Below are 144,179 nucleotides of genomic sequence, written 5' to 3'. Positions count from 1 at the left end.
CAGCTACTTTTCTGGCCGCATTAATGTGGAGAGGACTGGCGAACAGTATTACCTTGGCTACTACAACTCATAGAAGATGGGGGAGATGTCCGATGGGACGGGCACTCAAGTGAAGGTCCAGATGATCAACATGTGTAAGGATCTGATGACTTCAAGGGGGCTATATAAGAGAAGGGAGTCCCCATGAAGAAGGGGATTGGAAAAAAAAGGAGGAACATAGAAGAAGAAGAAGAGAAGGATCATAACCTTTGAACAGAGACAAGGATACGCCTCATACGTCTCCTCGGACCATATACCTAATGGACATGAAGGAGATTTTCTTACTTTTGATTGTTGTATGACCCAAAGTTAACTAGCACACACTTCGTTAGGGCCCAGTTCTGTAACCCACTCTCTACAAATTCATTGTCTAGGGCTCTTTGGGCCAGAACCCCATAACTGTTGGGCCCAGGCCCCGAAATCGAGACCCTACAATTCCTCTTTTGTGTGTAACTATAGGATTAACATGATTTTAGTATAGGAACCAGAAAGAAAAATCTTTTTGAACAGTCCTTTTTTATAGTACAAAACTCTGTATGCATATAAGGATGTATCAGGTATGGAAACAATTAGGGCACGTTTGGTAGACTGTAATAGGCACTATAATGTAATAGTTATTCCTATGATTTAGCTATTCAATAGTTTGATTATGTTTTTATTACAGAAAATAGTCATTCATTATAAATAGCTATTCTTTAAAATGAGGAATATCTATTCCTCTCTAAAAGGGTTGTAATAGTTATTCCTTAGTATATGTAATAATTTCTAACATTAATATTTTTCCAAATAAATAAACTTTCCATATCCACCTAACAATTATGGAAATAAAAAATTATAAAAAAATAACTCATTTCTCTAAAATTTAAAATATATTATTTTCTAGGAAATATATTTGTATAAATGAGATATTTCCTAAAATAGATCATAAGTTTTATTCTAATATTACAACTCACAACCAAACTAATGAATAGATTTAGTTATTCTATTACAACACCTTTTATTCCTGGTAATAAGGATTACCATTTTTGTTGTAATCCACATTTAGTGTACCAAACGTATCCTTAGGACATTAGAGGTTGTCAGGTATGGAAACAAATCAAACTTGCACATACCAAAATTATAAGCTTCAAATCCAGCCACCATGGTAGAAAGTAGAAACTCATTGAAGTCATATTGTTGGTTTCTCTTTATTGCTAACTTAAATGAAAGCCTTAGTGGGTTCATCTATAATTCTTTTTTTTTTCCTTGGGTAAAATACAAATATCACCATTGTGGTACTGGTATATTTTTAAAACATGGAGTTATCATGTGGTTTATTTTATGGTACTTATCCCACTTGTACTTTTTTTTTTAGAGGCATTTCTGCTAACTTTAATGGAAATTGCTGATGTGCAACAATGCAAGTGCAAACATCACATATTAATAATTAAAGAAAAATATAGCTTCACCCTCACTTAAAAAAAAAAAAAATTTATATCTCTAACTTTCTCATTCAATCCTCATTTGGGTTTGTCTCTATTCACAAGGTGTATGCTTTAAAGTAGAACACTATATTTATTTGATTCTTTCCCAATTGCTGTTACTGACACTTACTGCATCATCAAATTTTGTTAAAGGTTTTTTTTTTTTAAAAGTCCCTCATAAAGCAAATTACAGGAGAGGTAAGTGTTACAAAAGCATCTATAATACACCTTTTTTTTACATGTCATTTTTCCGCCTTTAGAACCTTTTTTTCTTTTTCTTTTTCTTTTTACCTAACTCGAAAGCTTGAAAATTTTGTGAACAGAGGGGGTTATGCAAGTCTATTTTGTGAGATATGACTCAACCTTAAATTCTTTTGAGTCATGAAACATAGCTTGTTACTCCTGCCGATGGTCCCTAAATCTTCCATGACTATTAATTACTTTGCAGCTGTATATAAGCTATTTGGTGTTGCATTTCCGAGGACAACACAAAGCATTATTTTCCTTGAGGCAAGATACTGCTTTTGACACTTTTTTTGTTTTTTTTTGTTTGGGTAGGTGCTTTTGGCACAAATGTTACAGCTTGCATTAGAAAGTGCTTAACACAAGGTATGGACTTAGTGCGTTTTAGTGATGCAAAAATTGGAGCTCATTTTTAACAATCAATCAAAATATGGGAATAAATGATCTCCCCCACCCAGCCAAATTATTGTGGCAATGGAAAAAGAAAAGGAAAAAAAAAAAGAAAAGAAAAGAAAGAGAACCAGAGAAAAAAAAAAGCTCAATATCGGAAAAGATACCGTTTCTAAAGTACTAGGCTTTAAAAATTATATGGCATTTTATATTTGTTGTTTGCGGTATAATTTATTTCATAATCTCTTAAAAGTTATTGTGGTTTTTTAGTGGAGTTTGTGATTTGTTTTTGTGTTAGAATCTTATTCTCTCTCCTTTGGGTGTATGCATGTTTATTTGTTTCTAAAACAAAAAAAGATCTGATGAGGTATCCATATCTACGAAATATATGAAGATAAACATTGTCTTTTCCACACGATTTCAAGCCAAAATAGTGTATTTGTCGAAAGAAATCGTAAGTTGAAGACCGGATTCCAAGGTAGAAATGATGTGTCCTAAGTGGGAAACTTATTCGCATGCATTTCAGCTGGGTGTCCTAAACTCACAGCAAGTCTATCTATTTCCTCAAATACGATTGAAGCTCTTTGTTTTTTTGACAGCGTCTACTAAAGCTTGGGGCCCCAGTGGCATACCAATTATTTCATCAAAGACTTTGTAATGAGGTATCCTCAACTATTGTCTGAAGCATCTGTTTCAATTCAAGTATACTTCTACTTTGAAAAAGTGGGAATAACTTGTTTAGTTTTTTGTTGAAATTTTTTTATTATTAAAAATGTACTTAAATATACTTATATTTTAAAAAATTGAGAAAAAATAAAATTTTAAAAAGCTGTACATAAAAGCTAAAAAGTAAAAAAACTGACTTATAATCTATTCTCAAATACACTAAATTTACCTCATTTTTTAGGAAAAAAAACTTCCCTCCCTTTTTTGAAGGCCTTGAGAGAGAGCCTAAAATCAGATCTTTATTCATTTATATATATATATATATATATATTTATATATATATAAATGTCTCCCACTTGAGACCTATTAACCTATATAAATGTTTCTAACAAGATCATTTCTAAGATTCTAATTAATAGGTTGTCGATGGAGCCTAATTACCCCTTTTTAGAATACTTTTGTTCAAGATGGAATGATAACTAATAATGTTATTCTTGCCCATGAGCTATTTAAGTTCTTGACAAAGAAAAAAAAAAAGAAGATAAATGGGGATTTGGACTCTCAAATTAGATATGAGAAAAATCCTACGATAGAGTTAACTAGAATTTCTTTGAGGTAATGTTGCTTTACTATGTAAATGACTTAGAGATCAAAAAATCCGTATCTCATCTCATTACCTACACCAGTTATATAAAAAGTTAATGGACAGCCTTTTCATTTGATACCTGATATCAAAATAAATTTTAGAACTTAATTACATGAGCTATAAAAAGATAGGCTCCATGTATTAAAACGTTAGACCAAAGGATAGAAATGTATGGCCATAAAGTTATAAACCGTCTAAGCATTTTATGCTACATTGAATTGAGTAGTAATGGGACAGAAAATCTGTCAAAAGACCATTTTTACATTAATACGGAACTAATAGCTTTGTGAAAATGAAAAAAAATAGTGATAGATGAATAGTGATTATAATAATTTTTTTTTTAGAGATAATTATAACATGCTGCTAATCCTGCAACTTGAATCCTTTCTCCATTAAACCCTTAAACACTTTATGCATAGGGAGGTGCCAATTCAGTTACAAGGCACTTGGCATAATCATTTTCTCTTTTAAAAAAAATGATATGTGTCATAGTAGAAGTGATTATAGAGTATTTTTTTTTTTCTTAAAAAAAAAAAGAAATTTTAGTTAACTTTAGTGCAAAAGTCCACCTTGTATCCCCTGATATTAGATTAAAACTAACACCCAATGTTGAAAGGAGCTTTAAATATAGACAATAGAGTTTAGGGTAAAGTGTAGTGCATCATGTTGGTCACAAAGAATTAATTTTGTAATAGAAAATTAATAGAGTTGGTAAACCAAAAAAAAATTTGTGATGTGACCAAAAATATAACTCAACAAGAGCATAGCAACAATAATTGTTACGATTTTTCTTATATATATATATATATATATATGAACTTTTGGTCTTAGGTTTCACAGGAAAACTTTTGTCATGGTGGAACCATTACCTAACAGAAGAATCAAAGGAAGAGATCAAAAGTGCAGTCTAGAAAGATGAAGACGGATGGCCAATCTTTGATGAAATCATAGGTCGAGGTGTCCTAGATGGAGTAAACACCTTAATTTATACCATTACAAGACATTTCATAGGAACCCTTAGCAACATTACAACCAGGATACATGACTAGTTAAGTAACTTCAAGTGTCCTACCCTTAGTGACTATAGGTGGTACGAAGATGTCTTTACCACTAGAGACATGCATAGGAACGATTGTAATATATATATAGATTTGATGTTGTTTTTGTTTTTTGCTGTTGTTATTTAAAAATGTGGTTCAAAAGCATTTAAAAGACCTCGTTGTTGTGGACCTTGATCGGTTGACACCTTCTCTTTCTGTCGGATGTTATTGGCCCATCAATATTTTAGTCATTAATGCTATGGAGCTACTCTGTCCCTGCTTGTGTTGACAGATTGCCATCCTCCAATTCTTACTGCTAATTAGATCAAAGCAATGCGATGGAGGTAGAAAATTATCAATCCCATCCCCTACACTCTCTCACACAATAAATGGCCACAAACAAAAAGAAAATACAATCTGGCTTTAGAAACCAAACCCTCCTGGACAGGAAACTTATGTGCATGCTCACTTGTTAACATTTAATTACCAAAAAATTTAAAAAAAGTAAAAGAAGAAAAAAGACCTTCATAATATGGCATATGCTTCGAACAAGAGAAGGAGTGACACATATATAAGAATCTTGGAATTAATAGGTGAAAATAGCTAAATACCATGTTTTGGTAAAATTTGTGGCAAACTAACATTGTTTCGGAAATATCTAGGAATCTACCACTTTTTTAGTACTCGAGTTTCACAAAATCAAGTTCTAAATAGTACTCGAGTTCGATGAACTTGAATTCCTAGGTGAGTCGCCAGCGTAGCACTGCTGACCTGGAATTTGAGGAATTAAAAAAACAATGTGGTACTCGATATTGTGGAAATCGAATACTTCTTTATAGTACTCTAGCTTAACAAAGTCAAGTACCTTGTTTTTCTTTTTTCTTTTTTCTACTTTTTGTTTCATACAAAACTTTTACTTATTTCATCTTCAACTACTTGTAATCGTTGTGTCCACCATGTTGGGTGCATCATAGCACCGTGGGTCCAACCCACACTTGATAAAACACCTCATTAAAGAGGTGGTTGGACAAGCCACAAAAGTCAGCCTATTTTCTTCTTGGCAAGTGAGTTGCATTTACTGTGATTTGATGTCGAGAGTGTGAAAGGAATAAAAAAAAGGAAAAGATGAAGAAATAAAAGGGGAGGCCATTCGGCCAATGAGCAAGAAGTGAAGTCCCATAGAAAGTGAGGACTTAGTGCAGTCATGTCATGGCTTCTAACAGTGATGAATTGAAAGGTCCTATCCATATGTGTCTTTGGTGATCTCCGATTATGAACATCAGATAAAATTACCAACTCTTATCATTTTTTTGTGCAGCACTTTTACAACAATATACTCAATGAGACCTTTGCCATCTGGTCCTTTGTTTAGGTGTTATCCTGGGTAAGAGCCATTTTGCATCTTACTGACTTTCTAACATCTCATGGGCACCTTTAATGAATAGTTACTGCCATACTACTTTGTGCTTAGCTAACTGCAACTCTAGTTACTTGCACATGAACTTTTTCAAGTCCAGACACTATATTTAGTTTGGTGGACACAATGATCACAAGCAGTTGAAGATGAAATAAGTAAAAGTTTTGTACAAATCAAAAAGTAGAAAGAAAAAAAACAAAGTACTTGACTTTGTTAAGCTCGAGTACTATAAAGGAGTACTCGATTTCCATTATATCAAGTACCATATTACTTTTTTACTTACACAAATTCCAGGTCAACAGTGCCATGTTAGCGACTCACCTAGGAACTCAAGTACTATTTATAACTCGATTTTGTGAAACTCGAGTACCAAAAAAGTGGTAGATTACTAAATATTTCCGAAACAGTGCTAGTTTGCCACAAATTTTGCCAAAATGTGATATTTGGCTATTTTTGCCTGGAATAATATATGTGTAACTTTGGTTGATAAGAGCTTCTCAACTTCATAGCATGCATTAAAGAGGTCCTTCGATAGATATATTCTTGATTCTTTTTTTGAGGTACAAAGCTCCTATCAAAGCTGATCCTTTATGTTGAGGTACATAGACAGTAATCTTTAGATCTCTTTTCGATTTTTAATATGATTACTATGGGGAGTTTATACATGAGATAATTTGTCAAAGTGAAGACTGCTTCTCCCTTTACTCATGATATTATTTGTGGCTACAGTAGATGCAGCCTCTCCACTAAAAATATTTGGAATTTTCAAATTAGCAACTCGATGGAATGAGGATCCTAAGTTGGAATGCTCCCTAATTATCTCAACTTATCGCAGATCCACGCGATGCTTGTGAATATATAATTTTATAATTGGGGTATAATATATAATTTGTTCTCTAAATTTTGTGGAAAACAATTTGTTCTCTCTAAAAATTAAACAGTTTCTAAAATGATTTTCTATCTCTCTATCTCTACAAATATATCATTTTATTATTTTGGACATGTTTGATTGATATTATTCCTTTGTGAGGTGATCCATATTTTTCTAAATTATGTTATGATGTGTGTGTATATATATAGATGGGTGTGTACTACATTGGTTAGTTAGTGTGTGAGTCTTCGGTTTATAAGCCTTGCTAGTACTTACAAATGTTAGGCCCTTTTGTAAGTCTTGTCTTCCCACTCCCTCATTTCCCATTTTCAGTCTTCTGTCTATATTATTTCAAAAAAAAAAATTACACTTTTTTGCTACCATTGATTTTTATAAGATCCAATGGTAAGAAAAATTCCCTTCTCTTTTTGGCGTCACCTCTACCACAGCTCCATCCTCTTCGCCATAAAACCAGCTAGGTTTATGATGAGGCTAAAGAACTAAACATATTAAACCAGTTGGGTTTTAGATGAAGACCCACCCTCACAAAATACTAGCTATAGGTATTGATTGTCTCTTCATGGTTAAAGATTGAAAAGGAAGTATTGATTTTGTTTGCCCTTTAGAATCAAATAGTACATAGAGAAAGAAAACTGGATCAATAATTTATTAATTTATAGTCTCCTTTATTAAACTCTCACCAATATCTTTATGTATATGAACACAAACCAAGCTTGAAATGGTGATATCGTCAAGTTTTATCTCTAACAATTACTTCTTTGTTGTAAACTTTGGACACCAATTTTGCCACATGGTAACAGTCCCTACTCATTTTAAGGTTCTTTACTATTCTAATTGATAGCTGCATATGTATTACAAAGTGATAATGGGTTTAGACCAAGGACCAAGCCTTTCTAGCCACCGTCGAGTTTGACCGAGACCCACCATCATTTGTTACTGTTGTTTAAACAACAGTTTTCAATATTTAAATAACGTTACACATATTTTCACACACTTTTTTACCCACACCTATTTCCACAAAACAACAACATTTACTAGAAATCTCTTACCAAATGGGCTCTTAAGATCTAAAAACCACCTCCACAAAATTTTGTTTTTGAGAAAAACAACCTCCACAAACTTAGTTGGTTTAGTATGTTCTGTTCCTTTGCTGTTTTTGTGGCCCACGCAATAAGGTGGAGCCGTGGAAGAGATGAATTAGAGAGAGAAGGTGCATAATATTTATAAAAAAAATGAATAATAAAGTGATATACATTCTTTCTTAAAAAAAAAAAAAAAAGGTGATGTACATTAATTGCAGGGGCAGTTATGTAATTAAATTTTAATATATTAATGACGTGAAAAATAGTTTCTTTCTCACCATTAGATCTTATAAGAATCAAAGGCTATAAAAAAGTATAACTTGAACCTATTATATATATATATATATATATACACTAGTCGCTAACTCATGTGATGCACGTGATAGTTAAATTTAAAATCACATATATTTTAAAAAAAACAAATAGAGAGTCTTATATGAAAAAACTATTAATTAAAAGTTAATAGAAAAATTATTTTATAATTTAAAATAGTTTCCCATAGATATTTTATAGGTATCAACCAAGTAGGATGCATATTCTACTTTTGTTTTATTATTTATCCAAAAAAAGAAAATGAAATTGATAGGATATGAACAAATAAATTGGAGTAGAATTTGAATAGTTTCTTATAAATATTGTATAAGTATCAACAAAGTAGGATGCATATTTTAAATAAATAAATAAATAAACAAAACTATCTTCTAACTCTCACATGCACCAATGCTACACCACCACCATATGTATAGAGGTTATTACACACTATTGTTTAGTTTCTTATTAATGTGAATTGCCACTTTTAATATGAATAATGCACCTCGCTCCATATTATTCTACTAATCAATCTGAGATTCCAAAATCAAGTAAGGAACATTTAAACCATTCCCATATGGACTATACTTCTCTTTTTTTTTTTTTTTTAATACCTATGGACTATATCACAACATTAATATAAAATTGATTATTGATGATAGGAAATTTGTGGTTTTGATGGTCAAGAATAACCTCTTCTTCTTGTTATTGATGAATTTTATTTATTTATTTATTATTTTTTATAGAGTGGTTTTTCCAAGATCATATGAGGGTTCTGTATATAACATATATAGTAGTACAAATTACACCAACGTTAGAAAACATTTGATTGATGAAATTGTTAATTATTAAATCAAAATTATGATTAAATCTAATGTTTTAATCGTAAAAACAAATTTTTACAATTAAAATTTTCACATGTAGATTTTTCATACTAATAAACTCACTCACAAGTCACAACAATAACAATATTATAAAGTAGTAATCATAGAGAGTTAGAGCATGAAAGATGACAACATGTCCTTACCTCTACATTTACTCTGAGCAACTCCATGGATACAAAGTTATAAAGTGGTCTCATGAAGTCCCGTACCTTTTTTGCAAAATTTTCAATTTGCTGTGTGTGTTTTCTTTGTGAAAATTTGAGTGAGTATGAAGGGTTTCAACCTTGGCAGGGGTTTATATTTGTTGAAATTTTTGTTATAAAATTTTAGTTGAAGTAGAATTTTCAAGTTCTTAAAACATATATTTAATAGAGTTTTACTTAAACTAAACTATTGTAACACTTGATAAGATAATTACATGTTGAAGAGAAATAATAAATATATAAGATATAAAACCTAAAATAAAAAGAATCTAAAATAAAATGGTGGTGATGTGAAAAATTGTGGGAGTTTCAGAAGTTTCGGTTATATATATATATATATATATATATATATATTGATTATGGCTAAATTGCATACTAAACTCCTAAAGTTAGGGGTATTTAGATTTTACACCCTGAAGTTTCAGAATATAGATTTTCTCCCTAAAGTTTAGGGGTGTTTGGATTTTACACCCTAACGTTTAACAATTTGGATATTACCCTCTAAAGCTTGAGGGTGTTTGAATTTTATATCCCTAAATTTAGAAACTTCATAGTGTAAAATTCAAATACCCCAAACTTTAGAAAGTAAAATCCAAACATCTCCAAACTTTAGTTGATAAAATCCAAATTTTAAAACGTTAAAGTGTAAAATCCAAATATCCTTAAGGCTTCAGTTGGTGTGGAAAGATCAATAGGTCTAGTGACAACATTTTTTACAGTACATATGAAAAATCTGGATATTCAATATGCCTCTTTCAAAAAGGTCAAATCCCGGAAATAAAAAGTACATTGCAAAGCTAACAAAACAATATTTAAAATAAAAAATAAAAAGATTTCAAGCAACTGAGCAAGGCACCTTGATATAGAATTATGAAGTATAGTTGATAAACAAAATTTTGACCCTTTTTTTTCCCACAAAATATGTGTGACAACTTATTGTGAATTTCAAGAGAATCATGATCTTTAACTGTATTACAACCATCCACGTTAATCACTGGTGCTTGATTCGAATGACTACAAGCTCCTATCTTCATATAAAATATTGAACTACATTCGAGCAAGCCTGAGACCTCATCCTAATGTTTTATATACTAACAAAACCAAATACACCTCTCTATAAAAGGAAGATCAAGGAAGAAAATCTCAAGAGGGGAAAAATTTTTTAATGTTGGTGATACACTCTACCTTTCGCTTGGGAATTTCTCAGATTGTGAGAGAAAATTCCCAAATAAAAAAATTTCACTAGTGACGCTTCATTTCCCGGAATATATTGGCCACCTTAGGGGATAATCTTGGAAGGAATTTAAACATCTGTGTCACAAACAAAAGAAGGTAAGAAACAGAACTGATCACAAATAGAAAGAAAGCTACATTATATGAGAGAGCATGGTTATCAATAAACAGACTGCTAAAATGTATGAAGTAGGAACAAACTTCCCTTATAGGTTTTTTCTGATAATTAATTTCCCTTATAGGTTAAATAATAAGGAAAGAATCAATTTCACGAGATGCTTTTCATGATTTTTTTTTTTTTTTTAAATGATCCAGAAAATGCAAAATCACATGGAAATGTTATTATTAATTTATTGCTTTATTTTAGTTTTCTACCAAATAAGACAAGCACATGTAGAAATGCAATAGGAATTAAGCCCACCAGCTATAAATTCATTGAGAAAGGAACCTTAGATTGTTTAATGAAGCTTTATTGGATAAATGGTTGTGGCAGTTTGGAATGGAAAGGGGGGCACTATGGAGGCAGGTAGTAGAACTGAAGTACAACTCCATAGGTGGAGGATGGTGCACCAAGGCTGTTACTGGGCCACATGGGATCAGCCTTTGGATAGATATATAGAAAGGGTGGACAAAGTTTTCTCGCTTCATAAAATTTGAGGTAGGTGATGGAGCTTGAACGAAATTTTGGTTTAACGCCTGGTGTGGTGATGTTATCTTAAAGGAGTCATTCTCTGAGTTGTATCATAGTGCACAAGATAATAAGGAAGCTTCAGTAGCAGATCAGATGCAGCTCCACAACGAGTCTGTTCACTGGGAGTTAAACTTTACATGAGCAGTACCAAACTGGGAACTGATGTCACTCTCGTTGTTCTTGGATCTATTTTATTCTACAGAGGTGTGAGGTCGTGGAGAGGATAAATTGTGTTGGAGGCCGTATATTTAGAAGGGTTTCAAGGTTAGATCCTATTACAGAGCATTAGCCCCTACAGCAGTTGATAATTTCCTTGGAAAAGCATTTGGAAGCCTAAGGTCCCAACAAAAGTAGCATTTTTTCTCTGGTTGCTTCTTCAATTAAAATCCAAACAGCAGATAATCTGATAGACCGAAACATTGTGTTCATGAGCTAGGATTGTATGTGCAAGGGGGATGGGGAGATAGTGGTCCACTTGTTGCAACATTGTCCCATTGCCAGGTAGTTGTAGTATATAGTCTTTACCCTTTTGGGGTTCAGTGGGTGATGCTTGGAATGGTTGTTGACTTACTAGCTTGTTAACAAGGCTGTTTTGGGTGACATCGGAACAGTGAGAATTGGAAGGTCACCCCACATTGCTTGATGTGGAGCAACTGAAGTGAAAGAAATGCAAGTAATTTTGAAGGATGTAAGAGGAAAACTCGAGATCTGAAGTTACATCTCCTAAGAACTTTATTCAAATGGTTGCGGCATCAATAATTTTCTCCTTCTCAAACTTATTAAGAGTTTATTGATCATTGTACTTTTAGAGCTTATCTGTGATGTCCATCTAATATACATCCAGTGTACCTGGTGCTATCTAGTTTTTTCTAATAAAACTTATTACTTTAAAAAAAAGATTATTTAATGGATAGGCTTATGTAGATGTGTTAAGAGCTTGGGAGAAGGCCAACTACAATTTTTAAGGGGCCAATGTACAACAAAATCAATTAGCACTGACGTGTGTACATTTGTTCCCCTTTAGATCCATCTCTTCAGCTGCCTGACTCTTTTGTATTGAAATTTTTTTGGGCAGGTAAAGACTTAACTGATACAATCAACAAACATGCTTCAAAAAGAAAGCCTTGACAATTAAGAGTGAATGACTAGAGGTAGCCAAAAATACGCAAATTTCTTGCTAAATGGGAACAATCATAATTTCTCCAACAAGAAATCAAGAATAGACTGTTAGGGTTCATAGATGTGTTGGAGAATCCTAGTGCCAAAACAAATCAAATTAGAGTTGTATAATTAGAATTGTGTTAGGGTTGAGGCTGTTTTAGAAGTTGCTCAAAGATGATGAGGTTATGATTTGTTCAAAGAGGATGGGTAGTTGATCCTATGCTCTTATCTTTTACACCATAGCAAATTTTTGAGTGAAACTTATTTCATTTAAAGGTAGACATCTGAAGCTTCAAAACTGGTTAGATTGACATCAAAGTTCTTTAAATTATCAACTTGAATAGGAATTAATATTGAAAATTTAGCACCTCTGTTGTGTCCCAAGGACGTGGCAGACAAGCAATTCAAATAAGCTATAGCCGAAGATGGCCTCACAATAGTCAGATGTTTCATTTGAATTCAAGTAGTAGTAGTTGTTTGTTTAATTTGAATTCAAGTAGTTGAATTTAATTTGAATTGTTATCAATAATATCGTCCTACTATCTAGGAGATAAGATTAGGAGATTAGGTTGTTTTTTTATATTAAGAGTTGTTATCTTTTTTTCTCATTTGTATGTGTAATTTGAATTGGTTGCAGTTGGCAACTAAGTTCTGTATTTAAATTGAGTAACACATGAATAAGAGGCAAGCAGAAAATCCCTCTTATGTTCAGGAGACTAGTCACCTCGAATCGACTAAACTATCATTTTATTTTTCCAGTTCATAACAACCTCAAAACTTACTTTTTGGCCTTTTACCCTCTCAAACAGTCTATAGCCTCAAGACAGGCCAAGAAGTATTATTTCAATAGCAAGACACAAAATATTTTGCTCGAATATTCTACATGATAAAAGAATCAAGTATTCTAACGGCCAAGCACCACGGCCACAGCCAAACGTGTCCATGAAAGGAATGCAAATTTGTTGGGGAGATAACACCTTGGGGAGACTCCAATTGAATAGTTAATATAACATGTAGGTATGCCACTTAACCCAAAAGGCTTAAGCCCTATGGGTTTGGGCCCAACTATGTTATATTAACCAATCCCTGTTGTCATTCTTATTCAATATGGGACTTCACTCACACGTGTATACCCTATACTAATAACCTCTACACTATGTAAATCAATTACAATACTATTTGAGTTACTCCTCAACACTGATAAATTTGAAACCTAAAGGATAAATGTTAGCCATCCTTGTCAATGACTACCCTTAGCAGAATGAATCACTAAAAATTCTCTCTATGAATTGCAAAACCTTCTATAAAGTATAAACAAAGTCTTAGCCTCTTAGAAACTGTATCGAGAGCTTGACCACGGGCCTTCTCAATCAAAGTTATATCGAACAAATTTGTATGATATTTGAATACTAATTTTAAATTGTCTCCCTGGAAAAAATAAGCCCCCCTTAAAAGCAAGGTTTCTTTAAGACCTCTTTAAAAACCCTGCATAGTAGTATAGCATCTTTCTAGAACATTCCAACAATTCTGACTAGTTTTATAATGTCTAGAACTTAAGGCATCTTACAATTATTATATGCAAGCAATAAGAAGGGCACTTTAAAAACTTCACCATGGTGGAAATTGAATTTATTTGGTTCTTCAGAAAGCTTCAGTTAGGCGTGCTTCCTGAAGCTGTTCTTGGGTCTAAGGCTATGCACTCCTACGATTTTAGCTATGAATTCAAGCATAGCCTTTTCCCCCTAGAATCTGGTCATCTCATTAAATATTCTCTATCCATAATGTGCAATGATGCCCTTGTCTCATAATAGAGTTTTCTGGGCAGTATACATTTCCACTGATAAGATTTTATGTAAAGCGAATTTCATAATTTGGTGGTACATTGAGACATTTTTGAGTATGGACATATCCATATTAAAATTATTGGGTTGGATGTGGAACTTAGGTAGAAATTATGGTTGATGATTAGAGGTCATATAATAAACTCACTTCTAGAGTAGCTCAGAGCTTTTAAAACATAAGCTTCCCATAGCATGCACGTGTGCACACACACACACACATGTTTTGTTCAGAACGTTTAAAATATCATGAGTTTGTCATGTTAAACACACATGTGCAGACATACAGACAGATGCACTAAGAGAAAGGAAATGTATTAACTGTTTTGATTGAATGAGAGCTCAGTCCCTTTATAACGCTGTGGAGCATGATGACAAGGAATTAACTATATTATGGGAAGCTAAAGTAACACTTTTGCATGACCAGAATCCTACTCATATATTGATTAATAAAAGGACATGAAAACATAAATTTGTGTTGAAATCATCAAGTCTAGAACGTACCCAAAGTTTCACACACGCATCAATGATAACTGGAACTAGGCAGATAAATATGGTTATAGTAGACTGATCAACCTGAAGGCCATAGTGCTCAACTATTATCTCTAACAAAGTCTGCCATCCAGATTCAGAATGATACCTGGAAGTACATAATGTCATATGTTAGAGTTGAAAAGTTGAGAAGTAGAGTATCAGCGATACAACATGGGCTAAGTTATAATGAAAAATTGACAAGCAGAATTAAGGAATTCTGCAAAATTACAGGGAAAACCACAATAAAATAAAAAGAAGAAGATTACAGTGAATGCTCACAAGGAAAAGGTTTTAATCTGACTCAGCTAAAACATTTTGATAAAATTAATTCTTTATGCATTGTGCAGCATAAACATATAATTAAAGTCAAATTTTTCAATGGAAATGAATGTCAAGGGAAAGAAGTAATATTATGAACCCCATATACAACATTGTGGATGGCTACCACATTTAATATCATCCCTATAAGTTTTCATTGTACTAATCAAATTTAATTCAATGGAAAAAAAATACTAATGATTACAATTTATAAAGAGCAGATATATTACCCTAAAAAAATATCTGTGATAAGTATAATTAAGAGTGCCTTCCCAGTATCTGAAATATTATTTAATAGTTTGTAACCTGTGAATTTCAGCAAAGCTACCTGCAAAAGTAAGGGACGGAATTAAAGAACTTATGATAGTGACAACTTCATGAACTTTAAATGCAGTTTAAGATATCGTTTCTCAGCTAGACATTTTTAAGCAGAAAAGAGAGAGAAAACATATAGACGTATTGTAATAGCAAAGGGCAATGTCCACTCAACACCCACATTAAGATTGAATCCCACGATGATTGAAGCTAGTTTGAGATAATTGCATATTTTTTATGGTTAAAAAATACTTTTATTGGAAAGAGAAGATGGCTGAAAACACAATCAGTGTGCATGGAACTACTTCTAAAGAATTACAATCTAACATTCAAAACATCTGAGAATTCTAAAAAATATGAGGAACGGATGCTACCCAAGGTAGTCATCCAATCATACAAAGACCTTAACAAAGACTGTTTAATAACATGCTGAGGGCATTCAAAACTGTCAAAAGTTTTACGGTTCCTCTCTCACCAAATTGTCCACAAAACACACAATGGAATAGCTATTCATATATTTGATCTCCTGTGTTTATGAAGTTTTCCTTGCCAACAATCCAGCAATTGACTTATAGTCTTCAGCATATTAATGCTCAAAGAATAAGCAGAAGAATTCACTCACTTTTCATATATATATAAATATAATATATTCGTGACGGGATTTTATGTTTATAGGAATATGGTGATTTAATGTGACGGTCTTAGAAAAAAAGGGCATTGTGGTTTAAGTACACAAATATCATTAAACATATCTATGAGGGAGTAGTAACTAGTTAAAGAGCTACAGGAAGAATGTCAAGTGAGGGGTCAATTTTAAGTTAGATCTATTTCAGAATATAATGTGTTAGGTTAAGCAGCAAGCCTAAGATTGTGATGCAGCCATGGAAGATTGGTTTGCTGTTACTTTGCAGATTCACCTATTCAAGATTTATTTTATTAGGTCCACATGTGAAATCCAATTGAAGAAGAAGTCACATGGTTTTAATGTTCTAGGTACGAGTCTTTTAGGGTTAAAACAGTTTCTTATTTGGGTTTTTCTTTTATTAGTTATGGTCAATTTTATATTCAGAGGCACATCTGTAATTTCAACAATTCCAGCAAATTAAGAGGATTTTGGTACTTTAGTTGAGTTTAGAATCTTCTAGGAGATCCTATGTATCTTAGGTTTTATTTTCTTTAGGTCAAAGTTAGTTTTTTATTAGTTTTTACGAGTCAAACTAGCTAGGACAACAAAAAGTCTTTAGCCAGTACATTTTAGAAGCCTACCAACCGCTACTCCCAAACCCCACAAAAGCAGGAGCCTTGTTTTTGTTTTATAGCCAGTGGACAGAAGGTTAAATCAATGAATAGTGTTGTCTGCAGTAATTCATAGACAAAGATTCATGCAAGGGAGTGCAATAGGCAAATAGAGTAATGGTAACTTACTTTAGTCTGATTGAAGTATAAAAGAATGAACAATGAGATCCCAAATACCATATCTGACCATATGTTGGCAAATGCTCTACGATTCTCTAACCTCCACTCATCTCTCAACTCTAATCTGTTCAAGCAACAAATAGGAAGCCAATAAGAATAGCATTCACTAAAGAAATTAAAGTTTATAAATCTATTTTCATATGAACAGAACACAAGGAAAGTTTTCTGGGGGCAGCAATTGTTTAGAATAACATTTCCAGCTGTAAATTGTCTTACAATAATTAAATACGCAATTTGTAATTGTTTATGAAGTTTTTATCTGAGAGGGGATAAAGTCATTATTCACAAATTCCTCTAATGATATGTTTCTCAAAGACATGTTTCCATTAGCATTGGCATCGTGAGCAAGAAGAATTCTGAATTTGATTTATTCTAAGCTTATTATTTCCAGGTGCTGCTAATTCTGGACATCCTGAAGCCTATGTAGGAAATTAGATATACCATCTAGGTAGGTGATAGAATCTGATGTTTTCTTATGAATCAGTTGTCCCTGTAATCTAACCTTACTCAACTTGATACAATTTCAACAACCAAAATGTTGATGATGTGTGGCTTGAATTGCCACAAATGCTGGTCAAGTCATTGATATAGGCCCACAGCTCTAATGCCAGCTTTTGTATAGTATCTATATGTACCTAGCTTATTGAATACCTAGTGCGTGAGAATTCCAAGCTGCTGCAGCCAAGGTTTTCTTGCCATCTACTTTTGTGAGAGAAAACCTAGGTTGTATTTGGGTTTTGTCTGATTTTTTTTTTTAGAGATCTTGAGTGCCATTATTGTAAACTACCTATTTTCTTACATGAAATTTATCCTCTTCGTCACTTGTTGATGTAGGTAATTTGCTGAACCAAGTAAATTTCTATGTTCTTTGTGTGTGTGTGCTTGTTGATTTATTTTTGTCTTTATTATATTTTATTTGAATCTTGGGAGTGCTATTGCACAACACAAGACAACAAAAATAAATGAAAAATAAAGATAGTATCACAAATGTGATGTTGCCCAAGGAACACAAAAGTGTGCTAAACTTACGCTCTATGCCGTAACTCCCACCAAACTTCCTCATCAGAAAGAGATGGTGATTTTCCGATCTCTACCTCAAGCCGGTATCTAGCTTTGTCCATCTTTAATTCTTTTACCATTTCAAGCTTTTGATTTCTTCTCACATCAAAAATTTGTGCTGCAAGTGGGACAGTCTTCACATATCTGTTCAAAACATAGGAGTTACTTGATTCATTATTAAGAAATTAAGTTCAAGTACAAATGGCAGAAAAAGAAAATCCACGATTCAATGTGATATATTTACAAATCTTTGACTTAAACTAAAATTTAAACATCCATTACCCTATACAAAATCTAGAATCAGCTGTCACTATAGTAAGTACAGAGGGAAAAAAAGACAACCTTCCACCACAACCAGTAAATCTTTCATGGCTGCATCAATATCCTTTTGTATGTGAGTGTGTTTGTGAGTGTTTGTATTCAAGAAAAGAAGAATTAACCAAAAGAAAATCAATGTTGAAACGCAGAGATTAGGAAAAAGAATATTACTTATCATATTTTGTTTCAAAAAATTTACCTGTCCAAAAAAGGCATGAGAACATAGTCATGTACCAAAAAATCTAGGGCCCAGGGTATAATTATCAACACCGCCAGGAATTTAGCCTGTAACAAGGAAGAATATGGTTTAGGACATCAAGTTATGATTAACAAAAGATTTCAGCAGATTATCCAAATTGTTATGAATGAATTATATATCCTTTTTAATAAGTAGATAACTAAACTAAATTATTTTGCATATTGAATTCTTTTTTAAAATTATTTCTCGTATTTTGCATATTGTAATAAATAAAAAATCTAATGCCATATAATTGTCAATAATCAATTATTCAAATTATTGAACTCTCTCTCTCTCTCTCTCTCTCTCTCTGTCTCATATGCACTCTGCAAACCATGAAATACATACACAACAACAGGTTGCTTAATTAAAGCTTTGGGACAGAGATTGTTCCACAATCAGCCTACAACAGCAACAATCTTGAATGATCAGTATTTCATATTTTGGAATTCTTAAATTATTTAATATTCCAACACTTGAAATCAACAAAGAGTTCTGGGTTCTTATTAATGTTTGCCCCTTTTGAAGTTGATTGTGTGCACATGCCAATAATTTTACATCCATTACTGGAACATCCAAAGCATCAGCTACCCAACAGGCATTTGAAATCCCTAAACTGCAGATCTTGAGTACACTGAAACCTTAATTGAGCAAGTCAAGATTTTATCTCTAAAAAGCAAATTCAAGTTCCCCTTAATTAAATGGCCCGTCCGTGAGAACATAGGTCAACTACAGAAAGAATTTACGGAGTACTATAATCAAGATAGAAACAGAAAAAGAAAGATCATGATAGCTATTCAGTACTTCATACTGCTTTGTTTCTATTCTGGGGAACTTACAAAGGTTATGAAAATCATTCAATTTTAAGTTTGGAGGGAGGTAAGGTGAGAGAAGTTTATGGTACGATTACTGAAATTATTTGTCCTCTTGGACATGACATGTCCCAAGAATGAAAAAGGTTGTTATTTCCATTAAATTCATTACTGCTTTCATTTTTTAGATCAAAGGGATCAGTCTCACATTGGGCCTGTGACTTGCCCTACTGCCTCAGAGGCTCAGACAAAAGGAGACTGGTGGAAAATGAAAACGAGTAGCAACCACATATAGTTTGGTAGGAAGCCTTGCGAATTATAAATTTAAGTTGATGCAAACCGCAAAAACCTACAGGGAGACCCTCTTGGATTTTTTTTTTTTTTTTTTTTTTTTTTTTTTAAGTAAGTATCCTCTTGGAAACCAAGACCAATGTCTTGACATCAAATTTCAAAGTCACAAAGGAGGGTGTTGAGATTGCAGAAGCTTTGATACCTTTTTTTTGTGAGTGTACTTGATTATGGTAGGTTTATGTGAAATAGGAATAGAAAAATATAACAAAGTCACATAGAAAATGCAAAGATTACGGGGCATAGTATTAGGCCTACATCCTCAAGTGACACTGAGAAGAAAGTTTCACTAACAAAATAAGGAGATTCAATAGTGACACACAGGGTTCTCATACAACCCAAATCCCAAATTCACCTAAAAGATCCCTATCCCACAAAATCACACAACAAGAATTGACTTTATGTTGCTGCTTGAACTCTATATTGTGGAACTAATAGGTGATTATATATTAGCACAAAGTCAGCTAACCACTTAAACCAAGCAAGAAAAGGAGTCAGGCTTGTAAACCAACATTCAAGACACGTTTTAACAGGTGGCAAGAAGTTGTGCTACAAATAAAATTCATACAAAAATCTATATTAAGATATAATTCTAGATCTGTATCATGCTCCATTTTGATTGCAACATATATTCTTCTCCAGTAAAAGCAACTTTAATGAGAAAAAGAATTTAGCAAATTAGTGCCAAGATTAAGTGGTAAACTGCATTCCTCCTACCAGCTGACAAATGAAATTTCAATTATTAGTTTTCTGGAGATCCTATCACTTTATATTGGTACAAATTATAGAACTAGGATTGATTTCCTTTTCTTACATCCACTATTTTGCATCATGGTCATTTGATGTATAATAGGCTTTCTTAAAATGTATTATTAGAGTCCAGCCCTTTGACTAAAATCATAATGAGAGAAAAAAAAAAAAAAATTATCATCAAATTGTTAAAAGGCCACTCAAGTGCTTTTATCCTCAGAAATAGTTACCACTACACCAGGACCACATTGCCTTAGTGGGACGTTGTCAATTTGCATCTCAACTACATTTGATATGTGATAATTATCAGCAAGGATGGATTTACTTGAATAGCACTAGAAACCCATAAACAACCCATGCAATGCAAGTTCACAGGGATTAGCACTGTAGACAAACATATTATATAGATTAAACAATCATAAGTATCTACCTAAACAAGTTGCATATATGAACTTACCGAATTCAGTGATGCAAACCGGAAAACTCGGTCTTCATATAACATATCATCATCTTCCTCCCCAATAACCAAATCCCTGACAGACTCAATAAAACCCTTCTCAGGAATCATCTCACTAGGATCAGCCTGCACATCTTCCCTTGAATTCCCAACTCCACTATCCCAATCTTGACTCCATGAAGAATCACTAACATGGTTATTCCCATCCACAAGCCAATCCTCCCACCTCCGGCTCTCCTCATTCATCATATCCTCTTGTGCTTCCCTTAACTCTACAATCGCCTCGGCCCTCCTCTTCCACTCCTCAAACTTGTCTCCTTGTGACAACTCTTCATCACTAGAGACCTCCAATTGGTCCTCAACCATGTCATCATCCTTCAAACCAAACCAATTGCCATCTTCATCGAAAAAGAACTTCTGCCACCAAGTCCTTTTCCTCGTATGACGGCTATTATTCTTAGCATTCGGAACAAACCCACTAACCCACCTCCGTTTCCCACCCAATTGAGCAGAAAAACTTGATGAATTGCGACGCAATACTTCTTGGTTAGTAAAGATTAAGTTTTGGCATAACACAATTGAGTTGCTCATTAAGAACATGAATAAAACCCCACATTTTCCAGTTTTCCTCAAAGCAATAAAGCAATCCAAGTTGTGTTCAAAGCAGTCAAAAGACCACCATAACCCTCATTCCTAGCCACACACACAATCAAAAACAACATGTTTCGTTGGTTTCTTGGAGCACTGATACTATGTTGTCATTCATAGTTCAACAAAAGAAACTGAACAACAAAAACAAAAACAACAACAAGATTGTCTTTTTATGTAATTCAGGAGAAAAAGAAGAAAACTTTAAATCACATACCAACTCAGCTGAGCAAATGCATGAATACCCAGAAACCCAAAAAAGCAGAAAATGGTGTCTCTTTGAGTTTTTCTTTGGTTGTGAAGGTGAGGATAGAGGAAATGAGAAAAAAAAGGGTCAGTCTGAAATTGTGTGTTTTGGTGTCTTTGGAGTGTAAAACCCCAAAGAGCTGTTGTAGAACGTGGCTTGTGCTGCAGACTTTGATTAAGAAGAGGGAAGTGGATAACGGTTTTGGGCTAAATGTAATTTATTGGTAGAATTTAAGCTAGCTGATTGCCCACGCTATTTTCTTGTTAAATTACCTGATTGCCCTTCAAGTTTGAGGATTTTTTTTTTCTTCAATGAAGCAGTAAATAACTAATATCTTACTATGTTAAAAAGTCTTAGGTCAATGGATATTTTTTTTGAAGATTTTTTTGATATTTTCAATAAAAAGGTTTATGATTCAAATTCTTTTATTGTAATTATTAAAGGTTTTTGATATTTTCCAGCTTCATGATTTTATTTATTTATTTATTTATTTTTCAAATGATCCAAAGCAGTAAATATCTTATTAAAGCATCCACGGCAATGTTCTTAAAATAACTTTTTAGTTATTTTATAGTTTCAAATAAACGAAAACACCCTACATCAATGTTACTAAACTTAAAATATTTTACTAACTTGTTATAGTGAGCTGCTACTACTAACAGCTTACTGTAACAAGTTGTTACAAATATTAAATTATTTTCTGTTTCTTCTCTTATTATTAAAATATTTTCTCTTTCTTTCTTTCTCTCCCCCTCTCTCAAGTGTAGCAAGCTTATTAGATATGACCTCAAGTTAAGAATTTTATTGATTTCAAGATTTATTTTATTAGTAAGTTATACATGCATCTAATAAATTAGTAATAAAGCCTCAACTTCAATTTCTACTTTTCTATTCCCTAAAAGAGAAAACCATTAACTTTTAGGTTGAGGATTGTTGGTAAAAAAAAAAAAAGGTTTTAAGTAGCGTTTTTGTAAGTATATGATTTTTTTTTTTTTTTTTAAAGAATACTACGTATTTTTTTAACATACACAAAAAAAAGGGAAGAAGGTCTTAAAAAATATAAAGTATATGAAGTATTTTGATAAGCTATAAATATATGAAGTAACTATTTACAATAAAGTTGTGTTGCAACCTTTATGAAAGATACATCTCTATGACTTTTGGTGAAAAGGGTGTGATCCTTGATGAATGGGTGTTATTATTGGTGAAAGGCGTTACAACCTTTGGCAAAGGCTACAAGTGGTAGAACTAGAAAGGACACAACTTTTCATAGGAGCATATGGTCATCTATAAATAAAAGGGAATGTTTGATTATTATGTTCTCAAACAATCTCTCCATATGTAAAATACCACTCTCATGGGATTGCCATACCTAAAAGGGATATTGCTTTTATAATAAAGAGTGTTTTTTAAAATTAAAAATCGCATGTATAATTGTATATTGCATCCATTATGTATTTTATGTGGCCCTTGACTATGTTACAAGTCAAAAATAAAAACCTCTGGGAAAGTGGGATGAACTAATGCTAAGTGATATGAAGGCGAAGGGGTAGGGAAGACAATCTACCAACATGTCAAAGTTTTGTACTTTCTTCCAAAATTCAAGCTGACTTTGAGAGTTTGAACATGAATAAGAGTGCATGAGATTGTGTGATAGGGAGTTGAGTCATGAGTGTTGCTCTAAGTTGGCTAAGCTCACAAGGGATTAGGGACAAAAAGTGGTAGTGTCACTTGTCGATCATATGAACCATTTCCTATTGTATGTGTAAATTGACTGGATGGTGTAAATGATTGATGCATTTGAGATAGCATGCTATGGACAAGTAAAGAAGACGTTGACATTGCGTTATATGGTAGAGCCCAAGCCTAAATATTCCCCCATATTTAAGCATGCTAACTAGACTAACAAGTGTGCTCTCTAGACTCTAGTTAGTCTAGAGTTCCCATCAATTATACACTGTAGGACTTCATTTGTGGAACTCAATATAAGCTCGCTATAAGCTATTCTTGTATCTGACAATCATTGATGGACCTAAAAATATTTATGCTAAAATGCAAAACTCATCTTTTAAATTTTACTAGAATTTATTTTAGTTTTCTAACTTTTATTTCACTTATTTTAGTCATTTAAAGTATGTTTGATTGGGTGAATTTTAGGGAAGATGGAAAAAAAATGAAAGAAAATGGTTAGAAAATATTTTAGGTGGATGTTTGGTTGGAGAGGGGAGGCAAAAAAAAATGGTGGGGTTTGGATAATTTTACCCCGAACTTACCAAAATTTTTTCTCCCCAAAATGAGAAAAAAAAACTAGGTAAAAAGTGCTCATAACTTGAACGGACAAAAATACCCATATGCAAAGTGCATACGGTTTCGTCTTTGCCAGCTTGCATCTTTCTTTTTTTCTTTTTCTTTTATTTTTTTCCCTTTAATTTTTGTCTCTCTAACTCTATTTTATAATATTTGTCCCATTTTTTTCATCTTCTTTGGTTTTTGTCTTTTCCTATACTTCTCATTCGTTTTTTTTATTCATCATCTTTTTTTTGTTTCTCTGGTAAACTATTTGTGTCAGTTTCTTTTTTCTTTATTCTCTTTTTTGTCTTTTTTTTTTTTTTTTTTTTTTTGTCTTTTCTTATACTTCTCATTTTTTTTTTTCATCTTCCTTTGGCTTGTTCTCTTTATAAAAAAATAAAATAAAAATAAAATTTTATATCCATACATAATTTTTTTAATAAAAAAAGTATTACTTTTTGCTTTATTTAATAGGGATATAATTGTAAATTTATTCCAACTTCATTTCCCACCAAATAAATGAGATTTCCATCTCTTCACTTTTCTATCATCCCAACCAAACACAAATAAGAGAAAATTAAATCTCTTCTATCCTCCAATTTTTTTTATCAATTCCTCTTTTTTTATCCTCCTACTTTTTCACCTCTCCAACCAAATAAACCCTTAATTCTTAAGTTTATATTCAATTAAGATCTTTCCATCAACTTCTGTTAATTTTTTCTATAAAAAAAATCTAGAAAATATTTTTCAACCATTAATTGGATTTTTTTTAATTAAAAATATTTGGAAAAAAATTAAAATTTTGGACAATTAATCACAACATTTAACAAAAGTTGATGAAAAAACCTTAATCGAATAATAAACTTAAAACATAGAAGATTGAAATAAACAAAAGCAAAGTTAGAGAACTTCAATAAATTCTAGTGATACACAGAAGGCGATTTTGCATTTTAACCAAAATATTTATTAATTTAGATTGATGTTATTGGTTGATCATTTGTTGACGCAAAAGCATCCACGTTAGTAAACGCATCTTCACAGGTGCAGACATAGGCAGTTAGTCGGTCAGAAGACTCAGGAAAGTCTGTAGGCCATCTAATCAAAATTAGGACACAAATCCTCATGGAAAGGGACACTAATCTTACGTTTACAAAGATTTTGACGACTGAAGAAACTAGGGGAAAGACTGAAGGAAATCTTAACAAGTAGAAACTATTTTGTCCAGGTATATGGATTGGAAGTTCACATAATCTCCCCAACTTCCCATTCTGAGGGAATGTAGAGGTGTTGTCTTGTCCAGACGCAAAGAATTGAGACTTTACATATGGTGAAAGGAACCATAACCCCTTCAAATCCAAAAACTTAAATGATGAATGAAACAAGATCTAAGGATGTTAGTATGGATATCCTAATAAAAAACTACAATGCATTAAAAAAAAAGAATCATCCAAAGAGAATCTGGAGAGAGAATTCAGTGCACACTTTAGGCTATAAGTCCCCCTTAATCATGCTTCAGTCTATATGGTTGAAACACTCGATTACAAACAATAATTTTTTTAAAAGGCAAAAATCTTGATTTTCCACCAGCTTTTGTGCAGATGCTGCTAAGCAATTCTTGAAACCTGCTGTCTAGAATTCACCTGTGAAGAGTTAATAAAAAAAAAATCAGGAATACAACTAAAAAAGGGCCCCAATTCAGTCTCATAGGATTGAAGCAGTAGAGCTATGCTGAGGCTTATCTCATCCTCCATTACATTTTCTTGCAATTATATTAGATAGTTACCAAAAAACCACAACAGAGAACATTAATACTGTTAAAGCTTACATTTTCTTGCATTGGGTTGCAACTTACAAGAACTGCAAACCGCAAAAGTTTGAAGACTAAAAAAGGCAAAATAAAAAAATTAATGCTATGTGAAGCATTGAGCAGTGACATAGAGGTACTGCATTGTTTGAATCTTTTAATTTTTTGAGAGGAAAGATCGTTTGAATCTAGAATTGAGTTACCCTGGTGTTCAACTCTTAGGAAGTATAATCTCAATTTTGGAATAGTTTATCATTCCATTTTACCAAACAAATAGTCAAATTAGTTAATATATCAACCATACTTTGATAAGAAAAAGTCAACAGTCAAATTTAATAAGAAAAATCCATATTTTAACTAGAGATTTGGGTTTATTTTGTTAAAGCAATGACAAGTATCATTGGAAGAACTCGTTCATCTTCTTAAGGAATCATGGCTATGACAAATAATTCTTGCTACAAACAAAACTATGAGCTGAGGGCACATAAACACAGAAAATGCTACAGAAATATCAAAACAAATACCTAATTACTGCCAAAGCAACAAACAAGCATTACCCATTTTCCAGCTCAAGCATTACTAAGTCCTAACTACAAATATCTAGTTAGTGCCAAGGCTTCTGATGCTCCAAGCATTTCTAAACATAAAATTGGTAAAACCAACTTAGAATACTCAATAATTAAAAATTTCCGAAGGCTTAGATTTAAGAATAGTCCCAATACCTCAAAGGAAAATATCATAAAAATACAAAATTTTCTACATTTTGGTCACAAACTAACATGACTTCTGATTCATCATACAAGGTATATCACACATCACCACTTCTCCTGAATTTGGAGACAAAGTACTCAACCACTTGATACCACACTTGCCATCACTCTAAACAGCCACAAAAGTCTTGACAAAATTTTCGTGAAATTTGTAGTAGATAAAGCATTACTCTAACTTGGAACTTCATTTAGACTTTTCCAGCAATTAATCATCTTCAAGAAGTTCAAATTTAATTCATGGACTGAAGAAATAATGTTTAACCTCAAGTCACATCTATGAAGGAAATAAAAAGGTGCCAACCAATGTGGAAGCTAACAATTATAGCAAAACATAGTTTCAACTGTAGTAGATAGTAACAAGCAAATCTCTTCTCCTTAATTATCCACATATAACAAGAGCCCAAGAAGTTCAAGTTCCAAAACTCCTCTAGTAGAATGAAAGGACACAGGAACATGAGCATCTACTGGTTGAGGAAGGCATCATCCTAAGCTCTAGGAAACAAGCTCTTAAGAAACAAATATAAGTTCTTTTCCATTTCCAACTAAAAATAGAAAATCAATCCTTTTTCTTTTACCTTTTCTTCTATTTCTTATTAAGTAAAAGTGCTGACACCTATCATCTATGTTCATATTATGAAACTCATCATCTGTAATATTTAATGAATGATTTTCATATATTAAGTAGAATATTATATTCTTCAAAAGTGCAATGGTCATTTCTGCAAGCATGTCACTCTCCACTTCAGTGGAATACAATGTGAATCCACCTAAGCACAGATAATATCCCCTGGGTCAAAAATTGCTCTTGCAATTTGAATATGACACCTGTTCTACTATAATGCTGTTTTATGCTTAACAACTTGTTTGTTGCATATTTCAACTCCCATTAAGTAGAACATAGTTTTCATTGTTTCTTCCATAAAGACCTGATGCAAAACTACATAACAATTCAGTGAATAAGGTCACATTCAAAGTAGAACAAAATCCCTGCATCTCCAAGCATCTACAGTGGTTCTTGTACAAGTGTAATCATATATTTTCTGGAATGCACACTTCTCCCAAGCATCAAAAACATTCGACAGCCTTCAGCAACAAAAATGCAAGAGCGTTTGTGAGTATGTTGGAGAGAGAGAGAGGGGGAGGGGGGAGGGGGGTTAGTAAGGAAAGAACCTATGCCAACATTTACAAATATGTTGGTCAAGATGACTATTGAAATTTGGCACAAATCTATCAGAAAGTAGATGGTTAAAGATGTAGCACCACATCTGGAAGCCCCAAGTGAAGATTATGGGCACTATGCAGATTTAGAGGTTAAAGTACAACAAGAATTCTCTTTGGTTGAGGACAATGTGCTTGAGGTAGTAATTTAGGTTCCTTTGTTTATTAAATCTAAAAGGTAGTGATTTAGGTCTTAGCGGTAGTCAATTTGCATCCTCTAATAGTTAAATTTTCAAGATGGCATTAAGGATCTTTTCATAATTTGAAGGATTTTAGTCCATGCATCAGCTTCTAAAGTATCAATACGAATTGTGCCAGCTCAGAATACAACTAAGCTAGCATCAACTGAGGCCCAAGTACTAAACCTGATCAACTGACAACTTTGGCATTCTAGACTCACCAAACAAGACTCAGGCTAAGAGGTGTACAACCTTCTCAGCGATTATAAGAATATTTCAAGAATAACCTTTGGGAAATAAAATCATATTAATCAAGTTCAAAAGCAGATTGTCAAGTCTAAGAAAGCTCAACGATTAAAAGACCAATGCATAGTTTAGTTAGTATAACCAACATCAAATGGAAATGACAAGCTTAAACAATTAGGAAAAAAAAGTACCAACAGCTGCTAGACTCAGAGGAATTTATGACAGTAATGACATATTTCCAGGGGTTCAAGGGATAGCCTAGGCATTCTTTGTGGTACCCCATGTCTATGGTTTGAACCCCACCCTCTCCCTCTCCCACTATCTACCAATATATATATATATATATATATATATTCAAAGTAATGCCATATTTCCAACCTAAACTGTTAGAGAGATCGGTAAGCGATTGAATTGACCATTTCATATTAGCTTAATCTTTTGTGACCAAATTACCATATATAGTCCTCATAAAATAAATATAAGAACTACAAAATTCACGACATCTCATCATACTGAGTATAAAAGGTTTATAACATCAAAAACTCATGACCAATAACCAAATCAGTTCATACACCCATCTCAAAAGAATAAAAATCAAATTTTGACAGCACTGTCCCTAAACATGTTTTTTGCACAATGAAAGTCTGATAGAAAATGGCATTACAGGAAATCCCTGAAACCTCAAAACTTTTGGTCCCCTCTAGCTATACTCATTAAACAGAAAAACTCCAATGTATAAACAATTCATATACACCCATCTCAAAATTATGCTTAAAAGAAAAAATAAATATAAGAACTCAACAGATGGTCCCTAATCACATGTTAATCACTCAATGGAAGTCATAATGCTTACTAATTACTTCGCGATAATAATGAAAAAAAATTCAAAAAAATGGGAATAAGCCCACCTACTAATTATCTCTCCCAAACCCCACTTTTGCACTAGCTTTGTACACTGAGTAAGACCTTTTTTTTCGTACTTTTTTTTTAATAATGAAAATAAGCTACTAATTAAACAATGCATAACTAATAAAGACAAAAACAGAAACAATAAAACAGATAAATACATTGATCAAACCTTAGGTGGAAGAGGGTGTTTGAGTGGCGGTTTTGGAAGGCGGTGAAGGCGGTTGATAAATTCGAGCTTTCTTAAGGATTTCAGCAACAACCCAACGCTTATTCTTGCTCAGTGGCCTTGATGGGTCCAATCGAACCTGAAAATTTTGCTCATAATCTTATCAATCAACCAATCAATCAATAATTACTACTAATCAATCAATCAAAAAGTGTTTTTGAGTTTTGGTTGGGAAAAGCTTACGCGGTCGCCGATGTTGCACTGGTCGTGCTCGTCGTGGGCCATGAACTTCGAGGTGCGCTTGACGTAGCGATTGTAGAGCTTGTGGTGGAACAGTCTGTCCACTGCCACCACTACTGACTTCTGCATCTTGTTCGATACCACCATTCCCACCACTTGCTTCATCTTTCTCTAATTCTCTAGTTTTGTTTGTTTGGTTGCCGAGAAAACGAAAGAAAAGAAAAAGAAAAGAATATGTGAAATGAAATGAACTAATAAGTTCTTTTTGTGAGTTTTGACTGTCACAAGCACAACTTAAAAATCAGGGTTTTGGGTTTTGGCTGAGAACGAAGACGGATTTTTTTTTTTTTTTTTGGGTGCTCAATATCACTATAGGGTGTCTTTGGTAAATTCTACTTTTGGGTGGGTTCTAGTTAGATTAATTGATAGAGTCTCTCGTAGTTGTAATCTCTGTTTATACCAAAAACTGATTGATATCTTGATTTGATAATAAAGAGCAGTATTATCAAGAGATGACGCCATAAATTGAAACTCTTTCAAAAAAAATATTTCGTCTTTTGAATTATTGGGCAAAATTTGTAAAATATTATGGATAATTACATCCCTTCCTTATGGTTTGGAGAAACGATACTCTACCCAAGACTTAAAAGTGAAAAAACATTTTTTGCCTTTGATATTCATTTAACCAAATTTTGTAAAATTAAAATTAAAATTTTTTTGTATTAACATGTTCTTAACTTAATGGTAGTTTTCCAACATTAGCATTAATTTCAAATTAAAATCCATTTTTAAAATTTTTAATTCAAGTGTAAGTGTTATGGAGAGATTTGCCAATGTAAGTGTTTTGATACTTGATAAATTTTGTGTTTATTCTAAATTATCAATTCTGTTTTTACTAACCATGGTTAAACTTTTGTAAAGAGAATCTTAAAGAAATTTAGAATATTTTGTTATGAATATAAATAGAAGGGGGGGGCTTTAAACCTTTTTTCCCTTCAAGTTTGGGTGAAGTATCATTTTTCCAAACCTCAAGGGAGGGAAGTGTTATTACCTCATACTATTATTAAGGCAAAAATATAATTTCCACCCTATAACTTTGATCAATTTTCATTTTAGTCCAAAGTTTAAAAATTATCATTTTAGTTCATTAACTTTGATCAATTGTCATTTTTTGGTTTCTAAGTTTAAAAAATATCAGATTTTTTGTTTAAATAAATTAATAAAATAATCTAAAAAATTATTTTTTAATGTTAAATAATGTGAAATGATGTCATTTTAAGAGAGTTATCGAAAACTTTTTAGCGACAGTAAATGAAAAAGCTAAAAATGATTGTATTATCAAAGTTAATGGACTAAAAAAAACAATTTTTAAACTTTGTAGGTTAATATGATAATCGATCAAACTCATAGAGTGTAAAGTGTATTTTTTGCCTATTATTAGTAATTATTTAATTGGAAAACATTTGGAAATATAGCATTTTTTTCTAAGGTAATTAGGCATTGAAAACATGATTTTAAGTGCTGGATTCCCAAAGAACTTCAAAATAACACCAATTTAAATCATTAATATTAAAAAGAGATTATTTAGCATATTTTACCTAGTTTTTGCACAATCCGACACAAGCAAATCCAATTTAACATGGTCTTATATCATGATAATAAATAATTGATATAACATAAGTCATGATGAGGTGCAAATCGTCAGTCTTGTAGGTTCATCCAGATGGAGCCGTATCTTCGTCGGTGTCACTGTGAAACTGGTAAGGTAGCTCCCTTAAGGTGGACACCGGTGTGGTGCCTGCCACAACGTCTCCGATGCCAAAGTCAGTATAAGAGAACTTTGAGAAAATAACAGAGTATCAGAATAACTAGAAATGCTTTGAGGTGTGTCTGTGTACCTTGTGTTGGTGTTGTGAGGGCTTTATATATGCTCCCACAGCCTCTAGCCGTTGTGGTTGTTAATGTGGTTTTAATGTCTCTTTTGGTAACGTCTCATGCTTAGTAATGTGTGCCTTAATGAGGCATCCAACGGTCTGTACAGCTGGTCTTGTAACCGCTCAGGACATTATTGGCTGTATTGAATGGTTTTGTTACCTTCGTCAGTGATATGGACGTGGTTAGTTCGTCCCAGAGGACAGCCTCGTCAGTCTCGATGAGGTCGTCCAAGAAAGGTGAGTTCGTCAGTCTCATCAGATGGTGAGTTCGTCAGTCCCATCAAATGCCCCCCAGGTTCTGTGGTCGTCGTGACGTGTTATGACGACCACCAGAAGATGAAAGGTTTCCTGATCAGACATGGCTCTTAGAGGCAGAGAACTCAAAGTTGAAAAAAGACTTCATTATCGCCATGGATGAGGCCAACACACTAAAGGAGAAGATCAAGGTCATCGCTGTTAAGGCCGTTAAGACTTTTCAGCAGACTGAAGATCTATTACGATACCTCGTCAAGCACCCAACTGGAGCGAATCTGGGGAACCTTGATCTTGAGGACGTAGACAAAGAAATCTTGAGGACATCAGTAACTTACATCCGTCCAGGCGAAATCTTGTTACTTAGCCAGTTTTTTTTGTGACTTACACCCATTGAAGGGATCTTGTCATTTTTGGCTTCGTCAGTAACTTACATCCGTCTAGGCGGAATCTTGTTACTTAACCAGTTTTGTCTTCGTCAGTAACTTACATCCGTCCAGGCGGAATCTTGTTACTTAGCTAGTTTTGGCTTCGTCAGTAACTTACATCCGTCTAGGCGGAATCTTGTTACTTAGCCAGTTTTGGCTTTGTCAGTAACTTACATCCGTCCAGGCGGAATCTTGTTACTTAGCCAGTTTTGGCTTCGTCAGTAACTTACATCCGTCCAGGCGGAATCTTGTTACTTAGCCAGTTTTTGTTTTTTTAAGCTGCTCGGTTTGCTCGCGCTAAGTCATTGGCTGAATAGTTTTTTTATTGCTTTCAAAAATGAATACAACTGTCAGTTACATCTATTGATGGTACTTCTTCAAGTGCCCAATGTTCCCTGGTTGTGGTAGTTTTTGCCCGTCTATGGTCTCCAGGTGATAACTGCCTTGTCTGGAGTAATGGGCGACCCGGTAGGGTCCTTCCAAGGTTGGGTCGAGTTTCCCTTGGGCGGGGTCTTTTCCACATCCTTTATCGCAGCTAAAGCATATTCAGCGTTCATGTACTTCTGTGCCTTCAGGAGCATCTCTGCCATTGTCTTCGGTGGATTCTTCGCAAGTGAAGCCACGAGATCTCTGGATCTCAGTCCTGCTTTGAAGGTCATCAGTTGCACCTTGTCATCAGCTTCGTTCACCTCTAGAGTTTCCCGAGTAAAGCGTTTCACGTACGACCTTAGGGTTTCCTTCTCTCCCTGTCTAATGGTGAGTAAGTGGTCTGCCGGCCTCTTTGGACGCTGCCCCCCTATGAAATGATGCAAGAAGGCATTGCTCAATTGCTCAAAGTTGTCCACGGACGATGTCGGCAACTTTGTGAACCATTCCCTTGCAGCTCCTTTGAGAGTGGTGGGAAAAGAACGACACAATATCTCGTCGGGTGGCTGTTGAAGACCTAGCGTCGTCTTGAAGGTATTAAGGTGATCTTGAGGGTCTCTGAGTCCGTCGAACGACTTAAGCTGAGGTAAACGAAACTTTGACGGCACGTGGCATTGAAGTACCGCCACGGTGAAGGGTGAATCCGTGGCCCTTACCATTCTGTCTACGCTTCGGTCTGTCTTCTCCTTGATGGCGTTTCTCAGTTCGTCCATCTCCTTCCTCATCTCTCGAAGGAGGTTTGAATTCTGTTCGTCTGGAGTAATTGGTCTTTGATGAATGCTCCTCCTATGGCTATCCCCTTCTCCTTCCACGTTATCCTTGGATTGATTCTCCTCATGTTGAGCCTGCTGAACCTGTTGAAGCCGTAGCTTCATTTCCTGATTTTGTTTGGTGAGTTCTTCAATGGTGGCTGCAAGAGCTTGAACTTGCTGGGCCAAGACTGCCGAATCTGGATTGGGTTCCATCTGAACGTAGAAGTTGATGGAAACTACGTTTTCAAATATGAATCTGAAAATATTGTCCCCATAGATGGCGCCAAACTGATGAGGTACAAATCATCAGTCTTGTAGGTTCGTCCAGATGGAGCCGTATCTTCGTCGGTGTCACTGTGAAACTGGTAAGGTAGCTCCCTTAAGGTGGACACCGGTGTGGTGCCTGCCACAATGTCTCCGATGCCAAAGTCAGTATAAAAGAACTTTGAGGAAATAACAGAGTATCAGAATAACTAGAAATGCTTTGAGGTGTGTCTGTGTACCTTGTGTTGGTATTGTGAGGGCTTTATATATGCTCCCACAGCCTCTAGCCGTTGTGGTTGTTAATGTGGTTTTAATGTCTCTTTTGGTAACGTCTCATGCTTAGTAATGTGTGCCTTAATGAGGCATCCAACGGTCTGTACAGCTGGTCTTGTAACCGCTCAGGACATTATTGGCTGTATTGAATGGTTTTGTTACCTTCGTCAGTGATATGGACGTGGTTAGTTCGTCCCAGAGGACAGCCTCGTCAGTCTCGATGAGGTCGTCCAAGAAAGGTGAGTTCGTCAGTCTCATCAGATGGTGAGTTCGTCAGTCCCATCAAGTCATATATTACGTTGGGCATTGATCCTAACATATTCCTTATTATACATCATTTGTGCACATTCCCTATTTTACATTTAAATGCGTGAAATTATTGACGTTGTGTGTACAAAGTACACATTAACAAATGTATAAGAAAATTTTCCCTATTGGTTTAACAATTAACAATTAACAATCATACTTTGCCATCCAAACCAAGATAATAATTTGAACATACCTTCTTGGTAACCCAATGACAAAATTATCTTATGTCCCCAAACAAAACCAATCATAGTCTATTTATCAAAATACCAACGTTCATTAATTTGGACTGTTCGTACCAATTAGTTAATTAGTACAAACTTCCCCTTATTCCATCTTGATCTAATAGTGTATTTGAACTGAGGGGAAGTAGATGGAGGTAGTTTAATTCACTTTGTTTGGATTTTTTTTAGAAGGAAGGGGAAAAATGTTTGGGGAGATTTGGAGGAGGTAAGATAATCTTCCAAGCCCCTTATTTTGTGTTCTTCCAAAATAGGAGAATCCAGAGATAAGCAAGTTTCACTTACATGTATATTTTTAAAAAATATATCATTTTTCCTCTTATGATGTCAATTTATATTTATTTCATTAGATCAAACAAATGAGGGGTATGGGAGGAAAATCCACTGGGCAAAATGGGAGGTGTTATGCCAACCAAAGAGCGCTTTAAAGATCTTTGCAAATTTAATAAAGCTATGTTGGCTAAACAGTTGTGGAGGTTGCTGCATGATAGGGAATCTCTATTCTATAGGGTTTTCAAGGCGAAGTATTTTCCAAATAATTCTATATTTGAGGCAAAATCTTCTTCCGGCTCCTTCACTTGGAAGAGTATTCTGTGGTCCAGAGACTTAATTAAAAGGGGATCCTCTTAGAGAGTGGGCAATGGTCACTCTGTCCGAATCTATAAGGATGTATGGCTGCCAAGTCCTGATGGTAGAATTAAATCCCCAGTCTTTCATCTTGCTCCGGAGTCTACTGTGAAGTCCTTGATTGATCCAGATACAGGGTGGTGGAACATCAATCTTATTGATTGGTGTTTTCATCCACTTGATGCTAGACTTATCAAGTCTCTGCCTCTTAGTTTCACTCCCCAACCTGACACCTTGGTTTGGAAGTCTGAAAAATCTGGAAGTTATTCCGTTAAATCCGGATATAAATCTCTATGTGAGCTTCATAATAGGGACACGAATCATCCTTTTGTTTCAGACTCACAGAGGGGTTTTTGGAAATGTTTATGGAAGCTGAAGGTTCCGGGTAAGATCAAGCATTTTCTATGGAAGACTTGCACAAACTCGTTGCCTACCAAGGTTAATTTACGGAAGCGGAAAATTCTGGAGGAAGCAGAGTGCCCTCGCTGTGCTGGTGTTCCGGAGACTGTTGAACATGCTTTATGGAGTTGTCTGGGATTCAAATTTTGGATGGGTGGATAGAAGTGCAGCGGCCACTGATTCCTTCTCGGATGTTCTGCAAAATATCCGAGTCAAACCAGCTTCATTAACGTTATTTGCTGTAACTGCTTGGGCCATCTGGTCTCAGAGGAACAAGTCATGTCTCCATGACAACCCTCTGCCTCTCTGTAATGTTGCTAGTTTTGCCAAGACTTATCTCAATGAATTCAAAGACATGGTCAACCCCTCTATTCTCAGGAAACGGGTTATTCCTTGCAGGTGGTCTCCGCCGGCAGCCGGTTCGGTAAAGATAAACTATGACGGAGCAATGTTTGGGGAGTCTGACAGGGCGAGCTTAGGCGTGGTAATTCGATCTTGCGAGGGTCAGGTGGTGGTAGCTCTATCCGAGCAAATTGCAAAACCTCCAACAGTGGAGATCCTTGAACTCCTTGCAGCAAGGCGTGCGATATTTTTTTCTGCAGAATTGGGTCATACTCAGTGTGTCTGCGAAGGTGACTCTTAATCAGTGGTTAATGCTTTAAAGGGTTCCGGTATGGACCATTCTAGTGGGGGGCATCTCATCTTAGATATTCTTTCTCATTCAAACTCTTTTTAGAGTATTTCTTTCGCTCATGTAGGTCGGCAAGGCAATGCAATAGCGCATGCTTTAGCCCAACGAGCGAGATCCTCTCTTTCGTCTCAAATCTGGTTGGAGTGTGTTCCAACGGATATCATGTCTTTTGTGTTGGATGATTTTCCAAACTCTTGATTTTAATATAACAAGTAGTTTTCTTCTCAAAAAAAAAAAAAAAAAAAAAAACAAATGAGGGGTATAATTGTCAATTTATGTGATGTCTTATTATTTCCTCTTCACAATTTTAATATGACTAAATTACACTTTTCACCCTTTTCACCCTTAAAGTGTAGGGTTGTTTTCACTTTGGTCCATTAAGTTTGGGATTTTTCATTTTAGTCCACCAAGTTTGGTGGTTTTTTTTTTTTTTTTCCTTCAAAATTATCCTTTTGTCCATATTTGTAATTGAATTGGCCGTTAAGTGCCAACCAAACGACAACGTCATTTCTTATTTCTCTCTCTTAGTCTCTCTCTCTCTCTCGTCTTAACAGTTATTGAACACTACTTCAATTGCATTTCCATTAATTCCCAAAACTTATAAATATCTATACATAGTTCATAATTATGCGAGCCAAATAATCCATATAAAATTCATAATATGTACAGAATATCATGCATTGCCATCAGTAGTCTGGAATCGTTACAACAACAAACCAAGGCTTAGTCCCAAAACATTTGGGTCGACAAATCTATTCTTTTCATCATTCTATCCTATCCAAAGTCACTCCATCTTCACCTCTTTAATTGACATGTCATTTTTTACTACTATGCTATTGTAAATGAATACAAAATGCATTTGTTACACTTACAAATTTTCTCAAATACTTTAGACAACCATTACTTGTTTGCAGAAGTTCTGGCTTATTGACACTGCTAGAATTAGAAGAAGGGCAGCTATAGGTTAAACAGGTAGTACTGCGGAAGCTTTATCAGTGAATCGAGCATTTGAGCCATATATCTTTCTAATGTTGTTGCTCTTGTCATTGAGGCCATGGCTGGTATCACGGAACAAGTACTTCATCCATTTCTTTTTCTGGGCACATTATATAATCTTTTTCTGCCTTAACAAAACTGTATTGCACCTCAGTGAAAAATTTGGTGAAACCAAAATTGTATTTTACACAAATTTCAATGTAAAAATTTGACTGTGGGTGGATATGCTTGGCCTTCATTCTTCAACCCAAATGCTTGATAAATTACAGTTGCTGATTGTTTCTACTACTTGAGAAGCTCTTATACTCCAGCTCAATTCGGCTGAATGCATAACATTTCTTCAAGCCTTGTACCCTTGTGAGTCTCCTCACCTCTTCCACCCCAGGCCAATTACCAGCTTCAGCATAAACCATACTCAACATGGTATAATTGGCAGCGTTACGAGGTTCTGATTCGATAAGCCAAAGTGCTAACTTTTCAGCAATTTCCAATCTTCCATGAACCTTACAAGCAGATACCAAGGAGCTCCAAATTTTTGTACTAGGTTTCATGGGCATTGCTCTTACAACCTCACAAGCATTGTCAAGCTTCCCTGACCTTCCAAGGAGGTCGATAAAGCATGCATAATGTTCTACAGTTAAGGGAATTTTATCATCTTTCATTACACAATCAAAGATCTTTCGTCCCTCTTCGACAAGGCCAGTATGGTTGCAAGTGGATAATAGAGCGAGGAAAGTCATTGAATCTGGCTTCATCCCTTTGTCTTGCATCTCATGGAAGAGTTGCAAAGCTTCTTCACCACAACCATGAAGACCATAACCACTGATTAATGTGCTCCATGAAGTGCAATCTCTGGTTGGCATTTCTTTAAAAATTTGATGGGAAGCCATGAGACAGCCACACTTTGCATACATATTTATAAGTGCATTCCCAATGAAAATGTCAAAGTTCAAGCCAGATTTCAGGATATAGCCATGGACTCCAAATCCATGCTTTAGTGAAGATAAACTGGTGCAGACAGAAAGTATGGCCAATAGAGTTACAGAGTTAGGCTCAATTCCCTGCATCTGCATCTGGCTAAAAAGATTCATTGCTTTGCCGCTATTCCTACTTTGAGCGTAGCTCCCAATAATCAAACTCCACATCACAACATCTTTAATAATTGACTTCTCAAAAATGGTCTCAGCAGAATGCAAAGTTTCCTGGCATTTACAATACATATGTATGAGAGCAGCTGAAAAATGATGATCTGCATCAAATCCATGACGAAAAGCATACCCATGAATCTCTTTGCCATGCTCAATATAGCCCAATTCTGCAAAAGCTGGTAACACCGTAAGTAATGTTACTCGATTGGGTTTAACCCCGGAAACCTGCATTGCTTGAAAGCAATTGATTGCCATATCATAATTTTGATTAGCTGTGCAGCCAGAAATCATAGCAGTCCATGAAACTTCATTTTTATTTTCCATTCCTTCAAAGACACGTAAAGCTACCAATGAGTCATGACATCTCAAGTACAAATCAACCAAAGCCGTTGACAAAAACACCGACTCCTTGATTCCATCAACAATAACAAGCCCATGAATCTGTCTCCCTAGTCTAAACTCTCCTTTCCTTGCACAAGCTGACACTATGGCGGCAATTAACTCGGGCTTTGGTGCAAAACCACACAAATACATCTCCTTAAACATTTCTAAAGCGTTTACGCAATACCCATTTTGTAAATAGCAATTTATCATGGAATTCCATGAGATGGTGTCTCTATGAGGCATTGTATCAAACACTTGACGTGCAGCTTCAGCAATGGAAAATTTAGCATACATAGAAACGAGAGAATTGGATATAATTGCCTCTGAATCAGAGCCTGTCTTGAGGGCCATGCAGTGAAGCTGGAGTCCAAAATGGTAGGACTGAGCATGAGAGCATGCCTTGATGATGGAAGGAATAAAAATGGAGGTGGTTGCATGGAGACCCAATGGATGGAGCACTTCTTTGTAAAGTTCAAGTGTTTCGTTATAAAGTCCTTCGGAAACGTAGTCTCTAATTTTACAGTGAATGGCTGGAATTGATAGTGTGGGGTCTACAGTTGAAGAGAATCGTCTGATCAAAGGATGCATAATAGATGATCCAAATCTTGGCCATGTTGAAATCATGGGTATTGAAAGTAGGCAGGTCCCAAAGAGCACAACTGAAAAACTTTGCAACCTGCCTGTTAATTTTAAAATAAAGGGAAAATTTCATTTAAAAAAAAAAAAAAACCAAGAGTACCTATTTCATAGCAAATTTTTAAATTTGTAAATAATTTTCGGTTACTGTTCACACTAAAAAACACTATTCATATGCCTTGATGCATTGTTCATATCCCATGAATAATGCACCAGGCGTTGATCCAAAAAAAATAAAAAGACTGAAACTCAAAATGCAGGGCTATTAGACGCAATCCAAACGCTCACTTAGTGTGCGTTTGGGATAAACTGAATTTTTCAACTTATCTCCACTCTCGATTTATTTTTAGTACTATTCATGAGTTTCATTACACTTTTTGGTACTATTCATGGGTCTCACTGCACTATTCAACTAACTTTTACCTTTATTTACAATACTTTTAGCAAAAATTTTTCAGTTTCAGTTTAATAAACTATTCCCAGAGGACATTTATTGTGAAAGAGTGTTTTTTTTTTTTTTTTTTTTTCCTTCTTTTGGATATTTAATCAGTGTACCACCTAAGCAAAAATCATGTGCAAGTAATGTGTTATTAATTTCTGTCTAACTTAACAATGCAAAATGTAACAAATGTCATAGTTTAGAGTGCAAAGTGTGCATTTGAATAGTTTAAGGTATAAAGTGTATTTTGGTGTATAGTTTAGGGTAATAAAGTGTAATTTTTCCAAACTTATAAAACGGTTTCAATTTAAAGCTTTTATTCACCTCTGTTATTTATACTTATTTTGGATAGGAATGAAGTAGAGAAGATGGAAAAAGTATTGAAAAAACATTGTATTTCACCTAATTAGAAAATTTTAATTTTTTGGTAATCAATTTCTCACTCAAAACAAATCTTTGTCTGTCTGCCCTTTCACTTCATTGGTAGTCAAATTGATTTATGAGAAACTCTAAGTCAAATGTAGAGTTTTAATAAATGAATTCTGATTTGCTATGTTAATGTCCAAAATAATAAAAATGAATGATGAAGATAAAGAAAAGCTTATATTGAAATGATTTGATAAGTTTGGGATTTTAATTGACAAAATTTAAAGCATGAGACTTCATTTGAAACATGGAAGAAAAATTTGGATTTTTTTTTTAATTATGCAATTTCACCTAAAATAAAAATCTTAACGTGTAATGTAGTTCATGAATATAGCACACACCTTTTTCGTTTTTGGTATTTGGTGCTTTATTTTATTTTAAAGTGTAAATAAGATGATTGTACACTTCAAAAATCTAACAAGAAGGGCCAAGAGCCTTATAATTCAATTGACATCTCTTGGTATTCGAATGAGATTCAAATCTACCCTCACTCAATTATCGAATTATCAAAATTAAAAGTTGCCCTAGAAGGGGCCAATATTACTAGATTATGAGATGGCGTATATATATAACACTTAGTTATAGTTTATTGTTTGATATAGAGTTCTCCTTTCAAGCTATTGGTAGAAACACTCCATATAAATAATTAAATATAACAAATAATTATTATTGGATAAGCTATTTCTCTCATTGAATCCTCTAATTTTTATTTAGGCATAAGACCTGTGACATTTAAAAAATAAGTTTGTCTCCTATGTTTCATATTTCTTTTTAGTCTTTTTGGTCTTCTTAAATCTTATGTATTTCTCATCCCTATCTAGAAAAAAAAGTTCCTTCACATAAAATATTACAAATATATATACCACAACACTAGTAGTTTCACAAGTTCTAAATAGTTCAACTAATAGAATTTCTTAAGAATCTTGATTTTGAATCAATGACACACCCAAACGAATTGATATCTTGACTTAATGATACAAAGAAATAATTATGAAGCAGAGTCATAGGCTCAAATCCTATCAAATCCATGGGAAAAAAAACCTAGTAGTTTTACTAGTTTTTCAACTTTTACAAGCATTTAGAGAATGAGATATGATATTAATATGGGTAAGAGCCTTGAATTATTTTATGGTGTTTCCAATAGAGACATTTGGAGATGAAATCACATTCTCTTATTTTTGTAATTATTGAATTATTTTAAAAAATTGGTCATATTTTAGCAGGAAAATCAGATTTCGCAGCAATTATTCTTGACATTATACTCCACATAGATTCATGTTTTTGGTTTCTTCTAATTCAAGACAATAGAAGCATTACAATAATTTGAAGTTTCAAAAACCCCATCTAGGGATATTAATGCACCCAAAACGTCCAGCCAGTCTAGGCTCCTCTTGGCGACACGATGATGATGATGGCCACAACTCTGCTCTTCTTCCAGTCCTCCGCACGGCTTTTACAACTACTTTGCGATCAATGTAGCCTAACACCGTGATCTTGCTCATTACTACATCAATTTCCACACACGTTACCCCTGTAATAATAGATTAGATAATTAATTAACTTGCATGCATGCAAAAATGTTCTTGTCTTGGCTGAATCCACATTTTTTTGGGAGGGTTTATCATGATATATAGATGGAAACCACAATTAAATCTTGGGATTGTGCCTAGTTTAGAATGATTAAACCGTAAATAAGCAGCATTTGATTTTTGTGGCTTTTTAGAATTACAAACACTAAAATATGTCTATTGGCTTTGTGAGTTGTGACCCCTAATTCAAGGCGAATGAGAATTATTTTGTACATCGTTTGCATGCCATGAATCGATATTTCATGGTTAATGGGAACCACACGCTTGTAGGCCCAATGTGTTGTAAGACATCCATTACACACAACCAATAATGTACAAGATACGACATTTCTCAAACCAAAAAAAGAAAAAAAGAAAAAAAAATACAACCTTATGGATTAGGACCATAGTATTGTCCCATTTGTATCACTGCAAGCAATTAACGTTTGGGAGGTGAAAGTCAGAGTTATTCTTTCATTTACAATGTCATGGATTGCCTCATGAATGTTTTATTTATTATTATAAAAAAAAAAAAAAAACTAAATTACACTTTCAACCCTTAAAGTTTGAGAATTTTCATTTTACTCCATCATGTTTGATACTATTTTTAAATGTTTTATTTCTGTCCATATCCATGACTAAATCTGACCGATAAGAAAGATAAAAAGAAAAAAGAAACGATGTTGTCTTGTATGTACTTAGTGGTCAAATCAATCACATAGATATGATCATTTTGAAAATGGCATGAAACTTGATGAACAAAAATGAAAAATTTAAAGCTCAAAGGAACCAAAATGAAAACAATTTTGAAACTTAAAGAGCCAAAAAATGTAATTTAGTAATATATATATATATATATATATATATATATATCTGCCTTTTTTCTTGTTACATACCTTTGATCCTGCACAAAGCTTTGCGAACTGATTTCTTACATGCCTTGCAGTGTAAGCGTACCTTTAACTCAACAACCTGTAACATGATATTAAAGTTTCATAACATTTTGTTTGAATAACCATGTGAAGCAGAGAAAATGACAGTCAATGAAGAGACTTAAAAAGAAAATATAGACACCTCCATGGCTTTGAAAGAAATATAGGGCTGGGAGGAAGACAAGTTGAAATTGTTAATGGAAGCATTGAAAGCAAGGTGGGTTGGATCATTGATGAGTTTTATATAGGTCAGATGCAATTGTTGATTAACAAATTAAAATTTTTTAGGAAGGTGAGTGAAATGATGATGAATTTCATCATGACTGATTATGCATAGTAACATGCAGCGTGTGGCCGGCCATCCCTCACATTAAAGTTCACGTTTTCTGTTTCTCAAAAAGAAAAAAAAAAAGTACACGTTTTCTCACATAATTGTCATTTAGCATTTTATTTTGAACGGATAAATTATAATTTATCCACATGTGATTTGGTTGAAATTTTAGTTGTTTACCTGTGATTATGCAAAGCACACATTTAGCGTTTTCTAACTAAATGTTGCATTTGAATGCTTAACTCTGCCCTTAATATGAAAAATGCAGGCCTAATTTTTCAGGAAGTGGTTTCTCCCCAGTTCCTACACTTTTTTCCCCTTAAAACAATAGAGAATTTGTTATGCAGAAAAAAAATGTCATTTTTATCTATATGTTATTGTTTAAGAATTTATCAAGCAATAGCATACGAAAATGCACTTATGTTTTCAATATCTTCTTATTCTCTCTGGTTTTTATTTAATTTAATTCTTAGTTTATCAAGCAATTGGAAATCATTGTTTTCTTCCTTTTTTTTTCTTCTTAAAAATGCTATGACTTGTACAAAGATGTCAGGCCAAATAATATGAGTCTACACAGCAAAAAAAAAGAAAAAGGATCAATATGACCTTCCCAACTATACAAAACATAAGAGGATAAAATTAATTTAAACTCATGTAAGAAAAAACATCTTCGAATAAATCAGTGAGAATTACTAAATCTTCTATTATATGGTTCTCATGGTGGATTATGTTATTTATCCACCATTTCACTAAAAGATTTTTATCTGTTTAAAATTGCCGAGTCAGTTTAACTAATTTTTATTTTATTTTAAGCTGACTCAACAATTTTAAACAAATATGAGTCTTTTAATGAAATGGTGGACAAGTGACATGATCCACCATGAGGACCGTATAATTTCTCATAATTATTAATCTTATTCAACCTAAGTTCATGGACCTGTTACCGCATCACCCATGAGCAAACTCCCCATTTGTGCTTGGATCTTCATACATTTTTTGAGCTCCTATCTCTTTTGAAACATCCTTCCATATAACGGTGTGTGAATATCAGGATTATTCATGATTCACCTTCAACAATTTCAAAATACATGTACCAAATAAGTCTAGGATTCCATAAAGAAACAAGGAGAGCTTAGTCTTAAGAACCAACATACTTGTACTCAAATGCTGTAGCATAATTCTCTCTTAAAACTCTGCTAAAATTAATCTTAAATTTGTTTTGTAAACAATAATGGACAAAAATAGTTATTCCTTGGAGTTAAACAAGTGAGCAATGTTATTGCCCACTTTCATAGATGGGCACAGTCCATTAGAGAAAATACCATATTCACAAAGTCTGGTGTCATTCTGTCCCTGAGATTGATCATCCAATTGGGTCGATGAATCGAGGTCTAGAAATTGGCCATGGTGACTTCGAAACCCTAACTTAGTTGCACAAAGTAATTAATTTTACTTTTTATTTATTAATTTTTTTTTGGAACTTTGTAATAAACTGAATTGATTAACAGAGAGATTTTTTGGGTTCTGAATAGTGAGTGATGAAAGAATGAATGGAAACAGAGAGACCGATTTTGTGAGATTGTTGGGGGTTTTAGGGGTTTGAAAAATTATTAGGTTTTACTTTTAGAGCATGTGTTTTCTTTTGTTTCAAAAAAAAAAAAAAAGCATGTGTTTTCTTTTAGTAGTGTTTTTAAAAATAAAATGCTAAAATGCAAATTGCAACTTCTATGTTTGGCTGAAATTTATTTCAATACTCTAATTTTACTTTTGTTCAATTAAGTTTAGTTTCAAATTTATTCAATTTAGGAAATTTTGTCCAAATTTTTTTTTTTTTTAAATTACTGTTAAAAAGAATGTTATTTTCACATAAAAAAGTGAGTGTGAAGAGAATGACCAAAAAAAGGAAACGAAAGGCGTGGACGGGTATTAATGTAGTAAAATATAATCTTTGGACTAGAAAGTTCAGCCCAGTATCATGTAGAACCTCATAAAAATGAAAAAGGCCCAAGGAGTTGCCAGACTTGGGCCTACATTTCTGGGTTCTTTGAGCCATTATGGTGGTTACCTAAACCTGAAATCGTTAAAAAAAATATATGCAAAAAATTTCATTTTAAAAATTTACACCTATATTTTTCACATAAAATATTTTTAGATAAAATTAAATTTTAAACCTATAATTTAGGAATATAAAAAATTAAATCCTATAATTTAAAAAGTAATAAATTAAACCTTGAGATTTTTTGCATGAATTAAACCTTGAGATTTCAAAAGTAATAAATTAAATCTTATAATTTAAAAAAATAAAAAAATAAACTCCAAGATTTAAATGAGTAATAAATTAAACCTTCAACCCATTTTAAACCCTAAATTTCGTTTCACTTAAATTAGTTAAGTCTAAATTGTTAATTTTGAAATTATACAATTTAATCTTTTCTTTTAACAATAGGGTTTAATTTTTCCAAATATTTGTCAGTGTGTTTTATATTAATGCATTTTTACACACTTAAAGAGCATCTCCAACATGTTAGTAAAAGTTTCACCAAAATCTTTATCCCAATACCCACTTTTTTATATATAATATTTTATCTAATGACTTTTTCAAATCAATCTCTAACAAATTCATTAAATATTCTTTATTTATCACTTATATATTCTTTAAACAAATTGAGAGAGAGGCGTGGATGTTTTTAATTTGGGCAGAAACATTTAATTCATCTTTAATAATTTACTCGGTGAGAAGAACCATTATAGCAAACTAGCATTAGAGGTGTTCACGAACTTGCTTGGACCACACCTAGACCAACTTAAATTGTCTACAAAATAGAGTAATTGCATCGAACCGCAGATGGAGGTGAGAAATTGCACTGCATTGCACAACGTGATGCGATTTTTGGTTTAATGTGTTACGAAAATCGACCAAATTGCACCGTATTGCATGGTAACTAATTTATTAAATTATAGTGTGGTGCTAAATATGGTCCAAAAGCGCATCAAAGTGCACCGTGAACACCCCTAACTATCACTAGAAAAAATGATTATTTGATAACTAATTTATTGGAGGTCTTTTTTAAAGTGTGGTTCTCCAAATTTTAGAGAGAAAATGTGTTTACTCATTTAGTCATTACCACTCTATCTAGGAGGTCTATTTTGAAAGTATGACTTGTTAGAATAATGATTAAATAATTAAATTTACCATTTCCTCTTAGGCTTTCATCACTTGTCCTAACTATAATAAATTATTAGTTGTCCCAAAAACTTATGCCTCCAATACATGAGTTTAGCTTTTTAAGTGAGAGTGAAAACATGGTTTGAACTTAAAACCACTTGCTCTGATAGAATGATAAATTACCAATAGTAATGTTATAGATACAACATTTTTCACACTTGTTGAAGTAGTCTACTATGAATAGTGGATACAACTTTTTACATGGACCTACCACCTATTGCTTCCCCCACCACTCACAGTTAGGGGTGTTTTTCTAATCCACCAACTTGACAAAATTGACCCAGCCTAGCTAACTCAACATGATGCTTTTGGTTGGTTTTTCGTGGGTTGGTGGGTTAAGTTAGGTTCTAATTTTTATTTTATTTTATTTTATTATTTATTTATTTATTTATTTTTAGCTTGGGTTGGGTCAGATCTGGGTTGATTGTTTCTTCAACCCATCTGACCCAACCCAACCCAACCCAACCCACAATATATGTAAGTTCATTTTTATATACTTATTTCAAATTTTTTTTTTTTTAGTTTTATTAATTATGTTTATATTTTTTTAGTAACTATATATTTTTAGTAACTATATATTTTTATTAATTATGTGAATTGTAATAATCTATTAAAAAAAATAGTGCTCAAATAGTTAATTAAAATCTTGCAAGGCATGAAACATGTAAATGCAACATATCAATTCAACCTAAGTGGTTGGGTTCGTTTTTACATACAAGATGAGTTGGGAATTTCTCACCCTGATCTTGTTGAATTTGGTTAAAAAAACCCTCTAACCCGACTAATGCACATTTTTATTCATAGTCGACCACTTTAATAATTGTGAAAAAAGTCCAGTCAATAGCATTGCTAAATAACCAATTGTCTCAATTCTTTTTTTAAACCATTGCTCCAAAAATATTCTAATATGGGACAAGACTTATCTTAACCAAAATGAAAATTATCGATGACTTAAAATTGAGGGAAGTGAATAGTAAAAAGTAGTCTTTCATAGCACAATATCTCAAAATTATCCCATTATACTAAGTTATTAGGCTGAATGAGAAGTTTAACCACCCCCCCCCCCAAAAAAAAAAAAAAAAAAAACTAAAACTATCCTCAGAAGTCAGACCCACAATTTCTCTGATGCTACAAACCCGCTGCTCTTGAGGCTTCATGCACAAAGAGCCTACTTTCTGTTACTACTCTTATGTTATATCCTTAACGTAACGTAACTACAAACTTCCATGCACTATATATCATATCACTTTTCCCCATTGATACATATATTAAATCAGTCGCACCCCCATTCTTTCATATCATCTTCCCTTTGAGATTTCTAGCAATTCTTGTGTCATTTACATGTCACAAAATTGAATTTAACTTCTTAATCATATTCCCAAATGGCAATGGAGCAAGAGCAATTTTCAACAGAGATTGTGAATGGAGGTCTTGATAATTCGGGGCCAAATGCCGGGTCTTTTTATTTCTACGTGAAGGTCCGGCCTAGATTGCCGGATTTTCTTAGCTCGGTTAACCTGAAATATGTGAAGCTTGGTTATGGTTATTTGCTTAGCCACAGCTTTTATTTCTTGGTTGCACCAGTCCTCCTGGTGATCTTGGGTGTTGAGCTAAGAAAGTTCACATGGGAAGATTTTCATCAGAAGTGTGAACTTACAGATGCTCTCTTTATTGTGGGATTATTGGGTTTAATTCTATATATTTATCTCGATTTAACACCTCGGTCTACTTATTTGGTTGATTTTGCTTGTTATCGCCCACCGAATGAGCTTAAGGTAACCTACCGTAATCATGCTCCTTTACAAGATGCATTTAATTTTTATCTTATTTGAAAGCATTTTTCTACACTAGTCTCTTGCTCATGTAATATGAAATTTAGCATGTCACAAAATTCACGATACATATTCATTTTCTTATTAACGATTTGGAAGAAGGGGAGGAGTAGACGAGGTTATATACATTGTTGTTACTTAATTTCTTGGATAAACAATATTTTTGGTTCTTGAGATATGTTCGATTTTGGTCTCTTAATTTTAGAACGTTTGGTTTTGATCCTTAAAATTTTGAAGTGTAATAATTTAGTCAATCTGTCTGTTTCCAGTCCATCTATTGCTTCTTATTTGCACTTTTGTTCAATCTAAATATGGGGTTAGTTCGAATTTGGTTCCTTAAATATGGAATGTCTAGCATTTTGTTAGTAACCTTAACCAAAAAAAATAGACTAAATGGCTAAATTATTAATATTTTAAGAATTTGAAAGACCAAAATTGAATTTTTAAAATTAAGGAATCAAAATCAAACAAACTCATATTCGAGAGGGTCCAAAACAACATTTTACCCTACTTTGTTTGGCTGATTACTATGGATATCCATAATCAGATTAAGTTTGAAATCGGAATTCAGCATCATTGCAGCATCTATGTGAACATAAAGTGTAATATTTTTTCCAATTTATTGTACTTGCATAGATCTCAAAGGAGGAGTTCATTGAGTTAGCAAGAAAATCAGGCAACTTCAATGATGCTGCCATTGAATTTCAGCAGCGAGCACTCAAAAATTCTGGAATAGGCAATGAGACCTATTTGCCCCGTGTAATTTTCAGCCCCAATCAGAAAATAACCCTAAAAGATGGCCGAGAAGAAGTAGGTGAAATCATGTTTGGTGCAATAAAGGACCTTTTTGCAGCCACCAAAATTAAGCCAAAGGACATAAGAATTCTTGTGGTGAATAGTGGCTCACTAAATACTACTCCATCCCTTTCATCAATGGTAGTAAACCATTTTAAGTTTAACCACAATATTCATAGCTTTAACCTTGGTGGCATGGGTTGTGCTGCTGGAATTATAGCTATTGATCTAGCTAAAGACCTTCTACTTGCATATCCGGGTGCATATGCTCTAGTAGTGAGCGCAGAAGCTGTAACTTACTCTTGGTACAAAGGTAATGAACCTGACATGCTCCTTCCAAATTGCTTCTTTCGAATGGGGGCTGCAGCCATGTTGCTCTCAAGCTTTCGCCTTGATCGATGGCGCTCCAAGTATGAACTCAAGCAGGTACAACTTTTATGTACCATTTTGTTATGATGTAAAATGTTTTGGGACTAAAGTTTTGTTGTTGTTAGAGGCCCCCTAGTTTAGCATTTTGAAGAAGTCTTGTGTTCCATCAAAGAGTTTTCTAAAATATAGATTATAGATTAGAGGAATTGTCTCTAAATTTGAGTATTCTTTTCGAAGCACTAGAACAATCATGACTGGAGGTATGTTTTAATTAGGCTGTTTTCAATTTCTAACATATAATACTAATTATAGACCTTAAATGTTGCAGCTGGTTCGAACTAGCAAAGCCATGGACAATAGGAGCTTCAAAAGCATACATTTAAGAGAAGATGCAGAAGGAAGGCAAGGTATCTCGGTGAGCAAAGATGTGATTGAGGTGGGAGGCCATGCACTGAAGGCAAACATCACCACTCTTGGTCCACTAGTCCTACCTGTTTCTGAGCAACTTCATTTCTTCACCAATATGCTCTTTAAGAAGGAGAAAGCCAAGCCTTACATCCCTGACTACAAGCTTGCTTTCAACCATGCTTGCATATTGGCAGCAAGCAAGAAAGTGCTGGACGAGATACAGAAGAACTTGGAGCTCACTGAGGAGTACATGGAGGCATCAAGGAAAACTTTGGAGCGATTTGGGAACACTTCAAGTAGTAGTATTTGGTATGAATTGGCGTACTTGGAAGCAAACTCAAAGGTCAAGAATGGTGATAGAATTTGGCAAATCGCTTTCGGGTCAGGGTTCAAGTGTAATAGTGTTGTTTGGAAGGCACTTAGGAATGTTGGGAAGCCTAAGCTGAGTCCTTGGATTGAGGATTAATTCTATCTAGAGGATGATACAAAGAAAAGAAGGATAAGATGATAATTGTAGTTGTTTGAATTAGTAATGTTTAATATTAATAACAATGCTTGTTAGCCTATGTTGGGTATTCATATATTGCGACTGTTTCAATCATTATTGCTAACTAGTAGTACTGTTAAGCTTCAAGCTGCCATCTTTATTTCTTGTGTTAGCTAACAAAATTCTCAAAGAGGCCAAATGGGTTTAAGTTACACTTCGTGTCATTTAACAAAAGCCAAAGTGCTGTGTCAACTAAGGGATGAGACTCCAAGATGGTCTTGGATTATAGAATTAATGAGGATGGTTCCACAAGATTGGCTTGTTTCATTGTGATATCTTTACAAGGAAGCCGTTAGACACTAGTACCGACATCTATTATTGAGAAAATAGTGGGTTTATGCGTTTTTTGTTTTTGGGTTAAACAAGTTTGAGGTTAGGAAGTGATTTTTTTGGTTAAGTTTACTAATATGGTCCTCTAGTTCTAGTGGATACCATAGAGTTGAGAACTATATATGAAGATGCAATTCAGAACCATCATGCAAAACACATGGGGCAAAGATCGTAGATTGGCAAGCCATATTGATATTATATAACAGATGGTTGTGGTTCGAGTTTTCGTTGAGTTCTTTAAATTGTTTTGATTATGCATTTTTGTTTTACAAGTTTTGATCAATTTTATGCAAAATTTGAACTCATTTTTCGTGTTAAATTAATTAATTTTGCATAATTTTTCAGATCTAGAAAAGATGTAACATTTCCAATTGAACTTGGATGGATTAGCCACTATGGCCTTTTTCTATTTGGCCTTTTTCTATTTGGTCCTTTTTAACCCTTTTAGTTTGATATCTGTTCACTCTCTTAATCATGTACTAAACATGGATTTAATTGAGGATTATGATTCTTGTAGCCAATCACAGCCAATAGGAATAAGGCTATATATGTTGATTTAAAAAGTGAGGTTATGTGACATACAATAATAAGAAATTCTTATTTGAAATTAACCGGTTTTTGATGTCGAAAATTAGAGGAATTTGATTTGAAATTTGCTGGGGTCAATTTTTGGAAATGCCAAATTAATAGAAGGAAAACTGTCCAAAACATCCCTTAGATTTGATAAATGTAAATAAATAAGGAGAATTAAGTCCAAAAATTCATGATACTCTTTAGAGTAAAGGTTAGTGGTGCGTCACTAATCTTTACTCTAAGAGAAATATTTATAGTATCCTTGCTATACTAAATATTGGCTCCACCAATATTTGACAATATGATCACCATCAATAACTCTTCCTTAATTATTGGAAAATAGTATTTTATTGACCATTGGATTTAATAAGAATATATGACCTTAAAAAGGTGTAAATTTAGTCAAGTTACCATGGAGCTTGAACCCATATCATGATCTATTATTAGTTAATGTTCTAATCACCTAAGTAGTGACTAGCCATTAATGTTGTCTCATAAATTTAGTACTTTTACCTTTAACTAACATACATACATTATCTTATCCTAAAAAAAAAATTATCTACATTAATTCATGATAGATGACAATGTTAATTGAGCACAATTGTTAGGTTATTTAACCATACTTTACCACCATGTACTCTTGGTTTGATTGTCACTCCACAAATACAAATTTCTTGTGGGGTGTTGGGGGGCGGGGGGGGAGGGGCAAGGCCAGGGTTCAAGTCTCCAGAAGTGAGTTTCACACATATATATACTTATATTAGGATAAAATAGAAGTTTTATCTTGCATAAAAAAAGAGGAATTATTAAGTCCTTTCGGGGTCTTTCCCCCTGACACATCCCCCTTGATGAAGGGTGTTGATGGCCATTTTGGAAGCCCAAGTGGAAGTGAAAAGCCCAGCAACACGGACAGAAAAGAGTTGGCAAACAGATAGAAAACCATTAAGCCCAAGCGTAGGAATAATAGATCACAGGCCCATGAGATGAACAAATGGGCCTTGAGGAGGTAAATGGGCTTAAAGGAGCTCGGAAAGAGAGAAAAAGCAAACCATGGGCAGTATATGACGTGGAAAGGTGAGAATGGACCACGACAAACCCAAAGTAATGAAAGTAAAGAAAGTAAGAGGTTGATGGCAAGCCCATGAACCCCAAGGATGAGAAATAATATAATTGGGTTAGGGAAGCCCAAAGAATTCATTAAAAGCCCATGAGAATGTAAAGTTGAAAAAAGGGCCGAGGAAGCCCAAGGAAAGCAAACGTGCTTGACAGCAAGGGAAAACAAATGGGACACAAGAGCCCGCTAGTGATATAACAAAAGAACCAATGGCCGTGCTGGGCCATTAGGAGAAGAATAAATGGCAGACCCAAAGAGGCCCAGCCAAATTGAAGTAAAACAATTTCGCAGCAGGAATGATAGAGTGGTAAAAAGGGTGGGATAAAGAAAAGCAAAGCCCACAGTCCAGTAAGGCCCAGCCCCGAATATGGCAAGCCATAAAGGAAAGAAAAACCAGAAAATAGTAAAAAATGGACGGCAGACTGTACATGCTAACCATGGCAGACATATGAGCAGCAAACAGATTTTGGACATACATGGAAGAGAGGTACGCTCAAGGCCCAGACCTCACTAGCCAATACCCAACCAATACATGACACAGTGAGGTCATGTGTTAGAGGTAAGAGGGCATGATTTGGCGGTGGGGAGAGGGAAAAACCTATTTTGAGGTTCCTGCTAGGGCTCTTTTGGGAGAAGTGTCCTATTGGGATGACATACCACCCAAAGGAGCAAAGCTGAACTGTAACTACTAGGTGCATGCCATGAGAGATAGGGAGAGAGAAGGCACCTATACCATAGCAGGAAAGGGTGACACGGCAGACAAACAAACAAAATAGTTTTCTTTTGTCTGGTGATGGGGAGTGGCACACAGACGGACCAGTGGTAGTCGGCAGGTGCACCCATACTAGACAAAAGTGGTTAAGGGCTAAAATAGTAAAATCCGGTTACGACAGGCACTATAAAGAGACTCTTGCCATGTACAGGAAAAGGGGGACGACAAGCACCACAGTATTGGAAACTTGAAAATCAGGAAATAGAAAACAAAGATTAAGAAAAAGAAGTAGAAAGAAAAAAGATAAGAAAGGGGAAATATTAGAAAAGGAGGAAAGAAAAAGATAGAGAGTTAGAATGGCAGGTATGTACCAATAGGTTGATTCCCTCTCTCCCTTTCAAAATCTTGCTTTCTACCGGAAACAAAAAGTGTTCTTGTGTACCAACCATTCAGGTCCGCTTCCCTTAAAGTGATTAATTTCTACGGCAGAATCTCATCGAAAGATTATTCACTTTGAGAAGATGCATTCTTCTCTCTTTGGTTTTGGTCCTGCGGATCAGATTTAATCTAATTTATTTCCTCTCTCAATCAACTCATATAATACCCACTTGTTTTCCTTACTTCTCTTATAAAATAATTGTTATTAAACTGTTATTATCTTTTCTTAAGTAGGGATTATTTGTTTACTTTGATAAAGATCTCAAAGTACTTTATTTTATCTTATTATTATCATATCTATCTGCTGCAACCCATCTGAAACAGTTCTGTCGGCCGTAAGTGTGCTTTTGGTAGACGAGGCATAGTTTGCGCACAAGTCGGACCAAATTGAGTTGTAGTTGGACCGGTCTCAACTCCCATACTCAGAATACTTGGGCCTAATATTATAGGAGGCAGCCCAACTCACTTTAACCAAAAAAGACCCACCACAAAGGGCAGTCTCTACTAGAAAGACCTGATCATTTCTTAAAACAATATATTATTTTATTCCACTATTAATACCTCTAATTGCCCTCTAATCACACAAAATAAAATAGAATATGAGATGTAAGGTGCACTGTTAAAATGATAATGTAAAATTGAATAAAAAAAAGAATATTCAAATAAAGTGACAAGAGAATATAATATAGGATATATAATAAATCATTAAATAATAATGTAAAATAGATAAAAGTAGCTTTTTTTGATGATCCAAAATGCCTTTCTCTTTGCATGGGAATTCTTACACTTGTATACCAGCAATAATTTTGTCAATAAATCTAAAAAAATTGGAAATAATTGCAACCAAAGATTCTGAACTTACCTTATTGGTTGCTGAAAAAACGACAATGTTGAAAGACTTGAGGTATTGACCATTGTGATTAATTCTGTGAATACACACTATTAACTCACTTTTTAAGCGCACGGCAAGAGTTGTTCTCAAAATTTTCTCAATTATTGATTGGATATATTGTGAATTTATGATTAATGTATAATAAAAATTATTTTAATTATAGATCCAACTAGAAATTATATTGCTTTAATCACAACTCACCACCTTAATAAATGTGTTCTTTTAACATTTTTCATTTCCTCCACGAATTCCACATTTCCATGTCTAGCCGACTAATTTGACTTTGGAAAAAAGGGCGAATTATTAAGTCCTTTTGGGTTCTTTCCCCCTGGCACATCCCCCTTGATGAAGGGAGCCTCCACCAGAAAGACTTCCACTATTAGTACCTCTAATCGCACAAAGTCAAATAGAATATTAAAATGATAATGTAAAACTGATTTTAAAAAAAAATATTCAAATAAAGTGACAAGAGAATATAGTATAGGATATATAATAAATCATTAAATGATAATGTAAAATGGATAAGAGTAGTTTTTTTTTTTATGATCTACAATGCGTTTCTTTTTGCATGGGAATGCTTACAATTGTATATTAACAATAATTTTGTCAATAAATCTAAAAGGGGTCCTATTACCAAGTGCTGTGCTGTACAGCACCCGTTAATAAGGAATTAAATAATAATAAGTAAAGTACATGTGGTTCTAGGTTTATTGAAGAAAGAGAAACATTTTTGAAAAGTAAATTTTGTTCCCTATAAGACAAAAATACCCTTCTCTCAGTCTGTAACGTCTGAAGCCTTCTCTCTCTTCTTCCCTTCTCCCTCCTCCTTCTCTCTTGGTCTCTCACTCCCTCTAACGTTTCTCTTGGTCTCTCACCACCTCTATAGCCGTCGCTATCCTTTTTCTCTTTCTGCCTTTCGTTCTACTTTTCCTTCCTTTGTTTTTTGTTGTATCTAGGTTGCTTTGGTGACTGGGTTCAATTTGGAATGTGAGAAGCTTGATAATTTGGCTTGGGTTTGAAATTTGGGTATTTGGGTGGTGGTTTTTGTAGATCTGAAAAAAAGAAAAAACTCAAAAAAGTACCGGCTGAGAAAATGTTGGTAAAGGAAAGGAAGATGGAAGAACTTAAAAGGGTATTTCGGTCCTGTTGAAAAATGCCTAATTTTTTATGTTTTACTGACACTTTAAAGTGCCACGTTACTGTGTTTTTTTCTACTCTCAAAAAGTAACTATGCTTTATTAATAAAAAATTCAATCTTACAGAACCCGTTAACAAAAAGCCATCAAAATTTTTTTGAAATAATTGCACCCAAAGATTCTGAACTTACCTTATTGGTTGCTGAAAAAACGACAATGTTGAAAGACTTGAGGTATTGAGCATTGTGATACTGTGAATACACATGCTATTAACTCTCTTTTTAAGTGCACAGCAAGAGTTGCTCTTATCTTTAATTATTACTTGCATAGTCGCATCGGCTTCTGCAATTGCACTTGTTCTTAAAATTCTACAACAAAGCCAATTTCTGCCACTCAAATTTGTTTTGTCCAAGTCTCTGTCCCTCTTGTTCAGCATTGCATGTAAAATGCATACTACTTGAGGCTGCCAGGTTCAATTACTTTTTATAAATACACATTCTCTTTCTCACTAAGGGGGATACATATTAAAAAAAAAGATGCATATTTAGAGATACTTCTTGTTTACTTTTATTATATGTTTTGATATGGTTGCATTGTCTAATATTTTTCCATTTTTCCAGGGATCAAAATTCAGACTTTTCTGGTAAAGTTTGCTGGGTCATCTATACATAGTTCAGAGGTTGGTTCTTCATTAGGACCTTGGATTATCGCTAAGCTTTAGGTATGAGTGACCATCAGCAAGGGAACAATGAAAGGTAGTTTCTTTTTCTCAAGAAGATTTTGTATGTCTGAACCTGAATTTTTATTTTTATTTTTATTTTTTGACTTTATATATGTGCTAAAAATAAACTGTTGTTCCCTGTTCTGTCAGTAGTCTGAATCAATATTTTGGTTACTATTAGAACATTTTTTTAATAACATTTCGAATGTTTGAAACTGAAAGACACCTTATTACAGCATCTTACTTGTATTATGTTGCTTTTGGGGCCAACTATGTCTAACCCAGCTAAAGTTTTCAAGATCTTAATTTTAAGTCTCGAATTTTCAATCAATGAATTATCTTTTTTATAAGAAAATGATTTTTTTTTTTTGGAAAATCAATGATTTTTTTTTTTTTTTTTTTGAGAAACAGAAAATCAATGATTTTAAGCTGCCAAGTTATATACCAAGTTACCAACACAGCACATATAATATGGCACACAAAAATAATATGATGCCAAAAACTTGCTATTATTAGCGAAAAAATAAAATATAAAGAATTATTCTAACAATGACATTGTGATATTATTTATGCTAAAAATTGGGTCTTAAAATATTATGTTTATGCAATGTAATGTGATTCATCATAAATGTTACACATGTTTCAGCTATTTGACACATTAGAAATACATAAAACTCTGTTTCCAAGTTTTAAAACTAATATTTCCACTAAATTTGTACTATGATTTTTTGTTTTAATAAAAATTTGGGTCTTAATTTTCTTAATTATATAAAAAAGAGTTGTGTACTTTTTTTTTTTTTTTTTTGATAGGAAGAGAGTTGTGTACTATGATTAGTTGTTTACTATGATTCAATTGTGGTTAGTATTAAGAAATGAATCATAAGCTTGGTCATATACCTTAAATGTTTCACCAATTAGAATACTTTCTGACTCTTAAATTTTGTTTAATTCTATTTCAGTCATTTTGGTTTGTTTATTAGAATGAAATATTTTGGTATTGATGTATTTTGTGTACCATGCATTTTGGGCTTACTGTTATATATATAACACCTAAAATATATTTAAAAATAAAATAAATTAAGATAATAAATAATGGGGTGGGAGGAGAATAAGGAGTGAGTGGAGAATTTGTTTGAGTCTTTCTTTTCTTTTTTTTATTATTTATTTTTCTTTTTTTTTATGAATGTTTTGAGTCTTTTGATTGAGAGAGAGAGAGAGGCCTGGGTAGATAGTGATGTGATGGAGAAAGATTATGAGATAAAAAAAAGGGAAAATAAAAGGAAGATAATGAGAATGATTAGAGAGAGAGAGTGAAAGGGAAAAGTAAAGAGAAAAAGACAAAAAAAGATTGACATTGCATTTGGAAAGGAGGGAGGAAAGAGAAAGATCAGGGAAATGAGAGGAGAGAAGAAAATGATAGAAATCACTTCTCCCACACCTACAAGTTTGCAATCTGCCCAAATTGGGCGGATTTGAGGAGAAACAATGGAATTTAAATAAATATAAAAAAAGAAAAAGAAAAAACAAAAGTGGAGCCCACGTGTTTAACTTCTTATGACCCAAAATTACATTTTTGGCCGTATCTTTCATCCATCTTTTACATTCATGTGACATAAAAGTCAAAAACATATAATTTTCTTTTGGTTTCCCTTGTCTTTGCAAACGAATAGAAAGAGAAGTGTATTATTCTCTTTTCTTTTCTCATCTCCTTATTTCCAATTCCAAACATACATGAGAGAATTGCTCCTTTATATATATATATATATATATATATATATATATATATATATATATTTTATTTTATTTATTTATTTATTTTTATCTTTCCTCATTTGCAACTAAACAAAGACGGAGAGATAAGAGTGACTAGTCATGTCCTGTGTTGCGGTGGGAGGTAAAAAGCAGAGAATTCAAAAAAGTAAAAAAAAAAAAAAAATAGTAGAGAAGTTAGAAAAGTAAAAATTTTCAAGCCAAATTACATTTCACCCAAAATTCAAATACTAGTCGGTATTGACAAAAATGATTTGGAATGATTTGAAATTTTTCCCAAGGTGGAATGAGTGGGTTCCTTGTTCCAGTTTGTTTACCAATATAATATTTCCTAACTGGAATGAGATGAAATCAATAAATATGTAAAAGCCAAAAGCACTAAAAGAATTTGGTAAAGGAATGTATGTGTTTTATGTGGCACAATGGTATTGTGGAGTTCTCTATGTGAAGGGTATTATGAAATTTGTGCGGCAAAGGAATTTTCTTCACCCATAATTGTACTTTTCTACTTTAAGTCTTAACCCACCTGCCAATGGAGGCTTGGCTCAACTGGTAAGGTTCGGTCACTTTGTCTAACCAACCTAGGATCGAATCCCGCTGTCAGTAGGAGTCCATTGGTGGGCATCCTTGGTGGGAGTTGACCCTCCCACACGGGTTGGCTTGCAAGGATGAGCCTTGGAGTCCGCCTGGCGCCCTGCCCGGGGGTTGGAGTAACCTATCTAACCCCCATTTTTTTAACCCAAAAAAAAAAAAAAAGTTTTAACCCACCTACATTTTTCTCCTAATTAAATGGCTTTGCTATAAAATTTAGGTTCTCATGAATATAAAATGCCATTTGTTTACAGGGTGAATATAAGATGCAATTAATCCTGAATATTTAGACATAAATAGGGGAAATTGCTTTCTCTTGTCTTTTCTTTACACAGGAAGTAGAATAATGTGTTTTTTTTTTTTTTTTTGGCACGTAAATATATTTGAAAAACGGAATAAGGTATAAGTGTATAGGATCTCAAGAAAAATATAGAGCCAAATCCATTGTTAGATGCATAAAAAATAAAATCATTTGAAATTAAATAGAGATTAACCACTGGGCCCCCTAAGATTTTTGACAAAAAAAAAAAAAAAAAAATGTATGCACAGTTCAGTCCTAAGAAGTAAAAAAATCCAGCCCGTTTTTTGTCCCATAAACAAATTTGCAATTAAAAAAAAAAAAAACTCAAATCCCTTCTTAATTAGGATTACTAGTTTGTAACCCTATGCATATATATGGATACATTTAAAGATATACAATAAGATGCATAAAATAATTTATATATATATAATTTAAATACTATTGATTGTCATTTTTATATTTTGTTATCTCTTTAAAAAATTTTTGTAAAGATATTATTAGGTATAAAATGTAAATTGTCCATTTAAAAAAAAAAAAAAATTATTGTGAAACACTTTTTTGTACGATTCATTTATTTTAGACTCTTTAGTTTTTGTAATCAATAACTCATTTGGATGAATATTTATGATGTGATTTCACATTTGATTCTAAAACTAAGAAATAAAATTCTTTAGTAATAAATAATTTATGACACATAACGCAAAATTAGAACTTTAATTTAGAATTCTTATTTGAGTTTCTTTCAGTTTTACTTATTATATATATATATATATATATATATATATATAGATTAGTCCTAACTTTTTTTTGAGAAACATTATTAGTCCTAATTAAATTAGGACTCTAAATCCAAATAAATGCACATAAATCCTGAAATCAGCTTTAACAAACACTACCCAAACTTCACAAGTTACGGGCCTTTACTCCCAAAATAAAATCTAAATTTATTAAAAAAAATTTTGCCCTTACGCTTTCATCTACAACTATGCAAGTGGGCAAACAATCAGTGATCCTTTGAGTCTTTGACGCCATCGAAGTCCTAAGTAGTAAGTAGTTGAGTTTGTGTGGTGAGCCATACGTCTCTCTCTCGTTCTCTACTGTAACTTCAAGTTTTTCTTTTTGATAGTTTCTGCTACTTTTGTGACTTTTGTTTGAGACAAGTTCAAGTTTTTTAAATTAGTTTTTGACGTTTTGCTAATATATAGAGAAAAGTACCGATAATACATTTTGTGGTTTGGAGTTAAAATTATCACTACACTAGACTAGACTAGACCAGGCTTTATTTTATTTTATATTGTTTTTATTGAGTTTTTGGTTTCAATTAAGCAATTTATCGGTAGACTCTTTTAACAATACTATAGCAATTTATTAAATTTGATAATAATACTTTTTTGAAAACAATAATGTTTTTTTTTTTTTTTTTGCTAATGGTTTGTTTAATTGATATTAGTGGCTTGAGCAATTAAATTAAATTATTGTTATAGGCTCGTTTATTCGGAATTGAAGATTATAAAATTCAATATTCATATTTTCAAATTGTGAATAATTTACAGAGAACCATCTACCACTGATGAATGTTTTAAAAGAAAAAGCACTTTATACTCAGAGGTTAATGTTCAATCTTCTATCTCAAATGTTGAAACTTCAAGTGTTGAAACACCTAGAACAGCTCAAAGATTTGAACTTAAAGAAACAAATATTGTTCCTTGAAATTAAGTGATCGCTAAGGAATTTAGTTCAAAATCAATTCCAAATGATTTAATGCCATGAAAGAGCATAAGGCACAACTTTGTTGAGTTAGAGTTAATTTATGAAATAAAAATATTTTAGGTTTTTTTGTTGTTGTTGTTGTTGTTGTTGTTGTTTATTTAAGAACTTTATTGTATTTACCTTGGCCCCTTTTGGAAAAAATTCCTGGGTTCACCACTGTGAATAAGTGCATATGAATAATTTGACCTTACTCAAAATTGAAAAACAATTCATCGGCTAGAGAGCAGAATGCCCAAAGCATAGTAGTCCAAGTTGAACCATGATTCGAAGACCAAGTAATTGACTGCTGATTGAAATGTTTAGGAAATAAGAAAATGCTGCAGCCTTAAGCTATTTATTACCAGAAGTATTGATAAAAGTTTGAATTTACATATGCCTTTGCCAAGTTAATTCAAAGTTTAAAGTTCAAATAGTGTGAAACACTATAGCTAATTTAGACCCCCAATTTTAAATTATGGCTTGATTATTTTTACTCTAACTTAACTAAGTGTGGAACAATAGTAAATGTGTCGTAATAAAACCGGAACAATATTCTATGGCATAAGCAAGAACAATAAACAATAAACAATAAATGTAAAGCTTAAAGAGTAGGAAAGAAATATGCAAATACAAGATAACACCGAGACGTGTTATCGAAGAGGAAACTGAAGTATTCGATGAAAAACCTCTCCACGGCCTTCTAAGCCGAAATCGATCCACTAGTGAATAAAGTTGGAGTACTTGAATATCAAAAAGACACTCCAATCCTAATCTACTCAATGTACTTGAACCCTCTAAGTTTCTGCTATCAATAGGTTTCACGGACCCATGTCTTCACTAGTTATCCGAATTCCGCAATTAGCTCTAAATTGCATTTGCTACTCAATGGCTTCTTCTAATGCTTCCCATATGCACCAAAACTTCTCTCAACACTTGGATTAGGTGAGGTAAGTGTTTGGGCTAAAAACCTCTCAAGGATGTGTAGATGGAGAGGTAAGAGTAAAGGAAAACTTTAGAGAAATGGTGTAGATGATTGTGGGTATACAATCTCTAACTCTCAAGTGTTTAGCTAGGGTTTTCTCTTTCAAAAGTTTATTTGAAAAACTCCTTACAATTTCATGGGTAATGAGGGGTTAAATAGTGCTGGTAAAGGTATGAGAAAAAGTACACAAAAAAGCTCCAAGTAGAGAGTTTGGCGGGTCATTTGTGACTTGGCCTGAGTTGTGAAGTGACTCGCGAAATCCAACTTGGAAAAGAGACTCTTCAAATTCTAGCATGTGCTTCTCATGTGGCCATTCGCAGGTTGGCACTCGTGAGCTAGCCGCAAGCTAGTCACGAAAACTTCATCTTCACTGAACTTCACCAATCTCTCACACACAACCCTTCCATTCCAAACCTTTTTTTTTTTAATAGAGAGAAAGCAGTTTGCATGTACTTTGTTTGAACCTAAACATATTTTTGTACTCGGTTTGCCAACATACATAAAATTAGAACCAAAACATTTATTCCTAAATATTTAGAACCTAACAATCTCTTCTTTTGGCAATCCGTGACAAAACATACATAAACATGAATTGCTCAATTCAAGAATTAACCCAATACAAGTTGTTGCCCTACTACAATCTAGTCATAATTTACTATCTACAAGTTGCAATAATAGGCAGCAGCATCATGAAAGAATTAACCTGTAAATTCCTGAAATATTGAAAACAAACCATAAATGCATGTGTGGAAAATATAGTGTAAAACATAACTTGAACTTGATTTCACAAAATCAATCTAAAACAAGATATCCAATAAGAATAATCAATGTATCAATAAGCATCAAGTTTGTGAAACAAAAATAAACTAAGAAAAAAAAATATAAACTATACTATAAAAGCATAGAAACATAAAAACTCAACTTAAACTCAAACTAAATACATACATCTCCAAAACAAAAACAGCTCCCACTAGGTACAAAATCTGCTACCCCTAAATACAAGAGCTTACACAACTAATCCCCCTTTTTGTTATGTATTGCCAAAGGCAACTATCAAACATCCGAGGGTGGAAGAGGTGGAAAATAACTCCTATACTCAGTAAAATTAGCTCTTAAGGTAGCTACATTTGTGATAAGATCATCCAAAAACTGTCCATGAGCCGCTTGTGTCGTCATGAATGTCTCCATCATGGGAGATGTGTAGACTTAGTGGGGAGAGTAGAGCGAATTTCGGAGAATTCACCCTACGTCTCGGAATAGTGGGTCATGGTTCAACTGTTCTTGGTTTGTAGAAAACACTCAAAAAATTTACTAAGTGTATGTTGGTTGTCTAAACCTTATTGTAGTGTGGACGATCTACTTTCCTTGGATGGCCTTATTCCTCGATGCTTGATCTTCCTGTCTTCTCCTTTCTTTTGGACTAGGTTTTTTTTTTTTTTTTTTTTTTTTGGGTTATAATTCCTTGGACAACTCTTCTCCTTGGTGTTATCCTCCCTCCTTTAGATCATGTCTTTGGACAGGCTTTGTTATTGTAGATGACTTATATGGACGATAAGACAATTTTTAACTACCCATCAGTAACCAAGTAAGTTACTTCCTCCTTTTTTAGCCCATGCTCAACCTGCATGGCTGACACCATTGATTCTTTCCCTTTACTAGTTCTATTATTTCCCGTCCCAACTCTAGCAGGAACATAATAGGGCTACTTCTCATCGAAGATCAACATCACTCAAATGAATGGCAGTAAGGCTGCCCTTGATGCTATAAAGAACTCATCACCCAGAATTACATCAAAGTCATCCAATTACATGATCAGGAAATTCACCTTTCTTCCAGTCCACTTGCCAACTTTAAAGTGCACACCAAAAGCAATACCCAAAACAGTTTTTGCTTCTAAGTTTACTAGCTTGATCTTATTTGGAAATTTGCTCACTTTCAACCTAAGTTGTTGGACCATTCAATCAGCAACAAAATTGTGGGTAGTACCAGTATTTAGCATCGCTTCAGCCCTATTTCCATTTATCTCTACTTGAACATAAGACAAACCCTTAGAAGTACCTCTTGCACTAAGTACATTCAGTAATTGTAAGGGGTTCACACGGCTGGGAACTTCTTCATCCGACCTGCCCTTTGTCATCTTTAGCAACCATGATATTAAGCTTCTTACGTTTAGGGCAATCTCTTGCTCGATAAGGCCCATTGCATATAAAGTAGCCCACATTAAGCTTTGGTTGTTCTTTTCTTGATTAGGAGTTAGAACTCTCTCCCTTGACAAAGGACTTGTTACCCCAATTTTTCTTTTATTTATCCTTATCCTACTTGCCATCTTTCTTCTGCTTGTCTTTGCCTTTGTCCTTGGACTTACGATTCTCATCATCCCAATTGGGTTTAGTGTATTTTAATCCACTAAGGTATCTGTACCAGACATAGTAGTAGGTAGATCACGCACAGCCTACCTTTTTAATTCCAACTCAGCCTAAGGCTGCAAACCAAACATGAAATTGAACTGTTTGTCCTCTTCAGACATGCTTTTGATATCAAGTATCAAATAACTGAATGTTTTGACATACTCTTGCACCATACTAGTATGCTCCAATTTCTTCAAGGAGTCCTTGGAAACCCAGGCAGTGTTGCTAGGCAAGAACTAATCCCTCTACCAACATTTGGATCATCTTCCACACAGGTTCTCCACCGTAACTTGACATCCCCAGAAAGATACATGCTAGTAATTGTCATATTCTCTTGATCCAGCACCCTAATAGCCTTGAAATACTGCTCTATATCCCATAAGAAATTTTCCAAATCCTTGGCACTCCTAGCACCATTAAAGGACTTTAGTTCAGGCACCTTCACCTTTATGGAAACTTTTCTCTCCCTAGGAAGACCACTAACTGCCCTTTTTAATAGGCAATCACAGTTTTGAATTGGCTTATTGTCTCCCTTATTGCAATACTTTGGGTTTCCAATGTAGTATCCAACTCTTCTACATGCATCAGTATAACACTCCTTTGTTTGGTAAGTTCGTTCCTAACCACCAAAGTTTCTACAGCAAGTGCCTCAAATTTGTCACAAACTGAAAGTTGTTCCCTCTTTGTAGGAACCCCAAGAATGGTTTCCAAGACAGTCACCCTTACCTTGGTGTCCAAAAACATTACAGCCATGCTTTGATACCAATTTTCACAAGGTCAATTTTATCTCAAATTTTATGTCTATGATGGCCCTAAGTCCCTGACTTAGTCTCAGCCAACACCATACACACACATTGTAGGAACACTTAGAATAGATTATTAGGAACACAAGCTCACAACACACATTTTGTTTATAGGAAAAACCTTGACCTTTATTACTCACTCTAAAGCACAAAGGAAACCCTTACAAAGTTTGGAGAAATACATAGAATTCTCACAAAGCCAATTACACCATTTGCTGTTGACACCTTCAACATCATAAGGATCAAATACACAGAAATAACTGTTAATGGCAGTTACTTGATAGTAACTGCCTGCACCTTGGACTACCTGCCACTTGGATCTGACTTAGGACATCATCAACTACTGCTGTCTTGGCTCATTCCCCACGTTTCCAGCCCTTACACAGTAAGTCAGCATCATCAGAAACATCAGGAACTGCTTGATAATTGCTTGTAACTGCCATTGCATATATCACGGTCTTTGTCTCAGTAGATCATAGGGCTTCTGCCCATCACCCAGCAGCCCACATAGCATGTCAATCCATGTTCGGGGAGGCTTGGCCCATGCCTAAGCCATCCCCCACTACTCACACAACCTACACAGCCTGTCTACATGCAGCACACACACAGGGTAACTGCCCATTAGCCCATTAGCATCAATCCATGCACTAGGCCAGCACCCACCAGCCTATACCTTGCACATAGCATTTGATTGCACATTATCATGGTAGCCCATCCTTGCCTTGCACATAAGCCACTCATCCCACACACAAGCAACTAGACACCAATGCCATCCACTAACACACAAGGGTCGACACCACTTGCTGTTGCCCATAGTAAAACCAACTCTGTCTACAATGACCCTTCTATGCCATGGTCTTAGAGCATCATGTGGAGCAATGTGCCTTCACTTGTTGCCCCCATCCATTGCTCAATGATCCAACTCGAGTTGGGGGACCAAGCAAGTCCCCCTTAAAAAGCATTTAGGAGCATATTGAATCTGACATAAAGAAACATTGATGTGTTGAGGAGACATAAAGCCATGTGATTGGCCTAATGCTGCCCAAGCATCATCATTCCTCATGCCATTATCATCACCAACTAAAGCTCCTAATTAACAACGTGTATAGTATGAATGTATTACATTTATCTTCAAAAAAATTGTAACAGAAAAGAAAAAGAAAATTACCATTTTTCTTTCAAATAAATAGAGTAATATCTTTTTATTATGACCTTTATGTCTAGTCATGTGTGATTTAATCCAAAATCCCAAACAAGTTTCTTTTAGAGTGATACTAAAGATACTACAAATTTTACTACATAAGTCTTACAATATGTCATTCATAAAAGATAATTTGAACACATTTTGTGTTGAAATAAAACCAATTACATTCATAATCATATCAATTTGTAATTTATTTTGTAAGATTTATAGTAATTTAGTATTTTTTATAAACTATATCAATGATTATTTTGGTGTTGGGAGCACAAGTCATAGACTCTAAAGCAACAAACAAAATTGGGATGTGTGTTCTGGCAACTTTTTTCCTTTTTGGTTTACAATTTCACAATAAATTTTATGTGGTAAATTATTATTAATTATAATATGAGCTTTTTATTTACATTATTTTTTTACCTACCAATAATAACTTGTCACTTAGAATTTTTTGTGAAAATTATTATAAAATTTTTTGTGGATATGTCATTTCTCTTTTAGTAAAAAAAAAAAAAAAAAAAAAAAATATATATATATATATATATATATATTTATATATATATATTTTTGTTGAAAAGAAGTAAAATAAATAGTTAAATACTAAGCATGACACTTTTTTATTATTAAAAGAGAAAAAAAAAATGACACTTTTTGATAGGAATATGTTTCCTTTAGTCTTTTATAGATAGTATGATATGATATGAGTTGTAAAAATAGGTAATATATGATGTGAAGTGTTTTAAAAAGTGAATATATAAAAAATAAAAAATCTGTTTCTATGTTAAAATAGATAGAGAGTTATGCATTACCTTATGCCAATGCTTATGATTACTGTGTATCGATCAGGAATAATAATCAAGACCATGAGCGTCAAATTACCGAGAATGGTCGAGCTGATGCACTGAATCAAGGAATAACGACATTTATTTGCTCAGCATATGTATTGGTGTGCGTGTTCTCAGTATTACTGGATCCCTTGTTCTTTTACCTTCCTTTAATCAATGAATCAAAGAAGTGCATTGGGATAGACAAAAAGTTGAGGACCACAGCTCTGGTTTTGCGATCTGTCACTGATTACTTTCACTTAATGCATATTTTTTTCCGAATTCGCACTCGTTATAAAAAAGAGGAACCTCCCAAAAATTGTAAAGAAGCTTGGAGGCGTTTTTGGCCGTACTTCCTATTCCTAATCGACATTCTGGTTATTCTTCCCGTCCCACAGGTAAGGGAGACCTCTCAGCTAATTGTTGTTTCGTAAATATTGTAGTAATTTGTAATTGTTGTTTCGCATATCACAGCTAAATGTTCTTCCATCCCAAGTTTTCATGTAATTCGGGACTAACAAAAGCACTTTAGTACAAATAAAAAATTAACAACACAAAATTTAATGTAGTGTGATCAATTCTTTATTTCCATCAACAACAATTTTTTATTTTTATTTTTTATTATTCTATATTAGGGAATAATCACTTCTTTCTACTTATTTATTTTAAGTGTAGTTCACAATTCTCCCCTAAACTATAAAATCAAGTAATGCCTCTCCTTGGTAGAACCGTAGAATTATGGTTAAATACCACCGCGCACCATTGCTAGGATGTTGTGATGGCCACTCACTTATATTAGGTTAGCGTGGGACAAAATGGGGATATATCCCTTTCCGCGAAAAGTTTCAGCAAAATGCTCAATTTTTGAAACTATTTAAGGATATGTCCCTATTTTGGAACTCAATTTTATCAAAATCGAGTTTTAGTGTGGAACTCGAGTTTCATGAACTTGAGTTCCGTGAAAATTTTCAAGTGGAACTCAAGTTCCACAATTTTTATTTTTATTTTTATTTTTAAGTTCAATTTGGCTATAACTCGATTTTCTAAAAATCAAGTTTTATATTGAAACTCAATTTTTAGAAAATCGAGTTTCAAAATAGGGTCATATCCCTAATTAGTTTCAGAAATTGGGTATTTTGCTGGAACATTTCACCAAAAGGAGTATATCCCCATTTTGGCCGGTTAGAGTGTGATTTCTATCTTAGATTAAAAAAAATTATGGTTAAATGATTAAAATGAAATTTATCATTTTTTAATAGTTTAAACTTTTTAAGAGAATCGATAATTAACATGGTATTAGAGAAGGAAATCATTATCTTTAACTTTATTCTATCTCTTATTTAAAATGTTAAAAACCTCACGTGTTAAGCCCCACTTATTAAAGGTGAGTTTAAGCTTACATGTGAGGATGTATTAAAATTATGGTCAAATAATTAAAATTGTTGTTTCCTAATAACTTAGTTTTTTAGAGAATTGGAAATTTAACACCTTTAACTATTGAAAATGAGCAAATACCCCCTTTGCTAACACTAGCACATGATGAAATCGTTTGAATCCTATAATAGTCCACGAATATTACTAAAATACCCTTGAGGGGAACAGACCCATTAGTTTTTTTTTTTTTTTGGAGGAGAAAATGACCCATTACCATTAGTTAAGGAATGGAAGTGCAAATGACCAAATATTAAGCCGCAATTAATTAAAAAAAAAAATATTCGTAAATGTATATGTAAATGTAAGTTATATATATATATATATATATATATATATATATATATATATTAAAGTGTAGGTAAAAAAAAATTATACTTGGTCATCCTCCAAATATAAAGTTGGCCCAAAAAATAAAATGGTCACCTAATTCATTCCTATGCATGGTTGATGACCCCTCCCAAAGCAAAAATTCCCGTTTGTGTAACAAATCCCTAATTGCTGTTAGAATAAATTTGTTTGGATTTTTTTTTTTTTTTTTTTTAGCTGATAAACGACTTTGAAAATGACTGTGTTTCACACTTTCGATATTTGTTGTTTATAACCTAAAGTTAATCTTCTAAAAAAAAAAAAAAAAAAACCCTAAAGTTAAAAGTTTGGAACTTTGCAAATGTTGTTGTCAGACTTTACCTTAAAGATTTGTTTGGGATTTTTTGTTCAGGTGGGACTTCCCATTATCTTATCAGAAATGAGAAGCAAGAAGAGATCTTCAAATAAAGTAAAATTCTTGAACTCTGTTCTTCTCTTTCAATATGGACCTAGAATTCTTCAAATCTATCTGTCCTGGAAGAAGTTGATAAGAAGTGACGAGAGTGTTGATGAAACCCTATGGGTCAAGGCTATATTGAATTTCTTTCTATACATCCTTGCTGGTCATGTAAGTTTGATTTCGTATTAATTTAATATTCCTCAAATTTAATGCTGGCAAGTTTCTGTTTTATTTATTTATTTTATTTTTATTTTTTATAAAAGCTGTGTTGATTTTCTCAAAAAATTTCGATTCCAAACGACCGACCTTGCTAAATTTGAAGCCATAGGCACATATTTCTTTTGTTCAAAACCCTAAAATGTAGCAAAATAAATAGAGTTTTCTATATGAGCATGCAGTTTGTAATCCGTATTTAGTGTAGTGCATTAATTTGATCTCTCTCTCTCTCTCTCTCCTCCTTAAAGGCAAGTATTTTGCCGAACGACGTATATTTGTTCTCACCATAGCCTGAGCCAAGGTCGAGAGGGGACAATTGTCCCTAGCCCAACAAAAACAAAATAAATCTTGTTCCACTTCTATTTCATAGGATATTCATCTGCAGTTTAATAATAATAATAATAATAAATTCTTAGATTTTTTTTATGTCAAACTTCACTGAAAAATAAAAAAATTTCTTATTTTATCAATGTTTAAAAGAAGAAAATAAAGCATTAAAATTTTTAATTGAAAATGAAAAATACAAAGAAATAATAATGTTACCTTTATGTGATTTTATTATTTTTCATAAAAATGGTTTTGTAAGTAATAAAAAGTATAATAATTATACAATAAAATCCATAGTTTGAATATGTTTTAAATGCACAAATAATTACTATATGGCTTGCAAGAAGAGTAGTTCTAGTTGCAGATGTGTGGTTAGAAGAGTTACCACCTGATTTGGATGATATTTTCCAGTCTGATTTACCTTAATAGTATTGATTTACTTGATTCTCAAAAAAAAAAAAAAAAAAAAAACTATATTGCTTAGTTTTTCTATAACTTAATCATTTAATAAGTTTAATAAAAGCTAACATAAGATATATTTGAGATTTATCTAATTACTCAAAATCATTATATGAGAATCATAATTGTAATTTTGGAAATGAAAAATTATAATACGACTTATTTATATTCAAAAACCCTAACAACTAAACACAATATAAAGGATATTCTATATTTTCAATGGTTTTATAACATTAAAATGCCACTTAATATTTGAACGAGTTTCATTTAAATTTTCTGAATTGGACAATATGTCTATATCTACATATGTATATATGTATATGGAGACATATGTATGTTAGTTAAAAATCCCCTCTAAAGTAAAATCTTAACTCCGCCATTGGTTTTTGGTTAGTATTTGTCACAATGTAATCTAAATAGGGATTGAAATTTCTTGAAAAAGCCGTGAGGCTAAAAAATATGGCCTTAAAGCCACTTTTGGAAAATAGTCTGTTGAAGAATCTCTCCTGAGTTGGGGGTGTCAATGTTTGATCCTTCCTGAGAACATGATACAGATTTTTACAAGTTAGAGTTGGGCTTTAGCGGGTTTGGGTCATGAATGGGTCGATCCGAAAGTGACACGATAAGAAATGTGCCACAAGTGGGTCAACCCGCGTGACCCGTAATAAACACGTTTGATACACCAATTTATTTGTGTCAATCCAAAATAGCCTATTTAACACAACCTGTTTAACTTGAATAGCAAATAAATATTCATTTTATTTTAGATTTGTCAAATACCCTTTATATCAAATCTATATTTTAAACTTAAAAAGAAAAGTGAATAATTACAAAAATTTATTAGTGATATAATTGTAAATTGAAACTTTTTAAGCCCTAGTTATGATCTGTCCATTGTTTGTACGCCAACTCTTTCAATATTGATATTTAACATTTGGCGAGTTTTATGGATATTATATTTTTGTTGAACTATGTTATTTTAAATTTGAGTTGAAGTGTATACACTTCTTTTGGAGTGTAAATAACTTATTTCTAGATGTATATTATATTTTTATTAACTATGTTATTTTGAATATGGGTTGAAGACTTGAAGTGTATGTATTACTTTCAAGATGTAAAGAATTTATTTCTATATGGATATTATATTTAATATTAAGTGGATTGAAATGAGTTATGTTATATTCGTGTCAATTTAACACGATTTGTATATTAAGCGTGTCAAGTGAGTCGGGTCATGTCAACCCGCTTCATTAATAGGTCGGGATAAGGTTGAAGGGTCATGACACGATTTTTAAATAGTTTGGGTTCAAGTTGAAGCATTTAGTTGAATACCCTTATTTCAACATGACATAAACCTGACATGATAACCTGAATTGAAACCCCTACCCTGAGCAAGAGCTTTACCTTGAGCATCCAAATCGTCCTCTTGTTTTTTATTTGGCTCTACTACCCCATGCCAAATAAAAAGCTCGTGTGACGATTTTCTTAGAAAATCCCAAGCCCATCCCATGAGGAGTTCTCTAATTTTAAGCTAGTTTAGACGCTTATAAATCCAACATCCAACTCTCTCCTAGCAATATTATTGTGGGACAAAGCACCAAAAGACCCTTTAAAAGGTTTTCATTGTCTTTTTTGCTAAGTAATTAAAGAAGAAGGATAGGAGTAGATTCACTTTATTGAGAATGGTTTATTTCTACGTCTTTTCTTATAATCTCTTAAAGATAATAAGTAGAAGTTTCATATCTTCCGAGTTCTCTTTTCCTCCTTTTATTGTTGCTGTTGTTGTTGTAACAATTGATATTTTTTGGTTACGATATCTATAGAGAAATTACTGATTTTTTGTTCTTTTAGGTATTGGGAGCCTTTTGGTATTTTTTCTCTTCTCAACGATTGGCAGCTTGCTGGCACATAGCGTGTAAAAATCATAGTGGATGTGTTGATAGTTCTTTTAACTGTGACCACAGCTTTGGAAATCTCTCTTTTATAAGTGATATATGTCCTATAAATCCACCAAACTCAACGACCTTTGATTTTGGAATATTTGGTGAATCCCTTCAGTCTGGTGACTTAGAATCTCAAGATTTTCCACAAAAATTATTTTTTAGTTTCTGGTGGGGCATGCGAAATCTATGGTTAGCACTGTACTCTAAATTATTGCAATGTACTCTTAATTATTTGTTTCCCAGGTGATTTATACCCCTACATACAGACCTTCATACTTGATGTTAAACCATTAGTCTTGGAAGATTATTACTACTACCCTACCTTTCAAGTTAAGGTGCACAATCAGGCCCTCATTGAGCATTTCTATCTTTTCAAAACCCAACTAACCTTGCTCCTGGTCGAGATCTCACCAAATTTGGTCAAAATCCCACTATATATAGCAGAGAACGTTGAAGTCTAGTCTAATGGTAGTAATCTGTCAGATTGGTTGGAGTCAAATTTTCATGCAAAGACCTACGACTCAACCTAACATCATCGGATTTTGAAGGAGAAATAGAAAACTCGCATTGATTGAATCGATCAATTTCTCTTATTTGAGTCCAGTCGCGTTTGTAGGGTATGGGTTACTAATGGATTGCCCTACCTAAAACCTATGACCTTGACCTTGTTTCCTTACATTGAAAGCACGAGTATAAATCTTTACATCTTCTCTTAACTTATTCATTTCATGTAAAATTTTCTACTTTCTTACTTTTTTGCATTGTAGTATTAAAATTTTTAAATTAGTATCTCATACATTACCTTTGTGCCATTTTGCAGTTCTTTTGGTTCAAATCTCCAAACAAGTGACTATATATGGGAAAACTGCTTTTCGCTTTGTATTTCCATCTTTGGCTTGTTACTATTTATATATTTCTTGGGGAATTTGCAGGTAAGTGCCCAATTCTTTCCTTTTCTCTATTTTTTAATTATATATATATATATATATATATATATATATAAAAGTTTTAGTTGTACAATTATGAAGTAGAGAGAGCGGAAAGAGAGGTTTGTAGATAGGAAGAATGACACACCATTAAATTTTGAAGCAATATGCTAATCTTTCTATAAAAAAAAGAATTAAAATGCTAATCATCCTCTTCTAGTATTACATTGATAATATACTATTGTTAATCTCATAATATATTATTATTATTATTATTTTTCATCATTGTTCCTGTTATTAATTAGTATTGATGTTAATTGTTATTTATATTGATATATTGATTAAAAAAAATCGTGATAAAGAATAATTTGTCTTTCGTTTTTCTGAGAAGAAATCTTTGATAAAGAATAATTTGTCTTATTAACTTTACAAACGTAAAATCAAATCCAAATAGGATTGGTAGACCGCAGACACTAAATCATAATAACAACCTTTTGCTATGTTTTGGTGATGGTAAGGCTAGCTAATCCGTAGAGGAAATAAAAGGGACCAACAAATGTTAAACTTGTTAGCCCCAACCCAAAACGATGCATAATCTGACCCAAAATTGAATTGTAATGGTTTTGCTGCTTTTGCATGCACTAAAGTGTGGCCACTTGACACTCTCTAAACCCAAACGACAGCCCTAGTCAAAACCAAGCCCAACCCAACTAAAAAATTGGATTATTGATGCTGCCGAAACACATTTCATAACAAGATTTTTCAGCTTCACTATCAGGCAACAATTCTAGGACCACAACTGCACAGCCATTATCACACCCTTTTCCTTGACTTGAACACTTCAACAGCATGACCAGTCGATGTCAAAAAAGTGGAACTCATATCCTCCGTGTCATTTTCACCATTTTCTTCCTAATCTGAAAGGAGGATTGTTTGAGTGTGTGGCCTTGGCAACCTACTGAAAAACTCCTCAAACATACATTAGAGAAAAGCATTTGATTGCCTTAATTCCTTAATCTCGTTTCCTTATAAAACATCTCCACAATTTCCTCTTCCACATAGTCTTGACAACATCGGAGAGGTAACTAATAACTTGCTCTGATACACTTGATATAGGAAGAAAATGGCCAATAAAATATGAAATTTCGTTCATGGTATTCAAGAAAGAAATACAAAAGTTTGGAAATAGGATAGACTCAAGAATCTCTAGCTTGAGGAGAGAGATTTCCTCGACCTCTCCAAAGTCTACTAAGGGACTAACTCACATACTCACTCAAGGATTGTGACTCACCAACTAGAGGACCACTTAACGCTTTTCAAGGGAAAGCTCAAAAGGCTTGCACCAGAAAATGATTCAATTCATTTGACTGCACTGATTTCCTTACAAGGATTAATATAGCAATATGGGTAAACTTGAAAATATAAATTAAGAGCCTGGGTGCCCTTATGATATTTGTTAATTAAACATTTTATTAAAGTTATGATACTATTTTAATGGGAAATATAAAAAGTTATGAAAAATTATATATTTTTTTGGGGAAAGAACCATTTTGGTCTCTACATTTTGGGGTCATAGTCAATTTATTCTCTACATTTTGGTAGCAGTCAATTTGGTTTCTGTTAGTTTCAATTTGAAGTAAATTTGGCATCTACCATCAACTTATTAACATAAAATATGTACATGGTTAATGGTGTGCCCGGTTGGCACAATTAAAACTTATGTGGCACTAGACTCATTACATGCTCTTTACGCCTATAATAGTGCTCTTTTTTATTTGTTTTGTTTTTTTTTTTTTTGGTTTAGAGTTATAATGCATAAAAGTGATATATAAATAACCTTTCTTTTAATTATTTTTTAAGAAATAGATAAGGTAACGTAGAATAATGTTTAAAAATGAGATAGAGATAGTGTCTTAAGTTTTAGGCTAAATGGAGAAGATAAAGAAAAAGCTTAAAACTTAAAAACAGTAAATTACTCTTTTAACCAGTTTGTATTTTTTTAATTTAAAATTATTTAAATATAAGATAGGAGTATTTTAGAGAGTTTAAGAATTTGTGTAAGACTATTTTAGTACGTAAAATGTTAAAAAATAAACAGGAAATCCTGTTATTAATAATTTAATAGTATAGATAAGATAAGGGTATTTTAGAGAGTTTAAGAATTTGTGTGAGGGTTATTTTAGTACACAAAATGTTGAAAATCAAATAGGGAATCCTGTTATTAATAGTACTAAACTCATCATATGCCCTTTGTGTGCGCAATAATGTTCTTTTTTATTTAGTTGTTTTTTTGGTTTAGAGTTATAATACTTAAAAGTGATATATAAATAACCATGTGTATTTATTTATTTTTTTTTAAAAGAAGGAGGTAAGGTAACGTGGAATAATGTTTAAAAATAAGATAGAGAACCGTAAGAAGTTGAAACCCAATGAAACATTTGAATTTATTGATTGTGATAAGAATTGTAATAAGTAAAAAAATTTGAGATTTGAACAAAAGAAAGATGATATACATTAGTGTGGATAGGTAGAGATTTGTGATAATTGTATAGAATTTGGATAACAAAAATTTTGAAATGTTTTACAGAATTTTTTTTAAAAAAAAACCATAAAAATTTCGGGATAAGAATGAGTAATTTCTACGTGCGGTAGTGGTTTTTTTTTTTGTTGGAAGAAGTAACTTTTTATATATATATATATATATGTTTTTTTTTTTTTTTTTTTTTTTTTATAAAGAAAACTGCAATATTTGAATTCAAATAGATAACAAATACATATAGGAATTAGACATTTGAATATAAATGGATGGTGAGAATAATTGTTTTTTTTTTCTTCTTCTTCTTTTGTACGTGAGATAGTGTTACTGCTTTAACATTTTTTGCTTTGATGTAGGAAAAAAGTTAAATTTAAGGGTATGTTATTTCAAAATTTATATGAAGATATTTTGGTACCAAGAATTGAAAACGAAATAGGAAAATCCTCTTATTAATAGAATAGATAAATACAAAATATTATTAGAAAACATTAATTAGCATTTAAAAAATGCCATGTTAGGATCTAAATAAAAAACAAATTAACAAAAATTAATCATGAAAAATTCAAAATTAGAAAAAGGCGAACCACCAGGACCAAAAATTAAAATAATTAATCCATGAAAGATACAAATAGCTAAGAAATTTAGATCTGGATGACATTTTTACTTTTGAGGAGCTTTTTTACTTTTGAGGAACTGATACACGAACACAGCTCCTTGACCCATACCCACCACATGATGCCATGGATCTATTAAGTATTAAGTACAACCATTCCCATTGAATTTGGTTTGATGGGTTTGTGTTTTTGGTATATTGAAATGGAAAGGAAGAAAGAGGAACACAGCGTCCCATAATTCTTCTTCAGGTGTTTGTGTTTGGGTTTAAAAATTTAGCGATGACTGATGAGTTCTTGTCATCCTGGATTGCTGGCAGTAGCTCTCCTTCCTGGGCTCGCCAATCATCACCAATCACTCTCCTTCCTCACCGTACACCACCACGAGCCACAATCAAGGTGGTCTCCTTGCTCTCTCCCTCTATCTTTGCTTTTCTTGGACTCACCCACTCAGTCTCTCCTTCTTTGATCTATGATATGTCTTAGTTGTGGTTGAAATTCTATTTTAGGGTTGGTGGTGATGGATATGGTAATGGTGGATCTAGGTTGGTGGTGGTGGTAATTCGAGTTTGGAGGTGGTGGATCTGGGTTAATGATGTTGAAGGAAAAACCTAATGAATGTGACATTGTTTAGTTACCAAGAAATTGCAAGAAAGTAAAAAAATAAAATTGAGAAAATAAAAATGAAGATCTGTTTGTTTACAAAGAAATTGCAAGAAAGTGAAAAATAAAATTGAGAATATAAAAATAAAATCAGTTTGGCTACCGAGAAATGGTAAAAAAATTAAAAGAAAAAAAAAATAAAGAAAAGGATAAAATTGGTTTAAAAAAAATATTTTTTAAAATGTTGATGGGCTAATTTTGCCAAGCGGTGATATGGACACTAAAATTTACACATATCAGTATTAAATTAAACATGCCAGCAATATACACCATTAGCCACATAGGCATTTTCATTAGTGAATTAACGACATAAATCAAATTAACTATGACCCTAATATGTAAGGATCAAAAATAATATTTTTGCTAATTTTTTTTTTTTAAAATACTTTCTAAATGAATGCTCTTATGGCATCCATTAACTTTTCCTATAAATTTATAATACCATAAGTAAACCGGCTTGGAACTCTTTACTTCAAACTTCACCATCTTAGAACTTCATAACATTTATTGTTTGTAATATGTAAGGATCAAAAATAATATTTTTGCTATTTTTTTTTTAAATACTTTCTAAATGAATGCTCTTATGGCATCCATTAACTTTTCCTATAAATTTATAATACCATAAGTAAACCGGCTTAGAACTCTTTACTTCAAACTTCACCATCTTAGAACTTCATAACATTTATTGTTTGTGGTCTTCCAATACCTTGAAACTTCATAATATTTATTATTTTGAAATTCATCAAAGATTTCATTAAAATACTTTTTTTTCCAATGTCAATTACATTTTATTATGCCATGTGCATGACCACCATCAAACCCCTCCTTCCTTTTTTACATTTGATTTTTTATAAGAGATGTTCTTGAGCGATACTTCTCAATTTTAGGGTAATAGATTTTTTTTTTTTTTTAGATTATCCAGTGAATTTGTATAGTGTATGGAAGAATGAGATGTTGTATACTTATAAGTAGGCTTTTTTATGCCTAAATATATGTTGTAAGATATTGTGAATTGAACTTACTATTTATAGAAGTGGAACAGATTTACATGCAGCGAAGAGCTACAAAATCAATTATAAAACGTGATGAGAAGAAGGGACACAAGGTGGGGGGAAAGTATGAAGAAGAGAAGAAAGCACTCGAGGAGATGATGCAAGCACTTGAGGAGATGAAGGAAGCACTCAAGGATATGATCAGAAAACATGAAGAAGAGAATAAAGCACTTGAGAAGATGAAGGAAGCATTCAAGGATATGAACAGAAAACATGAAGAAGAGAATAAAGCACTTGAGGAGATGAAGGAAGCACTCGAGGAGATGATCAGAAAACATGAAGAAGAGAATAAAGCACTTGAGGAGATGAAAGGTCTGTTTGTTTTAGGGGTTTGAAATTGGATTTTTTAAAATTCTAGCTAGCTTTTAAAATTTTCACTCTATTTTCAAAATTCTGAAAAATAAATTGTACTAAACAGTTGTGAAATCAAGTAAACGAAGGAAAAAACAAGAAGCAAACATTGCGTTGTGGCTTTCCAAGGAAAAGGTCCCTACAGAAATGAAAAGCGATATAATTAAGTTCATACATAACAGATTTGACGAAGACGAAGGTGTTGATGTGGAGAACCTGATCCCTGATCTTCCTTTGGATCTTCAAAGCAATGTCAAGTGCCATGTTTGCTTAAATCTGCTAAAAAATGTGAGTTTCTTCACCTCTCCATAACTTTTCTAAATAACTCCTTGTCCTATGCATAATGACTGAGAATGGTACAATAACTTTCGTCCAAAAGAAAAGATGATACATAATATCTATATTATTTCATATACTGTATAATACACTTTGATCAATTCATCCAAAAAGGGTTGAAACACAAATTTCTTGCTCTATAGCTATATCTATCTATCTATCTATCTATCTATCTATATATATATATATATATATATATATATAAAAGTTGGATTTAAGTTGACTAGTTAATTAGGATGCGCTATAAATTTACCATTTTGATATTTAGTCTTTATCAAAGATACATGTCGCTATCACTGTGTCATGACACCCTTAAAATTAGAATAAAAAGTTAGCCTTAAATTCTCATTAAATCATTTTTTAACCTATTCTTTTAATGTAATCTAGATATAAATTTTGAAAGTTCTTTTATAATTAGTTAATAAAATTGTTAATTTTATACATGATAAAAATTTATAATATTAAAGAGTAGTACTTATTACATGCACATTAATATATGCACCTTTACAAATGTGAAAAAACAACTTAAATTGTGACTTAAAGTTGAGATTGTTTGGAAATCGTGACTTCATGGTTTCAGATGTTTTTTGCGTGCATTAATGTATGTGCATCAGGTTTTTGGTTGATATTAAAGTTTGTTGTAAACTAAAAGTTGTAATAGGTTGTAACCATGCAATCATAGTAAAATACAACTCTAAATTTATATAATTATAAAAAAATATTTGAAATCTCTTTTTGTCCTTTTTCTTTTGTAGTTAAAGAAAAAAAATTATTGAATTTTTTGGTAATTTCAACTTAACCATCTCTCTCTCCCTTTATTTTATTTTATTTTTTTGGTTAGGAAACAGATTTGTAGTTCGACTAATTTGTTTTTCTTTCTCAGCTCAATATCATAAAAAAGAATGACTTGACCAAGCATCAGCAACTTTTGCTTAACATCTGCAACTCACTCAAGCCAGTGTTCTACAACGAGCAAAGCTACATTGTTAAGGAGGGAGACCCAATTGATGCGGTATTCTTGATTACGTACGGCATTGCATGGGCCTATCCAAGCAGTAATAATGGTGAAGGAAAGCATGCTGAGCGTCTTGAGAAAGGTCACTTCTTCGGAGAAGAACTTCTTGAATTGCTTTGGAATCCTTCCTCTGTTGACGTGTATAACCTATCCAAACTCCCGGTTTCCTCCAAAACCCTCAAAACCCACACAAAAGTGGAAGCCTTTGCTCTAATGGCCAACGACTTGAAGGATATTGACTATTCCATGTTTTTAAACGATTAGACCCAGAGCAATCACAAGTTGAGGCAGCTTCCACTCAAGGAATCTCGCTCCAAGATCAGAATCTAGAAGAGCTTGATGTTGTTGAATCCAAGGAAGCTTCTATTTTACAACGAGTCCAGTGTTGCAATCAACCAAAGTGTTTTGAATCCAGTAGTACTTGACATTGTTGTTGCAAAGCAATGGATTGTTTTGATGTCTTTGCTGTATTAAGATTTGTTTTTCTAGTGATGGACAAGGGGAACGTGTGAAATAATAATGGTAAAAAATATGTTTCTTTAATTAATTCATGCATAAACTGTTCATATTGCTAGTGTAATATGATTAAAGGTTAAATAGTTTCTACTTTTGTGGCAATTTCAACTTCAGCATCTCTTTTTATGGTTATGAACTAGATTTATACTTCAACTTATATTTGTTTATCTTGATCAACTGAATATCATAAGAGACAATGGGTTGGCTAAGCATGAACCACTGTTGCTTAAAATTTGCAACTCTCTCAAACCAGTATACTACAATGAGCACTCCTACAATGTTAGGAAGGGAGACCCGTGATTGATGCGGTATTCTTGATTACGGAAGGCATTGTATGGACTTGTACAAGTCGATAATGGGGCAGGATCTGACTCTCGGCATGCTTAGCATCTTGTAAAGGTCAGTACTTAGGAAGAAAACTTCTTCAATGGGTTTTGACACCTACCTCCGACGACATGTACAACCTATCAAAACTCCCTATTTCTTCAAAAACCCTGAAAACACACACAAAAGTGGAAGCCTTTGCTCTAATGGCCAATGACTTGAAACAAATATGGCATTCTAAGTTGTCAAGATTAGGCCAAGACCAACTGCAGTCCAAGGCAGCTGCTCGTGCACAGCGAATCTGGCGCCACAATCACCCGAAGATGGATGATAGCAATAGTGTTGGTGGTGGTTCAAGAAAACTTCAGAATCCAGCAAAGCCAGCACTGTTGTTACAAAGCAATAGTTTGTTTTCATGTCTTTGAAGTATTAATTTTGTTTGGATTCTGAAAATGATAATGGTAGAATTAGAAAAAGAGTAATGTGTGAAACGATACATTGTTTAGGGTAATATTTTTAAATTCAAATAAGGATTTTGCCTAAAGTCTTTTGTTTAAACCTTTTAATTATTTTAGTTTGTAAGTTAAAACTGATGTTGTAGACATCTCATTTTGTTCTGTATGGTCTATATATACTTAAAGCCCCCCATCCTAATGACGAGAAATTAAATTACTAGTAAAATTATTAGTATTGTGTATGAAGCTCAATGACCAAAAACATAAACCCCAAGTTTTAACCCAAAATTCCATTTCTAACCCATTTTTGCAAATGGCTTAGCAAAGATGCTTAAGCACCAAAGTTGTGGCATATGCATCTTTGTGACAAAAGCCTAAAATCACTTCACTTTTATTCTGGTGGGATCTTCTAGTCAATCAGCTTGGCCAAATGGCCAGCCAGAATGTCCCACCAAACCCTAAAGTCTAATAAACTCTATAAATACCCTCACTTTCCACCTTCAAAAGATCCCACTTTTTACACTCATAGCGAAGTTTTGCCAAATCATTCCAGAATACTTTTAAGTTTCAAAGAGTGTAAGAACAGTTTTTGTAAGAACTTGATTGAGTTTTCTAAACTTTAGTAGCAAGAAAGCTAAATTTTTCTCATGATTTCTGAATTAAACTCACTATTTTTATGATCATTTAGTCATCATTTCATTAGTCTTAAGTTTCTACACCAAAATATCAAAACAATCTCACCTTTGTTCAAGATGTTGATTCACAAACATAGTTGCAGTAGTTCATTTCAACCATCACTTCAAAAAAAAAAAAAAAAAAAAAAAATCATCTCAACCATTAGACTGGTCATTTACATCCATGTAAGGTGCTAAAAGAGTGAGATATGGATGATGATGATTATTATTATTATTATTGCTTTGTGTCATTTTTTTTAAAATTTATTTTATTTTTATTTTTATGTTTTGTTATTAATATGATGTGTGATGTATAGTTTTATGTTATTTTTTATTTGTTTATATGTTTTGTTACTAATATGATGCCTGGTATATTGTGTTATGTTTTTTTTTTTTTTCCTTCGTTTTTATATTTTGTTATTAATATAATTCATGATGTATGATAATTTAAATGATAACATGTTGTTTACTTATGTTTTAATTTCATTTTCTAGAAATAATATGAATCTGAAAATCTGGTTGAAGCCCAGTTACTTATTCCGACATAATGACACATTACATACGCATTCTTTAATAGAATCCAGATTCTGACTTTCTTTCTTCTTCTTTTTCTTCTTCTTTTTTTCCCTTGATTGTAATAAGTGTTGTATAGTTTTCCCTCTTATTTTCTGCCATTGTTTGTTTTCTTTTAATTTTATTTATAAAACCTAAAGCACCAAAAATATTTTAATCTTTTGTAAATATTTGCCTTTTATTTTCCTTCCCTTTTAGTTAGTCTTTGCTTAATTCTAGGGTTCAGTCAAATAAGGCAAGTAAAATGAGCTCCAAGTTAAATCCCTAGGATATGAGAGGCCATTACTTTAAATTCGTGATTGAGCTAAATTATATTTTCTAAATATATCTTTTTGCAAATAGCTTGGTAATTTTATTAAAAAAAATAAAATAAACGCTAGACATTTTGTTTATTAAAAGATAGAAAAAAAAAATACTATTTAAAACCTTAGCAAAAAAATTTATTAGGTTTTGACAGTAAAGAAATTAAATATTTTTTTGAATTCTTTGATTCTTTCCTTTAAAAAATAGTAGTTTGATTTTTTTTTTCTTTAAAAAAAAATTTAAAAAAAAATTAAAAAGCCTATGGATAGCCCATTGGGCCTAACCTGGTAACCCAGCCCACTAAAAATAAAATGAACATTACCCATAAGCAGGGCCATAGATTAAGATTTTCCCTTTTAGCCCGGTCCATTTCCGCCTATTGATTGGTTAACGGCTCCTTTGACCCAGCCTAATAGCCCTATGGGCCAAGTAAAAACAGGCCGGGCTAGCCCATCGACAACGATTATTAACCGCAAATCATTCCAGGCCATTAAATCGTGACATCAATAGTACTGAATTTTGTCAAGGCATGGAACTATTTTGTAGCAGCCATCAGCACTACCATCTTACAAAAAACATGGTTTTTCTAATTTAGTTGCTATGGATTTTGATGGAACATGTTGAATTGTATTTGTTTGGCTCCAATAAGGAACAGTTTTTGCATACTCATAGATAAGCCCTCCTCATTTTTATTTTTCCACCAAGCTAGGAGCTCTATTGGCTTTGATTCATGTATGTGATGATATTATGCTTATTCAATGAGGATGTGGTAGGATGAATAATCAACCATGAGAGAGAGAGAGAGAGAGAGAGAGAGAGAGAGAGAGAGAGAGAGAGAGAGAGAGAGAGAGAGAGAGAGAATAGTTATATAGACAAGCATCTGGAGCCAGCCAAGCATTGGAACAAACTAGACATGTGAAAGAGGCTCTCTAGGAATAAAAGACGAGAAACTTTGTTCTCTTCCTTACTGAAATTATGGATTTTGACCTACAAAAGTTGTCCCTATTGCCTAAAAGTTGAGATGACAAGTTTTCCAGACAAAGAAGCCATGTGATCAAAGTACTCCCTTGTCGACTTGGGTGCTATACAATATTTTTAGGGCATATTGAGCAAATCCATGCAATCAGGTTATCAGTCACTGATAATTATCTTATGTATTTGGCATATGCAGCCTCTCTATCACAACATGTGAGTCACACAAAATTGTGGGGTTCGAGAGGGAGAATGTTTTATATGCCAGTTGCAAAAGATACCTCCTCGTCAACAACACTCCACCTCAACCTGCTTGATATGTACCCTCCATTCACCTCAACTTGCTTGGGTTAAATAAGTTTGAGGTTAGGAAGTGATTATTTACTAATATTGTCCTCTAGTTCTAGTGGATACCATGGAGTTGAGAACTATATATGAAGATGCAGTTCAGATCTATCAAGCAAAACATCTAGGGCAAAGATTGTGGATTGGCAAGCCATATTGATATTATATAACAGATGGTTGTGGTTTGAGTTTGAATTGAGTTCTTTAAATTGTTTTGATCATGCAATTTTGTTTTACAAGTTTTGATCAATTTTATGCAAAATTTGAACTCATTTTCCGTGTTAAATTAATTAATTTTCCATAATTTTTCAAATCTAGAAAAGATATAGCATTTCCAATTGAGCTTGGATGGATTAGCCACTATGGACTTTTTCTATTCGGTCCTTTTTAACCCTTTAGATTTAGAGTTCAAGGTTTTAGTTTGATATCTATTCACTCTCTTAATCATATACTGAACATGGATTTAATTGAGGATTATGATTCTTGTTGCCAATCACAGCCAATAGGAGTAAGGTTATGTTGATTTAAAAAGCGAGGTTATGTGACATACAATAACAAAAAATTCTTACTTGAAATTAACTGGTTTTTTATGTCCAAAATCAAAGGAATCTGATTTGAAATTTGTCGAGGTCAATTTTCGGAAATGCCAAATAGAAGGAAAACTATCCAAAACACCCCTTAGATTTGATAAATGTAAATAAATAAAGAAAATTAAGTCCAAAAATTCATGATACTCTTTAGAGTAAATGTTAGTGGTGCGTCACTAATCTTTACTCTTAGAGAAATATTTATAGTATCCTTAGTATACTAAATATTGGCTCTACCAATGTTTGACAATATGATCTCCGTCAATATCTCTACGTTAATTATTGGAAAATAGTATTTTATTGACCATTGGATTTAATGAGAATATATGACCTTAAAAGGTGTAAATTTAGTCAAGTTACCATGGAGCTTGAACCCATATCATGATCTATTATTAGTTAATGTTCTAATCACCTAAGTAGTGACTAGTCATTAATGTTGTCTCACTCATTTAGTACTTTTACCTTTAACTAACATACATACATTATCTTATAAAAAAAAAAAAAAAAAAAACTTACATACATTAATTCACGATAAATGACAATGTTAATTGGGCACAATTGTTAGGTTATTTAACCATACTTTATCACCATGCACTCTTGGCTTGATTGTTACTCCACAAATACAAAATTCTTGTAGGGTGTTGAGGGGCAAGACTGGGGTTCAAGTCTCTAAGAAAGAGTTTTACACATATATATACTTAAATTAGGCTAAAATAGAAGTTTACTATGGAGCTTGAACCCATATCATGATCTATTATTAGTTAATGTCCTAATCACCTAAGTAGTGACTAGTCATTAATGTTGTCTCATTCATTTAGTACTTTTACCTTTAACTAACATACATACATTATCTTATAAAATAAAATAAAATAAAATAAACTTATATACATTAATTCATGATAGATGACAATGTTAATTGGGCACAATTATTAGGTTATTTAATCATACTTTACCACCATGCACTCTTAGCTTGATTGTTACTCTACAAATACAAAGTTCTTGTAGGGTGTTGGGGGGCAAGGCCGAGGTTCAAGTTTCCAGGAGAGAGTTTCACATACATTTACACTTAAATTAGGCTAAAATAGAAGTTTTTATCTTGTATAAAAAAAGAAAAAACCATACTTTGAATTATTAAAAATTAAAAAGTGCAATTTTTTCTTACTTTTTTATTTTTTGTTAGGAAATTGTGAAATTGGATTTTTATTTAAGAAGTCTCTTCTCATAAAAAAATTTCTCTCTTTTTTTTTTTTTTTTTTTTTTTTTTTTTATTTTTAATACAAGATAGAAATTCTACTATAGCCTAATATAAGTATATGTATGCGAAGCTCCCTCATAGAGACTTGAACCTCGGCTCTTACCCCCCCCACACTCCACAAGCACTTATACTAGTGGAGTGACCACTGCACCAAGGGTACGCGGTGGTATTTTTTTTTCTCAATTATTGATGCGATATATTGTGAATTTGTGATTAATGTATAATAAAAACTGTATCAATCATAGATCCAATTAGAAGTTATATTGCTTTAATCACAAATCACCATCTTAATAAATATGTTCTATTAACATTTTTCATTTTCCCCACGTATTCCACGTTTCCATGTTTAGCTAGCCAATTTGATCACTTTGAAAGAAAGGAGGAATTATTAAGTCCTTCATGGTCTTTCTCTTTCCCCCTGGCCCATCCCCTTTGATGAGGGGCAGCCACCACCAAAAAGGAGGAATTATTAATTCCTTTCATAGTCTTTCTCTTTCCCCCTTGGCCCATCCCCTTTGATGAGGGGCAGCCTCCACCAGAAAGAAGGAATTATTAAGTCCTTTCATGGTCTTTCTCTTTCCCCCTGGCCCATCCCCTTTGATGAGGGGTAGCCTCCACCAGAAAGACTTGATCATTTCTTAGAACAATATATTATTTTATTCCACTACTAATATTTTAATTGCACAAAACAAAATCAAATATGAGATGTAAGGTGTATTGTTAAAATGATAATGTAAAATTAAATAATAAAAAAAAATATTCAAATAAAGTGATAAGAGAATATAGTATAAGATGTATGATAAATCATTAAAATGAATGTAAAATAGATAAAATAACTTTTTTGATGATCCAAAATGAGTTTCTTTTTGCGTGGGAATGCCTACACTTGTATACCAACAATAATTTTGGCAATAAATCTAAAAAATTGGAAATAACTTCACCCAAAGATTCAGAACTTACCTTATTGGTTGCTGAAAAAACGACAGTATGGAAAGACTTGAGGTATTGACCATTGTGATTAATTCTGTGAATGCGCACTAGTAACTCACTTTTTAAGTGCACGGCCAGAGTTGCTCTCAAAATTTTCTCAATTATTGATTTGATATATTGTGAATTTATGATTAATGTATAATAAAAATTGTTTCAATCATAGATTCAATTAGAAGCTATATTGCTTTAATCAAAACTCACCATTGTAGTAAATGTGTTCTTTTAACATTTTTTATTTTCCCCACGTTTCCATGTTTAGCCAACTAATTTGACTTTGGAAAAAAGGAGGAATTATTAAGTCCTTTCGAGCTCTTACCCCCTGGCCCATCCCCTTTGATGAGGGGCAGCCTCCACCAGAAAGACCTGATCATTTCTTAGAACAATATATTATTTTGTTTCACTATTAATACCTTTAATAGCACAAAGCAAAATAGAATATGAGACGTAAAGTGTACTGTTAAAATGATAATGTAAAATTGAATAAAAAATTAAGAATATTCAATAAAGTGACAAAGAGAATATAGTATAGGATATATAATAAATCATTAAAATAATAATGTAAAATTGATAAAGGTAGATTTTTTTATGATCCAAAATGCGTTTCTTTTTGCATGGGAATGCTTACACTTGTATACCAACAATAATTTTGTCAATAAAATCTAAAAAATTTGGAAATAATTGCACCCAAAGATTCTGAACTTACCTTATTGGTTGCTGAAAAAACGACAATATTAAAAGACTTGAGGCATTGACCATTGTGATACTGTGAACACACACTATTAACTCACTTTTTAAGTGCATGGCAAGAGTAGCTCTTATCTTTAATTATTACTTGCATAGTTGCATCGGCTTCTGCAATTGCACTTGCTCTTAAAATTCTACAACAAAGCCAATTTCTGCCACTCAAATTTGTTTTGTCCAAATCTCTGTCCCTCTTGTTCCGCCTTGCATGTAAAATGTATACTACTTCAGTTTGCCAGGTTCAATTACTTTTTATAAATACACATTTTCTTTCTCACTATGGGATACATATTAAAAAAAGATGCATATGGTTGTATTGTCTAATTTTTTTCCATTTTTCCAGGGATCAAAATTCAGACTTTTCTGGTAAAGTTTGCTGGGTCATCTATACATAGTTCAGAGGTTGGTTCTTTATTTGGACCTTGGATTATCGATAAGTTTTAGGTATGAGTGACCATCAGCAAGGGAACAATGAAAGGTAGTTTCTTTTTCTCAAGAAGATTTTGTATGTCTGAACCTGAATTTTTATTTTTATTTTTTGACTTTATATATGTGCTAAAAATAATCTGTTGTTCCCTCTTCTGTCAGTAGTCTGATATAATATATTGGTTACTATTAAAACATTTTTTGAATAAGATTTCGAATGTCTGAAACTGAAAGACACCTTATTATAGCATCTTACTTGTATTATGTTGCTTTTGGGGCCAACTATGTCTAACCCAACTAAAGTTTTCATGATCTTAATTTCAATTCACGAATTTTCAATCAATGAATGATTTTTTTTATGAGAAACAACGATTTTTTTTTTTTTTTTTTTGAGAAACAGAAAATCAATGATTTTAAGTTGCCAAGTTATATACCAAGTTACCAACACAGCACATATAATATGGCGCACAAAAATAATATGACGCCAAAAACTAGCTATTATTAGCGAAAAAATAAAAATATAACGAATTATTCTAACAATGACTTGTGATATTATATATGCTAAAAATTGGGTCTTAAAATATTATGTTTATGTAATGTAATTTGATTCATTATAAATATTACAAATGTTTCAGCTATTTGACACATTAGAAATACATAAAAATCTGTTTCCAAAATTTAAAACTAATATTTTCACTAAATTTATAGTGCCAAATTTTATTTTAAAAATTAAAATATTTATTTTAAATCAATTTAATTGTGTACTATGATTTTTTTAAATTAAAATTTGGGTCTTAATTTTCTTAATTATATAAAAGAGTTGTATACTGTGATTAGTTGTTTATTATGATTCAACTGTGGTTAGTATTAAGAAATGAATCATAAGCTGGTCATATACCTTAAATGTTTCACCAATTGGAATACTCTCATACTCTTAAATGTTGTTAATTCCATTTTTGGTATTCATTTTGGTTTGTTCATTCAAATAAAATATTTCGATATAGATGTATTTTGTCTACCATGCATTTTGGGCTCATTCTTTTGTATATAGCACTTAAAATATACTTAAAATATAAAATAAATTAAGATAATAAATGATCGGGGCGGCGGGGGAACAAGGAGAGAATTTGTTTTTAGTCTTTTAAAATTGGATGAATGTTTTGAGTCCTTTGAGAGAGAGAGAGAGAGAGAGAGAGAGAGAGAGGCCTGGGTAGATAGTGATGTGATGGAGAAAGATTGTGAGATTAAAAAAAAAGGAAAATAAAAGGAAGATAATGACTCAATGAGAATGATGAGAGAGAGAGAGAGAGAGAGAGAGAAAGTGAGAGGAAAAAGTAAAGAAAAAAGACAAAAAAAAAGGTGACATTGCACTCGGAAAGGAGGGAGGAAAGAGAAAGAGAAGGGAAATGAGAGGAGAGATAATTGTTCCTTAATTTGGTCACTAGGGTCAGGAGTGAGAAAAAAATGATAGAAATCATTTCTCCCACACCTACAAGTTTGCAATCCACCCATTTTGGGCGGATTTGAAGAGAAACAGTGGAATATATATATATATATATATATATATATATATATATATATATATTAAAAAATAAGGAAAAAGAAAAGTAGAGCCCACATGTTTAACTTCTTATGACCCAAAATTACATTTTTGCCCATATCTTTTATCCATCTTTTACATTCATGTGGGCATAAAAGTTAAAACCTATATTTTTCTTTTAATTTCATTTGCCTTTGTAAACGAGAGGAAAGAGAAGTGTATTATCTCTTCTCTTTTTTCATCTCATCTCCTTATTTCCAAACATAAATGAGAGAATTGCTTCTTTTTTCCTTTACCCATTGCTTTTCTTTTATCTTTCGTCATTTGCAACTATACAAAGATTGTAAGATGAGAGTGACTAAAGAGTAAAAAAAATAGTAGAGTATTTAGAAAAGTAAAAATTTTCAAGCTAAGACTGTGTTTGTTTTGGCTTCAAATCATTTTCGAAAATGTTTTTCCATAAATGCGGGTATTTGGTTGCGCATGGAAAATAAATTTTCCGGAAGTTATTTTCAGTTAACCATGTGTTTTAGTTGGTTTGACCCGGAAATTGGTTTTAGTTAAAATTTTCACTTCAAACCATTTCTGGACTCACGCGTAGAGAGAGAGAGAGAGAGAGAGAGAGAGAGAGAGAGAGAGAGAGAGAGAGAGAGAGAGAGAGCCTAGCGCCGCGCCACACCAGCGCTGACCCATACTAGCGCCGATCCACACCAGCGCCGATCAAGCAAAGATCGACTCCAACGCCGATCACACCGCGCCGATCGACTCCAAAGTCCGACGACTCACACCAGTGCCGATCGCCGATCGCACTGCGCTGATCAAGCAAAGATCGACTCTAAAGCCGCTCGATCTCGCCTTCGCCTCCGCCGTGCAATCTTGCCTCTAGATCGAACCCAGTTGCCTCTCTCTCTTCCTTCTTCTCTCAATTTGATCGGATTTGATGATTTTTTTTTTTTTTTTTTTTTTTTTTTTTTTTTTTTTTTTTTTTCTGGGTTTTGTTTCTTTTGTGTTTCTGTATTGAGGAATGATATGTGAGCAACAAAACCAATCAGATTTGATGATTTTTTTTTTATTTTTTTTTTATTTCTGGGAAATTTGTTTCTTTTGTGTTTTTGTATTGAAGAATGATATTTGAGCAACAAAACCAACTGGATTTGATGAATTTTTTTTATGGGTTTTGTTTCTTTTGTGTTTTCTATGGTATTTTCAAGAACACAGCCAAACACCAGAAACTATTTTTCAAAACATTTTTTGAAATGCAACCAAACACTTGAAAATATTTTCCTTTCTTGAAAATAGCATTTCCGAAAAATATTTATTTTCCGGAAAATAATTTACATGAACCAAACACAGCCTAAATTGCATTTCGCCCAAAATTCAAATACTTGTCGGTATTGACAAAAATGATCTGGTATGATTTGAATATTTTCCCGAGATAGAATGAGTGGGTTCCTTGTTTCAGTTTGTTTACCAATATGGTATTTCCTAGTCGGAATGGGATGAAATCAATAACTATGTAAAAGCCAAAAGTTCTAAAAGAATTTTGGTAAGGGAATGTATGTGTTTGATGTGGCACAATAGTATTGTGGAGTTCTCTATGTGAAGGGTATTATGAAAGTTGTGTGGCAAAGGAATTTTCTTCATCCATAATTGTACTTTCCTACTTTAAGTTTTAACCCACCTACATTTTTTAAGCTAAAGCCAAACACACACTTCATACGTGCATAGAGTGGTAATTCGTTAGGTTTGGGATGGATTAGCCTCTTTCCAATCCCAAACTTTTTAAATATGAGGAATTCCATTCCAAATCTTTTTATTTTTATTTTTTTTTATTTTTTTTAAATAGAGAGAAAGCAGTGCGCATGTACTTTGTTATAAAAATCTAGTTTTCTTGTAAATAGAATTATAGAGATGTTTTAATTTTTAATGAATAGTGGATTTTAGTTAACTCAATCGGTAAAGTTTATTATTATCGAATAAAAGATTAGAAGTTCAATCTTCACTTACACAAAAAACTAATTAGCATTTTGGCTAAATGATAAAAAATCATCATTATAAAACAAATGTTATAGGTTGAAAGTTGAGTAAGGTTAGCTTATAATAGTTTAAGGTGTACAAAGTTGACATAACTCAGTCCTAATACATAATTTTATTTATTTATTTATTTAATTTAATTTAAAGAAGATCCTAATACAGAATCTGATAGTGTTTATGTTTGCCATGTTTTTGTTCAGGAATGAGAAAAAGGATATCGAGGGGCAATTGCCCAGCAAGGTTGTTGAATTTGTTTCAAAGCCATTGGTACGTTCGTTCCTTGGATGGTATGAAGGAATACTTGTATTCTGTCGCGCGATTGCATTATCACTGGATCCCTTGTTCTTTTACGTTCCCGTGATCAACGAAGACAAAAAGTGCATTCGGTTAAACAAAGTGTTGTGGACCATAGCTATTGTTTCGCGATCGGTCACCGATTTCATTTACCTTGTGCATTATGTAGTGAAATCCGTAGTGAAATCCAAGAAATCCAAGATACGTAAGGAGCATAATGATGAGTCAAATAGTAAGGAGCGTAATATAAAAAGTCGAAGCTACTTTTGGCCCTTCTTTATGCTCAACATTCTAGTTATTCTGCCCATTCCACAGGTAAAGGAGACTTTAGCTACATTCTCTGTTAGAAACTACTATTTTCACGTATTTTCTAGTAATTTGGAACTAACAAAAAAGATTTTTATAAAGACTTTATTCTGCCCATTCCACTCAACATCAATGAATCTATATTTTTAGGTATTTGATTAAAATAATATAAAAATTAATTAAAATAAAAAATATCCACCTCAAAAACTTTTCAACTAGTCACAACCACCTCCACCACCACTCCATCAGCAACAACCTTAACCCTAGCCCACGGAAGAAGAAGAAGAAGAAGAAGAAGAAGAAGAAGAAGAAGAAGAAGAAGAAGAACCCAAACCGCCACCAAACCCATAGGAAAAAAAAAAAAAAAAAAAATCAAACGTTCAAATTTCTATTTGAGCAAAGATCAACCAAAAATCAACCAAACACACGCAAAAAAAAACCCAATCACCCAAATTTTGTTCTGAGCAAAGAGATAAAAGAGATGGGTATGGGGAGATGGTTTTGTGGGTCGGCAAGGTGGTTGGCAGCTGGGCAGCGAGTTGGCGAGCAGCAGATCGGCAAAGGTGGAGGGAGGAAGAAGAAGAGAGAAGAGGGAGTTTGAGGAGAGAGAGAGGGCAACCGGAAATGAGAAGAAACGAAGAGCAAAAGAGATTTTTTTTTTTTTTAAATAAAAATAAAAATAAAAAAGAGGGTGTGAACACAACAATTTAATAATATATATATATATATATATATTTTTTTTTACATATGACCTACCGTGCATAGCTCAAAGTAGTTGTGCATGGTAGTTGTGGAGTCAAAAAATATGATTTTGGCTCCATCAATGTAGCTACATTTTGGAATCTAGTGGTACTAAAAATAGTAATATAACTTTTTAACACTACCAATACTAGTACTTTTAGAGAAGCATATAATAATACGTTGTTTTAGAAAAATACATCTAATGCAAAAATTAACTTTTTCCAGTTGACTTTTTGTATTTATGTTATATTATTTTCTTAAATTTAACATAGTTCAACCAAATTTCGTGATTACATATACAAGCATTTACAATCAAAATATATTTTTTGATAATAATAATAATAATTATTATCAATAGCATACAAACTCTTAAAGTCACATGCATGTATCTTTTTTTTTTTTTTTTTTTTTAAATCAACGCATGCGTGTATCTTTTAACCCAAAAACTAGTATAAAATATCTTTCAACTATCAAACCATTGGCGGAGCAACGGTAGGTGCTCCTTCCTCCCCCCCCCCCCCCCCCCCCCCCCCCAACATTTTTAAAATTCCTAAATAGATATTGATTATATATATATATATATATATATGTGTGTGTGTGTAGAGTCCAATTTTTTCTTTTAAATTATTAGGTATTTAACTTATGATCCTTCAATGCCAATTGAAATTGTAATATAAATTTTAGGTAAATGATACTTTCGATCACTGAAATTCGGTGTATTTGGTCCTTGCAATTTAAAAAGTTCGAATTTGGTCCCTAAATTTTTAAAATGAAACAATTTGATCTCTCCTTTTTTTTATACATTACTAACGGGGGGTTGAGGCACCCCATTTTTGAGGGACCAAGTTGAATCAACCAAATATTTACGAAACTGAAATTGAACCAATCTCATATTTAAGGGATATAAATCGAACTTACCTTAAATTTTAGGGACCGAGCCAAAATATTTTAATTTTGAAGGACCAAAATTAAAATTACACCAAAATTTCAAGGATCAGAAGTATAATTTATCCATAAAATTATTTGTTTGATTATATATATTTTATATCAAAGTCTATGGTTTCTAATATTAATTTGAATAAAGTCACAATCCTATTGTTGATGAGTTGCATGCATATATTGAAAATTCGGTATTCATAAATTTATGATGAATATTGAAAGGTCATATTTGTGCTAAAACACAAGAGTTTGTTTAGACCCTCAATTAAAAATTATGGCTAGATTGCTTTTACTTTAACTTAAACTAAGTGTGGAATAAGAGTAAATTGACGCAATGAACTGATAATACTACCCTAAGCCATATTCATCCATCATTAACAATAAAGTAAAAGTTTAAAGGATAGGGAAGAGAGATGTAAACACAAGATAACACCGAGACATGTTATCGAAGAGGAAACCAGAGAACTCGATGAAAAACCTCTCTGCGACCCTCCAAGTCGAAATTGATCCACTAGAGAATAAAGTTAGAGTACACAAATAACAAAAGACCCTCCAAGCCTAGTCTACCCTATGTACTTGAGCCCTCCAAGCTCCTACTACCAATTAACTTCTTGGAGCCTTGTCTTCTCTAGTTTTCCAAATCCCGCAATTCAGCCCGATTGCATTTGCCAATGAATGACACCTTCCAATGCTTCCTAGTAGCACCAAAATCTAACTTTACACTCAATATGGGTGTGTTAAGTGTTTGGGCTAGCAATCTCTCAAAGATATGGAGATAGAGAGGTAGGAGTTGAGGAAAACTAGAAGGAAATGTGTAGATAATTGTAGGTATAACAATCTCTAACTCTTAAGTGTATTTTCTAGGATTTTCTCTCTGAAAAGCACTTCTCACACTTTGTGGGTAATGAGGGTATATATAGTGTTGGTAAAGACTTGGTACAATAAAACACAAGTTTTTGCCAAATAGAAACTTTCGCGGGTCCTTCGCGGGTTGGCCTTACCCGCGAGATAGTTACGAAAAATATAGCCTAGCACGTACTCTTCATCTTCTAGTCATGTGCTCTACATGTGGCTCTTTTCGCGGGTTGCTTCTTGCGAGACAGTCTCGAGCCAGTTGCAAAATCCACTTGATCAACTTTTGAAGCTTGATTCTTCACCGATCTCTTATACTCATCCTTTACAATTAAACCCACATACATACAGGGAAAATGATTGAAAAAAATACAATCAAATTTGGCACGAAATTAAAGCCAACACAATATAGTTGGAAATCACAACTTTACAAATATATATTAAAATAAAATGGAAAACAGAAAAAAAAAAAAAAAAAAAATTGAGCTTCCTTCTCATAAAAATGATAATTGATTAAAGATCAAATTAAATATATTGAATCTAATTTGTCAATCTTGACTCAAGTTTGTTGAAGTTTAATAGGTATATTTTATGTAGTAAACATTTGGATTATAAAATACTTGATTTATATTTTGATCTTTGTTTATATAGCGCAATATTATCCAACGACACATAGTAGGCATACAATATATTCAAAAAAAAAAAAAAAAAATACTAAACATCATATTTATATTCGACCCCATGAAATAATTTCTGGCATCACCACTACTTCAAATATAGTCACACTGTACCACTGTTTCTAATTCCTATTTCTTAATAGCAGCACCTAACTGCCTATATTATAAAGATCTAACACGTAATTTTCAACGGACAAAAAATACTAATTTTTTTCTTGGATAAGGAATATTAAGTTACTTTTATTTTACAACAAAAATATTTTCCCTTAACAACAGAACTTCAAATAGATTTGTAACAAGTCAAAATGCGAATTAAAAAAAAAAAATGCACACATAATTACTATTTTCTTTAAATTAACACTGTCCTACACATAATTAGATTATATCCATTGACTTTAAAAACAAAAATTGTTGTAATACATTCAGGTGGTAATGTCAAGCTTGTTTTCAGAGATGAGACGGACAAAATCTTCAAATATAACAATCTTGAACTGTGTAGTTCTTTTGCAATATGGGCCAAGAGTTTTCCAAATCTACCGACCCTGGAAGAAACTCATAAGCGCATCGAAATTTAATGAGGCTTCCCTATGGATCAAAGCTTCATTCAATTTATTTCTATACATCCTTGCTGGTCATGTAAGTTTGCTTACGTAGTAATTTCACATTCTTTATTTTTAATCTTCGCAAATGTTGATTCTTTTATCAATGTATTGTTGTCTTTCTTAATATTTAAATTCCAAATCAACCTTCTTCTCAAAAAAATCTAAACCAACCAACCTTGCTAAATCAAAATCATATATTGAAGAAATATCCAAAAAAGAAAGAAAAATAAAAATTACGAATGTTTCATTTTATTAATTTTTAGAATTACCTAGATTAATTTTTTTTGAAAAAATACCTCAAGAATGAAACTTAGAAGGTGCTATCTCATGTAAGAGTTGTGTTGGGGAGATCATACCTTGGAAAGCTTCAAAATGGGTAGTTAATACAACATATATAGGGACAACACTTGACTCAAAAAGCTGGCTTAAACCAATGGGTATGAGTCTAATTATGTTATATTAACAACTCACTATTCTCATTATTATTCAATATGAGACTTCACTTATATATGTATACCCAACAATCTTTCCCCTCACCTATGAATCTTTGCCTCTTGATAGGCAACAAACAAGTCCCATTTGCTCTCTTTTGCCTTATGGACTTTTTCTTCGTCAACATGTCATCCATGAGCCTTATGTATGCCATCCATAAGAACCACATCTCAACTTTGTATGCTCATTTTTTAGAGCTTAGCTTGCACTACTGTCTATGAGAACCTTGCATCTCACCATTTGGCAATACCCTTTTGTGGGATTTAAATTTTTTTTTTTTTTCAAGATTGTCTGTATGAGCTTCTATAGGCTTGTTTGGTGTGATCCCTACTTGTGAAGGCTCCAAGTACACACATCCCGTCTCTGTGCTTTGGATGCCTTTGTGCCTAATCTATGCGAAGTATGTTTCCATCCGTTGGTAAAGTTTAGAAAAGCATCTCGATTTGCTTATTGAGAATAATTTTTTTTTTTTTTTTTGAAAGGGAGAATAATTTAAGTAGTAGTTTCATATCCATACAATTCTCTTTTTCTCTTATTGTTATAGTTGTAACGGTTATTAACCTTTGGTTACGATATCTGCAAAATTTAATGATAATCTAATCGTTTAGGTATTGGGAGCCTTTTGGTACTTTTTCTCTACCCAACGACTAGCGGCTTGCTGGCACAAAGCTTGTGATCAAATTCATAGTGATGGGGTTGAAATTTCTTTTAACTGTGACCACAGTTTTAGAAATCTCTCTTTTTTAGATGATTTTTGCCCTATTGATACACCAAACCCAAGTACCTTTGATTTTGGAATATTTCTTGAAGCTCGTCGATCTCGAAGCTTAGAGTCCACGGGTTTTCTGCCAAAAGCATTTTACTGTTTCTGGTGGGGCATGCGAAATCTAAGGTTTGCACATGATACACCCTTTACTATTCCATATCAAAATATATAAGTCCTACATATTTCTATGTCGTTCAAGTTACACATGATGTAACTTAAAAAATATTACACCACTTAATAATTTATTATTGAATTCTTATTCTGAAAATCTCATTGCTGGATTATAGGTTTTATATGTTCTTTAACATGCATGTCAATTTTCATGTCAATCGGATGTTATTTACTATTCGATTAATAAATTTATATTTTATACATTATTTAAAAAAAAAACTTGATTTTAAATAATTGATTAATGACATGACTATTGATCGTTGATCATCTTTAATTTTTGTAAGCATGAAGAATTTATGAAAATAATGTAATTCAAAGATGGTTCGGTGGATTTGTTAAAATTTGCATTCAAATAAAAATATTAAGTGATGTAACATTCTTTAAAGTTACAAGATTTATGGCTTTTTAATCTATTCTTAAATTTGTTGTTTGCACACAATTGAAGCTAAAATAGTTATGAGTAGTGCTACATGCAATATCAATATGTACTACAAGTTTACTACATTAAGCATACAAATTGAAGTGTCACCAATAATAAAAAGGTAATTCAAATATTCAATTATGAGGTGGTTAAAACCTACCAATCACATTCATTAGCATATAAGTTTGTAAGTTATATTATATGTAATAAAACTTGTTGGGTAAATTGTAAATTACACCCCTAAAGTTTGGGGCTGATTGGATTTTACACCATGAAATTTCAGACTTTGGATTTTACCCCCTAAAGTTTTTGGTGTTTGAATTTTAAATCTTGACGTTTCAGAACATGAATTTTACTTTCTAAAGTTTAGGGTTGTTTGGATTTTACACCCTCAAATTCTGAAACTTTAAGGTATAAAATCCAAACACCACAAAACTTTAGGGAGTAAAATCCAAACACCTCTAAAACATAGGGGGTAAAATCTAAATTTTGAAACTTCACGGTGTAAAATCCAATCACCCCAAACTTTAGGGGTGTAATTTGCAATTTACCCAAAATTGTAATACCTATAATATTTTCCAATAGTTATTAGTTTCTCCAAGTTTTATTAATGATCTCATTAAATAAAAATATCATTAACTTCTACTCTTTATTTCTTACATGGTAAAATCGTCAAGTAGAATAGAATTTCCTAATGAACATTGGGATCCCAATAAAAAGAAATACTTGAACCTTGAATTGAGTTCTTAACGAATTTTCATAGATTTGGATCATCCTAGAAGTTCACAGGATTTTTTAAATTTGCTACTAATAGAATTACGGTTTGCTTTTATCCTGGAGATGCTTTGGTATTTTTTTTTTCTTTGGCTATATTATATTCCTAATATAGATATATATGTCTTTGTAGTACTATAAAATAGTACTTTAAGCACAACTCAAGATATATATATTAAGTATTTTATAATCTAATGTATCCTTAAGGGTCGAGTAAGGTGAAAAGGTCCTGTTCGGGTAAAAATCGAACTTAAACAGTTTGCAAGCAAGTCAGATTAATCATATTATAAGTTAACTAGTAATTTTTAACATGCAATAATAATAATAATAATATGATCATATTATTATTGTCTTTCTAGTAGCTTTCAATACAAATAAGAGATCGCAAATAACTAAAAAGGAAAAAGAAAAAAAGAGAACCAAAAACAAAATCAGTTTAAATAAAACTTAACTAATACATTGATTTTTAAGTTTACACAATCCAAAGTTCACTAATGAGTAATGATATCATCACCATAAAATAACATAAAGAAAATGCTAATGTTTGTGAACTATGTCAAGTTATCAACCTTCTCAGTTGTGCCTCTTCTTATTGCATGTAAAATAATAATAAAATTAAATTATTTAGAAAGATAAATAAACAAAAAAAAGTTTTAAGAATAAAACATAACATATTAGGCAAAGAAAAATAAATAAATATTTAATATAAATTGTACCTCAAGAATTAAACTTCAAGTTGTGTGAAAAACTAATTTGGGAAAAATGATTTCATTGCATTAATTAGAATTACAGAAGCTAATCTATATATACAAGCTAAAGGAAGTAACTAACTCTAACTAACTCCCATAAAATGTGCTAACTAGAAAAACTAAAATACTAACAGCTCTTGGCACGTGTATTACTAACAGTAGTTGGCACGTGTGAAACATATATACAATATACTACTAACTAAACTACAAGTCGTATATAGCAACTAACTACATGTTGTGCTCTGTTCTTCTATATCTTGACTTCCCTTGTTTTCTGTGTGTATGAGCTTATCTACAGCAATTGGTTCTTTGATAGTAGATTCAGCTTGACCAGAAGGCTTCTTCTGTTGATACTCCCCCTCAAGATGGACTGAGAGCAAATGAATATTGATCAGTCCCATCTTTGAAATGAGCTCTAAGAAGTGATTAAAACTCAAAGCCTTAGTTAGCACATCAGCCAATTGGCATTGAGTCTTGACATGAATTAACTTTATCACCTTAGCCAACACATTGTCTCTGACCACATGACAGTCAATCTCTATGTGTTTGCTTTTTTCATGAAACGCTGGATTGGAACCAATGTGGAGAGCAGGCTGACTATCACAAAAAGAGCAAAGCTTCTCTGTCATGCCTTACTTGAATATCCCTTAGAAAATAAAGAATCCATACCACTTCACATGTAGCTACTGCCATTGCTCTATATTCAGCTTCTGTTGAAGATCGTGAGACAATGGACTGTTTCTTGGATTTCCAAGAAATTAAGGAGTCTCTAATGAAGATGCCATATCCAGTCACTGATCTTCTTGTGTTTGGACATGCAGCCCAATCTGAATCAATAAAACCTTTCACATGCAACTCTAAGGCAGCTGAAAAGAACACTCCCTTCCCTGGTTCATTCTTCAAATACTGCAAGACTCTATAGGCTGCTTCAAGGTGTGGTTTTCTTGGTTTGGACATAAACTGACTCAACTTATGAACAGCATAAGTGATGTCAGGTCTGGTGATTGTCAAATACAGCAGCCTCTCCACTAATCTTCTCTACTTGCTGTGATCATTGAGCAAATCACCATCATACTTGCTCAACTTATGATTATGCTCAATTGGGACCTTAGAAGGTTTACGACCAAGTATACTAGCATCACTTAGTACTTCCAATGCATACTTTCTTTTACAAAGAGCTATACCCTTATCAGTCCTTGCAACTTCTAGACCAAGGAAAAACTTTAAATCTCCCAAATCCTTGAGCTTGAATTTTTGATCCAATAAAACCTTGAATTGATCAACCTTGTCCTTGTTAGTACTGGCAATTAATACATCGTCCACATAGACTAATAAGGCAATAAAAGACTCACCCTGTTGTCTAGTAAACAGTGAGTAGTCTGCTTTAGACTGCACAAAGCCTAATTGAATCAAGGCTTCAGAGAACTTGGAGAACCACTGCCGAGATGCTTACTTCAAGCCATAAAGAGGTTTGTTTAATTTGCAAACAACCTCCCCCTTGCTATGGAAGCTAGGTGGAAGAGCCATATAAACATCCTCAAGCAAATCCTCATGAAGGAATGCATTGTTGACGTCAAGTTGGCTCAAAAACCAACCTTTCACAACAGCCACTGCCAACAAGCACTTCACAGAGACTATTTTGGCAACAGGACTAAAGCTCTCAATATAATCTAAGCCTTCTTTTTGGGTAAACCCCTTTGCAACCAACCGAGCCTTGTACCTATCCACAAAGCCATCAAACCTATACTTAACCCTGTAAACCCACTTACAACCAATGGCCTTTTTGTTGGGTGGAAGAGGAGTAAGGGTCCAAGTGTTATTTGCCTCCAATGCTGCAATTTCAACATCCAAAGCAGCTTGCCACTTAGGGTCAGACATAGCTTAAGAATAGTATTGTGGTTCAACAATAGCAGAGATGGAGCAACAAAATGATTTATAGGATGGAGACAAGTGATCATAAGAAAGAAAAGAAGAAAGAGGATGAGATGTACCTGACTAAGGTAGATTAGAAGTAGGAACTGAGGTTACCTAATTGCAATGGTAAGCTTGAATATAAGATGGAGGCTTAGAAACTCTAGTAGACCGCCTAAGATGAGGATTAGGAACCAAAGGCTCATCTGGAGCCTCAGGTAGATCCTGAGGAAGATCCTCATCAAGATCATGATGAATATCAATGATGGTGTCATCAAAAATGTTATGGGAAGAAGCTGATGGAAAAGAAGGAGAAGCATCATAAAAATAAGATGGAATGGGGGACATTGCAGGAAGTGGAATAAGAGAAGAAGAAGAGGAAACAGCTTCAAGCACAAAAAAGGAAAAACTGTCTCATGAAAAACTGCATCCCTAGATACAAGAACAGTGTGAGATAAGAGATCAAAGAGCTTATAACCCTTGATATTGTAGGGATATCCAATAAAAACACACTTCCTTGCTCTAGGAAAGAACTTGGAAGACTTAGGACTAGTGGTGGAAGCAAAACATAGACAACCAAAAGCCCTAAGATGGGAATAAGAAGGAACCTTCCCAAATAGAAGCTCATAGGGAGTTTTATGCTGTAAAAGAGGAGATGGCGGTCTTTTAATAAGATATACAGCAGTGAGCACACAATCACCCCAAAAGGAAAGAGGCAGATTGGACTAGATTTGTAAAGCCCTAGCAGTAGATAAGATATGTTGATGTTTTCTCTCCACAATAGAATTTTGTTGTGGAGTATAAACACAACTGGTTTGGTGAATTATGTCTTTAGTAGAATAAAAATCAGAAAGTTTGAATTCATGAGCATTATTAGATCTAAAACATTTGATTTTAACATTGAATTTAGTGAAAACCATGTTATAAAAGGAAACAATCAAGGCTTTGACTTCAGATTTTGCCTTCATGAGAAAATGCCAAGTTGCCCTGGTTGCATCATCAACCAAAGTAAGGAAATATCTATGACCAGCTGAGGTAGGAACAGAAAATGGACCCCAAACATCCATATGCACCAAATCAAAAGGAGAATCACACATTTTATTATTGAAGGGAAAGGACAATCTTTTCTGTTTTGCCAACGGAAAAACAGTACATTGTTTGGTACAACAATTTTGCAAGAAAAAAAAACATTGCTCAAAGATTGAAGCTTAACATCAGAGGGATGTCCTAGTCTAGAATGCCACAAAGAATACAGATTATTGTGACGAGTATTAGAAGAAAAGGTAGTAAAAGAACTTATGTTGTGCTTGGATAGGAAGTCAACTAGAGAACTAGAAGCTAATAACAAGCTTGATTGTTGCAGCAAATACAAACCATCAGATATTTGACCCACTCCAATCGTGCTCCAGTTGGTAAGGTCCTGTATAAAGCAATGAGCAGAAAGGAAAACAAAACAAAGGGGTTGTGTCTTAGTCATGGAATTGACTGATAAAAGGTTAAAAGAAAAAGAAGGTACACAAAGGACATTTGTAAGGATTAGATGTGAGGAAAGTTGAATTGTTCTAACATGTGTGACAACAGCTGATTCCCCATTAGGAAGTTGTACCATAGAATGTGAAATAGCAATAATTGAGGTTAGTAAACTCACAGAACAGACTATGTGATCAGTAGCCCCAGCATCAATAACCCAAGTCTCCATATTATAAGCTTTTCTATTAACAAGCTAAGCAAAAAAGACATGATGCTTGAAGTTTAAAGACATACCTGCTATTGTGTTATTTTGAAAACCCACAGTATTGGCCATGTGGTACTCCTGCCCTGTAGAATGTTGTTGAGATGGCCTTGGTAGTGCACCAATCAAAGCTAGCAATTGTTGGTACTGATTTGTTGTGAAAGAAGGAGCATGAGTGGTGACAGCTGCATGGCCAGACACACCTTCTTGAGGAGTCAGTGCCATATGATTGTGAAGTTGCTCTGGAATAGTAGAAGAGACCAGATGGGCCATGGACTTGTTCTTGGATTTGTAACCTGGTGGAAATCTATGTAACTTGTAACACTTGTCAATGGTATGGCCTAGCTTGCTACAATGAGTACACAATGGTCTATCTTTGCCTTTACCATTAGAACCCCCATTAGTGAAATTCTGAGTCTTGGTGGGTAAAGCAGTAGATTCAACCCTCGCACCCATACTAACACTCCTTTGCATCTCTTCTTGTATCATCAAAGAATGCACCTTGTTAACAGAAGGTAGAGGATCCATGAGTAAAATCTGAGTTCTGAATTCAGAAAAAGAATCATTCAGTCCCATGAGGAACTTCATCACTGATTCTTTGGCTTGAAGATCAGTAAGCTTTTGATTCACATTGCACTGACATTTTCCACAAGTGCACAAAAGAAAAGGGTTGAGACTTTGCAATTAATCCCACAAGACCTTCAACTGTGTGAAGAAATCAATGATTGAAACTTCACCTTGATGGAGCTTTGAGATTTGCTTTTGCAAATTGAAGATCTTTAGACCATTCTTATGACAGAAAGTATCCCTCAAATCATTCCAAATTTCCAAAGCAGTTTCCCTATAGACAATACTAGCCTAAAGCCTTGGAGAGACTGAATTGATTATCCAAGTCCCTACCATATTGTCTGCACGAATCCAGGCTTGAATTGCAGTTGGAGAATCTACAATTGGAGATGACAAGGTGAGAGAGCCATCTATGAAGCCAAGCCTATTCTTAGCAATGAGTGACTTCCTAACAGACTAAGCCCAGGCAGGATAATTTTCTCCACCAATTAGAGGTTGAGAAACAAGAATAGCACCAGAATTTTCTCCATGGTGTAAAAACAAAGGATCATTCATATTTAATGAATCCTATGTTGAAGATTAAGTTTTAAAGGTTGAAGCAGTAGTTGTACTAGTGGCAGCCATGGAAGGAGCTTTGAAGCTTTTGAAGAAGATGAAGAAAAACAAAGAAGAAAGTTCTCAAATCTGTTAAAAGAAAAAAACCCTAGGTTTTGTGCTCTGATACCATGTGAAAAACTAATTTGGGAAAAATGATTTCATTGCATTAATTAGAATTACAGAAGCTAATCTATATATACAAGCTAAAGGAAGTAACTAACTCTAACTAATCCCATAAAATGTGCTAATCAGAAAAACTAAAATACTAACAGCTCTTGGCACGTGTATTACTAACAGTAGTTGGCACGTGTGAAACATATATACAATATACTACTAACTAAACTACAAGTCGTATATAGCAACTAACTACATGTCATGCTCTATTCTTCCATATCTTGACTTCCCCTATTTTCTATGTGTATGAGCTTCTCTGCAACAATTGGTCCTTTGACAGTAGATTCAGCTTGACCAGAAGGCTTCTTCTTTTTATAAGTTGGCAAGTAATTTTGTTAGTATTTTTATCTACAATAAATTTTTTTAATATAGGTCAAGCATACAAAGAAAGTGATTCAATAAGGAATTAAAAATTATGACTATTCTATAACAGAATCAACTTACCTAAAATTATATAACCAACTTAAAAAAATATCACTTTAAAAAACATGTTGGGTTCGATTGTAACCCATACAATAATTACCCATAAAGATTTTTGAGATAGAAACTAAGTCACTAGACCTCCAACACAAGTAATAGACAATGTATCCTAGCTTACTGCTTTTGCTGCAATTGCTGAACTAGCCTTTAGTCTTCACATTGATTTAGTGCTGCAAGCAAACAATCCAGTAGCAAATCTCGAAAATTTTGTAACAGGCTATCAGTTGATCGAGAGCCTTTTAAGAGTCTTCTAAGTTTGTTTTGTTTTTATTTTTTTATTTTATTTTTTTTATTTTTTTTATTTTATTTTTTATTTTTTCCCTGATTGTCAATCTCACATGACCAAGCCTTCATTCTTGCATTGTCAAGATTGTCTTGTATAGTGAATAGATACTTCAACCTTCATTACCGCTATTTACATTATAGTATCAAAAGCCAATATTCATGTTCTTAACATATATGTCATATTTCGTTCAAATAAGATGTTATTTATTATTCAATCTATAAAATTTTTTTATGCATAATTTAAGATTATAAAAATTTGAAATTTAAACATTTAATTATTGATATAGTTATTGATTTTTAATCTTCTTGAAAGTTTACAAGCATTGAGGACATAATAAGAAAATGCAATCAAATGGTAGATTTGTCAAAATTCACATCCGATAAAAGATATAAGAGAAGTTTGTAGCCATTGTCTTCTTTTTGCTTTTCATTCTTTCCTTAATTTCCTCTAATTGTGTCGCATTCATGCTTCCTTCTCTCATGGATGTAATAGGCTTGAACCCCATCCTTAATTAACAATTGCTCTTGTGTATGGGGTTGGAGTTCCTATTTGTCCAAAAGCCATAAACATGTGATCTTGACCCTGCTTTCTTACTTTGAAGGCCCAAATATAGATCTTTCATTTTCTCTTTAACTTATACATTTCCCCTAAATTTTCGTGAATTCTCATTTTTTGAATTTTAGTTAGAAATTTTTAAGCTTAGTGTCTCATACATTATAGTTGTGGCATTTTGCAGTTCTCTTGGGTCAAACCTCCAAACAAGTAGCTACATATGGGAAAACATCTTTGCACTTGGAATTTCTATCTTTGGTCTGTTATTATTTCTTTATTTCATTGGAAACTTGCAGGTGAGTGCCCAATCCTTTCCTTTCACTTCTTTTTTTGTGAAAATTTTTTGCACTTGGAATTTCTATCTTTGGTATGTTATTATTTCTTTATGATAGGCCAAAAATGTATTGACCCCTTTGGTAAATTAATCAATTAATTAGCCAAGTGAATTAATTAGATTCAATTACATGCAATAAGCGTGGGCGCACAAACAAATCACCAACTAAGTTAAATGTAGTGAAAAATAAATTTGACACAAGTGATTTGTTTACAAATGGGGAAAAACAATGAGGCAAAACCCCACCGGTTGAATGTAAGGTCACAACTCTCGAGAATCCATTATAATCAAAACAAGCGGTTACAAGTAAAAGGAATCCCAGTACCTAATACCAATCTACAGTTGAACCCTTACTCCAATACCCAATTGGACTTGTGATGTAGCGGCAATCTCTCCGTTCAATGCATGTCTCCCAATAGCCTTTGCCTAACAAAATCAACCACACAGATGTGCTCAACGGCCTACCATGACCAATACCCAAGAAACTTGTCCCAAACGGCAGTTACACGTGCCTCCACGCACAGACACAGGCTCCGACTCTCCTCACATGTGTCGTCAAGGATTCTCAACTCCTTGATCGGATTATGGTCACACACACCGCCATGTAGGCCTTGTTGTTTGCCGATCTGCAAAAACCTAAGAATATGGCCCTCATCCGACCCTACAAGCGCTCTCATGTGCCACATGGAAGTCCTACACGCGTTGTTGCCACCACACTTTTGCCACGCATCGAAGAACTACACCAGCTTCTTATAACGTCATCCATGACATCATCTGATGCCTTAGATTATCTTTGAATTCTGATTAGTTATTTGGACCTTAGATTGTCTTTGAATTCTCAATACCTCATGTGATTCTTTAACCATTTGAATTATCAGCTTTTACATCTTTGATTCTTGGATCAAAGACACTTGGATTTCTAATTCTTGAATTGTGGACTCTTGAGTGGGTGCATCAAGGATTAGTTCTTGGCTCTTCGTCATGTAATTCACGAGCTCTTGCATTTGGATTCTTGGGTGGTAGTCTCCATTGATGTAGGAAGGATTGGTGTTCAAAACTACTATTGTGGGTGCATATGAAATCTACCCAATTTGTGTATAAGCTTGATGCCTCCACCCCTTGAAACCACTTCAACATCTCTCCTTCCATATAATAAGAGGCAATGGGAACCATGAGAAGTGGTGGAGTGTTGTCAAGAGCAAAGAATTTGTAGACCTTGAGAAGCCATCAAAAAGAATATCCACATTTGAGTTTCAGTAACTCCATGAAACTTTGATGAGGTGCAATGAATTCGATCATCTCAAGATCAATTGCTCTAATACAATGTTGTGACTTAAATAATGCTCCCAAGTGCAAGAGTCACAAAATAATATTTCAGTGTGTCCGAGGTCGAATCCATAAGGAAAAGGAATTTATTAGCAAACCACAAGATAAATTAAAATTAAAAACAATAAAATTTAATGTAAGAGAAATTTTGATTGAGGGTTTGGTAAAGAAAATTTAGAATGAGGGAAAACAACAATATATTAACACACTAAGGTTTAAGGGTTCACACACAGCACATCCATTGGTAGTCTTAACAATATTATTTTATAACTCAACTAAAATTCATACGAAGCATGATCTTAGTCTGTTGATTTAGCAATTAGAAATCAAGAATTAGTTTTCTAAAATTTGATTCATTTTAGGCAAAATAAAACTAGTGAATTAATTCAAAGGAAATTTTAAGCATCTAACATGCCGGAGTCTATGCTAAATCAAAGAATATACAAAAACAATCACTATTCTAGATAATTAAATCAATAAAAAACACAAGAACATAAGCACTAAAACCATAAAATTATTGTCATGAACATACCAATAAATAGTTGGGTTTCACCCTTTATCATAGCAAGGCTTCTATCAAGTCATTACACCAAATAAAACTCTAAAAATTGTAAATAAACTTTAAGAAAACCTAATTCTCCTTCTAAGGCTGCTAACTCTTGAGTTTTCCCTAAAGAGCCTTTAAATTGTCCAAGAAATCTTATTATAAGTTGGATTCTCATTTAGAGAGAATCCCTAGTTTTTAGACTTCATTTAACCAACATTTTTGGCCCATTTAAAGTCAGAATCGGGGTTTTATTAAACTATAAAGTTTTAGCCCTATAAGTTAGCTTTCTAGCACTTGAATCATCAAAATTAATATCGGAGTTGAAAGTTATGCCCAAAATACTAAATGCTGTGTAGTCTAGAATCCAAATCTAAACTGGACTTAGATTTGATATAAATCTCTTTTGATTCCATGCTCCAATTGGACTCAAATTTAGTTGGGTTGACCTTCTTTAACTTCATTATCTCCCTTGTAAAAATAAATTCCATTAGGATTCCTTGCTAGAATTAATTTCATTCTCTACAAAAGACATGTAAATTCCGTGGTTTGTACCCCCTTTATGGCACATCGGCTTGTCGGTTCCTTCTCGCGAAAGCGGGATACGCTACACTCAATCTCCTTGAAAACAATTTTAGATTTGAATCTAGCGCACGCAAGCTTGAGAGTATATGAAGTCTCTTAAAAAGAGATGAAGGAGTCACCACTTGGTTATAGGTCCATAAACCAAAACATGACTCCATGAAGGTCTTTCTACCAGACTAGGTTCAGAGTTAGGGTACAAAATGGGAAGAGGTTAGGCACCCCAAGCCTTCCTAGCTATAGTGACCTTTATATATTGTTGTTCAGCTTGGTGGAAAGTAAGCTATCTTAGAGGCCCAAATGGATGTGCACTTGCATCTAAAGCCTAGGTATAAGCCTATGTATCATGTGTGACAAGCAGGGGAAAGTAGATAAAACATATGATCATGGAAGCATAGACATGTATAGAATCATACAACTCATGGCATCAAGCTTAAAGCATTAGCATACAGACATGATAGAGGTCAAAACATCAACATCCAAGTATGTGCATGTATATACCCAATTATGCATGTGCTCGTACACATGCAAATGGATACCAACCAAGATTGCGAGTTTCTCTCAAATGATGATTATGGCTTATGCAAAAAGGGATCATTAAAATTGATGTGAAGTCTTCATTGATGTGTGGATATCTTCCCTTTATTAAAATTAGATTTGTCTTGATTTGTCATCAATGATCTTGCATCTTTTAAGGCTTGAATGAGATTTGATTAATTAAGACAGAATTAACTTAACTTTTATGTTACTATTTAAGTTCAAATCAATTACCTTAATAACATTAAAGCTTGTCAAGATACTTTCCTTATCTTTGAATAGTTAACTGATTCCAAAAGGAATTGAATATTAATTGACTATTGATTTTGATTTTTTTAGAAAGTATTTAAGCTTTTATGAGTTGTAAGGCTTTCATTGATTATTTCTAAATATTTTAGTTGCCTTATGAGGATCAAATCAAAATCAGAGAGTGAATGAGAGAGAAGAGATAGACTGCATTAGGGTTTGATACAAGAAAGGAAAGAAAATAAGATATTTTGGGTATTTTGGATTTATTACACATGTGATACAAAAGGAAACAAACATGACAGCATATATACAGTCAAAGCAAATAAAACAAATAAGGAAAGATAGTAAAATATGGCATTAAAAGTAAATGAAAGAAATCTAGTTTATGCATAGATTGGCATGCACATCTAGGCTTTAAATAGATTCCCAGAAAAACAACAAAAACATAAACCCTAGCCATCTAAAACATGCGTACACAGGGGTATTGGTGTGTATGCATCTTATACCATGTGTACGCATCCTAAGGCAAATTAGGGTTTTTTTACAAATTTGTAGAAAAATGAAGAAAATGGATCAAACAACCAAAGAAAAGCATGTTATGGTACAAAAGCAACATATTAAAACATTAAAACAACATGAAAAAACATAAAAGAAACAAGAATCAAAAGGAAAAGTGTGGATCATAGCAAAGATCCATATCTCCTCCTCATGGCACTTACAGTGATGTTAATTACCAGCCCCTCAGCTGAAATCAACTACCGCAGTTGAATGTGTGGAGGAATGATTTGAATGGTTCGGTTAGGTTTAGCTTAATGACACTAAGTGGTGTGCTAGAAAAGCTTTGAACCAACTAGAAGTTTTGAACATGAATGAGTAAAAGATTATCTTCTAACCAAAGATGGTTGAAAATCAATCTAATGCTCACATTTTTTGCCCTTCTAGAGGTATTTCAGCAAAGTTTCTATAGATATTGAAAATCTGGACCATTTAGATGATGAAAATGGGGGTTTATATAGGAAAAATTGAGATCTAGGATTAGGTTAAACATTTGGGCAGTCAGTTGATCAAGTTGGTTGCCCTAGAATCTCACCAAAATAGAAATTAAGTGATTTAAGGCTTTTGTCCAGATGGTGTGTATGCCATAGATTGAGTGCGTACACATCAAATACTTAATGTACGCACCTTTTGTAAGTTTTGGCCCAATTAGGTTAAAAATGGGCTTTTAGGCTTTTGAGCTTGATTCTTGAGTCATAGTTGGGCTTGGGCTTGAACTATATTGAGCCACTTTGGGGTTTGTATGCTCATTGGGCTCCACACATGATGCTAATCATATTGGTAGCGACTGATTTTCTCATCATTGGGACTAGGGGATTTGGGTATAGGTCATAATGAAATGGGGTGTCTACAAGACATATTCATGCATTAAAATTCATTTTAAGCACAAAAATAATTATTCAATATTATTCTAAAACCAAATATAAAATGCATGAATTAACAAAAAATAAGTATGATAATACTTTCTAATAATGATATAAATATTCAAAATTAAGCTATTATTATACTTCTTGTTAGGAACTTGGTCATTTCTATTGGGAATAGGTGGAAAGCGTATGGAAATATATGGGAATCGTATGTGAATTGCCTTAATTCAAGATAGTCACACTCCATAAAGAAATATTAAGAAAGAAAGGAAGTGCACCAAGCAAGGAATTACATTTTTTTTTTGAAGATATATCAAATTATGGTTCCTTGCACTCTTTATACAACTCAAGCTCTCCTTCTATTGGCCACACATGTAAGGTTGTCCATGGGTTAGGTCATATCAGGTTTGGGCTTAAGCAACACTCGACCCAACCTGATCGGGTGGAACATATCTCAACTCATCACCGACCAAATTAGGCTAGTTAACGGCAAGTGGTGGTAAATTTGGTTGGAGTTGTGGATCTAGAAAACGGAGAAAATTAGGCTAGTTAACGGCAAAAATCAGTGAAAATCTGGTGAGATTTCTCCAAATTTGACAGAAATCTCATCATATCTAGTAAGATCTTGCCAAATCTTGCAAATCTAGCCAGAAAACTCATATATATTCCGGATAGTTTGTGTATTTTGGCTTTTGAGGAAGGAGACCTGCAATCGACTTGGCACCATTAATTTCTATAGGAAAAGACCCTCTACTGACCACTAGAGTAGTCAGGTCGGGTTGCGGTTGGCTCGGATCCAGTGGGATTTATCACTTAGCTTGGGTAATCGAGTGGGTTGGACAACCCTACACACATAGCTTTAACTCTATCATAATCCCAACATGTGTAACTGATTTAATCCTATCTATTTTACTTGGAACTTAACTACTAATTGAAGGGATGTAGGGATAAGATTATTCGGATAAGAGGATCTTACAAGAAGTGTGGGGTTACTAACATAACTTCTTCCAGCAAATGGCATTCCATCAACAAAGTTGTGTTCTCTGCATTAGAAGCTAGATAGGTTAGTATTTTTTTTGCATATTCCACAAGCTAGCAACTAGTTGTTACCCTTAGGGAACTTTTTCGCATATTGCACAAGTTGGTGATTGAGTTGTTAGTATTTTCTTTTTGGGGAAAGTATAAAAAGGGCACCATAGTTTTATAATTAGGACACATTAAACCTTACACTTTTAAATGGGACTCATTAAACCCACGACTTTCATAAATATACACAAAAATCCTTCCAAACAAATTTCACCCTCACATGTGAAATGTAAATTTATAAAAGTTAGGAGTTTAATTAAAGTGTCTCAAATCTCAATTGAAATTCTGGAGTTTAATATATCCTAAATATAAATTTATGAGTTTTTTCTTGTACTTTACCCCTTTTCTTATTTTTTGGCTGAATCTTGTTCCCTTCGTTTTCCCCTCCACAAGATTGTTTAAGTCTATAAATTCTACCCCATTTCCTATCTACATCTCTCTTTTTTCATTTATTTATTTATTTGAAAAAAGAAAAGGTTTTTTTTTTTTTTTTTTTTTTTTTTTTTTTTTTTTTTTGAGAAGATGGAAAAAGAAAAGTTGTGTGGAAGTAGAACATTGAGATGTATAATTGTAAAATATTATTAGTTTTAATGCCTAAACATGGTAAGATTTGGCGAGTTGAACTGACTAGCAGAAGTGGGACGACAGATATACTTGGAGTGGAGAACAACAAAAGAACAAAAGCGGAGAAAACGAAAAAAAACCCTTAAAAAGTGGATGGGCAAACACGACTTTGATAGAACAACAAGGGACAAGATTATTGACCACATGGCTAAGAGCTATGATGCAGACGATGACGTTCATGTAGAGACCCTTATCCTTGGTCTTCCTCGTGAACTTGGAAGCGTTGTCAACTGCCATATCTGCTTAGATCTGCTCAAGAATGTGAGTTTCATTACCTTTATAAATTTGCTAAATAACTGCTTGTCCCATGCATGGTGACAATGTACTACACTTTGGAAATATTCTAATTGAATAGTTAATAAAACATAGAGAAATATCATTTAACCTAAAAACTAAAATTTGTAAGTTTTGTGCATTTCAATTAGTTCAATTGGTAAAATCTTTTATGGCCAAATATATTTATGTGATTATACTCATGAAAAAAATTTGTCATTTTTATGACCGTTGTGTAATTTTATAGCATATGAAAAAAATATTTGTTATCTATTGCATTAGTAAGTTAGGTTATAATCTTGAATAACAGTTAAGAAATAAGTATTTACTAGCTTTAATATACATTTTATAGTGACAAAGACTAATTTTTGAAAATTAATAGTAAAATCCTACCAGATTCAATCTAATAATAAAATATCATTTGAGAATTAAATAAAAATGTTGAATATATAGATTTTAGAATTTACTAGTGTACTGTGTACATAAGAACGGTCGTGGCTACGTTTGGTAAGTTTTGGAAAATAGAAATTCTAGTAATATCAATTTCTAACCAAACGAAATTTGCAAAATACATTGTTTGGAGAAATAAAGTTTTAAATAATGGATCTCAAAAAAAAAGTTTTAAATAATGCTTAAATAAGTGAGAAAAAATTATGCTCATTAAAATGCGTTTGATTATGCTTTTTGAGAATATATTTTTTTATAAAATGATAATTTATTATTAAAATTTTCTATGATATGTTAATCATTTTAGTAAATAATAGATCAAGCACAAGGAAAAAAAAATTAAACGCTAGAGCTAGTATAATTAGATCTACGAAAAAATTATAACAAAAAAAACAAAAAACTCATTTTTAATTGGATAATTTGTACAAAAATGAGAAGAAAAAAAAAGCCGAAGTGATTCCTCTAACATCTATATTTTTTTCATAACTTTTGTAATTTATGTACAATTTCACACAATTTCTTAACAATTTATAGAGATTTATGCACAAACAATTTTCCACAAAAGTCGTGAATGTGTATGGGCTTGCAGCATAGACAGCAGTGGGTTGCTATGGTTTGTGAGTTGGGCGTGGGTGGGTCCGTGGGTGAAATGAGAATCCTCAGCTCTAAGGATTACTCTTCTGATTTTATTTTATTTTTTATAAGAATTACTGTTCTGACTTAATTGTTGAGGTTAGGGAAAATATATTCTTAGAATCTAGTACAAAGTAGAGTTAAAAAACACAATAACCAAAAAAAAATTTCAAAATGTATTCTTTATGCCTAGAAAATTAGCTATTAAATGCATTCATAGAGTACCTATAATGAAACAATGTTATTCGACTAGAAGTAAACAGGCTGACCTAATTTTTTTTTTTTTTTTTCTCACCATTATACTTTTAAAAATAAAATATTAAATATTTCTTAGCACCTTTACTTATAATAATAATTATTTGGGGAATTATATAGATATTGTAGAAATTTTAGTTAATATAATAAAAGTTGGTTTTTACACTGTGTGTTTAAATGACTCAATATTTTTTTTGATGAATTGTCAAATGACTGAATATAAGCATTAAGCTTGACATGCTTTTAGTATGTAATTTATTATAAGTATAGTAACATTATTAAGATAATTTGCATTACGTGAAACTCAATTACCAAATTATTAAGAGGTATACATAAACTTATAGTTTTTTTTTTTTTTCCCTTGATCAGCTGAAAATCATAAAAGACAGTGGGTTGGCCAAGCATCAGTCACTGTTGCATGAAATCTGCGACTCTCTTCACCCAATATTCTATAACAAGTACTGCTACATTGTTAGGGAGGGAGACCCAATTGATGCGGTATTCTTTATTACAGATGGCACTGTAGGGACTTATACAAGCAATAATGGTGAAGGATCTGACTCTCGACATATTGAGTGCCTTGCAAAAGGTCAGCACCTTGGAGGAGAACTTCTTGACTTGGTTTTGAAATCTACCTCCGATGACATATCCAACTCAAAAGTCCCAGTTTCTTCAAAAACCCTGAAAACATACACAAAAGTGGAAGCCTTTGCTCTAATGGCCCATGACTTGAAACGAATTTGGCAATCTAACCGGATCAGTAAGTGTAAAAGTTTCCTTTTATTTTACACTAAAAACCTACTTTTTCTATTTTACACACTAATTTTTACAAAACATCCACATCGGTCTATCTATTCTACACATTTATTTAATAAAATATTCATTCTTTTACAATCTTTTATTATTTCCTCACTTACTACTCTCTCACATACCCAACACTACCAAAAAAATACTAAAATATTATATGCACGTGCTATAGTAACCATGCACATGCTATAGTAACCGTGCATATATGCATGGTTACTATAGCACTTGTGCATTTATGTATAATTTTATACCCACTAATATAGATGTCTTTTTTTGAACCAAAATGTGCATATCTAACACTTTTTCTATCTTGCACTATTTTGCACTTACAGATCCAAGTGCTCTAACTTGTCACAATTAAGCTCAGAGTTCTAGGCAGCTTCACTTGTACAATGAATCTGGCGACGCAATCACCCGAAGATTTATGATAGTGATAGCGTTGGTGGTAGTTCAAGAAAACTTTAGAATCCAGCAAAGCCTGACAGTACTATTGTTGCAAAGCAATAGTTTGTTTTGATGTCTTTGAAGTATTTAGCTTTTATAGTCATAAGGTTGCTACTTGTTTGGATTCTGAAAATAATAATGGTAGAATTAGAAAAAGAATAATGTGTGAAACAATATATTGTTTAGGGTAATATTTTTTAATTCAAATAAGGATTTTGCGTAAATTCTTATGTTTTCACATTTACATAATTCTAGTTTTTAAGTTATAACTCATGCTATATCCTATTTCATTTAGTCCTATTCTCAAGATTCTCTATCTCAATGATAAAAAATCAAATTAATATCAAAATTATTAATATCGTGTATGAAACTCAATGACCCCAAAAAAATAAAACACCCAAGATTTGACCCCAAATCCCATTTCTAGCCAATTTTGCAAACAGCTTGGCTAATATGCGTACACTGAATATTTGATGCATACAAACCAAAGTTGTGGCATACACACCAAAGTTGTGGTGTACACATCTTTAGTCAATCAGCCTGGCCAACTAGCTGGCCAGGATATCCCACCAAACCCTGGAGCCTAATAAACTCTATAAATACTACCATTTTCCACATTCAAAAGATCCCACTTTTTTCACCTATAGTGAAACTTTGCCAAAATCACTATAAAATACTTTTTGAGTTTCAAAGAATGTGAAAACAGTTTTTGTAAGGACTTGATTGAGTTTTATAACATGTAGTTGCTAGAAAGCTAAATTTTTTTCTCATAATTTCTCAATTACACTCACTCTTTTTATTCACTCTTTTTATGATCCCTTAGGTACCATTTCATTAGTCTTAGGTTTCTCCACCAAAATGCCTAAAAAACATCCCTTTGCTCGACATATTGATTCACACATATAGCTGTGGTAGTGAATTTTAACCATTTGACTGATCATCTACAGTCATGTAAAGTGCTACAGGTGAGGTATAGATCTTTTGCATGACCCATATTTCTCCTCCTTGATTTATTATTATTTTTGTTGTTGTTGTTGTTGTTGCTGCTGCTGCTTTGTGTCATTTTTTTTTCTTTTTTCTTTTTTATGTTTTGTTATTAATATGATGTGCGAATTGTGATATATTGTTTTATGTTTTTATTATTATTTATTTATATATATATATATATATATGTTTTGTTATTAGTATGATGCCTAGTATATTGTATTATGTTCTCATTTTCATTTGTTTTTATGTTTTGTTATTAATATAATGCATGATGTTTGATATTTTAAATGATAACATGTTGTTTACCTATGTTTTAATTTTATTTTCTAGAAATAATATGAATCTGGAAATTTGGTTGAAACCCAAATGCGAACGTGTTTCTAGGTAGGACTCAGATTTTGACTTCCTTTTCTTTTCTTTTCTTTTCTTTTCTTTTTTTTTTCTTTATTGTAATAAGTGTTATATAGTTTTCCCTTTATTTTATTTTTGTAATTAATTTATTTTATGCATTTTTTGTTTTATTTTAATTTTATAAAACCTAAAACACCGAAAATATTTAGCCTGGTAACTTTGAATTTTTTAAAAAAAAATTAAAAGTTGGACATTTTGTTTATTAAAAGATAGAAAAAGAAAGAACTATTTAAAACCTTAATAAAAAATTTATTCGGTTTTGGCCTCAAATAAATTAAATAAGTTTTGAATTTTTCGATTCTTGAAAAAAAAGTAATTAGATTCTTTCCTTTGAAAAAAATATCCATTAAAAAATCTATGGGTAGTCCATTTGGTTTAGTCTAATAACCCAGCCCACTAAATATAAAATGGCCATTGCCCATAGGCAGAACCATGGGTTGTAGTTTTTCCATTCGGCCTGACCCAGTCTGACCTACTGCTTGGTCAACAGATCAGTTGACCCAGCCCACTGGGCCTAGTAAAAGAGGGCCAGGCCAGCCCAATGACGACACTTTCTAACGGTAAATCATTCAAGGCCATCAAATCGCGACATCAACAATACTGAATTTTGTTAAGGGATGAAACTATTTTGTAGCAGCCATCAGCACTACCATCTTACAAAAAACATGGCTTTTCTAATTTAGTTGCTACAGATTTCGATGGAACATGTTGAGAATATCTCAAGCACTAATAAACAACATTGTTATTAATTTGAACAACTGGATTGTATTTGTATGGCTCCAATAAGGAACAGTAGTTGCATATTCATAGATAAAATTGCTTCCTCATTTTTCCACCAAGCTAGGAGTTCTATTGGCTTTGATTCATGTATGTGATGATGTTGCTTATTTCATGAGGGTGTGGTAGGATGAATAATCAACTATGAGAGAGAGAGAGAGAATAGTTATATAGAAAAGCACTTGAAGCCAGCCAAACATTGGAACCAACTAGACATGTGAGAGGCTCTCTAGGAATAAAAGACGAGAAACTTTATTCTCTTCCTTACCGAAATTATGGATTCTGTCCTACAAAAGTTGTCCCTATTGCCTAAAAGATGAGACAACAAGAATTTTCCAGACAAAGAAGCCATGTGATCAAAGTACTCCCTTGTTGACTTGGGTGCTATACAATATTTCCGGGGCACATTGAGCTAATCCTTGCAACTAGGTTATCAGCCCCTAATAATTATCTTATGCATCTGGCATATGCAATCTCTCTATCGCAACATGTGAGTCACGCAAAATTGATTTGTGGGGTTCACATTCTATGAGAGGGAGAATGTTTTATATGCCAGCTGCAAAAGATACCTCTCGTCAACAACACTCCACCTCAACCTGCTTGATAAGTACCCCCAATTCACAAACATTACTTACCATGCATAAAGAATTCCAAATGCAGTTTGATTTCAGACATGAATACATTTGACACAGAATGTCTTGTCTTCTAGATTGCAAAATTTGAACTAAAGTTATGCCATATATCGATGGCTCTTAGCTCCCACTACGCTATCCTACAAAGCAATTAGGAAAAGTTGAGGAAAAATGATACCTTGGGAACTAGAAGCCTCAAAATTCACAGAATTCTTAGCAAAAAGAGAATGAGGCCAGAAGCCAAAATCACTGGCTTTTGCAGACTCCCAACTGTCCTTTCTGTGCCACCATAATATGGCTCGATCATTACCGGAAATTTGCAACTTCCAATTGATGGATCAGTTTTGGTGATCATTGAAACATTGGGAAACTTGCAGGCTTGATCAAGCTGATTATTTCTCTGATAGTAACTGTTAAATGCATAGGAGACATTACCCCGAGCATCCAAATTTCCACAAGATGTCCCATAACCAAGGGTAGTGCAATCAGCAAATCCACAGGCATAGCTCACACTTAGTGACACTTGTGGGTCATCAAGTTTAGCTGATGGCTTCATCACACACCACTTTTGGTCCAGATACTTCACACCCCGTGCCACAACCAGGGCTCCTGAATTTGTTGCACCAAGATTAAGCTGGTATTTTGCTGACCCATCATAATTAAAGATCCCCCAGTGGCGTTCAAAATTTCCTGGTTGAACGCTCTTAGCATCCTCATCAATCAAACTAAATAAATACACATCAACTGCCCCAGGTCTCATAGGGGTTCCTTTCCCACCCAATATATGGGTCATAAAACCTTGGTTGAACCGCTGCGCATACTGTATATTAGCATTTCGATCCCCATCAGTTGGCTAGCCAATCTCTCCAACTATGATTGGCAAATTTCCAAAACCATTCTTTTGTAGTGCCCACACAAGAGTGTCGTAGTTTGCATCAAACATATTGTAATATGATGTCCCACCATCAGTTACAGGTGTTGCCTTTTCATCAAAAAAGGCATACTCAACAGGGAAGTTTTCATCAGTGTAGAGACTTATAAATGGGTAGATGTTCACAGTAAAGGGGGCACCATTGTCACTCAAGAACTTGACAATGGCAAGCATTAGGTCATGTATGTCAGCTCGGAAGTCACCACCAGAAGGATAGCCAGTTGAGCTCGCATACACATCAGCATTAAGGGGGACTGTCACCTTTACTGTGGTGCCAAGACCAGCTTTTATGAGGGCAGATTGGACATTCTGCAGAGCAGGGAAGGTTGTTTTGAGAAAGCTTCCATTGTATGTTTCCAAGAAGGGTTCATTTCCAACTGCAACATACCTGTAGATTTAAGTGAATATTGGTTAGATGGAAAGATAGTGATTCATTTTGCAGCAATATTACCGAAACTGAGAATTCTTCTTCATCGGCATAGAGGAGAATCATTATACCATAAGTCAGAAGAAGAAACCAAATGAGTTCAATATGGTTATTACAGAATTGTAAGAAAGGATATTTTATTATTTTTGAACAATTTTATCTGGAAGAATCAGTTATATCCAGCTTCCTCTAACTCCAGGTTTCTCTTCACCTACATGTTCATTATTTTTTCAACCTCATTAAAAATATTGTGAGACGCGAACTTCAGAAAGGTCAATGTTCACTGACAATGATCCGAACAAAAATAATCATAAGAGAAAGTATAAATGAAGACGCGTGATATTTTGTTCACTAAGTATAAAGTTTCATTTTATTTTACATTAAAAACTTACATTTTCTATTTTACATACCAATTTTTACAAAACACCCACATCAGTTTATCTATTCTACATATTTATTTAATAAAATATTAATTCTTTTACAATTTTTTATTATTTCCTCGCTCACTACTCCTCTCTCTCACATACCCAACACTACCAAAAAAATACTAAAATATTATATACATGAGCTACAGTAACCGTGCATATATGCACAATTATTGTAGCACTTGTACATTTATACACAATTTAACACCCACTGATGTTGGTGTCTTTTATTGCCAAAATGTGCATATCTCAACACTTTTTCTATTTTGCACTTACAGATCCAAGTGCTCTAACTTGTCACAATTAAGCTCAGAGTTCTAGGCAGCTTCACTTGTACAACGAATCTGGCGCCGCAATCACCCGATCGAAGATGTATGATAGTGATAGCGTTGGTGGTAGTTTGATCAAGAAAACTCTAGAATCCAACAAAGCCTGACAGTACTATTGTTGCAAAGCAATAGTTTGTTTTGATGTCTTTGAAGTATTTAGTTTTTATAGTCATAAGGTTGCTACTTGTTTGGATTCTGAAAATGATAATGGTAGAATTATAAAAAGAATAATGTGTGAAACAATAAATTGTTTAGGGTAACATTTTTTAATTCAAATAAGGATTTTGCGTAAAATCTAATGCTTTCACCTTTACCTAATTCTAGTTTGTGAGTTATAACTCATGCTATATCCTATTTCGTTTCGCCCTATACTTGAGATCCTCTATCTCAATGATAAAAAATCAAATTAATATCAAAATTATTAATATCGTGTATGAAACTCCATAACCCCAAAAGAACATAACACCCAAGTTTTCCCCAAATCCCATGTCTAGCCAATTTTGCAAATAGCTTAGCTAATATGCGTACACTGATTATTTGATGCATACAAACCAAAGTTGTGGCATACACTGATACACACCAAAGTTGTGGCGTACGCATCTTTAGTCAATCAGCCTGGCCAACTAGCTGGCCAGGATATCCCACCAAACCCTACAGCCTAATAAACTCTATAAATTCTACCATTTTCCACATTCAAAAGATCCCACTTTTTTCACCTATAGTGAAACTTTGCCACTATAAAATACTTTTGAGTTTCAAAGAATGTGAAAACAATTTTTGTAAGGACTTGATTGAGTTTTATAACATGTAGTTGCAAGAAAGCTAATTTTTTTTCTCATAATTTCTCAGTTACACTCACTTTTTTCATTCACTCTTTTTATGATCCCTTCAGTACCATTTCATTAGTCTTAGGTTTCTCCACCAAAATGCCTAAACAACTTACCTTTGTTCGACATATTGATTCACACATATAGCTGTGGTAGTCAATTTTAACCAATGGACCGATCTCTACAGTCATGTAAAGTGCTACATGTGTGAGGTATAGATCTTTTGCATGACCCATATTTCTTGTCCTTTATTTATTATTATTTTTGTTGTTGTTGTTGTTGTTGCTGCTGCTGCTGCTTTGTTTCTTTTTTATTTTTATTTTTATTTTTTTATGTTTTGTTATTAATATGATGTGGGATGTATTGTTTTATGTTTTTTATATTTTATTTTTTTTATATGTTTTGTGACTAGTATGATGCCTTGTATATTGTATTATGTTCTTTTTTTCATTTGTTTTTATGTTTTGTTATTAATATAATGCATAATGTATGATAATTTAAATGATAACATGTTGTTTATTTATGTTTTAATTTTATTTTCTAGAAATAATATGAATCTAAAAATTTGGTTGAAACCCAGGATTTTAAGTTAGCAGGGGCTAGAGTAAAAGGAAAAAAAAAAAACTCCAAGTAGGCATCCATAGAGTATTAAAAAATTATAAATACTTAAAATCATTGTTTCTAAATACATTAAGATACAATCATTTACCAACAAAGACAAAAACAAAAACAAAATAATGTTTTTTTTTTAATATTAGGTTGGTTAGAATTTTTTTTTTAAAAAAATTTAGAGCATTCATAGTGATGATACTAAAAATTTTAACTTTTACCACATCACTTTACAATACACTAAATATCAAATGTTCTATTTTTTTTTTTATCACTTCATTTAAAATAATATAAACAACTCATTAAACATAATTTTTTGGTTTTAACTTCTCTAATAACACATAATTTTTTGGTTCTTTGGTAGTAAAATAGTTTTTTTTTTTTTTTTTTTTGTTGCTAAAATACAATCACTATTGCGAATGTTTTTATTGTTTTTGTTAAGTTTTTAGGTTAAATAGTTGCTAATTGGGTGAGGCTAGTTAGGCTTATTGAGGAGAAAGAGTGCTTAGGTTTTGGAATGGCACCCAATTACATAAATAAAATATATTATAACCATATCTATATATATATATATATATATATATATATATATATATATATAAAATAAAATTTGGACCCGGGGGACCTGGGCCCCCACCTGGGTCGTTGAAACCCAATGCGTACATGTTTCTAGGTAGAACTCAGATTCTGACTTTCTTTTTTCTTTCTTTCTTTCTTTCTTTTTCTTTACTGTACGTAATAGTAGAACTCAGATTCTGACTTTCTTTTTTCTCTCTATCTTTCTTTTTCTTTATTGTACGTAATAGGTGTTATATAGTTTTCCCTTTTATTTTCTTTTCGTAATTAATTTATTTTATGCATTTTTTGTTTTATTTTAGTTTTATAAAACCTAGAGCACCAAAAATATTTAGCCTGGTAACTTCGAATTTTTTTTTCAAATTAAACGTTGGACATTTTGTTTATTAAAAGATAGAAAAAGAAAGAACTATTTAAAACCTTAATAAAAAATTTTATTCGGTTTTGGCCTTAAATAAATTAAATAAGTTTTAAAATTTTCGATTCTAAAAAAAATAATTAGATTCTTTCCATTGAAAAAAAGAAAAAAAAAATCCATCAAAAAATCTATGGATAGTCCAGTTGGTTTAGCCTAATAACTCAGCCCACTAAAGTTAAATGGCCATTGCCCATAGGCAGAACCATAAGTTGAAGTTTTCCTTTTCAGCCTGACCCCGCTCGACCTATTGATTGGTCAACAGATCAGTTGACCTGGCCCACTAGGCCTAGTAAAAAGGGGCCAGGCCAGCCCAATGATGACACTTTTTAACGGTAAATCATTCAAGGCATCAAATCCTGACATCAACAATACTAAATTTTGTTAAGGGATGGAACTATTGCGTAGCAGCCAGCAGCACTACCATCTTACAAAAAAACATGGTTTTCTAATTTAGTTGCTACAGATTTCGATGGAACATGTTGAGAATATCTCAAGCACTAATAAAGAACATTATTATTATTTTGAACAACTGGATTGTATTTGTATGGCTCCAATAAGGAACTGTATTTGCATATTCATAGATAAAATTGCTTCCTCATTTTTCCACCAAGCCAGGAGTTCTATTGGCTTTGATTCATGTATGTGATGATATTGCTTATTTCATGAGGATGTGGTAGGATGAATAATCAACTATGAGAGAGAGAGAGAGAGAGAATAGTTACATAGAAAAGCATCTGAAGCTAGCCAAGCATAGGAACAAACTAGACACGTGAAAGAGGCTCTATAGGAACAAACTAGACAAGCTAGCAAAATACGGATATTACCAAAAGTATTTTTATCCCACAATTGGAGTTGAGTTTGACAATTACTGACCGTTCCCAAAACCTTACCCATTGGATCATCAACAGAGCACATGTACCAAGCTGAATGAACCACTCCTTCACAGCACAATGAACAAGGTGTCAAACTTCAAGCGACACCGTAATCATTCCAATTTGGATTTTTTCTATTTTTTTTCCATCAGAAAAACCAAACAGGGACCTTTTACCTTCACCAAATCGGAAAGCTCGCAAACTCATTGGTAGTTTCCAAGCCCACGACAATTCCATCTGATGCAATTCATGATGAGCGGCAGGGTTGGATTTTAACCACCACTCATGAGATGATTTGGGAGAGAGCTCCATGGAGCACACAGTTCTCTCTCTCTCTTTTTTTTTTTTTTTTTTTTTTTTTTTTTTTTTTTTTTTTTTTTTTCTCTGAGTTTGAGTGTCTGAGGACTGCACTGATGGTCGTTCCCTTATTTAGGTCATAGAGTCTTCTAACATTAATATATCCTTAGACCATACGATCTACCCTGGACCATTTACTCAGCTGATTGGGCTTTAGACTCATATTAGGCCCAGGACCGTTGGTAATATCTTGGAGAGGAGGCTTGACTTTGCTGGCTGAGAAAATCTATATGGGGGTGGGCTTATCTTTAGGTATTGGCCCAATAATTGGCTTCGTGTGGCCCATTTCAATATTACAAAAGCTTGCCACACCCTTCAAATCTGGATCACTTAGGTTGCGTTTGGCAACATGTAACAGGTGAAAATATTTTTAGGAAAGGAAAATATTTTCAAGTGTTTGGTTGCATCTTGAAAATTGTATTGAAAGATATTTTCAAGTGTTTGATAACATTTTGAAAATGATATTTTTTTACATTTTCTCAGCCATTTTCTCAACTTCTAAACAAATTTTATAATAGAAAATTTCAATATATAAACTTAAAAAAAAAAATCAAAATAAAACCAATCATTAAACTCTTAAACTTGGTTAAACTGGAGAAAGGGAGGAAGAAAGAGTGAGAGATTGAGGGAAAGAGAGAGTACATCGAGAAAGAAATAGAGATCTGACCAAGGGGAGTCGATCTAGAGGCGATGGCGACAAGATTGAGAGGTGGAGGAGACAAGCTACAAGGCGGCGGCAGCGAATCCGACGAGGAGCTTCGATCTAGAGCTTTGAATGACGACGAGCTTCAAGCATGACGACGGGGCCATGGGTCAGGGGCTAGTTCTGGGCTTCACCAGCGGTACTCCTTCCTTCTCGGCATGGGCTCGGCATGAGTAGCTCTCTCCCTCTTGCCTTGTGTGAGTCCAGAAATTGTTTGAAGTTAAAATAGATGTGTAAATTTTACGGGTCAAAGGGCATATTTTACCGTCAAACTTTTTTATTTTCAGTTTGACTATGTTTTACAAGTGCATCCACACATAAAAAGGTGTAAAATATTTTCCCAATTTCATTTACACACGAAACAAATGCAGCCTTATTTACTTGGAATTCTCGGAATTATCTCCCTTCTTGCTATTCTCGTGAAAGCCAATAAAGTGATCTGGGGGAACGGCTAAAAGTTGATGCGTGGAGGAATCAAAGCCCACTGATTCGTTTCTAGGATTTTTGTTGTCATATTTCCGCAAATCAAGGTCAATTTCCTGCAGCTTAGCAAAGAAAGGATCAACACCAGAGAATTGACCCGAGAATTGGGCACCTTGTTGGGATCTTTACTAACGTTTGCTAGAGTGGACTTAGGCAAAATTGAATTCTGGCCAGCTGGAAATTCAAATGGAATAGTTGATCGGGAGAGAGTAAATTCTGCATTAATGTCGCCTTCAAGAACATTTGTTTCCAAATCTGGATTTGGACTTGTCGGACAATTAACGAAAAAATCCTCCGCCTTCGAGTTGTGGCTTGAACCATGCCTAACAGCATTATTGGAGGTGGAAAGACCACCACGTTCATGATACCCAGGAACGAAAATCACAGGCTTGTTATAGGATCTATATGGCGAAGCTCTCAAGCTTTGATCATGTAAGGTTAAATTTATTCAACCATCTAATTGGCTTTATTCCGTGCCAAATTTGCTTGTAATTCAGCATTTAGTAACCCTGTATTTAGGTGGGTTTGTTGTAAGGGTAGTGAGTGAGATAGAGTGAAGATTGCTCAAGAGTGTGCAAGAAAACAGAGTGTCGCGGCTGGGACTCGCGGGTGGACTCGCGGCTGCAAGCCGCCAGAAGCTGCACACGTGCCAAGCATGCTGGAAGATGAACAGTCATGCTAGCTGGAGCACTACAGGACAAAACAGGACAACTGGCCATACGGTTAACTCGCGACTGGATCTCGCGACTTGGTCAAGCCGCGAGGTCAAGCCGCGAGCCACCCCTGTTTTGGAAAAACCTGACGTTTCACATTCCTCTCCACTCCAGTATAAAATACCCCTTTAACCCACGATTGAAAGAGAGCTTCCAGAGAGAATTTTGAGAGAGAAACCCTAAAGAAAAACAAGATTGTTTCACACACAATCTATACCTTAGAGTCTCTTCAAATTCCCTTACTCTCTTCCTCTCCATTGTCAAAACCTTGAGAGGCATTATACCAAACCTGGTTCTCACCATTATCATCTCTGTGAGACAGTCGTTTGGAGTTCTGGGAAGCAGTTAGGAAGGAGCCAATCTTCATTGGTTGATGCTATGGTCTAGTAGCGGAATCCGGGAAGCTAGAAAAGAAAAAGGTTCGGCGCAACCTCGTTGGAGCAAGAAGCTTGGAGGGCTTAGGTGCACTGGGTAGATTAGGCTTGGAGGGTCTATTGCTGTCCTTGTATCCCAACTGTATTTTCTAGTGGATTGATTACCGCTTGGAGGGCGGCGGAGAGGTTTTTCGCCGAGGTCTTCGGTTTCCTCTTCGATAACACATCGGGTGTTATCTTTGTGTTTGCATCTTCCTTCCTCTCTATCTCTGCCTTTACATTATCTGCTGTGGTTTTATTTTGTTATGGCTTAGATAGTTGTTTAACCAATTTCATATTATAGCATATGTTAAGTTTCCGCACACTAGTTGTTTGACATATTGCTTGTGTTGGTTAAGTTGGTTTTTGGGGGTCTAAACGTTCAAAAGTGTTTTTGTACACGTTTTTGAACTTTCAATTGGTATCAGAGCGGGTACACTGCTGTTGGTTTCATTACCATTGTGTGATCCTTGACTCCCTTTTGAGATGGATAGGTCTCAATCCCTTAATGCACCTCCATATTTTGATGGTAGTAATTATGCTTTTTGGAAGGTTCGTATGAGAGCTTTTCTGTGTTCTATTGATGAATCCGTTTGGGATGCTGTTGAGATTGGTTGGACCAAACCTGAGGCAGCCAAATCCACATGGGATAAGGCAGCACTTGCTGCATCTAATGCTAACAGTAAAGCACTCAATGCTATTTTCTGTGGTGTGTCTCCAGATGAATTTTACAAGATTTCTCATATTACCATTGCCAAAGAAGCATGGGAAATTTTGGAAACAACTTATGAAGGCACGAAGAAAGTGAAAGACACCAAGTTACAAATGCTGACCACTTGGTTTGAGGAGCTCAAAATGAGTGAGGATGAGTCTTTTGACTCTTTCTATGGGAAACTAAATGAGGTGGTTGTCAGTAAGTTTAACTTGGGGGAGAAAACGGAAGACTCAAAGATTGTAAGGAAGATCCTTCGATCATTGCCGGAAAGTTTTCGTGCTAAAGTGACAGCCATTGAAGAGAGCAAGGATCTTGACGACATCAAAGTACAGGAGCTGGTTGGTTCTCTGCAGACTTATGAGATGTCGCTGCCCAATCAACGGAAGAGTAAATCTCTTGCTCTAAAGACCATTAATGAGAAGGTGGAAGATCAAGACTCATCGGGAGAAGATGTGGTTGACAAAGATGTAGCCTATCTTGTTAAAAATTTCAGAAAGTTTTTGAAATTCAAAAATAATGGCAAATTTGATGATAAGAGAAAATTCCAAAATTCTGGAAGGGAGAAGAGGGATTTCAAAAAGAAAGATGGAAAAGAATTCCAATCCACACAAGGTGTCACTTGTTTTGAATGCAACAGGCATGGACACTTTAAGAAGGAATGTCCGAATTATTTGAAATCGAAAGGCAAAGTGTATGCCACGACCATGAGTGACTCAGACTCGTCTAACTCAGAATCTGAAGAGAGCTGTGATGGAGAGGGGAACTATTCAGCTTTCATGACTATTGCTCATGTTGAGTCTTCGGATGAGTTGAATATGCTTGTACAAGACCTTGGAGAACATAGTGATGATGAATCACTAGGAATTGTTGAAGAATCAGAAGCTGAAGAAGAAGAAAGCACAGCAAATCTTCAAGAGAATTATAACTCACTCTTGGAGAAGTCGGGTGAATACACAAGGGTGGCCAAGGCTGCTGTGAGAAAAATGAAGAAGGCTGAGGAGGACTACAAAAGTCTCCTAATCCGGTATAGGGAGGCCAAATGCGAGATTGAAACACTGAATGGTGAGTTGTCCGAAGCTTACACTAAAGTGAGATTCCTTGAGAATGAGGTTGTGCAAGCAAATGCTAAAATAGAGAGGGTCACCACCAAGAAGCTAGATGATGTTATATCTTCTCAAAAGAGCTTTTCAGACAAATCCGGACTGGGATATACCGGAGGAAGTAGTTCATCTGGAAATGTCACTAAAGAAGTGAAGTTTGTAAAGGCCAAAGATCCAGTTGTAGCTGACCTTACTGGTGTGAAGCTCGAGGTGGAGGAGAAGAAGAATGTGGTGGACCAACGGATGCTGAATCATCGTAATCAGTCTGTGGGCAGGTCTGAATCTCGTGCCAAGTCACGTCCACGACCACAAAGAGGTCCTAGAGGAACGTATGTGTGCCATTATTGCGGACTTCAAGGGCACACTCGACCAAATTGCCAAAAGCTGAGAGCAAAGAACAGTGCAACTCCTCAAAGGTCAGGAGGACCCAGAATTGATAGAAGAACTTGGGCAGGTGATCAATCTAGAGAGCAAAATAGAGATCCCGGAATGATGAACGTGATGAAGATGATTGGTGCATTCACCAACTGCTTGGAAAGCTTCTCACGAAGGTTTGAAAGCCCTAACTCCCGTACCCAATCCTTTAAGGAAATCACCCCAAACGCAAGTGACGTGTGGGTGAAAAGGGGTACTCATGCATAAGCATTACAACATGTCCATGCATTAATACTTCCTATGCTTTGTGACTATGGGTGTCTGGTATGCTTGTTGTTTTTGATTTTGGTTGTTTGCGTATCTTCTTGTGAATATTTCTTGATTTTGTTTTATCATTCCTTTTGTTTCATGTGTCAAAAATCCAAAATCACATAAAAATTAGAAAATCAAAAAGCTTGATTGACGTTGTTGAGTTTTGTCTCAAAACTTGTTTTGCCTTGTACCTTTGTGCTAATGGCTTTGTGCATTTTCGAGCATTGCTTGTTTTCATGCACTTTTATCACTGTGGGAAAAATCTTGAAATCTATGTGATTGTTGTAAATAGATCTTCAAACTTGTCATGAATGATTAGTGAATGGTTATGTTGATCTTGAGACATGCATAGACTTGTGTCTATATATCTTCCCACTTTTTATTTTTGTTTTGCTAAAAAGAGCTCACCAAATGTAAATCTCCAAATGAAAAGAGATATTGAGCTGCAAAAGCCTGTCGCACATTCTAGTATTTGACTAGGAAAAAGGGTAAGCGACCTTATATTAAAAGTGAAAGTTCATTCAAAAAGGCCAAATGCCTGTTCTTCAAAGAGAAATGTTATATATCCCTCTCACAATGAGAGATGTTTGCCTCAAAAGATCAAAAAGATCAAATGTTATGATTGAAAGTGGAGTCAAATGAAAAGCTCCAAGTTATGATTATCAAATTGTGTGGGAGGTCATATATACATATTTCTATAATTGAGATGGGTCACATGATCTAGTACTAATTGTGTATGCCTTGGTTGAATTGATCATTGAAGCTTCACATTAGACAAAGGACTATCTTATTGTTGATATCCACACACAACACACAAGTTTATGTTCAATAAATGCCATATTCATTTGTGTGATTGTACTTGATAAAATGCGTTTTCACATGCTCAATATTTGTTAATTCAAGCACAAAAAGATTTTTGAGTGTTTTAGGGGTTTTTGGAAAGTATTTTGTTTGAAAAATCTGAAAATTTCAAAAATACAGTTTTGCCCTGTTTTGGCGGCTCAGTCGCGGGTATGTCAAGTCGCGAGCCTCAGTCGCATCTTCGCTGGTCATTTTTGGCGACTTGTTCGCGAGTGGAAGGTCCAGTCGCGAGGATCACTTAGAGATTTTCGCGGCTCAGCTCGCGACTCACTCGCGGGTAGACCTTCCAGTCGCGAAAAACACTTAGAAAAATTTTTCAAAATTTTGTTCTTGAGTGCTTTGGCGGCTTGAGCTGGCGACTGTGTGGCGACTTAATCCAGTCGCGAAAATCGCGTGTTTTGCAGAAACAGGAGCAGTTTTTAAACTTTTTCAGTTTTTCCCTCGAATTTTTGTGACTGTTCATCTTCTCTCTAAACTCTCTCCCTCCCAAACACTCCGTGTTCCCTTTTCCAATCTCTAGTGTTGCACTCTTGTAGCTCAAAATCGTCAAGTTACAGGTATGGGTTTTCTGTTTTACACTCTTTTCTACTTGATTTTGTGCTTTTACCCTTTGATTTTTCGCATATGATTGTGTTTTTTTTAAAATGGGTTTTTGTTTCGGTTTCTGCTCTTTGTTCTTGCTTAGCTTGTGGATGCTGTTGCTATAGCTTGTGTTAATGATAGTCATACTCTTATTGCTCTTCATTTTGTGCTTAGCTAAGTGTTTCCTTTATTTCAATCTGAACTTTGAGCTGTTGAGTTGTTTCTATTGGTTCTTTTTAAAGGCTGTGAGTTTTACTGTGCTAGATTTGCATGTTTTAGTGTGTTAATCTGTGGGAAGCTTCTGTTAGGCTCATTATACTGTTTGTGTGTCATATCATTTTTCATTATCTGTCTCAATGTCATTTATCTGCCTTTAGGATAGTTTCACCATGTTGTTCATGTGTTTCCTATCCTAGGCTTGGTTTATCCATATGTTTGAACTAAGTAGCTTGTTGTTTAAGTTTTTAAAGTTCATTTGTATAGTGGATATCTCTTTGTTAATTACATGGTACTGACTGGTTATGCACATATATTGCTCTATGTTGTTGTGGCCTTTTCTGATTGTTCACAGATGGCTCCCTCACCTCAGAAGAAGAAATCTACTGCAAAGAAGGCTGACAAAAGATTAAAGATGGATTCTAGACTGTTTAGATCAGTTCACCACTTTGAGAGATACAAGTATAACTTCTTGAATGCAGGAATCATTCAAGAGAGATTTGTAGATTTGGAGGACTTAAGGCAAACATTTATTCCCAGCTGTTTTGAAGGAAGAGGATGGGAAAAGCTTCTGGGTGGTTTCCCTGTTGTGTGTGAACCCTTAATTAGAAATTTTACTCAAATGTTGTGATAAAGGATAATGAATTGAGTTGCTGGGTGAGGGGTAAAGAGTTTGTCTTGGATGCTCATGTCATAGATGATGCATTAGGGCTTGAAGGATTAGATGATGAAGAATTTATCAATTACAAGGATAGGAGTGTGTCTATTGAAACAATTCAACAAAGGATAGGTGGGCAGAGAGAAGGGAAATGTTTGAACACCACTGCCTTTCCAGTGGACATGAGGTGCCTTACAATAATTATGATGTTTAACCTCTATCCCATTAAGAAATTGACTACAATCAACTGTGCTAGAGCAGTCTTTCTGATGGATCTCAAAGAAAAGAACTTCATAGACATAAGTTCCCACATTTATGACACCATTGTAGATGAGACTAGAACAACCTCTAGGCCTAAATTGATCTTTCCAAGTTTGCTTATGAGGATTTTTAGGAGTAAGGGTGTTCCAATCCCTCAAGACATCAGTCCCATGTCTACACCCTCTGCAATCAACAAGCTTACCTGCAAAAGGATAAGTGTTAGGCTTCCAGGAGAAGAAGATGAAGGTGATGAAGGAGAGGCTGCCCCAATGGAGACTGAAGCAGAGGCAGCAGGGCTTGCATCAACTTCAACACCTAGGAGAAGTGGCAAAAGACACAGAGCTTCAACTTCTGCAGACACACCTCCAGATGCTTTCCAGATCATTCTGGAAAGGCTTGATGGGATCAGGGCAGTCCAAACTGAGCACTCTGACAGGATGAGAGCCATGCAAGACCAAATTGATGTCATAGCTGCTAAACTTGACAGCCTCACAACTCAGCATGACCAGTGACCCTTTGGCCATTCCTGTCAAAAAGGGGGAGAAGTTCATTGATGATTGAGAAGCAGAAAAGCAGCTCTTAAGGGGGAGTAATTAGTTGAGGGGGAGTAATGTGTTTATATATGTTTATGTTGGGTATTTTTAGTGGTTTTATGGTTTTGATACACTGTGTTTTGGTGTATAGCTGTTTCTAACCCATTTCATATACTCTTGGTTTAAACTTTAATATATGTTGATGATGTTTTTCAGGAAGTTATTTGTTTGTACCCATATGCTTTTGTAAGCTTTTAGGGTTTATGGTTTATGCATAGCTTGTAGGCTTTATGGTATGTACCTTGCTTAAGTGCAGCCTTTATGCTATGTTGAAATCAGTACTTTAATCTAAATGTTCTGCATTTTGGTTTATGTACTGTCACTCTTGTGCCCTTGTAGGATTGTTCCTAGATGCATATGCCTTGTGTGCTATGCATTGGTTGAGTGTTGATCATACAAGTGTCTTGCCTTGTGCTTGTTAACTTGTATGTCCTTGTGTTCATTCCAAGTGTGAATGAGCACTGTGATCACTACCTTGTGGTGTTCACTTGGTTGATCAAGCCATGGTTTGTTTATTAACTCCATCTTTGCTTGATCTCATTCTGCCTGTTTCATATGCATTTATAATTTTCTGCTTACAATGATCATGGTGTATTGTTGTGTTTCAGGAGTTTATGTTCATATGATTCAAGTGCTTCACAGCTTCTAGAGTTAGGTGTGAGTGAGTTTTGTTCAACTGTTCCCAACTCACATGTTAAGTCTAGAGTCTGTTTTAGGGTTTTGTCACGGAATAGCCAAAGGGGGAGATTGTAAGGTTGAATTTATTCAACCATCTAATTGGCTTTATTCCGTGCCAAATTTGCTTGTAATTCAGCATTTAGTAACCCTGTATTTAGGTGGGTTTGTTGTAAGGGTAGTGAGTGAGATAGAATGAAGATTGCTCAAGAGTGTGCAAGAAAACAGAGTGTCGCGGCTGGGACTCGCGGGTGGACTCGCGGCTGCAAGCCGCCAGAAGCTGCACACGTGCCAAGCATGCTGGAAGATGAACAGTCATGCTAGCTGGAGCACTACAGGACAAAACAGGACAACTGGCCATACGGTTAACTCGCGACTGGATCTCGCGACTTGGTCAAGCCGCGAGGTCAAGCCGCGAGCCACCCCTGTTTTGGAAAAACCTGACGTTTCACATTCCTCTCCACTCCAGTATAAAATACCCCTTTAACCCACGATTGAAAGAGAGCTTCCAGAGAGAATTTTGAGAGAGAAACCCTAAAGAAAAACAAGATTGTTTCACACACAATCTATACCTTAGAGTCTCTTCAAATTCCCTTACTCTCTTCCTCTCCATTGTCAAAACCTTGAGAGGCATTATACCAAACCTGGTTCTCACCATTATCATCTCTGTGAGACAGTCGTTTGGAGTTCTGGGAAGCAGTTAGGAAGGAGCCAATCTTCATTGGTTGATGCTATGGTCTAGTAGCGGAATCCGGGAAGCTAGAAAAGAAAAAGGTTCGGCGCAACCTCGTTGGAGCAAGAAGCTTGGAGGGCTTAGGTGCACTGGGTAGATTAGGCTTGGAGGGTCTATTGCTGTCCTTGTATCCCAACTGTATTTTCTAGTGGATTGATTACCGCTTGGAGGGCGGCGGAGAGGTTTTTCGCCGAGGTCTTCGGTTTCCTCTTCGATAACACATCGGGTGTTATCTTTGTGTTTGCATCTTCCTTCCTCTCTATCTCTGCCTTTACATTATCTGCTGTGGTTTTATTTTGTTATGGCTTAGATAGTTGTTTAACCAATTTCATATTATAGCATATGTTAAGTTTCCGCACACTAGTTGTTTGACATATTGCTTGTGTTGGTTAAGTTGGTTTTTGGGGGTCTAAACGTTCAAAAGTGTTTTTGTACACGTTTTTGAACTTTCAGATCATATTGTCTTTGATCATTGGTAAGGGTACCTTTGCTATTAATCCACAGCTCGCAATCATTATCGTCATGGTCAAGACGACCACACCAATAACAAAGATTCGGAAGTCTTTCATACTTGAACTTGACCTAGACCTTTTCTCCATTTTCCAAAGAAATCACCCGACCTCTGCATAGAGGTAGTGAAACATCTAACGTCACCTTCACACGAAAAAAACTTCCACCATCCTCATCTACCCCACCTATTGAAAGACATACTATTCCAATAGTATCACAAATGTCCTCCACCACTTGTTTCGACATAATCAAATTCGAATATCATGAACTTGGACCCAAAAAGAAGCCTAAGAAAACTGCAACTCACGAAGAGGAACATCATTCTCATATTTTTTTCATAACGACAAGATGCTTATCGAAGCACCATGGTTCATTTTGGAGCACAAGGTTAACATCAACCATATTGCTAAAAATAAACAAGACAATATGATCATCAAGACTTCAAATTCTGAAACCACCAGTAGATCTCCATAGCTGTCTAAACGTTTGTGCTATGGCTTCCACATTCAAAACTCGTTTTGTTAGGAACTTAGCTGCTACAATGAACTCAGAGGACTGAAATTGATCCTAAAGGGTGAATCTGGATCCCTCTCTCTCATTGAGGGAGAGGTTGCTCCATGATTTTGTTAGATCTTCCATGCGAGAAAAAATAATATAAAAGTTTTTCCCTAGATCCCACGAAAAAAGAAACCACAAACTCAAAAATTAAACTTGTTACCTTAAGAGGACAGACACTCCTTCAGAAAGAAGTGACAAAAAATTCTACAGCCTAAGTGAAGTTGACCAGAGTCAAAGCTTTCTCAGTGACAGGGAAACCGAACATAATTACTATCCATTGACTCTATCCATTATCAAAATGTGAATTTGAAAAAATTTCTAATACACACATAATTACTATTTTCTTTAAATTATCACTGTCCTACACATAATTAGATTATATCCATTGACTCTAAAAATAAAAATTGTTGTAATCCATTCAGGTGGTAATGTCAAGCATATTTTCAGAGATGAGACGGACAAAATCTTCAAATATAACAATCTTGAACTCTGCAATTCTTTTGCAATATTGACCAAGAGTTTTCCAAATCTACCGATCCTGGAAGACACTCATAAGCGCAGAGAAATCTAATAAGGCTTCCCTATGGATCAAAGCTTCATTGAATTTATTTCTATACATCCTTGCTGGTCATGTAAGTTTTCTTACGTAGTAATTTCATGTTCTTTTTTTAATCTTCGCAAATGTTGATTCTTTTATCAATGTATTGTTGTCTTTCTTAATATTTAAATTCCAAATCAACCTTCTTCTCAAAAAAATCTAAACCAACCAACCTTGTTAAATTAAAATCATATATTGAAGAAATGTCCAAAAAGAAAGAAAAATAAAAATTACAAATGTTTCATCTTATTAATTTTAGAGTTACCTAGATTAATAATTTTTGTACAAATACCTCAAGAATGCTAATACATTGAAACTTAGAAGGTTCTATCTCGTGTAAGAGTTGTGTTGGGGAGATCATACCTTGGAAAGCCTCTGAATGGGTAGTTAATATAGGGACAACACTTAACTCAAAAGGTTTAAACTAATTGGTATGAGCCTAATTATGTTATATTAACCACTCACCATTTTCATTATTATTCAATTTAAGATTTCACTTGTATATGTATACCCAACAATCTTCCCCTCTCACCTATGAATCTTTGCCTCTCTATAGGCAACATACAAGTCCCATTAGCTCCCTTTTGCATTGCCTTATGGACTTTTTCTTGGTCAACATGTCATCCATGAGCCTTATGTATGCCATCCATAAGTACTAAATGTCAACCTCGTATGCTCATTTTTTAGAACTTAGCCTGCATTACTATGTTCATGGGAACCTTGCGTCGCACCATTTGGCAATACTCTTTTGTTGAATTAATTTTTTTTTCAAGATTGTCTGTATGAGCTTCAATTTGCTTGTTTTGTGTGATCCATAATTGTGAAGGCTTTAAATACAAACATCCTATTCCTATACTTTGGATGCCTCCGTGCCTAATCTATGCAAAGTATGTTTCCATCCGTTTGTAAAGTTTAGAAAAGCATCTCGATTCGCTTATTGAGAATGATTTAAGTAGTAGTTTCATATCTATACAATTGTCTTTTTCTCTTATTGTTATAGTTGTAATGGTTATTAACCTTTGGTTACAATATCTGCAAAATTTACTAATTTATAATGATAATCTAATCGATTAGGTATTGGGAGCCTTTTGGTACTTTTCTCTACTCAACAACTAACGGCTTGTTGGCACAAAGCGTGTGAAATTCATAGTGATGAAATTTCTTTTGACTATGACCGCAGTTTTAGAAAGCTCTCTTTTTTAGATGATTTCTACCCTATTGATACACCTTCAAGTACCTTTGATTTTGGAATATTTCTTGAAACCTATCGATCCAGAATCTTAGAGTCCACGGATTTTCTGCAAAAAGTATTTTACTGTTTCTTGTGGGGCATGCGAAATCTAAGGCTTGTACATATTACACCCTTTACTGTTCCATATCAAAATATATAAGTCTTGCCATGTCTATGTCGTTTAAGTTACACATGATGTAAAGAATATTACACTACCCAATAATTTATTATTGAATTCATATTCTAAAAATCTCATTATTAGATTATATGTTCTATATATTCTTAATATACATGCCAATTTTCATGTCATTCGGATGTTATTTATAATTTCATTAATAAATTCATATTTTATTCATTATTTTAAACAAAGAAGACTTGATTTTAAATAATTGATTGATGACATGACTATGGATCTTTAATCACCTTGAATTTTTGTAAGCATGAAGAATATATGAAAATAATGTAATCCAAAGGTGGTTCAGTAGATTTGTTAAAATTTGCATTCAATTAAAAATATTGAGTGATGTAACAATGTTTAAAGTTACAAAGTTTATGGTTTTTTTAATCTATTCTTAAATTTGTTGTTTGCACACAATTGAAGCTAAAATAGTTATGAGTATCTCATTATTAGATTATATGTTCTATATGTTCTTAACACGCATACCAATTTTCATGTCAATTAGATGTTATTTACTATTCCATTAATAAATTCATATTTATGCATTATTTTAAATAAAATAAAAAAACTTGATTTTAAATAATTGATTGATGACATAACTATGGATCTTTGATCACCTTGAATTTTTGTAAGCATGAAGAATATATGAAGATAATGTAATCCAAAGGTGGTTCGGTGGATTTGTTAAAATTTGCATTCAATTAAAAATATTGAGTGATGTAACAGTGTTTAAAGTTACAAAGTTTATGGTTTTTTTAATCTATTCTTAAATTTGTTGTTTGCACACAATTGAAGCTAAAATAGTTATGAGTATCTCATTATTAGATTATATGTTCTATATGTTCTTAACACGCATACCAATTTTCATGTCAATTAGATGTTATTTACTATTCTATTAATAAATTCATATTTATGCATTATTTTAAATAAAATAAAAAAACTTGATTTTAAATAATTGATTGATGACATAAATATGGATCTTTGATCACCTTGAATTTTTGTAAGCATGAAGAATATATGAAGATAATGTAATCCAAAGGTGGTTCGGTGGATTTGTTAAAATTTGCATTCAATTAAAAATACTGAGTGATGTAACATTGTTTAATGTTACAAAGTTTATGGCTTTTTTAATCTATTCTTAAATTTGTTGTTTGCACACAATTGAAGCTAAAATAGTTATGAGTATCTCATTTTTGGATTATATGTTCTATATGTTCTTAACATGCATGCCAATTTTCATGTCAATCGGATGTTATTTACTATTCCACTAATAAATTCATATTTTATGCATTATTTTAAACAAAAAAAAAGAACTTATTTTAAATAATTGATTGATGACATGACTATGGATCTTTGATCACCTTAAATTTTTGTAAGCATGAAGAATATATGAAGATAATGTAATCCAAAGGTGGTTTGGTGGATTTGTTAAAATTTGCATTCAATTAAAAATATTGAGTGATGTAACATTGTTTAAAGTTACAAAGTTTATGGCTTTTTAATCTATTATTAAATTTGTTGTTTGCACACAATTGAAGCTAAAATAGTTATGTGCAGTGCTACATGTGATATGTACTACAAGTTTACTACATTAAGCATACAAATTGATGTGTCGCCAATAATAAAAAGATAATTCAAATATATAAGGTGGTTCGAGCCTACCAATTACATTCATGCATATTAGTTTGTAAATTATATTATATGTAATAAAACTTGTAATACATATAATATTTTCCATTAGTTGTTAGTTTCTCCTAGTTTTATTAATGATCTCATTAAATAAAAATATCATTAATTTCTACTCTTTATTTCTTACATGGTAAAATCTTCATGTAGAATAGAATTTCCTAATGAACAATGGGATCACAATAGAAAGAAATACTTGAACCATGAATTGAGTTCTTAACGAATTTTCATAGATTTGGATCATCCTAGAAGTTGCAGGATTTTTTAAGTTTGCAACTAATAGAATTATGGTTTGCTTTTATCCGGGAGATGCTTGGGTATTTTTTTCTTTGGTTATATTATATTCCTAATATAGATATATATGTCTTTGTAGTACTTTAAAATAGTACTTTAAGCACTACTCAAGATATATATTAAGTATTTTATAATCTAATGTATCCTTAAGGGTCGAGTAAGGTGATAAGGTCCTGTTCGGGTAAAAATCGATCTTAAACAATTTAGAAGCAGGTCAGATTAATCAGATTATGAGTTACTAGTAGTTTTTAACATGCAATAATAATAATAATATTATGATCATATTATTTTTGTCTTCCTAGTTCCTGTTTGTTTGTTTAGACCCCTTAAAGCAGATTGTTTAACATACTAAATTAGCCAAGTGATTACTTAGATTAATTATAAGATCTAGATTAAATAAGGACAGATCATATCATGCACAGGAACGGAAAAGAAAGAACACAACAATATGATGACTTAGGAAAACCAATGAAACCAATAGTTTCAAGGTAAAAACTTGTGGAGGATTTGACCTAACTATCCTCAAGGTAAAACAAATCCACTAATAGAGAATCAAAGTTTTTACAATAAGATTTAACCCTAAATCTATTGCTACCTTCAGTGGTAACTTACTGACACAACCATGTGCAAGCTCCGAATCCATGGACTCATTTTTTCTTGGATTTGCACCACACAATCATCCACACTTGTGATTTAAGATCCCATTCAAAGGTTTCAAATCATGGCTTGTTGATCTTTGCAGCAACTAGATTCCACCAGCACTTCGTTGTAAGTCTTGTTCCAGTAGATGCTTGTAGAGTTATAAGGTACAGAACCTCTCAGATTTCATAGGAGTAACTCACAAGTCTTCTAAGAGTATTCAAAATGTAGCTAGGGTTTTCCTTTTATACATAGGAGTGTTGGATTGAAATCCTAAACGTTTTCGTGGGCTTAGGCCTATTTAAAATTCTGCAAATATTCTTTTTTTGCGATTTTCAATTGATCGAGCTTCATAATTTGATCAATCGAGCTTCACTGGAAAAAAAATTCTTTTTCTTACAGCTTATACATTCTTGAGTCTTGACCTGTACAACTTTGAGCAATGTCTAACACCTATTATAGACATGTTTTTGTTCTCAATTTGCCAACACATACAAGTTGAAATTGTAAACATTTAATCCTAAATTTTTAGAACCTAACAGTTCCTTTCAATACAAATAAGAGAGCAAATAACTAAAAAAGGAAAAAAAAAAAAGAAAAAAAAAAAACCAATAACAAAAACAGTTTAAATAAAACTTAAATAATACATTGATTTCTAAGTTTACACAATCCAAAGTTCACTAATGATATCATCACCATAAAATAACAAAAAGAAAATGCTAAAGTTTGTGGACCATGTCAAGCTATCAACCTTCTCAATTGCGCCTCTTCATTCTTGCATTGTCAAGCTTGTCTTGTATAGTGAATAGATACTTCAACCTTCATCAACACTATTTACATTACAATATCAAAAGCCAATATTAATGTTCTTAACTTATATGTTATATTTCGTTCTAATAAGATGTTATTTATTATTCAATTCATAAAAAAATTTTATGCATAATTTAAGATTATAAAAACTTGAAATTTAAATATTGGGAAAATTACACTTTGCTCACTTGTGGTTTGCTCGAAAAACACTTTGCCTACCTGTGGTCTAAAAATTGACACTTTACTCACCTGAAGTTAGTTCCGTTTGTCTCCCGTTACCCATCTCTGTTAAAAACAGGGGTAAATTTGTATTTTTGTTACCCTTTTATGTCTCTCTCCTTTCAAAACATAAAAAACTAAGAGAAAAGAAGATCTAAAAGCTAGATTTTGTAAAAATTAAAACCTAACTTTTACATTTTCTTCTTACGTATCAACTTTTAGGTCTTCTATTTTAACACATACCCCTCTTTTTATAGAACACACACATAAACAAAGCTAGAAGTTATAAATTCAGTATCCCTTTTCTATTCTTTGCTCAATGGCATTGGATTACAAAGTTCATCATACCTGTAAAAGAAAGGACTCTGTCTTTTAACAACTGAAACTAGATCATATTTTTTGTATTTTTCCAGTCCAGAAAGCATCTAAGAGATATTTTCTGACAATGCTCGAGTTATGTTGAAGTTGAGAGCTCTTCTACATTCTATTCCAAATTTCTTTAGTTTGCTTTTGACAATTGCCTTGAACGGAAGACACAACATTAGAGTTATCAAGGATTCTTCCATAAATTTTCTTGTAGTCAGTTTTTTATTGTACTTGAATATCAAAACCACAAAATTAAAAAGCGCGGACAAACAAAAAAACAAAAAAATAAAACAAAACCTAGCTTTTTAGTAATCCAACTCCATTGAGCAAATAATAGAAAAGGGATACTGAATTTGTAACTCTTCTAGCTTTGTTTATGTGTGTGTTCTATAAAAATAGTGGAATATGTTAAAATAGAAGATTTAAAAGTTGATACATGAAAAGAAGATGTAAAAGTTAGGCTTTAATTTTTACAAAACCTAGCTTTTAGATCTTCTTTTCCTTTTATTTTTTTAGTTTTTTATGTTTTGAAAGGAGAGACATAAAATGATAACAAAAATACAAATTTACTCTTATTTTTAACAGAGGTGGGTAATGGAAGACAAATGGAGCTAATCTCAGGTGAGTAAAGTGCCAATTTTTAAACCATAGGTAGGCAAAGTGTTTTTCAAACAAACTACAGGTGGATAAAGTGTAATTTCCTCTTAAACATTTAATTGTTGATATAGTTATTGATTTTTAATTTTCTTGAAATTTTACAAGCATTGAGGACATAATAAGAAAATGCAATCTAATGATGGACTTGTCAAAATTCACATCTGATAATAAAATATAAGGGAAGTTTGTAGCCATTGTCTTCTTTTGGCTCTTCATTCTTTCCTTAATTTTCTCTATTTGTATCGTGTTCATGCTTCCTTCCCTCATGGATGTAATGGGCTTGAACCCCTATCCTTAATTAACCACTGCTCTTGTGAATGGGGTTGGAGTTCCTATTCGTCCAAAGGCAAACATGTGATCTTGACCCTGTTTTCTTACTTTGAAGGCCCAAGTATAGATCTTTCAATTTCTCTTTAACCTATACATTTCCCCTAAAATTTCGTGAATTCTCATTTTTTGAATTTTAGTTACAAATTTTTAAGATTAGTGTCTCATACATTATAGTTGGCATTTTGCAGTTCTTTTGGGTCAAACTCCCAAACAAGTAGCTACATATGGGAAAACTTATTTGCCCTCGGAATTTCTATCTTTGGTCTATTATTATTTCTTTATTTCACGGGAAACTTGTAGGTGAGTACCCAATCCTTTCCTTTCACTTCTTTTTTTTGTGAAAACTTCTTAGCACTTGAAATTTCTATCTTTGGTCTATTATTGTTTCTTTATTTCACAAGAAACTTGCAAGTGAGTACCCAATCCTTTTCCTTTCACTTCTTTTCATTTTAAAATTGTTTAAGGCTCATAGTTGTGTGTGTGAGTGAGAGAAAGAGTGTAAGGTTGAATTTAATTAACCATGTGTTGGCTTTATTCCATGACAAATTTGCTTGTAATATAGCACTTAGAAACCTTGTATTTAAGTGGGAATCATGTAATGGTAGTGTGTGAGAGAGTGTGAAGAAATGCTCAAGACAGTGCAGTGAAGCAGAGACTCGCGGCTAGGACTCGCGGGTGGCTCGCGGCTTGCAAGCCGCCAAAAGTTGCTCACGTGCAGAGCATGCAGGGGAGCTGAACAGTCACGCCACCTGGAGCACTACACGACAAAAATCCAGACTGGCCATTAAGTTAGCTCGCAACTTGAACTCGCGACTCAGTCAAGTCGCGAGGTCAAGTCGCCAGCCAACCCTGTTTTTGGAAAAACTGACTCTTCGTATTCCATTCTCACACCAGTATAAATACCCCTCATTCCCACAAGATATGTGTGGCTATTCAGAAAGAAAAACCCTAAGAGAGGTTTCTTCAAAACACCCACCCAATTAGAGAGAGCTACTCATTCTTAAAGAGAAATCTTTGTAGTCTCTTCTCATTCCCTCTCTCATTGTCATACCTATTGAGAGGAGATTTTTATCCAAACACTACCCACACCCATTCAGAGTGTTGAGTGTTTTTTTGGAGCTTTGGGAAGCATCGGAAGATGCCAAGGGTGGCGGTTGCTACGGTCTAGTAGCGGAATCCAGTAAGCTAGAAAAGAAAAAGGTTTGACGCAACCTCGTTGGAGCAAGAAGCTTGGAGGGCTTAGGTACATCGGGTAGATTAGGCTTGGAGGGTCTATTGCTGTTCATGTATCCTAACTACATTTTCTAGTGGATTATTGACCGCTTGGAGGGCGGCGGAGAGGTTTTACGCCGAGGGCTTCGGTTTCCTCTTCGATAACACATCGTGTGTTGTCCTTGTGTTTGCATCTCTCTTCCCTTTATCTTTGCCTTTTATTTTCTGCTGTGGATGTGATTTATAATTGGCTTAGATTGATTTCCAATTCTGTTTATAGCTTATGTTCATTTTCCGCACACTAGTTGTTTGTCATAAAGCTTGAATTGGTTATTTTGTATTTGGGGGTCTAAACGTTCAAGGGTGTTTATACACGTTTTTGAACTTTCAAAGAGAGAGGTCATTAATTCGACAAGTAATATGCTAATCTAGATAATTGTTTTTTTTTAAAAAATTTTTTTATAATTCAATAGTTATGACAATTGGGAATAAGAGATTTAAATTATGGACATCTATATCACCCAATTATTAGTGACAGTATTATACTGATATTATTATTACTTTCTATTTTTTTACCAGTGATATTGTTGCTAGTTTATTATTGTTGTTATTGCCATTTTTTGTTGCAGTCGTTATTATTACCAATGTGATTGAGCCTTAAATATGCTTTTTTGGTCCACGACTTTTAGGGCTGGCTTCATTTTGGTCCTTAAACAATTTTTTGTTTTATTTTAGTCCTAACTCTTTTGAAGCCTATTTCATTGTTATTCTTCATCATTAGCTATAAAAAAAAAAAAAAATATATATATATATATATATATATATATATATATATATATATATATATATATATATATAAACACATTTCCAACAAAAAAGAAGGCACATTAGCTTAAAAATTACTCTTAAAATAAGGAAATTCAAATAAAATTACTTTGTTTTGTTTTCCTTACTAGTTTTCCCTTACTTTCTTGGCAACCAAAAACATCACAAAATGTCGTTTGCAGTGGGACAAAAAACACAATTACAAAGATGAGATGTGGGGAGTGGAGCTTGAAGCAGAAGAAGAGCTTGTTGTGGAACTAGCACATGCATTGAAGTGAACAAGAGTCGATGACCTTGATGGCAATGGTAGTAAGGGTATTTGCAACTGAATACAACTGGGCCAAAGTCGCCCAGGACGAGGCAATGGGAGAAGGAATTAGTGGCATGTTAGAGGATAGAGTAGGACAAGTGATCGATGTGGGAGTCAGGAGTCAAGAGTGGTGCACTTGTAGGTGATATTACTGTAAAGGATGATCAAGAATAAGAGGATGGAGGAGGCGACAGTGGAAGCCAAGACGGGGAGGAAGGAATTTCAATAGTAATGATTGGGTGGTTGAGTGTGCAGTTGGGTTTAGGATTGGGATCGAGATCGTGGTTTGAATTCAAATGGAGTCATTTGGTGACTTGGCATAACTAACGAGTTTAGGAGATGCAAAATGTTGGAGGGGGCAGGGTAATATGGGTTGTTGACGGGGGTAGCGATCCTTTTATAAAAGTGAGTGTGTGCTATGTGTGGTTGTGACGTAGGAAAGAATTTACAATATAATTTTTATTAATTATGGAATTTTTGGGTAATTTTCAAAATTTTAGGTTTAAAGATTTTATTTCTTTGAATTTAGGTGAATTTAATGCTTTTAAATTCAAATTAGGTTTAAAGATTTTTTCTCTATTATTTATGTTGGGCCCAATTTGAGAGATTTTCTTTCCTCTATGAATTTTGGAGCACATTGGGAAAGTTGTGAAATTTGACCTGAAATTCCCTATTTGGCATATTCAAATTGAAAATGAAGCCATTTGCTTCAATTTTCCCCCAATTGTAACCCATGTGAAATTTGCCCCCTAAAACATTATTTAGCAAATGTATAATGTGAAACTTAGAGAGATTTTGATTTTGGTTTTAGTTCTTGGAAATGGATATCTATAACTCCTAACATTACAACTTCCGTATCCAAACATAAATGGAGAATCTAAATATGAAATTGAGAATTTTTCCTGTAAAGGTTGGATACAAAAAGCTTATCAACTTTTTCTTTTTGCAACTTTCTTGTGCCTCAGAATAATTATTCAGTTAGATGTGTCTTGGTTCATTCAAAAAAACCTCATAATTATTCAATTACAAAAATATTTTGTGTGTGAAGCATTGTTCATTTGA

At 33.5% G+C, this 144,179-nt stretch overlaps 7 protein-coding genes and 1 pseudogene across 13 annotated transcripts; 3 read left to right on the top strand and 5 right to left on the bottom strand.

Annotated features, from left to right (window-relative positions):
• Positions 1-10,107: 10,107 nt before the first annotated feature.
• Positions 10,108-21,905, bottom strand: LOC126705749 (chloroplast envelope membrane protein). 2 transcript variants are annotated; one of them, XM_050404925.1, is made up of 8 exons: positions 21,688-21,905; positions 20,823-21,515; positions 18,417-18,502; positions 17,870-18,043; positions 16,790-16,904; positions 15,280-15,377; positions 14,702-14,837; positions 10,108-10,585 (listed from the first exon to the last, which is right to left on the bottom strand). In XM_050404925.1, the coding sequence occupies exons 2-8, from the start codon at positions 21,420-21,422 to the stop codon at positions 10,517-10,519; spliced, it is 1,278 nt and encodes a 425-aa protein (XP_050260882.1). In that variant the 5' UTR covers positions 21,423-21,515; positions 21,688-21,905; the 3' UTR covers positions 10,108-10,516. The 2 variants fall into 2 exon arrangements, with proteins under 2 accessions (XP_050260882.1, XP_050260881.1); XM_050404924.1 differs by having other exon boundaries at positions 20,823-21,905.
• Positions 21,906-25,331: 3,426 nt separating this feature from the next.
• LOC126706656 (uncharacterized) lies at positions 25,332-29,850 on the bottom strand. Its single transcript, XM_050406191.1, has 3 exons — positions 29,542-29,850; positions 29,302-29,437; positions 25,332-25,646 (listed from the first exon to the last, which is right to left on the bottom strand). Exons 1-2 carry the CDS (start codon positions 29,701-29,703, stop codon positions 29,303-29,305), a joined length of 297 nt encoding a protein of 98 aa, XP_050262148.1. The 5' UTR covers positions 29,704-29,850; the 3' UTR covers positions 25,332-25,646; position 29,302.
• Positions 29,851-36,757: 6,907 nt separating this feature from the next.
• On the bottom strand, positions 36,758-39,337 carry LOC126706762 (pentatricopeptide repeat-containing protein At4g31070, mitochondrial). Its single transcript, XM_050406307.1, has one exon. The coding sequence runs from the start codon at positions 39,282-39,284 to the stop codon at positions 37,392-37,394; it is 1,893 nt and encodes a 630-aa protein (XP_050262264.1). The 5' UTR covers positions 39,285-39,337; the 3' UTR covers positions 36,758-37,391.
• A 2,057-nt stretch (positions 39,338-41,394) lies between these two features.
• On the bottom strand, positions 41,395-42,869 carry LOC126705912 (heavy metal-associated isoprenylated plant protein 45-like). 2 transcript variants are annotated; one of them, XM_050405135.1, is made up of 3 exons: positions 42,804-42,869; positions 42,626-42,701; positions 41,395-41,692 (listed from the first exon to the last, which is right to left on the bottom strand). In XM_050405135.1, exons 1-3 carry the CDS (start codon positions 42,807-42,809, stop codon positions 41,493-41,495), a joined length of 282 nt encoding a protein of 93 aa, XP_050261092.1. In that variant the 5' UTR covers positions 42,810-42,869; the 3' UTR covers positions 41,395-41,492. The 2 variants fall into 2 exon arrangements, with proteins under 2 accessions (XP_050261092.1, XP_050261091.1); XM_050405134.1 differs by lacking the exon at positions 42,804-42,869 and having other exon boundaries at positions 42,626-42,797.
• A 4,705-nt stretch (positions 42,870-47,574) lies between these two features.
• On the top strand, positions 47,575-50,142 carry LOC126707340 (3-ketoacyl-CoA synthase 15-like). The gene is made up of 3 exons (XM_050406945.1): positions 47,575-47,993; positions 48,687-49,271; positions 49,543-50,142. The coding sequence occupies exons 1-3, from the start codon at positions 47,601-47,603 to the stop codon at positions 50,086-50,088; spliced, it is 1,524 nt and encodes a 507-aa protein (XP_050262902.1). The 5' UTR covers positions 47,575-47,600; the 3' UTR covers positions 50,089-50,142.
• A 4,035-nt stretch (positions 50,143-54,177) lies between these two features.
• LOC126705519 (cyclic nucleotide-gated ion channel 1-like) lies at positions 54,178-79,953 on the top strand. 4 transcript variants are annotated; one of them, XM_050404572.1, is made up of 10 exons: positions 55,638-55,834; positions 55,985-56,119; positions 66,731-67,106; positions 68,861-69,076; positions 71,762-72,042; positions 72,674-72,785; positions 77,632-77,772; positions 77,899-77,953; positions 78,060-78,280; positions 79,212-79,953. In XM_050404572.1, exons 2-10 carry the CDS (start codon positions 56,088-56,090, stop codon positions 79,605-79,607), a joined length of 1,830 nt encoding a protein of 609 aa, XP_050260529.1. In that variant the 5' UTR covers positions 55,638-55,834; positions 55,985-56,087; the 3' UTR covers positions 79,608-79,953. The 4 variants fall into 4 exon arrangements, with proteins under 4 accessions (XP_050260528.1, XP_050260527.1, XP_050260529.1 ...); XM_050404571.1 differs by lacking the exon at positions 55,638-55,834 and adding an exon at positions 54,178-54,240 and having other exon boundaries at positions 77,632-77,953; XM_050404570.1 differs by lacking the exon at positions 55,638-55,834 and adding an exon at positions 55,538-55,597 and having other exon boundaries at positions 77,632-77,953.
• Positions 79,954-87,108: 7,155 nt separating this feature from the next.
• Positions 87,109-114,947, top strand: LOC126705520 (cyclic nucleotide-gated ion channel 1-like). 2 transcript variants are annotated; one of them, XM_050404574.1, is made up of 9 exons: positions 87,109-87,295; positions 87,422-87,556; positions 91,279-91,687; positions 95,314-95,523; positions 96,590-96,873; positions 105,346-105,457; positions 111,889-112,125; positions 113,842-114,238; positions 114,612-114,947. In XM_050404574.1, exons 2-9 carry the CDS (start codon positions 87,525-87,527, stop codon positions 114,638-114,640), a joined length of 1,710 nt encoding a protein of 569 aa, XP_050260531.1. In that variant the 5' UTR covers positions 87,109-87,295; positions 87,422-87,524; the 3' UTR covers positions 114,641-114,947. The 2 variants fall into 2 exon arrangements, with proteins under 2 accessions (XP_050260531.1, XP_050260530.1); XM_050404573.1 differs by having other exon boundaries at positions 87,109-87,317.
• Positions 114,948-117,515: 2,568 nt separating this feature from the next.
• Positions 117,516-123,256, bottom strand: LOC126704668 (glucan endo-1,3-beta-glucosidase 6-like; annotated as a pseudogene).
• Between the last annotated feature and the right edge of the window lie 20,923 nt (positions 123,257-144,179).

Source organism: Quercus robur, chromosome 11 (assembly GCF_932294415.1).
Source record: "Quercus robur chromosome 11, dhQueRobu3.1, whole genome shotgun sequence".
NCBI classification, from domain to species: domain Eukaryota; kingdom Viridiplantae; phylum Streptophyta; class Magnoliopsida; order Fagales; family Fagaceae; genus Quercus; species Quercus robur.
This window is presented reverse-complemented; position numbering and strand designations above follow the sequence as displayed.

Coding starts and splice junctions, on each gene's coding strand:
- LOC126706762 (XM_050406307.1), bottom strand. CDS start 39,284: ATGATTTCAACATGGCCAAGATTTGGATCATCTATTATGCATCCTTTG.
- LOC126705912 (XM_050405134.1), bottom strand. CDS start 42,710: ATGTTACAGGTTGTTGAGTTAAAGGTACGCTTACACTGCAAGGCATGT. Junction 41,693..42,625: donor AGCTTTGTGCAGGATCAAAG/GTATGTAACAAG, acceptor CTATTATTACAG/GGGTAACGTGTGTGGAAATT.
- LOC126705520 (XM_050404574.1), top strand. CDS start 87,525: ATGAGTGACCATCAGCAAGGGAACAATGAAAG. Junction 95,524..96,589: donor TATACATCCTTGCTGGTCAT/GTAAGTTTGCTT, acceptor CTAATCGTTTAG/GTATTGGGAGCCTTTTGGTA. Junction 114,239..114,611: donor ATCTAACCGGATCAGTAAGT/GTAAAAGTTTCC, acceptor TTGCACTTACAG/ATCCAAGTGCTCTAACTTGT.
- LOC126705519 (XM_050404571.1), top strand. CDS start 56,088: ATGAGTGACCATCAGCAAGGGAACAATGAAAG. Junction 56,120..66,730: donor CAGCAAGGGAACAATGAAAG/GTAGTTTCTTTT, acceptor TGTATCGATCAG/GAATAATAATCAAGACCATG. Junction 67,107..68,860: donor TTATTCTTCCCGTCCCACAG/GTAAGGGAGACC, acceptor TTTTTTGTTCAG/GTGGGACTTCCCATTATCTT.
- LOC126707340 (XM_050406945.1), top strand. CDS start 47,601: ATGGCAATGGAGCAAGAGCAATTTTCAACAGAGATTGTGAATGGAGGT. Junction 47,994..48,686: donor GCCCACCGAATGAGCTTAAG/GTAACCTACCGT, acceptor GTACTTGCATAG/ATCTCAAAGGAGGAGTTCAT. Junction 49,272..49,542: donor CCAAGTATGAACTCAAGCAG/GTACAACTTTTA, acceptor TAAATGTTGCAG/CTGGTTCGAACTAGCAAAGC.
- LOC126705749 (XM_050404924.1), bottom strand. CDS start 21,422: ATGTTCTTAATGAGCAACTCAATTGTGTTATGCCAAAACTTAATCTTT. Junction 16,905..17,869: donor TGGGAGTTACGGCATAGAGC/GTAAGTTTAGCA, acceptor TTGCTTGAACAG/ATTAGAGTTGAGAGATGAGT. Junction 15,378..16,789: donor TATACTTCAATCAGACTAAA/GTAAGTTACCAT, acceptor TTACTTTTGCAG/GTAGCTTTGCTGAAATTCAC.
- LOC126706656 (XM_050406191.1), bottom strand. CDS start 29,703: ATGAAGCAAGTGGTGGGAATGGTGGTATCGAACAAGATGCAGAAGTCA. Junction 29,438..29,541: donor AGTGCAACATCGGCGACCGC/GTAAGCTTTTCC, acceptor CAAAATTTTCAG/GTTCGATTGGACCCATCAAG.